This window comes from Heteronotia binoei, chromosome 1, assembly GCF_032191835.1.
Source record: "Heteronotia binoei isolate CCM8104 ecotype False Entrance Well chromosome 1, APGP_CSIRO_Hbin_v1, whole genome shotgun sequence".
NCBI lineage: Eukaryota > Metazoa > Chordata > Lepidosauria > Squamata > Gekkonidae > Heteronotia > Heteronotia binoei.
The window spans coordinates 226,060,243-226,204,421 of NC_083223.1; the positions used below are offsets into that span (position 1 = coordinate 226,060,243).

The 144,179-nt window shown below is 42.9% G+C and overlaps 2 protein-coding genes across 2 annotated transcripts; both read right to left on the reverse strand.

Moving 5' to 3' along the window:
* Positions 1 to 490: 490 nt before the first annotated feature.
* Positions 491 to 58,766, reverse strand: PYGB (glycogen phosphorylase B). The gene is made up of 20 exons (XM_060248768.1): positions 58,357 to 58,766; positions 41,805 to 41,906; positions 31,104 to 31,182; positions 29,768 to 29,871; positions 28,362 to 28,493; positions 24,647 to 24,758; positions 23,193 to 23,275; positions 21,844 to 21,987; positions 20,707 to 20,799; positions 19,513 to 19,659; positions 17,504 to 17,667; positions 16,689 to 16,803; positions 15,800 to 15,901; positions 13,140 to 13,287; positions 10,299 to 10,357; positions 9,574 to 9,715; positions 7,946 to 8,153; positions 6,739 to 6,873; positions 4,620 to 4,686; positions 491 to 3,577 (listed from the first exon to the last, which is right to left on the reverse strand). The coding sequence occupies exons 1-20, from the start codon at positions 58,597 to 58,599 to the stop codon at positions 3,425 to 3,427; spliced, it is 2,532 nt and encodes an 843-aa protein (XP_060104751.1). The 5' UTR covers positions 58,600 to 58,766; the 3' UTR covers positions 491 to 3,424.
* Positions 58,767 to 77,172: 18,406 nt separating this feature from the next.
* ENTPD6 (ectonucleoside triphosphate diphosphohydrolase 6) lies at positions 77,173 to 112,866 on the reverse strand. The gene is made up of 15 exons (XM_060248782.1): positions 112,759 to 112,866; positions 111,944 to 112,251; positions 110,381 to 110,457; positions 103,948 to 104,091; positions 97,655 to 97,730; positions 96,707 to 96,742; positions 94,739 to 94,827; positions 90,762 to 90,841; positions 87,008 to 87,072; positions 85,465 to 85,566; positions 83,537 to 83,677; positions 82,430 to 82,483; positions 82,139 to 82,248; positions 80,666 to 80,800; positions 77,173 to 77,298 (listed from the first exon to the last, which is right to left on the reverse strand). Exons 2-14 carry the CDS (start codon positions 112,188 to 112,190, stop codon positions 80,711 to 80,713), a joined length of 1,311 nt encoding a protein of 436 aa, XP_060104765.1. The 5' UTR covers positions 112,191 to 112,251; positions 112,759 to 112,866; the 3' UTR covers positions 77,173 to 77,298; positions 80,666 to 80,710.
* Between the last annotated feature and the right edge of the window lie 31,313 nt (positions 112,867 to 144,179).

The window sequence follows — 144,179 nt, forward strand, 5'->3', positions numbered from 1 at the left end:
CCAGCCCAATGTGCACCTGCATTTTTCTTCCAGGCCAGAGATTCTGGAGGATTTTTGCCTTCCTCAGGATAGAGCTGGGGACAATAGGGATGGGTGGGAGGTAGTTGTGAATTTCTTGCATGCACTACGTGACCCCCAAAGTCCCTTCCATCTGTTTCCTCCAAATCCTATGTGACATTCACTGATCTGTCAATGATGGGCAAGGTTATTTTGAATGCCAGTCAGTGACTGCAGCACAGCCTGTAGTTTGGATAACTTTGATGCAATGTCCTTGCAGAAACTAAGCAGGAATGGGTCTGGTCAGTGCCTGGATAGAAGGTGTTCTAGGAACATCAGTCCACTGAAGAAATGTAGCTATAAATGTGGTGAAGGCTAAATAGAATGTCTGAGAACTACCCCACTAGCCCCTTAATGTGTATGACACTCTTATCAGAGACCAGTCAATTCTGCAATTCTACACACAGCACAGAGAAATAAAGAGAATCCCATGGAAATGTGCAATTTGGTTTAATAAGGTTGAAAGCACTCAAGAATAACAGGAATATTATAAACACACACACTCAAAAGTCCACAGTGCTATGAAAGTGACAAAACACATATTTTGCAAGCAATTGAGCATTTTGGTAAATCAGAAATTCAGCCATCACCAGTTCTCCTGTTGAAGCTTACTGTAGGCAATTTCTTGTCTGAAGAGATGCCATCTTTAGAAGGGAGGAGTGGCTCACAGTGCTAAAATGCCAATAATAAAATCTCAACAAGACAATGAAGAATTATCAGCCAAAGTGCAGTACAACCCCCCCCCCCCCGAGATATTATGAGAGTATTGGCATGCATGCAACTGTTTATGCTTAACAGTGATTGTGTGATGTAATTCCAGGTTGTTTAAAACAGAAATCAAACCTTCACTTTCTCTCTTGTAATTCATTCTCTTGACAACTGGAATTTTTTTGTGGGCAGCAAGACAAGACTGATACAAAAGCAATGGAACTGATACCAGACTTAAAATGTTAAAGAATTGGTTTAACAGCTTTAGCTCTAATGCATAAAATTGAGTTCTAGAAAACCCTTGTTGATCAAATGAACACAAACGATACAGCATGAGCATTTCTCTCCCCCAAACTTTATATGTGCTGCAATACTTGCACACCACTGCACAGACTCCTATTCACTTAAATGGAGGGACAGCTCTGTGGGTGCAAAGGAATGTAAACAGAACTGCGCCTGCATGGAAGAAAATGGAAAAGCCCTTCTGAAGAGCAAGCTAGTTAGGTGCACATTGAGAGCTCCCTTGGGTCCATTATGAGATCAGGGTGTTTTGATGGAGTGCAACCTAATCAGGACAAGAGGAGATGGTCTCGCCTGGAATAAAGCACAGTATTTAGCTCTGCAGTGATTGTACAATATTTTTGAAGAACAATTATAGAATGCTCTGCAAAAAAACAGCAGTGGTTTCAGAAATGTCTACCCACTTTAAAGCTAGCCCTTGTCTTAAAATGTCTATTGAACATGTTTGCACATGTCTGTTTTTCACTGGATGACTAACATCAAATGATCTATACATGCAAATGGCCCATGACAAATATTACACTGCAGATGCTCTTTCATTAAAATTATATTTTCAGTGGAGTCAGTTCACACTTTCAGCTGCCAGTAGACTACAGAAAACAAAACAAGAAATGAAGCTATGTTTGTGCATGAGGCAGTCTTTAGTTTCTCCCATTTCTAAGTATTTTCATAGAAAGCCAGGAATCAGAGGGGACCAAATGGATCACCTAGTCATAGTTCCTATGATATGATTTCTTATATCTTAAGTATCTTGGTCCACTTTGTGCAGAGACCAAAAACTCAGAGCATAAGGTCACTGTTGAATGTGAATGTGAAGTTTTTCAACATTTCCTCACATTAATACTAGCTGAGTATAATTCCTGACAATTGAAAAAGCAAATTTAGTATCTGTTTTAATGAACTCTTGTTTTGGAACTTGCTTGGGTAGTACATCCATGTGACCTGCATTTCAGATCCTGATATTTTACACTGAAGTACAAACTGCATTGCCGATTTAGGCCAAAAAGGGAAGATCTTCCCCAAATTGTACATTTCCCTTAAACTGTTATCCCAACTCAATTACTAGCTCACACTATAGTGCAAATATAGACAAAGATTTCTGAATATTTACCTAAAATTAAACCTTCAAAGGTCTTGAACAGTGGGTGCTGTTTTCTTTTATTAAGGTAGGAATGTGGCATCTAGTGATGCATGAAGTCTACTGATTGGAAATGAAGATATGACTGCTTCAAGGTGGGTCTTCTGGCTACAACAGAAATGAGACTGTAATAAGCATCCCTTAATGTGACTGCTTTGGAAGGGCTGTTCAACTTGTAACTTGCCAAGTCAAATGCAGTCCCATCCACCAAGTTTGGCAGCTTACTTTTGCCCTGGAGATGAATGAGCACATGATGGTAGATCATGCAATACACTTAATGGGTTACCAGTTGTGTAGGCCTGTCCCTACAAAGATGGTGGCAAGGGTAAACACAGAAGATGTGCTTTCACAGTGTACTCTTGTGTGCTGCTTTCCATTAATAATGCTACAATGGAACGTTCGCAACTCAGCAATGTTAACAGTGTTCATAGTCCCTAACACCACTGAATGCTGTTAAGTGTCTCATGGCCAACTCTTTCCATATATTTAGTAATTTATTTCAATGTTCTTGATAAATAATTCATTACAATGCATGCAAATTGCTTAGTGAAATGGCAATGGTTATTGACAACAACTTGTGGTCATCACAGGTTTACAACAGACAGGGCAGAAATCTCTTTATGACAAGGAACTGGCAAAACACACTTCTCAGGGCCATAGAAGGGCTCCAACTAGCCCTTGTTTCGCCTCTCTCTAAAGGGCAGCACCTGTTTATTCAGAGAAAATGATTCATTCAACCCACCAGAGCCAGGTTCTTGCTCACAAGCCAACTTTCCAAATAGACCTAGGATCCCATTTAGTTACTAAGCAGGATGACTTGCTACGAACATAAGAGTCTGAAAATTCAGGTACCATCTTGACACACAGTACATGCAAATAAACTGCATTGGTTAAATATGAGCATTAACAGAGAGAATGACTCCATCTGATTTGCCTTTCTTGAGCTCACTGCTTTAGATCTTGCTTCCATCCATCCCAATCGTCAGCTGGACTTTGATCAATTTCACACACACACCCCATTTATTCTGCTATCATGATTACCATTCTCAGCCACAGCACCAGTCATCTCCATTTCAAGTAACCACCATGTCTTTTATAAATATGAGACTACTGACGGGTGGTAAAATGCACGTTGAATTCATCTGTGGAAAATTTGTTGGGAAGCAGGAGTGCCTCAGGGGCAAGCTGACCAGGGTGTTTCATGTGCACCTCTGCAGCCGATTACTCCCTGGGAATGTTAGGAGAGGGGATCTTCACAGCAGAAGGCTCCACTCCCCAGATTTCTCTGGCATACTCCGTGATTGTCCTGTCGCTGGAAAACTTGCCAGAGCATGCAATGTTCTTTATCACCTTTTTAGTCCACTCTCTGGGATTCTAGGAAGAAAACATGCAATTTGTTAAGAAATTCTGATGTTTTGGGACTTCAGTAGCAGAGTTATCATAATAGACACATGTTGTGGTTCCCCTACACTCTAGCATGACACAAGTCAAGAACTGGAGACTGGTCTAGAGTTATGCATATGGCTCCCACTGAACTCTAGAGAGAGGGAAAAAGGGGGCTGCCACCTGGGACACACTTGATGGGTAACAAAGTTTGACACAGACATGGAACTTCATAACATTTGGCCCCCGACACCTGTTGCACTTCCCTCATAAAGGTGAATGGCTGCCATTCATTGTCAAGGAGAAAAGTGAAGACTGAAGGCAGTGGAAGTATGACCTCCATTCATCCCTCAATGGTCAGTGGCCTGCCCTTTACTGACCAGGAGTTAAGGGCAGGGGAGGTGGTATTGCGTGCAGAGAGATGCACTGCTCAACTTCTACCACAACTGTGACATCATTGCACTATAAAGCCCCTCACCTCTGGTGACCCCTGCAATATACATTCCCTTTCCCTCACGATATCATGTTTCTTACTGTACTGCAAGGGAGAAATCAAGCTATAAACCCAACCATTTCTTCTTTAAATGTCCAAAATTTTTGCAGTGGTGAAATTTACTTTAAACATTCAGAGTCATTGAACTGGACTGTGTGGAGCTACATTTGCTTAAGTCTAAGGTATCTGGCTTAATGTTTTTGTGAGTTGGCTTGCTAGCTAGTGTTTTCTTCACATACTTGTACAAACCTTAGATGATGCCCATAGTAGGTTTTGCTCTCAAGAGCTGGAGGCAGAAAAAACAGCGCATCTAATCTGCTGCGACATCAATAGCCATTTAAAGGAAGGAAGTGATGGCTACAGATAAGAACACAGCAGCCACTCTTCTTTACAGACAGAGCTGCTTTTAAATACCCAAACACTGAGTCCTTTCCACACTAGTGTGCTACAGAACCAGAAGCTTAGGAGTCTTCCATCTGTTTAAAGAAGCCCCTTTGCTTATCAGCAAATAAGTCCCAGGGTGACAAAATCAACTCTTACCATGAACAACTGGTCCACTTGCCCTTGACATTTGATATAGGCTTCATAATCAGCAAACACCTTAAACCTGAAACAAAGATAAGTGACAAAAGAAAGTGGGCTGAAGGCTAGTTCTTCTGAGCTTGATGCACTTAGAAGCACAAAGGGTAAATAACAAGCAGGAGATGTTCTTTAATCAATACAAGCTTCAGTGTCTCTCATCTGCCTTGAATGTTTCCCTATAAGATCTAGTACTAGCTCTATTCTGGGTACCACTACCTTTAGGAATAAAGCTTATGGTGATACAGAACAGAGCCTTTTCTGTGGCAGCAGCTCTGTGGAATTCTCTTCCCAAATTAGCTTGACTTCAAGAAGCTTTAGGAACTTGGTTCCTGTTCAGGAGGGCTTTTGGTTGACTGACTGGAAATGGCCATTTTTTAAAATATAATTCTATGTTTTTAATGTGGTTGATAGTCTTGGAAGTCTTTTGTACTGACTCAGCCTCAGCCTTGTTTGTTTGTTTTTTAATGCCCTCAACCAGTTTGGTGTGGTGGTTAAGTGTGTGAACTCTTATCTGGGAGAACCGGGTTTGATTCCCCACTCCTCCACTTGCACCTGCTGGAATGGCCTTGGGTCAGCCATAGCTCTGGCAGAGGTTGTCCTTGAAAGGGCAGCTGCTGTGAGAGCCCTCTCCAGCCCCACCTACTTCACAGGGTGTCTGTTGTGGGGGAGGGAGATAAAGGAGATTGTGAGCCGCTCTGAGATTTGGAGTGGAGGGCGGGATACAAAATCCAATATCTTCTTTCTTGTGCTATGGTCTATACTGTGGGTTTTGATGGTGTAACTGGGGGAAATTCCCAGGCTGGGGCAGTTAAGAGAGCTGACTCTGGTTATGCCCCTGGGTGCTGCCCTTTCCCCACTAGTGCACAGGGCTGCACTAGCAGTGTTCTGGCAGGGATCTGCAGTATTGTTGTGCCAGCAGCTGGCCACAGCACAGCAGCAGTGGGGACACTATGTCAGTGTATCTCCAAGAGAACACTCCTCCACTTGCACCTGCTGGAATGGCCTTGGGTCGGCCATAGCTCTTGCAGGAGTTGTCCTTGAAAGGGCAGCTGCTGTGAGAGCCCTCTCCAGCCCCACCCACCTCACAGGGTGTCTGTTGTGGGGGAGGAAGGTAAAGGAGATTGTGAGCTGCTCTGAGACTCTTTGGAGTGGAAGGCGGGATATAAATCCAATATCTTCTTCTTCTTCAACATATACAGAAGCATTTTCATCACCGCTGACTAATTATAACCACACATTTGGATTTAAAACTAAAAATCTCAAAGACAGAATTTGACTTCCATGTTCCACCTGAAGACCAAGTTACATGTTTTGAAGCAGGCGTATTTGCAGAACTTACTCCAGCAGGGCTCTGAGCTGGATAGCCCAGTCTAACCTGGTCTTGTCAGATCTTGGAAGCTAAGCAGGGTCAGCCTTGGCTAGACTTGATGGCAAAACACCAAAACAAAACTCCAGCAGGAGACATGCATCAGAGCATGAAGAGAAGGCATACATCTAGAAGCACACAATTGACATACACCAGGATATGCTGATACATATCCAGCACATTTTATCTTTTAACAGTGTTTAGAGATGCATGTTGTTGCAATCCATTCTTTATGATAATCACCACAGCAAAAATGGGTGTACATATGGCATGCTGAAGAAGGCAAATGCAGTGCAGACAGGCTGTAAAAGAATAACCAAAGGCATACCATTGGCCTGTCCTCTATGAACTTGTGGCATGGCCCACCAGTAGTGTATATGTGGCAGGTGTCTTCCATGGGCAGCTCAAAAAATACTAATAGTTCGCCAGGGCTGCTGCAGAGAATCTCATGCATCCCTCACATGACTTAGGCAAAGACTGCAAGAAGATCTGCTCTAGGTTTTTCCCCACAAAGCTTTTTATTTCATAGGATCTTTAACTCTGCACTGCTCCATTGATACATCCATTTCTAGTGCTCCTCCTACTCTGTTCTGTTTCTGAATATTTATCAAATATTTTGGTAAGTAGCTCAAGATGTTTGTCATTACCCAGAAGTAGCTTTTGTTAAAGAAAATGCTGGTGGTGCAAAGGCACTAGATTGCGGGCTCTCACCTGTCATGGTACTTCAGCATGTTGACAACATCTCGGAAGCAACCTGGATCATTTGGCGAGAAGAAGCCGTTATTAATTTGATCAATAGCTTGTCTGAGCTCTGGGACCCTATCATAGTATTCCTTAGCATTGTACCTGAAGGAGAGAAAAAAAGGGGGGGCTCATTTTGAATCACCCCTGCATCTCTTGAAGGAACACAAATTGCTGCGGGGTGCACTGCTTAAAAAAAAAAAAAGATTGCCTAAATTGTGGACTAATGGCTCCAAGGAAAGCTTTAAAAGTGACCCAAAAGAAAGCAAAAGAGCATGGAACAAGACTTAGTAAAGGACTTGTCAATATCAGACTTAGAGACTTCAGCAGAATATATACATAAAAAGCAGCAGAAAAATGCAAACTGATGTTGTGTGCTCTGTGTAGTATAATTTAGGAGCTGGGCCAGGACATGTGTATACCTATTTAAGATTAGGTAGCAGAGATATAAATTTTATAAAGGACATAGACAAACACAATAAAATTTAAAAAAAAAAAACTTAAAACATGCTTAAAACATTAGCACGTTGGTATTAAAGGTGCTTTCTTTGTGTTTCTCCAATGGGATCCAGGGGACTGGCCAAAGGAAGCTCTGGCTCTTTCCTGCCATCCCCAGGGGACCAGGAGTAGGAGAAGCCTCATGTTTGACATCCCTGGTTTATGCCTTGTGTGTGTGTGTTTATATATTTACACATACACTCCTGAGGAATCTTTTCTCAGATTCTGGGCAGAGAAAGCTTATGCTGTTGAAAGAAAAATTGTAAAAATGGAGAAAGAGGTTACAAAATTTATAAGACATAAATAAGGTCTATTGTCCCTGCCCTTTCCCAAAGTTAACCCCACCCTTTTTCATTTTATTTGTAGGGGTTTCAAGCCACTGAAACAGCAACATGACTACAACCACTAAAGCGAAGGGCAATATAGCATAGTGGTTACTGTCACACTGGGGCTGAAGAGAACCAGGTTCTATTGCTCAGCCTAAACTATCTCATGTTGTTGTGAGTATACAACAGGGAGAGGAAGGGGGAGAGAGTCAAAGCAGTTTGAAAAAAATTATGGGACACAGAACTCAACACACAGTCATCAACTAGCCAAAATTACTACTCCACAGAAATAATGATTTGTACACAAGTCCCCATTTCTACTAAGCCTTTCTCACATTGCTCTTCATACAAACCCTTTCTTATCCATTGCTTCCACATCCTCCACCCGCATGCCAAAAATGAAGAGGTTATTTTCTCCAGCTTCCTCTGCCATCTCCACATTGGCACCATCCATGGTCCCAATTGTGAGGGCTCCATTCAGCATGAATTTCATATTTCCTGTTCCTGAAGCCTCAGTCCCAGCTGTAGAGATCTGTTCAGACAGGTCTGCAGCTGGAATCACTGCAATGGAGTGAAAAAAAGAACAGTAAATATTTTATAGGGTCTTGATAGAATACAAGCAACATTCCAAAACCTCTGCCTCTAGCAAAGTCAAAGGGTTCTCACTATGTGGAGATTCCCTAGCTTCTGCTAGGCAGAAGTTTTCATGAGGACTTTTGACAATGCCACATTATTTTCTAATTAAATATTTTTGGTGTTTTTAAATGGATTTTTATCTTCCTTGTAACCAGCCTTGAGTTCAGGTTTGGGGAAAAAAGCAAGCTAAAATGTTCTCAATTAATAAATATCAGATATGTTACATGGTAGAGCCCCTCTGTCCTGTCACACAGACCACTAGAAACAGCCAACAAACTGTTCAGCTAGTCAACAGATTGTGTATTGTATATGAGACCCTTGAATTCAAGTACTTTTGGGCTGATCACATAAGAGCTCTTTTTGTCATGACATTCTCATATACTCATGGGATATAGCCCATTTTTCATTGTCTCTTACCTCCTACAGCTGTTACATGGAGGATGAGGGAATGGGAAAATACAGCTAGACTTACATACGCAGGCCTTGTGGGACTAAGCTCCCTCACCAACACTGATTTGCTGGTAACATTAGTTGTTGACCCACAGTGTAGAACCATATTCAAGTCTCAAACATCTCCACTGGCAGGGCTGAGAAACACCTTTGCCCCTATTACCAATGAGGCCCTGTGCTGGGCTATAAGGTAGAGGCAGTCCCAGGTTGAAGCAAGAGGCAGCAATTTCCTCAGGTGTATTTGGGGAAGAATTAGAGCAACAGAGCCATAGTGAGCAGAACCTGCCATGATGTTGCCTGCTCAGCACAAGCCCCACTGAGAAAAATAACTAACTGCTGTGGAAAATAACTAACGTTCATTTGAACATGGTCTGTGCAAGTCAACTTCCTGCTGGATTATGTCCTTTGTATTGCTACTGTGTTTATTGGAACATTTAGATTTTCCTACCTCATCCTCCAACATGTCTTGGGCCAGCCTTGTTACATGGACTAACAACATGACAGAGAAAAAGGTAGTACTGAATATCTTCCAAATGTATAAAGAGCAGACAAAGCCTGCTGTGGGCTGCTGCTTCTCAACAGGCACTGGGGCAAACTGGTCAGTACCTTGAGGCCTGTAGTGGTCCATTTATTGCTATGTGATCAGATCCTCTGGTTCAGTGTGTTCTCTCAATGTATGATCCAGGGACATACAAGCATCACAGCAGTGGACTTTTCAGCAGGATCAGAACATAGCATTACTTATGTCTGGCTTCCCACTGCCCTTTGTGTGCCCACATGGGCTTTGTGAGGCTTTTTAGGGTTTCCCACACAAGGAAAAAAGCAGACATTACATAAGAAGCCTACTTTCATTCTTCCATAGAAGCTCCTGAAATTAGACTTAGGGCCATCTTACCTTTCTCAGCAAGGGACACTCTGTAGTTCTCCAAGAAGATGACTTTCAGTCTGTCTCCTATGTAAGGATCATTATTGATAACGTCCCCAATGGATGTGATCAGTTTAATAATCATTTTTGCCATGTGGTAGCCAGGAGCAGCCTGAATACGAAAAAATACATGTCAATTTAAAAAGTACTGATGAAAAGATTCATAATAAAGCAAGCAACTCAATGAGGAGTGTTCTCTGCATCAGTTAATAACAGAGCCTCTGTCCAGAAGAAAGATACTTAGCAATACCAGAGATCATTTTAATTCAGTAATTCTCAAACTGTGTGCCAAGATACAATACTATGCCTTGTAATAAATTATTAAAAACTCCTGTGAGCTCTACAGAAGAGGGTATCCGCCATGTCTCTGTTTAATTTACTGTTTTGGCACTGGTTCCTGCCCATCAGCCTCTGCTGGGTTTCTGCATGAGGTATGACTGGATCATTGCATTGCTCCTGGTGTAGAAATGCAATAGAATCACTCTCCCTCAGTCAACTCTCAGGCATGCCCAGATGATACCCAGCCCCACTTAGGAGGCATGTTCAGATCAGTGACTCATGCAGGAACACAGAGTGGTCTCCTCTGAGGGTAGTTAAATCTAACTTTATTTAACTGGGGAATAGCATGGGCATCAGCTATATGAAATTGAGGAAACAGTGCCCTAACTGCCGAGCAGCAGTAGTACAAACCTTACCTTTCCTCCAATCATAACAGTTCTTGGCACATAGGACTTTTTGGGGTCTTTTCTAATACCTGAAAAGAGTAAATCACTTGTAAGGATGAAGTTGACAATGCAGTTACTTCAAAGAACACCTGACAACGTGCTTTTTCCACAGAGAACAAACTGTTTCAGAAACTGCAAAGCTGCACGCTCTTCAAGTGTCACTACTTCTTCAAGGGTGAGATTTTTTTTTAACAATTTGGGTTAACATTGCAAGTCTAAGAATATCACAGATACATGGGGTAATTTCAGCAACTCTGGTTTATCCTCTAGCCTGTCAGATTAGGGCAAGTTTCTGTTTTAGATTCTCGATGAAGAAAAAGTTGTCAGCCTCTCTCTCTCTCAACTGTGTAAGATTCTGGTCAGACTCCGAAATGCACTTCTGTGTCCTTGCAAACCTCCTGGTGTGGACCACACCACTACCTCAAAAGCTGGAATGGCATGGATCCCGCTCTTCGTGAAGTGCTTATAAATCCTGACCAATAAGTTAGCAAATCCTACATATGAGCCATTTATCCCCAAGAAGAAGAACTGCAAAATCTTTGTGTTTTACCAATTTATTGATAGCATATGGTTACAGAACTTAATTTCCCTTCGTTGCTTCAATACTAACCCATATGACTTTTCAATCCCCCCTCCCTCCAATATAGACTTCCCCGAGGTTATAGATTCTAATTCAATACTAAAGATACATCTGACTAATCAAAATTCGTTATATATATATTTCCCCCCCCTTCTTGCTTCTTCGTTTCCCCCCCCCCCATTATTACAAAAAAATTGTCCAATGTCTTCTTACATTCGACTCTTTCTCTATGTATTCTTTAAACTTCCTCCACTCTTTTTTAAATATCTCCAAATCATAGTCTCTTAATGTTCTAGTTAATTTATCCATTTCACTCCACGATAGAACTTTCATAGTCCAATCCCATTTATCCGGTATTTTTTCTTGCTTCCAAAGCTGCGCATACAATGTCCTAGCAGCTGATAGCAGGTACCAAATTAGAGTCCTATAAGAACTGCAAAATCTTTATGCAAATTATCTCTATTCCTAAGTGGGAAAGCTATAAACTGCTTGTGTTAATGAACAAAAAACAAGAACACAAAGCTCAGCCAGAAAAGATCTGAGCTGCCTCACAGGCCTGAACCAGAGCTCAAGGCAGGCACCTGAGGAGGTGGAACAGAAGGTTTTATTGCCACTTTATCACAGGGACATCATTACTTGTAACAAAGTTTAACACTGCAGTTTAACTATTAATTTTAAGAGCTAAGCAATCAGCACTGCAAGATATTCACTAGCAGAAAAAGCTCTTATCTGACTCCATGGCTTTGCATAGTTTTATGTGCAAGGAAGATAAAATTGTTTGTTTTTTTCAACTGAAACTATATATAGTAACTTCTTGTGACCAGTATTGGAGGAAGGTGGTGTGGATGGTCCAGGGTAACTTGTAATACAAAGATTCAAGTCTGATTTATAAATTTCAGTTTTGGTCTCTTGCTAGGTTTTTCAGACTGATTGTGGAATCTATTATTTATTATTTTAGATTTCTATCAAAGTCTCCCAAGTTGGATGTCCTCTTCATCTGCATGCACAAGTAAGATGTTCAGATTTGTCAGCATTTCTCCTGCCTCTTGTAGAGTAGCTGCTGTACATGTTTGACCTTTCCTATGGATAATCAGTTTAAAGGAGGTAGCCCCAGTGAATAAGCAGTATTTGCAGCATGCAGTTGCTCTATAAAAAGGAGAAATGCACATCCGTGCTCAGAGTTTGTGCTTGAATTTTGAAATATTGCAATTAGTGCACTGTTAAAGGAGACTGGTTGGATTTTGCTTCGTTCTTTGAGCAAGACTTCTTTTACAGGAAATCTTGCAAAGCAATCTCTATTATCTCTGCAAAGAGATCTGACTACAGAGCCTCCAACTAGACATACCTGCTCGAAGTTATTTTATGTCATGGTAAGTTCTGGGAGGAGATCTGTGAGCCACTTATCAGAAATTGGGAAACAGCTTTTTCCCCCTCCCCCAACTCAGATCCTGAAATTCTGTAGATGTGAAGGTTCAGTATGCTATTCCTAATTTCTGAAATCTCCCTAATTGTGTTCCTTGGTAAAACTGCTGTTCTGCATTGGTACCATACATTTATGTCCATTGCTTTGAGAGCAATCATAACTATTCCAAACAAACCTTTGCAGAGACACCAAACGGGACAACTTGGGCACCAAGTAAAATTAATCTTCAGTATCATTCAAACAAGGGTTACCATGTTTTCCTTCTTCTCTCCACCTATTAAGAGGATCTGTGCGTCCCATCTGGTGGTGCACAAACATTTGATCAACAGCTATTTTTTGTATTTTCAGTTGAATGCTTTTCTGTTTGTTTGTTTCTTCCCAGAGGCCAAGGGTATGACTTGATATCAGCACCATTTTAACTCTGCATACATGCTCAGCATTTCACACAGGGCGCTTGCAAGACAAGGCCTTAAAACCATGTTGCTCAATTAAAACAGTCATTTGACAGGGCCGTCAAAAACAGCAACTGTGCATCTAGTGCCATCTTCCTCCTTTGTAGCTTCTTGTAGAACTTACCTCATGCCACAAAGTTCTGGGATTCCCTGCTTCCCTGCTCAACATCATTGGTTGCTGATGGTGGGGACATGGGAACACAGAACATCATGCCATCGTGACACAAATTTAAGTTCTACTAAACGTTACAGAGAGAAAGGGAAATCAGACACATGACAGCTGCTTTTAGCAGCAGTCACATGTTTATAATTATATCTACTTTGTCCTGGAAGTTGCTGCTTTGAGGGTTACTCACGGTTATAGAGAGTGATGATATGTAGGCAATTGAGGAGCTGCCTCTTGTACTCATGAATCCTCTTGACATGTACGTCAAACAAAGAGGAAGGGTTGATCTTCACCTTGTACTGTTCTTCCAAATAAGCAGAGAACTTCAGCTTGTTCTCCTGGCAAAAGGGAATCAGAGACTGATGTTACAGGCTGGGACACAGGTAAAAATCCAGAAACACAGCCCGGTATAGGACAGGGGTGTCAAAACTCATTCGTTATGAGGGTTGAAACCGACATAAATGAGACGTGTTGGGCCAGGCCATGTTGAGCTGGGCCATGTGTACCTATTTAAGATTAGGTAGCAGAGATATAAACTTTATAAAGGACACAAACACAATTAAAGATTTTTTTAAAAACATAAAACATGCTTAAAACATTAGCACTTGTTGGTTTTAAAGGTGCTTTCTTTGTATTTCTCCCATGGGATCCAGGGAACTGGGCAAAGAAAGCTCTGGCACTTTCCGTCCTTCTCCAGGGAACCAGGAAGGGGAGGAGCCTCAGATAATAGAAGGAAGAGAGACTTGGCTCGGTAGCTCTGCTGTGAGATTGAAAGAGCCTGGCAAAGCAGGCTTCCCCCCCCCAAGGGAGGAGCCTCAGCCAATGGAGAAACTAGAGGCTTCGCTCTGTAACTCCTGTGCAATTGAACAAGTGTGGTAAAGCAAGCTGTGATGCAGAAAGAAGCAAGAGAGAGGAAGAAGGAAACAGATGACAGCCAGTTGCTTGGGGGCCTGATAGGAGCCTTCCGGGGGCCTGATTCAGTCCCTGGGCTGCATGTTTGACACCCCTGAGCTAGGATGTACAGAAAGGTGTGTCTAGCTAAGATACTCACAAAATACAAGGCACACACAGGAATGATAATGATATTCAAGAACAGTGTTCTCACCTAGCTTTGGCTCAGTTTTAACAACAGCACAAAGATGCCTGCCTTCACTATGGGCCACTCCACATATGCTTTTCAACAAATATACTTTCTATATACAAAAAGTACAACAATGGAAAGAGAGGAACATGTATGTGGAAACATATGAATCATATAAATGCAGTCATCAGAAAGGCAGGATCAGCTGCAACTCTGAAGCATATACTCAGTGGCAATCCTGGATTTGCTACCTTGTTATGTGTGAAATGGCCTAAATCAGAATTTTAGAAAACATCAATGTTATCATTGCCACAATTCCTCAGGGCATGTAAGACAGAATTGTTTAAACCAGCATTTAACAAATAACGGGGAGGCGACCACTATTGGACCAGCCCATAGCACTGACACCTGAACCATCCCAGTACAAATCCAGAGTGCCAAATAACATTTTATAGTATCATTACATGTGGCGCTCAATAAGAATTAAAACCTGGATCCTGGCAAGTAAACCTGGAACCGTACTACATTTTTTAAATTGTATGAACTGTTGAAATGTTTTAATGATTTTATTGTACTTCGATTTTAACACTTTGTTATTTTAGCTGTTGTTAGCCGCCCTGAGCCTGTTAGGGGAGGGTGGGATATAAATGTAATGCAATAAAATAAAATAAAATAACTAAAATTATGTTATAATGACTAATGAGACTCCACAGTAATTTGCAGACACAGTGAGGGAACCTTTAAAAAAAAAAAAAATGTTTAGGATTGGAAAGTACAGTGTCATAAAATAGATAAGAAAAATATTTTTAACAATACAAAAATGAGATGATTTGTCCAGCACTGGAACTTTACATTTGGAATGTATGTTCACATGAAAGAATACCATTTATTTCCATATCATGTACAATTAAAAGAACAGACAATTGTACAGAGGCTGACTTTAATCATCATAATCTACCAAACTTCTGACATGAGATTAGCAGTAATGAGATGTTGCTGTTCTGTGCATCAATCATGCTCATACTTTTAGTGAGCTTTAAACTTAAAAAAAAAAATCAAAACACTCATGCAAACACTGTTCCAAGTAAGCGGAGAACTTCAGCTTGTTGGATTTTGCTCAGTTCTTTGAGCAACTAAGTGATTTCACTTTCAGTGCTGTCAACCAAGAAAGGCTAAGCTGAGACATCTAATTTGTCTGTCCTAGTGCCATAAATCTCAAATGTTTAGATCAGACTTCCTTTCACAGTAATTTAGAAATCAGAAACCTAAAAGGTAAATCTATGACTTTTTCTTTTAGCCTTCTGAATTTTGGAGTTTTAGACACAGTGGATTAATTTTCTAATGGCAGACTGGGGTTTGCCTGCCTCCCCCTTCTCACTGTAGCTTGCTAATCAGACTAAAATGCTGTTCCTCGTGCACAGGGGACACCAAGGAATGACATGAGCGGGGTTTGCAGGGGGAAGGGGAATCAGTAGAAGTTGCCAAATTAATCTGGATATAACCCAATACCATTACATTTTGCAAAATCTTCCTTAATAGTAGCAATGATTCCAGGAAGCTAACAAATATTTCTGGTGTACACACTATAGCCCCTGTCAAAGGCGTCCATTTTTGAAGTTGCATGTTTTTCTACAACTTGTCTGAAAGACCCAGATATGCTACTACTGCCCATAAGTCATGCACCAACAAAGTCAATATCACTGCATCCTTTTTCTTAAGAATTTGAGCCAATACTCCCACTGACTTGCAGCCAACTTTGCTCTTATTACCTGTTTAACTTTGGCTACATCCCTGATAAAGGCCTCATCATCAACAAAATCCAACAGCTTCTTCAACAGACTCAAATCAGTTATGAAATCTTCTCCAATTCTCTGTAATATCAAGGGAAAGAAATTCACAATTAACAATCCAGTTCATTTAATGTATATGCTTTCACTGTTGTGGATCTCAACCCCTGCCTTCTACAATCAGGGACAACATTTGCCAGAAAAGGGAGAATTGGAGACAAAACACCATGACCTTGAGACACAATGACAGGGCCATAGTACAGAGAGAAAAGATGCTGGTCTGTAAACAGTGTGCTAATAATGTACAAGTTGGCTAGCTGGCTAATCCAGAGCCGGCCTCTGAACTGAGCCAGCATGAACCCAGTTGCAAACAATACAGCTGCTGTCACTGCACAGTTTCATTTAAACCCAGTTATCATGCATGGGGGACTGCTGGTGTTCCAGCAAAAAGAAGCGGGAACATCACCAGCACCAACCCCAACCCTAGGGTCAAGTGGAGGCCTTCTGCAGGCAAACTTTTACACAAGGCTATACTGGGAAACAACTTCCATGTTGGAAATTTCATCATAGGCCGAGAAGAGCAGCCAAGCAACAATCCTTTCATTGTTAACTTCATGGTCCCAACAACCATCTGATACAAATTCAGCAACCTGTGTTTGTGTGCATGTTAAGTGTCATCAACTCACTTATGGTGACCCTAAGAATTAATGCCCTCCCAAATGTCCTATTGTTAGCAGCCTTGCTCAGGCCTTGCAAACTGTGTCCCCAGTTCTCTCCCCAAGTGCTGTGTCCCCAGTTCTCTCCTCTCATACAAAAAAGAAGGACTGCTGTCAGTGGCTTTTCCTCTTGGCTGAAGCCTCTTGTGACTCACCTCCACAATGACATCAGAGAGTCCTGGGTTGCACAGCAGAAGCCAACGCCTAGGAGTAATGCCATTAGTCTTGTTCTGAAACTTCTCTGGCTCCAACTCATAGAAATCCTTGAAACTAGAAGACATGAGTTAACAAGGCATTTCAGAAAAAAATCAAGTCATGTAACTTTTAAGGCTAGCAGAATCAAATGGAGAAACTTTTTCTTTACTACATCATCTCTCGCACGGGCCTGTGTTCTCTGTACAAATACATACTAAACTTCCTTGCACATAGTTAAACATCACATCAGACAGACAGACTAATATCATATCCTTGACATGGTAGTTTTCTATACATGTGAAGCTTTTGCCATGGGGATGAGTCAAACATGAACCTCTCCACTGCAGTGGTACAGTTCCTGAAGTGGTACAGCTTTTTTGATCCTGTTGATTCCACACTTTGGTCCTTTGTTTTACCAATGATATGCAACATGGTGCTGTAACCATAGTATGTTGCCAGTGTTATCAAAACTATGTTAAAAAGTTTTCCCATTACCCCCAAGATTACAAGTTCACTCAAGAGATCATTTGTTGTTTTTTAGTGGCTAACATTCATATTTCTTTGTCTTCTAGTTTCCAAACCATGTTTATATTTTCTAGTCCCAGAGAGGAAGATGCAAACACGCAAAATGAAACAGATTTCATAACGATGCATGAGAAAGAGAGAAACAAGCTTTCTTCCCAGATCCCTGGAAAGATACTACAGTCCCGGTCTGTTTTCTGCTTATACAGCCCCAAGCTCATAAACAAGCAAAGGAAAAACAAGCAGGACTCACACAGAATTCTTTACAATTTCTGAGTGGATCCTGGCCACACCGTTGACTGCATGAGCACCGATAACACAGAGATGAGCCATGTTGATCCTCTTGCAGTCGCCCTCCTCAATCACAGACATCCTTCGGAGACGGTCAATATCTCCTGGGTAAAGGGCTGCCACATGCTGTCGGGGTGCAAAGAAGAATATTGACAACCAGGGCTTAATTATATTATATTGGACCCTAGGATACAGAAGAATGTGAAAAAGAAAAGCAGTTGCTTTGAGGATGTGCATTCATTTTGCCATTTCCTACACCTTTTAAACAAGGACCACCCCATACAAGGCACCAGGAGTTCCACATATGGAACTTCCTGCAGTTTTATTCGTTTAAATAGCTGGTCTGTCAGGTCACAGTTGAGAACAAGAATGTATGGTACTGGTGAGCCTTCTCACTTAGCATTTTTCTGAACAGAAAACACCCCAGAGAGAGGCCCTGGGCAGCAGGGGGGGATACAGGTTAGTGCCAGAAACTGTATAAAGATCTACATGTTTGTGCAGCTCACACAGGGGCATTTTGGTAAAGGAAACGGCAGGAGGAGAGGATTAATCCCCTTCTCCTGTGCCATGGTCCCAGTTCAAATCACAATCCTACACACCAGCTATTTAAAGGGGAGGGAACCCTTTGGGAGCCCCATACATAAAACTCCTAACTCCAAGTTTGGACTTACCCTGTGGATATAGAGAAGGGTACTAGAAACTGGCACCACTGTGATTATGATAGTTTGGTGGGTATATCTATGTCACAAGCACAAATTGGTTTTAGCACAATTTATATTATAAATGTAAAATGGTGTTATACTCATTTAATTGTCATTGCTTACTCCAAACAATCCTAGGATGTATACTTTGGCAAAAGATAGAGGATCGCTAACTTTTCCCAGAGTGCACCTGATCTCCAGGCTACAGAGATCATTTCCCCAGAAGGAAATGGCAGTTTGGAAGGTGAATTGTATGACATCATACCCTGCTCCACCTTCCCAAAGCAACACCTTCAAATCTCCAGGAACTTCCCAAGCCAGAGTTGGTAAGCAATCCTAATGATGGCGCCAAGGATTCTTTAGAGATCTGTAGCTCTTCATCATAAAGCAATAGTTCCCAAGGGTGCTTGAATTATTGTTAAACGATAATAAATCTGTAGCACAGATATTCACCGACAAATCTGTAACAGCTTTTTAAAAGGAATAATAAGCTCTTCTCATGTAGTAAAAATGCAAATCTCAGTTTCCCCAAAATGCATTAAGGTTTTAACCCACGGAAATAATTCATCCTGGTAAATATGCAAGCAGTCCAAGCTAACCACATAATATATCCAAGCAAACAGTGATAGCACTTGTTCCCAGCAAAGTCAAGGGACTATCCAAATGAAGATGAAAGTGATTCCTGAAATGGAATGTTTGACTCTTCCCAGTGGCACCAGACTAACCAGGAGCTTCTACACTCCAATTGGTTTGGGTCATTCTTGTATGGCCCCTGGAGGACTCTAGCAATAGGACCCTGGTGCCTTCATCTCTGTGACAACATGGCATTTTACTGGAGAATGAAGTGATGGGCCTGTTTTCTGCTATGCCACAGCACCAGCACCGAAAATAGTCAGAAGGTGGTGCAGCAACTACCAACTTTATTTATTTAGATTATTTAACCTTTCCACTTGGTGGGTCCTCAAAAAAGCTAATAAGTATGTTCAAATATAAACCAATTCGGACAAAAATCATGATAAAGCATCCAAGAACAATAAAAAAGCTTGGAACGCTACACAATATGCTGTCCCCTATTTCAGTTCAGAAAAGTAACAACAGGGACCAGGTGACACAAAGGACCAATAGAATTCCACACGGAACTATAAAGTTGTTGGCTTTGCCCTGCTTCCTGCATATTCAGGCATAGTTTCAACTACTCTCAAACCCCTGCTTGCTTCCAGCCTTATCAATTCTCTTAATTCCTCCAATTTCTCCAATCCAAACTTCTTACATCCAGATGTTTTTGGTTGATCGCATAAATAATCTCCAGGTGCCTTGGCAGGAGTTTTTCAAACATAGAGACAGGCCAGCGTTCCAGGGCTTCAGGCAGCACCGTATGGTTGGTATACGCACAGGTTCTTCTTGTTATTTCCCAGGCCTAAGGCAAAAACATGTGTGGATTAATATGAGTAAAAAGAAGAAGAATTGCAGATTTATACCCCGCCCTTCTCTCTGAATCAGAAACTCAGAGCAGCTTACAATCTCCTTTATCTTCCTCCCCCACAACAGACACCCTGTGAGGTGGTTGGGGCTGAGAGGGCTATCACAGCAGCTGCCCTTTCAAGGACAACTCCTGCAAGAGCTATGGCTGACCCAAGGCCATGCCAGCATGTGCAAGTGGAGGAGTGGGGAATCAAGCCTGGTTTTCCCAGATAAAGAGTCCACACACTTAACCACTACACCAAACTACACCTAAAAGATCACAGCTGGCTGAATCTGATGTTTCTAGTGATTTGTCCACAATAATTTCCCTTATTGGACTTGCACATAAAGCAGTCCTGATCTACTGCTTGTCCAGTGCATCCACACCATGATTCAGGAGTACCAGCAGATACAAATAAGCAGCTGTTGACTTGTGACATGGCAGAGGCACAACAGACTCTAGGTACAAACCTAAATAGCCTTTTTTAAAAACCCTCTGCTATAATCAGGGTCATAAATGGATTTCCCAAATAATAGGAATATTCTCTACAAGGACTGTGGTTCAGATCAGGGTTCTCCTACAACAGAGAGGCGTGCTAGTATCTGGCTTCATATGATCCCCTCCAAGAGCTGCTATTTGGGGGAAGCATACATATAATATACAGGCAATCTCTTTAGTTTCCCCAATGAGGAAAATAACAGCCATGGTGGAGGATTGTATAAAGTTGGGGAAACAGCACAGGGGAGGAAAGGATACAACTAGTTGGCTCCTTTACAGTTGGACTGCTCAATGTTAAAACCGAGAAGAACCCCCCCCCCTCAAAAAAAAAAAAACTTTACAACTATTTAGTGGTAACTCATGTCCAAAGACATAGGTCTTCCACCAAATGTGTGCTTTTCCCTTTAGGTGGTCTGTACTGAGCTGTCATCAATAATCTTGAGACAGTCTAAGAACTAATTCACAATCTCATGTAATTATGCCATTTCCTTTTTTCTCTCTCACCTTATCCCACTCCATTTTTTCAACATCAATGAGAATTCTCATGAGCTCAGGAATAGCAAGGGCAGGATGGGTGTCATTTAGCTGAATGGCAACCTGCAAAACATACACTCTTAGTGTGAAACTCCACACTCCCATGACATAAAGGCAACACAAGTTGTGGGATCTTTGGACCCCGGATACCATGAGTTCAAATCCAGCCTCAACTCATCCCCCATCTTCTACTCCTTTACAGTCCCCTCCTACTTCTCCAGGGATGCCAACCCTTTCCCACAGATTTGTACAGAAAAAATGAAAACACTCCCTCCAAACTTTCCAAATTTTGTAAAAGAACAAGAACAGACTCTTATCCAAAATAAACTGCACAACCATGCTAACTGCCTTCAAACCAGCAAAGGATTTCCATGAATGGAAAGATCCCCTCCCCCAATTTCCTCCCTCCTGCTGCAAACCTCTGACCCATCCCCCAGGAGCAGCATTTTGGGCTGCAGCAGGAAAGGAGAACATAAGAACATAATAAGAACATAAGAGAAGCCATGTTGGATCAGGCCAAAGGCCCATCCAGTCCAACACTCTGTATCACACAGTGGCCAAAAATTTATATATATACACACACACACACTGTGGCTAATAGCCACTGATGGACCTCTGCTCCATATTTTTATCTAATCCCCTCTTGAAGCTGGCTATGCTTGTAGCCACCACCACCTCCTGTGACAGTGAATTCCACATGTTAATCACCCTTTGGGTGAAGAAGTACCTCCTTTTATCCGTTCTAACTCGACTGCTCAGCAATTTCATTGAATCGGTATAATTATTAAACTTGTAGGGGTTTTTGTGGTGAACAAGTAAAAAACAGCAAAGCATTTTGTAAGCTGAGTTAGTTGTATAAGTAATTATTTAACAATAATGTGCGTTATAAAGGTGCATCAATACTGATGCATCAAGACTAATGTAATTATGATTATTTCTAGGTATTACAATAATAATATCACAGTAAGGATAATGGTCACAGTTTTGCTTTCTAGAATTACTTGGAAGCTCCACTGCCACTCCAAAATGCTAGTTCATTTTTGAAAAATGCAGAAAATTGGTAACAGAGGTATTCTCTGTAACCATTTGTTCAGCCCTAGTATTCACCTTGTCAGGGAAAGTTTCAAAACAGGTTCTGACGGGGTCCCGACAACCAAATTTGGAAGACTTGAATCGCCGTATGATATCCTGGAGAGTGGCCGCTACCACAAAGTACTCCTGTTTCAAACGCAGCTCTTTCCCTTCAAAGAACTTAGAAACATGGAAAGAAATGTCACTGCTGTGGAAGTCTGTAAAAGTCTCTGCAGCATCCAACACAATGAAGCCAGTACCCAAAGCACTGCAAAACTATTATGACTCTTCTTCTTTATTGAGCGCTTAGAGCATCCTATAATCTATACACTATTACAGAACTATTGTAGTGTAGTAGTTAGAGCATTATGAGGATCTGGCAGATCTGGGTTCAAATCCATACTCTGCCATGAAATTCATGCCCATCACTAGCCTACCTCACAGGGTTGCAATAAGGATATGTATGAGAAGAACCATGTACCCTGCCCTGAGCCCTTTGGAGGAATGGTGGCATTAAGATATTAACAGACAGAAGAAACGAAATTTTGGGCATAAGCGCTTGTGAAATCCCAATGGTTCTTTCCATCAAACCCATCTTTGATATACACATTTATCTGAAATAATTAGGCACATTTCATCCACAGAAATGAAAGAATACAATTGTAATCCTTTTTTGAAATTTCTGCAAAGTCAGAGAACAAATCTTCATTCATCATCGGACAAGTAGAACAGAATCAAAGAAAGTCAAAACTTGCTTAACCTATTCAGGAAATCACCAGGAAATCAATGGGACTTGTGTTAAGCATGCTTACTTTTTTCTGAACTGTACCCAATGGCCCCAATTCAGGTAAAGTCAGCCATGCTTACTCCCATTGAAATAAATAAAACAAGATAATCAGTTTAGGTTCAAGGAAAAGAGATTACAGATTAAGAAAAAATAAAAATATAACACAAGCAAAAAAAAGTGAAACAGAAGGAACCAGTTACTAGGAAGCTGTGTTTGTGCAATGCAGTGTGCACTTGACCATTTATCCATAAATCAAAACATGTTTCAAGTGCCCATCTATAATAGTAAAACAGACCAACAAGATAAGATCAGTTCAGTTAACCAGAAGGGCTTAGTTCAACATATTTGCTTAAAACCATAAAATAGTATTCACAAGTATAATTTTTTAACATAATGAATCAATATACACACACATATATTTCTACTGTGTTCTTTAGAATATCCTCTCAGTTAATCAACACAGCAGAATAGGAAAACCTCTCTACACATGTATAGGATCTATATTATAATAAATTAAATAGTCATTTCTGCAGGAAACAGCAATAGGCTGCATATGCTTAGCAGAAGAGACTATGAGTGGCATAAAACATTAACTCACATTATCGTTTGGATACAGTACTCTGGAGATGTTTTCTGCCAAGTTTCTGTCCAACACTGCCTGGATATAATCACCAACATTAACTAGATCAAGCAAAGGAACACATATCAATGGAACAGCCAAGCCAACTCCATAAATGTAAAATGCCGGTACAGTAATTATATATTTCATCTGCTGTATTATCTAGAATATCCTCTCAGTAAAGCACGAGTCTAATTTTTGCAAGATAGCTATGCAAGTCTGTTGCAGCCGAATCAACAGACTCCTGCAGAGACTTAGACTAATGGATTTATTCTGGCATAAATTTTCATTAGCCAGAGCTCATAGCTGATCAAGTAAGCTCTAATTCATACTAAAATTTGCCATAATAAATTCATTAAGTTTTTCTTTAAACATGCCACAAGACTTTTTTCTCATTTAGCAGACTCTTCCAAATAAACAGCTCCTCTTGTCCATGTCATTCCTACAGAAAATGTTGCTTTGGATAGGTTTTTATTGGCGGGCTGGGGGGGGGGGGGAATCAACCTTTGCTGAATACATTTCAGAAGCCTAAATGATAGACCAAGACTTCCATAAATGACAAAAGGAATACCTAAATTTTTATTTAGTATATATGATCACCATCTTCAAGTACTTGAAAGGTTGTCATATAGAGGATGGTGCAGAATTGTTTTCTGTGGCCCCAGAAGGTAGGACCAGAACCAGTGGGTTAAAATTAAATCATAAGAGTTTCCAGCTCAACATTAGGAAGAACTTCCAGACCATTAGAGCAGTTCCTCAGTGGAACAGGCTTCTCGGGAGGTGGTGGGTTCTCCTTCCTTGGAGGTTTTTAAACAGAGGCTAGATGGCCATCTGATAGCAATGAAGATCCTGTGAATTTAGGGGGAGGTATTTGTGAGTTTCCTGCATTTTGCAGGGGGTTGGACTAGATGACCTTGGAGGTCCCTTCCAACTCTGTGATTCTATAAAGAGCCCTAGAACAAGACTCCTCATCTTAAGTCACCAGATATTGGCAGTTTCAAGGACACATTGCCTAGTGCAGAAATGATGAACACAGCACCTTCCTAACACAGCCATCCAGCATATAGGTGATGAAGAACTAAACTGCACTGACCCATTGTATACAAGGGACAAGAGCCTTATATGCATCTGTGCTGTAGTCAGCACATTCTTATGGAAGAAAACCTCAAGATAGAAATGGTGGATGGGTCCTATCTGCTGCAGACAACTCAAAGCCAATTCACCAGTTTCTGCTTCTGTGCATGCTGGAACATTAAGCAGTGCTTTGACAGGACAGACATTGTGGCTTTTATTCCACCCAGCCAAATTTCCAACCTGCTGAACATTAAGAAGTCTGAGTTTGTATTTTCCTCTAGCAATAGGCAACCCAGATATATCCCCAAAATAAAAATAAAAGAACAAGACAGCATATTCCAGAAGGAGACCACACTTACATTCTTCAAGGTTGAAGTCATTGGGAGCTTTGGCAGACCACAGCCTCATAGTGTTGACTGTATTGTTCTTGTATCCTGGAACAGGAGTGTCGTAAGGCATGGCAAGCACTACCTAGAAAAAGCAGAAATGCATCAGATAAAGATTAGGAAAAAGAGCGGTTGCTGAAGCCTGTTTGGCTTTGCCAGGAGGAAAAGAAAAGCAGTAAAGAAGTGTTTTAATAAATAATAAATTTAATGAATCCATCACCTATGGAATGCTGATCTTCTCTAGTACTGGTGGCTCTCAACCCCTGACCTGGAAGTGAAGCTTCATTGTCTCCAGCTGCTAGTCGGGCAATACTGCCTTCCCCCTCCCACAAGTTCCATGTGATCCCACTGGTGGGTGACCAACCCATTCTTTGGAGGCCTGTGAGGGAATAGACACCTGCATAGACAAAATTGGTGAGGCAGCACCAATAAAAAAGAGCATGCAGAGGATGTATTTCAGTAGCTTATTCACCAATTTGTAAATTAACTTGGAATTAAACAGTAGGCCTCAAAAAATCAAAGTTAAAGAGTTTCCAGTGATAGTTTAAAGAGCTCTTTATACTATCACTGGAAACCCTCAACATATCAATTAGAAATGATAAAGAAATAAAGGGAACAACTATAAGAGGAGAAGAATATAAGCTCCAAGCATTTGCAGACGACCTAATATTTATTTTAGAAAATCCACTGGAATCAATTGGTTTTTTAAAAGAAAAATTAAAGGAAAAAGGAGGTTTGGCTGGAATGAGAGTTAACTATCAAAAAACAAAAATGTTAGTGAAAAATATGACAAACCCTCAAAGAGAAGAATTAGAACAGGAATCAGGCTTTCAAGTTGCAAAGAAGGTGAAGTATTTGGGAATACAATTGTCAAATAAATCCATATCTTTATGGGAAGATAACTATATAAAACTTCTTAAAGAAACTGACAGAGATGTGAATAATCGGGATAAACTACAACTCTAATTGATGGGTTGGATTGCAGCTATTAAAATTAATGTCCTACTTAGAATGCTATTTCTATTCCAAACTATACCAATTTTCATAAAACAGACTATATTCCAAGAATCTATTGAAAGATGATGCATCTCTGAAAACAAATGAAGAATTAAGAAGCCAAAATATAAATTTAGACTGGTGGATGAGAGCTCAAATCCAATCGAGATATGGGAAAGATAAAACTCAAGGCTTTGAGAAAGATATGTTAATATTTGATAAAACTATTTGTGGCCCAGATGAGAAATTAATTAAGAAGATCTATGCCATCCTGTTACAACAAAAATTGGAGGAGGTCGTTAAAGAAAGTATGGTTAAGTGGGCACAGAACCTGAGGCACAATATACAGTTAGATCAGTGGGAACTACTGTGGACAACAAATATGAAAATAACAAAATGAATAGCATTTAAGGAAAACCTTTACAAAATGTTTTATAGATGGCACTTAATGCCCAATAGCTAGGATGTACCCAGGTATGTCAAACATATGTTGGAAATGCTGTAGCAAGGAGGGGTCGTTCTACCACATGTGATGGTCATATAGGAAAGCAAAAATATATTGGGTTATGATACATAGTTCGATTCAAAAGATATGTAGCATATTCTTCCAGTATTTTGCATATTGCATCCTTGCAGTCGTTAGTATATGAATGCACAGCTGTCTCATTGTGGAATGCCTTCTCCCAAAACATCAGGGCCTTGCAGGACCTGCCACAGTTCCACAAGGCCTGTAAGACCGAACTTTTCAAACTCTCCTTAAATGGATAGGGGGAGTGGCTATTACCTTCAGCATTGACAATCTCACTGAATTAATATAATGGAAATCAGAAGCTTGCCATCTCGGATTTTTAATATATACGGAAATGTTTTTATATATCTAATTTTAATATGTTTGTAAATTGCTAATGTTTTTAGACTGTTGTTAGCCGCCCTGAGCCTGTCGGGGGAGGGCAGGATATAAATCTGATAAATAAAAGGCATTACATGGTTTTTGAATTTTGCTATGGGCCAACATGACAACCCATTTTTTTGTCTGCATCTCAAAATGCACTTCAGAGGCATAAGTGGAATGTGATACAGGTTGCTAAAATCACACTAGAGAAAGCTGTTTTGAAAACTTTCCAACATGCCCTAGATAATTCTTCTCAAGTGCTGACTAGCTGCATACTGCTTCAAATCTAACATTCAAACATTCTTTGGAAGGAAGTGATTTGCAATCCAGAAAAAAAAATCATCTTTCTTCATCATATGGGATGTTAAAAAGAGGGGGGACACACACCCATTTCAGGCCAGGGTGTGGAGGCATTTTTGTCTTCATCCTCCAGGACACCTATTTGATATTCATATTTTTTTTCTTTAAAGTGCTATAACAACATGGGGTGCATGCATCAGGATAATAACAGCAACAATTTGTCTGGAAGGACTAAAGCTATCAAATCCCTCAGGTTGTAAGAAAGAGTTAAAAGATTAGTTGGTTGTTAGGGGAGGGACGGTGGCTCAGTGGTAGAGCATCTGCTTGGGAAGCAGAAGGTCCCAGGTTCAATCCCCGGCATCTCCAAAAAAGGGTCCAGGCAAATAGGTGTGAAAAACCTCAGCTTGAGACCCTGGAGAGCCGCTGCCAGTCTGAGAAGACAATACTGACTTTGATGGAACAAGGGTCTGATTCAGTATAAGGCAGCTTCATATGTTCATGATCTCCCAGTTTGGGAAGGACGGTGGCTCAGTGGTAGAGCATCTGCTTGGTAAGCAGAAGGTTCCAGGTTCGATCCCCGGCATCTCCAACTAAAAGGGGTCCAGGCAAATAGGTGTGAAAAATCACAGCTTGAGGCTCTGGAAGGGCACTGCCAGTCTGAGTAAGCAAGACTGACTTTGATGGACCCAGGGGGGTCTGATTCAGTAGAAGGCAGCTTCATATGTTTCATATGCACTCTCTTGCAGAAAGTATTTATCTATTTAATGGGGGAGGGACGGTGGCTCAGTGGTAGAGCATCTGCTTGGGAAGCAGAAGGTCCCAGGTTCAATCCCTGGCATCTCCAAAAAAGGGTCCAGGCAAAAAAGGTGTGAAAAACCTCAGCTTGAGACCCTGGAGAGCTGCTGCCAGTCTGAGAAGACAATACTGACTTTGATGGACCAAGGGTCTGATTCAGTATAAGGAGGCTTCATATGTTCATTTTGAGGACTTAATAAAGAGTTATTCAAGTCTAGCTTTGGATGTCCTGTTGTGTGGAGACAATCCCCTTCCACTACCAATAAAGCTTAAACAGAATTGACTCTGGGCAACTCAGCCCCCTGTGTACCACAATACCATGTTTTCACCAGGGGTTGTTGTTCAGTAAGTCATACTCCAGGCTTAACTGTGACTTTTTGGAAAAGGTGTTAATTTAATTACAGACCAGAAGCAATATGTTCAAGAGACTAGCTGATGGGGAGTGGAAGGGGACAAAGGCATATCCTAAACATTTTGCTGCCTCCTGTAGAAAGGCTGACAATGCTAGAGAATCTCTTGTTACACTGTTATTTATTGCTTACTAGATTATTATGTTTACTGAAATACATTTCAGAGAAAGTAGCTGGGTGGATGTGCAACATCGACAACTCCAACTAGCTCAGCTATGCTGCATTATACAAGTCCCTATGTGTGCTCCTCCATCTAAATTTGGATCTTCCCCCAAAGAACTTGATGATACTTCACCTGAGTATCAACCCATTTAATGCCATCCGGAGTGTGATCCACTCGGCCATAGAAGTGCACAGGGAGCATGTACTCTGGGCGGGCTTTTTCCCAAGGATTGCCATAACGTAGCCAATCATCAGCTTCTTCCACCTTACAACAAAGAAGAAGCAGAATGTTCTTTCGTTAGCAAGTTATCTTCACACAAAGGGTTTCCAGCACTGCTACATACAGAGATCTTTTCCAGCCAATGGTAATTTTTAAAATTAAAAGCCAGTCCCCAAGCTAACTGTGGGGCAAGCCAGCCCCCTTTCCCTTGTCCTGCCATGTGCCCTTGTGGACAGTTTCACCCTTCAGGAATTCACCACAGCCTGCCCCCCTGACCAGTCTATATCCCACACCATATCATTAGAAAAATGGCATCCAGAATAGGGATACAGATAAGGAGAAAGGCACAGTAATGGTTGGGAAGCAGGCATAGGCTTAAAAAGGCCTACAGTTGGATTCAAGCTGCAACCTAGATACCAGATGCAGTCTTTTCAAACTCCCCAGCAACACTAGAGAGAAGTCAGCTGTGACACCGCTTGCCCACTCCTCTCTGCAGTCTCTTGTCCACTGCACCTCCCATAGGTGTGAGACACACTTTGATGTAAGAGAGGTCAGTTCTAGAAGGGATGCCTCAACTCTCTTTAAATTTCCTCCTAAGGTAAGAGACTTTTCTGGTGCCCATGTTACGAGATGGTAACTTTAAGCAGCTTTGGGGGCTTGGCATAACTTTCAAAATATCTGTTGAGGAAGAAACCCCTAGGCAGTGATTATGTCTTGTTGTTTAGAAAGGGGAATTTTGTCCTTTCCTGGCAAATTAAATGACCCACATTGGCTGTACATCCTATAAGCTTATCTTCTCTACTACTACATCCTATAAGCTTATCTTCTCTACTACCTGCTCACCAACACAGCAGTTTTGTATGCAGAAAGTTCCAGATTTAGTCCCAAACATCTCTGCTTCCAAGGATCTCAGTTAGTAGAGCAGGGAAAGATCTTTGAACTTAGAACTCCTGCCAGTTAGAACAGTCAGTACTGGGCTAAATGAACTCAGGGTAAAAATTTTCTTATCACAGATCAAAAATCTTTGATCTTTGCATGGGCACTGCTTGCTCACTCTCATCAGCCAAGTTTGTAGAGTTCCAGGCTTGGTAGGTATAGTTTCTTCCAAAATGCCCTCACTTTGCTCCACTGTGTACCCCTTAGGCACCAGGGAGGGCTGGAACAAAGAGATGTCTTTTCTAAAAGTGCCCAGACAGCTTCTACCATGACAGCAAAACGTCTACCTGCACAGCCCTCTCCTGAACATGGTGTCTCTAGGAGCAAATAAAATCCAAGTCAGAAACAGAATAAAAAGAATTGTAGTTCTTTCACCAACATACCTGCCAGCCATCAACAATCTTCTGATTAAAAATTCCAAATTCATAGCGGATGCCATAGCCATAGGCTGCAAGTCCTAGTGTTGCCATAGAATCCAGAAAGCAAGCTAAAATGGCAAATTTTTGTTAACAGTCAAATAAGTAGATTTTTTTTTAAAAAGCAGCTATCACCCATGTGACCCTATGGATGAGTGGTTACTAAAAACATCAAATAAAGCAGCTAGAGCTTTCAAGCACATTTGTATCCCACCCATCTGCTGAATAAAAAAAATCAGCCCTCTAGGTAGCTAACAATACAAAAATATGAGAAAATTATATATTCAAGTATAAAAAAAGACCAAATTAGAATACAGAAAATAAAACATAGCAACAGAAGCAAAATAAACAAAGAACTAACAATGTAGGTAACAAAAAACAACAATCAATAGCATGGAAACCACAAATAAGATTGCCCTCAGCAGGAAAAAAATGAAATAATGAAGCGCAAGAAGTAGACTTAAAACTAATTAAGGCTATGGTATGCATTGTCTCCTGGAGGAAGGGCACACAGCAAAGCCAAGCCTGCATGTGTCAGGAATTTCATTCCCACCACAAAATTCAAAATACACATTTTATTGCTTGAACTCACGAAGGACATAGGGCTATTTTTTTCCCAGACTTTCCACGCTCTTGTCCTAACTGCTATCAAGGTGGCTTGCCAATAATGATAAAAAACAGCATCAAAACAATTTAATAATTCAGGATTGCAAAGAACTGAAGCAGTGGACACCTAGTGAGTTCATGGTTTGGGATGAGTTCTAGTCACTCATTTTTCCAGTCCATATCTTTTACATTTGCTGCTATATCAGATCTAATGGAAGCCAGCCCTCCTGAGATCCAGTGAAATCAGAATGATGTAAACATACACCACAGGAGGTGGTGGACTCTCCTTCTTTGGAGGTTTTTAAACTGAGGCTAGATGGCTATCTGACAGCAATGCTGATTCTGTGAACTTGGGCAGATCATCAGAGGGAGGGCAAGAAGGGGAACATCAGTGCTTAGTTCTCATGGCCCTTTCTTACATGCCCAGGGAAATGCTGATTGCCACTTTGGGATCAGGAAGTAATTTTCTCCAGGCCAATTTGGCCAGGGATCCTGAAGACGTTTGGGTTTTTTTGCCATTTTCAGGGCATGGAGCAGGGATCACTGGGGATGTATGGGGGGGGGGGGTATTTGCGAAGTTCCTGCATTGTGCAGGAGGCTGAACTAGATGACCCTGTAGGTCCCTTCTAACACTATGATTCAAAGTGCATAACAATACTAGCAGGACTTTGGAGTACTGACCAAAATCACAACTCACCTGCTAGACGCCCCAGACCCCCATTGCCAAGGCCAGCATCTTCCTCAATCTCTTCCAGCTCTTCCAGGTCCAGTCCAAGCTATTTTGAAGAGCAAATGTGGCACAGTATTACTGTTCATCTCATCACCCAGCAGAGCACCAAAACTGTTTCATTCCTGAATAACTCCCCTAGAGAAATCTATTGTACTCTATTAATAATAATGCCTTTTTACTGGAGCAGGATTTTAGTTTTTGAAACTACTTTGCTGTTCTGCATTTTTGCCACAGGGAATGAAAATATTAAAAAAAGACTTCTACCAATGAAAGGTATGATTTCATTTCTTGAAGTGTTGTTAGACCATACTTCAGAGAAATAACAGATTAAACACACACACAACCAGTTACATCAAAGTCAGCCAATGCTTAATTTTCTTTTGAGGGGCTGGCTAAACAATATTTCAGAGAGTAGCTGTGTTGGTCTGTAGGAGAGCAGTGAGATACAAGTCCCATAGCTCCTTAGAGACCTACAAGATTTTTAGGGTACAAGATTCTGAGAGTCAAAGCCCCCTTTGTCAGATACCCTCAGAACTTTGACTCTCGAAAGCTTATACCCTGAAAATCTTGTTGGTGTCTGAGGTGCCACTGGACAACAATCTACCCGATTATGAGACCCCCAAGGAACTTGGCTCTGACCTGGATAGACCAGGCAAGCCAGCTCTCATCAAATCTCGCAAGCTAAGCAGGATCGGGTCTGGCAAGTACTTAGATGGGAGACCTCATTGGAATATCAGAGCCAGGGGGAAGGCAGGCCTTATTCAGCCATCTCTCTGAATATCCTCCAGGCTCCCCAGTAGGGGCCAGTCACCAGAGGTGACTTCTAGATGCACACACACACGTGCACACAAAAATACCAGAGAGAGACAGACAGACAGACAGACTGACTCCAAGGAATTTGGGAAAGAGTAACCTTTGTGATCCTGGTTAGGTTGAATGCTTGTTCCAAGACCAACCAGAAAACTCTGGCACTCTGCTGGGATTTGAACCTGGATCTTTCCATTACACATTCAACATTGTGAGGGGGGGGATAAACAGGATTAAAAAATGTAGGTATTGAAGCAGAGAAATAACAAGGTCCGCAGACTTACTGGGTTGAAGCGAGGTTTTTACTTTATGACACCAGAACACAGTCGGGCATGGGCCCCCAAAATGACTGAGTTAAAATCATTCTACATACAGACCGTTTTATTCACACAGGAATCCAATAGGTGCAGGCACACAGGTGTATCTGATTCAATATTCTCTACCCCCTTTTAACTTCTAGTACTTTTCCATTCCTTTATCAGCTCCAGCAAGAAGATTTTCTGAGGCCCCTTTGTTATCTAATACACATCCAGAGGCCTCAATGAGGTCACTGTCTCTTATCTACTATAAAACCTTGAATTCACACCCACTTGGGGCTGTCTGTGCTTCTAACGAAGGATTGTATCAGACATCCTAGTTCTGAAGGCAGAAGCATGCTTTTATTCATTAACATAGGGGTATTCATTAATTATTCAGGGGTCCCCCTTCGGTACCTACTATATTGTAAGACTTGTACTATTCGGCATTCCTCAAATGGGGGGGAGGGGAAAATGACGCCAATCCAGGTATTTCCAGTATTAGAACACAATGTATGTGCAGATGCAGTGCAAATAAAGACTGCTGTTTTAAAACAGGATCCACATTGTTTACTTCATTTGATTTTTTTCTCCTGATACTTTTCAGCAGTATCTGACAGCAGACTAGAAATAACCAAATAATAATAATAATAGTTACAGAATCTACTGTTTATTGCCATTGCTTCTTCCAGCTATTTAAAGCTTCACAATGCCATTTCTCGTAATTAGTTTGAAATTGAGCTTCACAGACAACAGAGCGACTTGCCATTGTTTTTCTACTATGAACATCCTAGACTTGAACATCTCCCCAAAAGAATACCTTAGCTTTAGTCCCATCTTGCAAGAAAGGTCTGCATCTTCATGAGCTTAGCCATCTGCTGCTTTTCCAGACTGTTATAAGATAGTTGTCCAAGGCAAAAACACAATGGCAGCTCTGCCAAAAGGACTGGAATTCATGACTCATGCTGCTTTCAGCAATTAATATTAGAATAAACAACCTGAGCAGGTTGGACTCAAATTCAAGGAGGCAGTAAAAGATAACTGGGCTCTCCATTAATATATTTAATCTCCAGAGACAAGAAAAAAAGGAAAGGGAAAAAGGCAGAAAAGGCTGACATAAATCTGTTTGGTTTAGTCATTTTTGGATTGTTTTGGTTGCTGTTTTGGTTTTGTAAGCCTCCTTAAGCCCCTGCTGATAGGTGTGCTAGAAATTTTGTAATAAATATATCAAAACTGGGATCAACACTTTAGTGTTGAACTGGAAACATCTAAGATGGTACTAGAAATAAGGAAGGAATTCCATGAATGAGAAGCTATGCTATGATGCCAGGGAAATCACATGCGGAGAATATTTTGCGAATATGGTTATGTTCAGTTCTGAAAATCTCAAATACTTCCAGTCTTACCTTCCCAAAACAGAGAGTTAATATATGAAGGGCAGCACAGAAATAATTTTTTTTATTTTATTTATTTTTATCTATCTGGGATTTATATCCCACCCTTCCCACCGACTGGCTCAGGGCGGCTTACAACATATATAAAACTAACATAAAAATAAATTACACTTTAAAATTAACATTTCATAATAAATAATTAAAATCCAACATTTGTTATAGATATACATATCGTTAAAAATCAGACAGCGGTCGTAAAGCTACACTCTATTCAAATTCAAATACTGATTTTTGTTGCAAATATATGGACTGAGCAGCAACTGAAAGTAACTGTCCAAATTGCTCATACAGGAATACAGATGCAATACTGCCCTTCATACATTACAATCCATGTTCCCTCTATGCAGAGTTAGTGTGTGCTAGCCCAGTTTTTTAGCCTCCAGCTCACATATTTTTGTCTTAGCTCAGGAAAAATGGCCCAGAGCAAACTAATTTATGCAGTAGCTGACAACTTTAATGCCAGTAGTTCACAAAATAGAACTTTTGTTCACAAGACTCCACAGCTTAGAGTATTGACTACAATATATATTTTTCATCATAAATAGGCAATCCACACCAGTTGGGTGTAAAGATGGCTCCAGGCTACAGTAAGAGTGAAATTAACCATGAATTCTTCCAGTTGGCTCAGAACAGAAAATAAGAAGCAACTTAATGAACCAATTAGTAGCCAGGAAGTCTTGGAACAAATAATAATTTCAGTACTGATGGTTTCAGTGCCAAATATTATAAAACTTTTCAATCTCCCCTTCCCCCATTAATAATTGTAATTAGGAGGTGATGATATTGGATTTATACCCTTGCCCATCACTCTGAATCTCAGAGTCCCAGAGCGACTTACAATCTCCTTTACCTTCCTCCCCCAAAGCAGACACCCTGTGAGGTAAGTGGGCCTGAGAGAGCTCTCACAGAAGCTGTCCTTTCAAGGATGGCTCTGCGAGAACTATGGCTATTACAGCAGCTGCAAATGGAGAAGTGGAGAATCAAACCTGGTTCTCCCAGATAAGAGTCTACACACTTAACCACTACACCAAACAAAAACATTTAGATCAGGGGTGTTCAAACTGTGGCTCAGGAGCCACATGTGGCTCTTTCACACGTATTGTGTGGCTCTCCAAGCCCCCACCACCCCATTCTCTTTTTAAATCACTTCTCAAGCCAAGCCAGCTGGCAGCTTGGGGAATGCAGTTAAAGTTGCTTTTTTTCCACCTCTCCTCCCATCTAACTTCCATCCTTCCATGTCTTGCAGCTCCCAAACATCTTATATTTATTCTATGTGGCTCTTACATTAAGCAAGTTTGGCCACCCCTGCTGTAGAGTAATATTTTGAAACTCTTAATACATAAGACAGGTCAAATGAGCTATCATGTATGGGAGCCGTTAAGCCTATATCATTGCCTAACAGACTATATGATTCTAGCACAACTATTAGTTCTGAGAATGAATCCATATCAGTAAATATTTTAATGTTCAAACAGGTTTTATAATATAAGTGGATGATTACTATAATTGATAATGCAACATTACATGACTCCCGAGTCCCATCAGCCTCATGTTTTATGGACACTGAAAATGAATTTGATATGGCAGAGTGGCCTTTGGCATGCAATCTTGTACATGGGTAGAAGAAGAAGAGTTGGTTTTTATACCCCACTTTTCTCTACCTTATGGAGTCTCAAAGTGGTTTACAATCTCCTTCCCTTCCTTTCATCACAGCAGACACCTTGTAAGGTAGATTGGGCTGAGAGAACTTTGACTGGCCCAAGGTCACCCAGCAGGCTTCATGTGGAAGAGTGGTTCTCCAGATTAGAACCCACCATTCTTAACCATTATACCACACTGGCTCTGGTACATATGTTCTACAAAGTACTACATGTGAGGGTTATGATTAATGTAAGTTTATCAAAAGAATTTAAGTTAACACACTGAACTTGTCAGTGTTGTTCACTGCTTCACTTTTATTTGCATTAACTCTTAGGAACTGCTACTAGAAGAAATCAGAAAAAATATTTCTGGGCAGGAAGAGATAAAATCTACTGAACTTTAATTTATTGTGTAGTAAAGTTACTTTCACTCTTTTATGTAACATTAAACAGATGAGATAACATTAAAAGCACAGACAAATATTATTCAAAAAGCAGGAAAATAAACTTTCCATAATTTCAGCTTTTCCTATTTATTTAGATCTCTATCCCGCCCTTCCCAAAAATTGGCTTTTCCTGTTTTTGCATCCTGAGGCTAGTTATGTGACCAGAGGTTCCACTTCCTTTGTACGTTGATCACACTGGAATTGATCCAACCAACTTTTCTGCTGATGAAAATGGGAGGGTCTCCTATGACTACCCAAAAAGGTTACGCTGGGGGAAATGGGCCCTGTATAAACCAGGGGCTGTAATAAGGAGGGGAATAGGAAGGGACTGAGTAGAAAAGCTGGTTGACTTCAAAACAAAACCCTTCAGAACATTTGGTTGCATTGTCAACAACTGTATGCAGGTTTTTCCCTAGATTATAAAGTGACTATGAATAAATCTTGAATGAATGCAAATTTTAAGGTTGTACTAAAATGGAATAATGAAACTCTCAAATATCTGGGAATCTGAACTGGTCAAATTCAATCACAATCCAATATTAGTTTAAAATGAAATAAATTTAGAATGATGCGATAAGCTAAGTTTGTCTTGCAGTTCAGTCCGAAGCAGAGTTACACCCTTCCAAGCCAAACTAAATTCAGAGGACTCAGACAGGTATAACTCTGCTTAGGACTGCAACATCGGCCTGACCTAGAATACTGGTAGTCGTGATGTTTGCTATATCTAAGTTCTCCCCATTCTCCCTTGGCAGTGACTCTGCTAGAAATCAGGGCTGAGAGATCTGAAGCAACGGCGTGATGCATTCTGAAAGTTCTTTCCGGAGCCTGCTTCAACCTTTTCAGATAGGAGGAGGAGAGCTTGGAGGAGATTGATTGTCAACAGCTGACACTGGTGCCTGGAGAGTGATTGATGGGCCAGCTGCTGTTTGTTCAGTTGAGGAACTAGCTGGCAGCTCTTCCAGGTCTGTTAACCCTTCCAGCTCCTCCTCATCAGGGCTCATGACACTATCCCCCCCCACAGGACTCCCCCCACAGACAGGCCAGGCTGGTCAGGGTAGGCCGTATGGAACTGCTGCACAGGGTCAGGGGTGTGTAGGTTGTCCACGAGTTCCCATGAACGGTCCTCGGGGCCATAGCCTTCCCAGTCCACGAAATACTGGAGGTCCCCATGGTGGATTCGAGAGTCCAGGAGCTGGTGGACCTCATATTCGTTCTCGTCATCAACCAGGACAGGAGGAGGCGGCGCTGGAGGTGGCGGTTGGCTAGGATCCAGTGGTGTAGCAGGAAAAGGAGGGACCAGTGGAAGACCAGGTGGATGTGGAGGGTGGCCGGCAGCTGTAGCCAGAAAGCAACGGAGTTGATTTGGTCCGTGATCAGGTAAGGCCCCACAAAGCAAGGGTCCAGCTTGCGAGACTGGACAGGCTGATGCAGGTAACAGGTGGAGAGCCAGACGTGGTCCCCGGGCTTCAGTGGGGACCCCACCTGTCGCTTTCAGTCGGCAGCTGTCTTGTAGGTCCCTTTAGCCTGTTGGAGCTGTTCTCAGAGCAAGTCCTGGAGAGCCTGGAATTCCTGCAGGTGCGCATCAGCAGCAGGGACTGCTGTGGGGGGCAGGACTGCGGGGAAGAAACGAGGGTGGTAACCATAGGTAGCGGCAAATGGGGTGGACACATGTACACCGTTGTTGTAGGCAAACTAGACCAGAGGGAGCAAGGTGGTCCAGTCATCCTGCTGGTAGCTGGTGTAACAACTCAGGTATTGTTCCAGCGTGGCATTGGTGTGTTCGGTCTGCCCATCCGTTTGGGGATGGTACGCTGAGGACAAATGCACCTGGGTGCCTAAGCTGGAGTGCAGGGCTTGCCAGAATCGGAAGGTAAACTGGAAGCCTCAGTCTGAGATCAAGTGTGCCGGGAGCCCGTGCAGGTGAAAGACGTGCTGGAGGAAAAGCTGGACTGTTTCAGGAGCTGTGGGTGGCTTGGGACATGGAACAAAGTGAGCCATCTTGGTGAAGAGGTTCACCATCACCAGGATGAAAGTGTGCCCCTTGGACCTGGGGAGCTTGGTGATAAAGTCCAGGGAGACGGAGTCTCAGGATCCTGCAGGTGTGGGTAGGGGATGCAAAAGCCCTGGGGGCTTGGCCAGTACATCCTTGGCCCGCCAACAGACCTCACAGGAACCGACATAGTGGGTCATGTTGGCACGGATGCGAGACCACCAGAACTCCCGTGTGAGCAGGTGCAGGGTATTGTGTTGGCCAAAGTGCCCTGCGGGAGGTGAGTCGTGTGTCAGGCAGAGCACATTGGCCCGGAGGGGCCTTGGAGGCATGTATAGGTGCCCACAGTGCAGGAGGAGACCTTGGCGGATAGAAAGGTCCTCAGCTGGGCCATCTTGCACTTCCAGGAGGCATTGCTGAGCCCAGGGGTCTTGGGCCTGGCTGGCCTGGATGTCTGCAGCCAAGGTCGGGCGAGTCATGGTGGCAGCGAAAACTGAGGGTGCAAGGATGAGCCCAGTTCAGTCTCCTCCGTTAGAGGCACAGCGTACTCCGGTTTTTGGGAGAGCGCATCCGCTTTCCAGTTCTGGTTCTGCGGGATGTAGGCAATCCGGAAGTCAAACCGGGAAAAGAAGAGAGATCACCGGTTCTGACGCTGGGTGAGGTGTCAAGCAGTCTGTAGATACTCCAGGTTCTGATGGTCAATCAGGACCTGGACAGGGTGGCGGACCCCTTCAAGGTGATGCCTCCAAACCTCGAAGGCGGTCTTGATAGCCAGGAGTTCCCACTCCCAGATGGTGTAGTTGCGCTCTGCGGGCGTCAGCTCCTGCGAGTAGTATGTGCAAGGTTGTAGCGGATGGGAATGGTCCTCTCGCTGGGATAGCACTGCCCCGAGAGCCATGCTGGAGGCATCGGTCTCTACCGTGAATGGCAACTGTGGGTCTGGGTAATGCAGGAGCGGCTCGATGGTGAAGCAGGTTTTCAGGGTGGTGACGGCATGGTCTGCCTCTGGAGTCCAATGAAATGGCTCTTTGGGCCAGAGGAGCTGGGTCAGAGACGTGTTTACGTCGGGACAGGCAGGGATGAACTGGCTATAATAATTGGAAAAGCCAAGGAACCGCTGTACGTCCTTGCGGTTCCGTGGCACCTACCAAGTCAGGACCGCCTTGACTTTGTTTGGGTCCATCCAAGTCCTATGGGGTGAGATGATGTGGCCAAGGAACTTGACTGCTGTTAAGTCGAAGGTACACTTCTCTAGCTTGGTGTAGAGACCATGCTCGTGCAGGTGTTGCAGGACCTGGCCTGCGCACTGGGTGGGGCTTTGGGAATAAATTAAAATGTCATCTAAATAAATGATCACAAAGCGGTCGAGCAGGTTGCGAAAGACGTCATTCATCAGCCTTTGTAAGACGGCTGGGGCATTGGTCAGGCCGAAGCGGATCGTAAGATACTTGAACTGGCCATAGTGGGTCCTGAAAGCCACCTTCCATTCGTCTCCTGCGCAGATCCGCACCAAGTTGTACGTGCCTCGGAGGTCCAGCTTGGTATAGACCTGGGCCCCCTTAAGGCGATCCAATAGTTCTGGGATCAGTGACAACGGGTAGCGGTCCCTGACGGTGATTTTGTTCAGGGCCCAGTAGTCATTGCAGGGCCGGAGCTCACTGCCTTTCTTCTTGACAAAGAGAACAGGGGCGGACAGCAGGGATGTGGATGGCCAGATGAAACCCCGTTCCAGGTTTTTGGCGAGGAAGTCCTGCAGAGGAAGCTCTGGTTTGGACATGGGGTAGAGCCACCCCATGGGCAGGGGTGCCCCGGTACCAAATCGATGGCGCAGTCATAAGGCCGGTGTGGGGGGAGCTGGTTGGCCCCCTGTTCCTCAAAGACATCAGTCAAGTCTATGTAGGCCAGGGGAAGTAGAGGACCAACAGCCGGGGCGGCAGCAGCCAGGGTGGCCGACAGGGCCTGGTGAGGACAAGAGTCCTTGAAGCTCAGCTTTCCCTGTGCCCAGTCCACAAGGGGGTTGTGCTTTATGAGCCAGGAGAGTCCTAGAATGAGGGGAAAGCAGGGCATGCGAGCAACATCGAATTGTATTTGCTCGTGATGGTGTTGGGTCTGGAGTGTAACTGGGCAGGTCTCCTGGGTCATTGGACCGGAATGAAGGAAGCACCAGTTGATTGCTTCGTCAAGGGTCGGGTTGTCTTTGTCCTGTACCGGGATCTGGTGTTACTTCACAAAGGCCACATCAACGAAACAGCGGCCGCCCTGGAGTCGACCATGGCATAGACAAACAGCCAGCGCCTGTCCGGCAAGCAGAATGTGACCGGTATGAGGAATGGGCCCTGGCCAGTAACATAGGGTTCGGGGAACCTGGCTAGGTGCCCCAAGTCGAGGGGTCCACTCAGACTTGGGGCTGGTCTTTTACTGGTGGTGGTGGCAACTGAGAGGGACGGGCACTGCTTCGTGCTTGTCAGCGGCTTTCCAGGCGGTCATTGATGCGGAGACACAGCGTGATTAGGCCTTGCAACGTGGCTGGTCAGTCTACTCGTGCCAGCTCATCAATGACTTCGTCAGCCAGCCCCTCCGTATACTGGTCCATGCCAGGTCTTGGGCCAGAAGCTTGAACTCGGTGGAGTACTGGGAAACCGAGTCTCTACCCTGCTTCAGGGTCCGGATCTGCCGACTGGCAGTGGCTGCTTGCTGGGGGTTAGCAAAAGCCACCGCTATAGGGTCCAGAAAGCCCTGACCGGCTTGAAAGCCCTGATAGTCAGTCAGTAGAGGCGATGGGGCTAGAAGCAAGGGGGTAGCCCATTCAGCTGCCTGCCCCTTTAAGAGGCTGACAATGAAGCATACCTTGGTCTTGTCGTTGGGGAAGTCTCTGGCACATAATTCAATATACAGTTTGCACTGTGCCAGGAATGCAGGAAACTCCTCCACTTTCCCAGCGAACTTCTCTAGGGGAAGCACTGGGGACTTGGGTGGGGCAGCAACAGTAGCTTGCCACTGCTGTTGCAGGTGAGGCACCATTTGAGGGAGGTGCTGTACCTGAGTGAGCAGGCTGCTAGCTGCCCAGAGCCTCCGCTTGCCTCCTCATCCATCTTGTGGAGGGAGTGTATGGGTGGAAGTAATCTGTCACGTTCTCAGAATGCAGGCAAGCAGGAGTCCAAAGCCAGTCCAAGGTCAAAGTCCAGGAAATCAAGCAGGAGCCAAGTCACCAATGCAGAATCACAAACTGGAATCAGAAATCAATGTCCAAAAGCCAAAAGGTCAGGGTGCCAAGGAAATCAAGCCGGTCAGGATCAGGAAGGAGCATGGATGCAAGCCAGAGAATAGACTTGTTGCTTCCACAAGGCTACCAGGTCCTGGGTGGGAGCTATATAGGAGCCTCAATTAGCCTGCTCCTTGGGTGGCAGTGACTCTGCTAGAACTCAGGGCTGAGAGATCAAAAGCATCGGTGTGCCTCATGTCTTCGCTCTGAAAGTTCTTTCCGGAGCCTGCTTTGAACTCTTTGAGATGGGAGGAGGAGACCTTGATCATCAACAGCTGACACTGGTGCCTGGAGAGTGATTGATCGGTCAGCTGCTGTTTGTTCAGCTGAGGAACTGGCTGGCAACTCTTTCAGGTCTGTTAACCCTTCCAACTCCCCCTCATCAGGGCTCATGACACAAGGCCCATAAACCAGAAACTTAACATCACTCTGGACTTCCTACCAAGCTATGGCAATTTGGGGTCCCTTTGGAACATCTAATACTAACCATCCAGTTATACTGCTACCATCGGAATTTAATTGCTTCATGAACCCATTGTATTAGCACCTATTGTTATGTTGTTCTATAACTGATTTTTTAAAATCGTTTTTATGTTTCAAGTTTTATTGATGTTTTACCCCGTTGGTCATTTTTCAACCCCAACCTGTAAGCCGCCCTGAATCTGCCTTTGGCGGGGAGGGCAAAATATAAATTAAATAAATAAATATTGCTATTAATTTTTTTTGCATTACAGCAGGAATAGAACAACGGAAAGCTTTAAGGAGTAACACACCTGATAAATTGCTTCGTCACAGGCATTCTGCAAGCCTAGATTCACCATGGTGTTTTGAAGTGTTCGGCCCATGTAGAATTCCAAAGACAGGTAATAAATACGCTAGGAGAGAAGTTGTAGAAAAGAACAATTACATTTAAGAGACAACGCAAATATTCTTGCCTTGATCCACACTGACACAATTTAGATACAGCAAGCTGGGACAGCAGTGACATTATAATACACATTGATTCTAGAGATATGGGAAGTGTTCTTTGTGTATTCCACAATTCTGCACTAGCACAGGAAAAAAGCTCTGAATGTGGCTTTGGGTGGAAGACTCACCATCCTGATAATCTAAAGCTTTCATTTTTTAAAAATGTAACTTTCCAATCCTTACGGCTGGAAAACATATGAGTATTACACAATAAAACCCTAGTAGCCAGAGGATTGACAATAAAGTTTCCAGTCATCGATAGGTGGGGCTGCAGCTGCAGGAGTCATGACTGATACAAGCAGAACAAATAATGCAAAATGAAAGAAAAAGCTATACAAATCAGTATGATTACAGCCTGCAAAACTTGTTAATTCAGCACAGAACTATTTTTAGTACAGAAAACACCTGTTCTTGGATCTAAGGGGAGATGAGCTCCTTAGTACTGTAGTGACCAATACAAAAACTGGGCCAGATGGCCAGAGAGACTGGCGGGGTAAAACAGAGGTCAATGTGGGTGAGGGAACTCCACTAACAGAGATCTCCTTAGGTGGGAAATGCTGGCAGCAGGGCCAGCATTCCGGATTTCCACCTCTTGGGTTCTCTCTCTGAAACAGCAGTTACAGGAAAAAGAAATCCACAAATAAGCACATTAAAAAGATGCACTGCAAGTGGGAACCTGCCCAAAAAATCCCCAAGGAAGTTCAATTCCCCCTGTCCCTTCATGAACCTATTTGTAGCAGAGAGGCAGCCTTCCCCTCACTGCCAAAAGGTCTTTGGGCAGCCCAGAGAACACGTGCCCAACAGCCTGCTGTCCACTTAGCCCAATTTCCTCTCTCCTATTCCTCTCTGCTAGTAGTAGTAGGTAGTAGTAGTAATTGAATTTATAAACCATCCTCCCCTGGGGGGCTCAGGATGGTGTACAACATCATTAGACTATAAGGCAGGGGTGTCAAACTCATTTGTTAAGAGAGCCGGATCTGACAGAAATGGGACTTTGTGGGCTGAGCCACGCATGTCCTAAAATGCAATGCCAGATAGAGGAGATATAGACTTTATAAAGGACACAGACAAACACAATTAAATATATTATTTTTAACTTCAAATACAAACATGCTTAAAACTCTTGCAATAATTTGTTTAAAATTGAAAGGTAGGGGAATAGTGAGTTTTTACAATGCAATTTTAAAAATAAAACATCAAAAAAAAGCACAAGGATCACACAGCAGAAAACTAAAAAAACCTGAAATGCTCTCAGCCTGGGAAAACATTAAATGGCAAGGCATTGCAAGCTCCCCCCACCCCCCGTCTACTCAGATTAGCAATGGCTCTTATGTGTAATATCCCCATTTGGCTGTGGGTTCCCAAGTTAGAGTACTCACTAGGCACTAGTTCTCACTCCACAGAGAAGAAACAAAGCTGACTCAAGAGCATGAACGCTTGATTTGAAAGCACACAACTCCATGAAGCTTCAGCTAGCCATAGGAACGCTGCGAAGTTAAACCTCTCCATTGAAACAAAGTTGCAAGGAAAACATGGAGTGGATTTCTCATTCCGGTCTGCTATGCCAATGGGCCGGAATGGGATATCCATTCTACATTTTCTTTGCCACTCTGCTCCTGCTTTAGCCTCTACAAAGAGAAGGAGCTGGGAACATTGTTGGAGCTTTGCAGGGTGAGGACAGGAGGGGGGAAGAGAAAGCCCCACAGGCCTGATTGAAGCCCTCCGGGGGCCAGTTTGGCCTGTGGGCCGCACATTTGACACCCCTGCTATAAGGGCTAAAATACAATATAAATAATGATTAAAACAGTAGAACAGTACAGAGTAATGTACATTGTCAGTGCACATTGTACAGTGCAATGCTTGCCGGCAATGGCACACCCTCATTTAACCCATTGCATTCACACCCTCCTTCATACCCCCACTCAGCCCATCACACACCACCATTCAGTCCACCCCCATCCTTGCAACTCCTGAGCCAGTGGAGGAGGACAAGCATCTGTGAACTGCCTTTGCTGCTCAAATTATTCCCTAGCAACATAGGGGAAGTTCAAGCATACACTCCATGCCTGTTGCAGTTCTGAAGGTCTGAACGGAGCAGTGAGGTTGCTATTTTTCAACAAAGACAGAAAACCCAACATGCCATCTCCTTCCTCCTTTGCATTGGCTGATTATGAAACAAGAAAATCTATTTGCAAACAATTGCTAAAGTACATTGAAAGTGCATTATCCAATGTGTGTGAAAACGCAGGTCCACAATAGGGTTGCCAATCCCCAGGTGGGGGCAGGGGATCCCCCGGTTTGGAGGCCCTCCCCCTGCTTCAGGGTCGTCAGAAAGCAAGGGGAGGGGAAGGAAATGTCTGCTGGAACTCTGTTATTCCCTATGGAGATTTATTCCCATAGAAAATCATGGATAATTGATCCACAGGTATCTGGGGCTCTGGGGGGGCTGTTTTTTGGGGTAGAGGCACCAAATTTCAGTATAGGATCTAGTGCCTCTTCCCAAAATACCCCCCAAGTTTCAAAAAGATTGGACCAGGGGGTCTAATTCTATGAGCCCCAAAAGAAGGTGCCCCTATCCTTCATGATTTCCTATGGAAGGAAGGCATTGAAAAGGTGTGCCGTCCCTTTAAATGTGATGGCCAGAACTCCCTTTGGAGTTCAATTATGCTTGTCACAGCCTTGATCTTGGCTCCATCCCTAATGTCTCCTGGCTCCACCCCCAAAGTCCCCAGATATTTCTTGAATTGGACGTGGCAACCCTAGTCCACAAACAAGTCTGACTTTGGAACCAGACAGTATAGAATATTTTAAAGCATCAAGTCCCAAGGGGGAATTGGTGAAAATGTATGCAACCTTATATATTTTTAAAACAAACAAAAAAAATCACTGGTAATAGTAATAGCACGATCATAATTTCCACTCAAGCTGAACAGTGGATATGTTCCAGCACAAGGGCTCTGATAGCACTGAAACATCTCGGGACAGTCCAGGTGTATTAACTGCTGGTACAGTTCCTATGAGGCAGGTTAGCCTGAGAGAGAATGACTGGCCCAAGACCACCCAGCAAGCTTCCATGGCAAAGCGGGAACACGAACCTGGGTCTCCCAAATCCTCAGATAAGAACACCAAGGCCTCTGTCCAAAAAGATCACAGATTTGGAATGCTTGCACTAGCCTTGGGGTTAGCTGCACAGATACAACATTGCTACAAAAGTAGATTCCTTGGCACTTATCATCCAATGTTTTGTATCAAAATGTTAGGCAATTCTCACTACAAATAAAAACGATGATTTTTTCTAGGTGCCTAAAATAATATATTTAGTGCCTTCGATTCCGCCATTCTTTTAATGGAAATTGTTTTAGGAGAGTCCATATGCAAGCAAGCAAAAACCCCACAGGGGTTTAAAAATAAAATTATTGATGGATCCAGATCACTCAAGGAATTTTAAAATATTTATTAGCTCACAGTCTAGCTTTCATTTAAAGACAAATGGGGTGAAAGCAGTCAGCAAAGAGTTTGAGATATTTGCTTTCATCTACTTGTGGTTACTCAGACACCTCTTCTGATGACCTCAGTAACCTTTCACAACCTTCATTTACACTTGGTGGCAACCACAGCAGTAAACAAGAACATCTTTTACAACAGTTCAATCCACGCTAAGCCAATATAGTAATGGCTCAAATTGTTTTCCTGGCATTTCTTCTGTCTGGTTTCTTGTCCTAACTTTGCTGCCATTTTTTAATTCTCCCTTGTTCTGCGTGCACTGGATTCTTTATGCAGTCTTTCAGAATGTATAGGTCCTATAGCTCTCATTATTTCATCTCTCCCAATATTTGCATTCAGGTGATACAGACTGTGCAGAATATAAAGAAAATGTTAAGTATTCTCTTAGCCTGCCATGTGATCTGCTCATGGCATTTCATGAACTGTTGTTAACAGTGATATCTCCACAAGCAGAAGCAAAATATCTCTGAGTACCACTACTGCCCTCATAACACACTTGTTACGGAGAGGACACCAAATGAGATGGACCGCTGGTCTGATTCAGCTGGATTCATCTTATGTTTTTTAGACCCAACTAGTAGGATATCTGTTTGTGTGCATTTCTTGTCTGGAGATACCCTGGTCAAATTTGTAACAGGCACAAAACAACAACTGCTCCCAGTAGTAACTGCACCTGACCTACATGAGTGGCTCCTATCCTCGGTATTCCCCCACCCCTGCAATCTTCCAAGGCCCAGGAATCTTTGCTATTCTTGTCTCAAAGCCAAGTCTAGGGGAGGGCTGTAGGAGAGAGGGCACAGCAAAGAAGCTCTGTGATTGCCAGTGTTGAGTGCTGCATGCACCTCTTTGATACTCCTTTCCTCTTCTAACCTCCAAGAGCTGAGCTACCTGTACTGCACTTACCATAATGACAGCCAGGTTAGTGTGGCGGCTTTGGCGTGGGTTCAGCTTCCCCACTCTGCCATAAAGTCCGCTTGGGCCAATCACACTCTCTCAACCTAATTAACTTGTAGTGCTGCTAGGAGAATAAAATGGAGGAAGGGAACAATACCGTGAGATTTGTGAAAGCAGAATTAAGAGTAAAATGTATTTTTAATTTATTATTAATTCCTTATTTAAAATGTTTTAATGTTGTCTTTCCACCCAATCAGGGTCCACAAGGTGGCAACAGATAAAGAGATAAAGCCAGGCTAAAATTTCTGCAGGTGCAAAGACTTCTGCCAGTGAAGTGTGATTTTCCTTTCCTGTAGCAATGCAAAATGCTCCTTTAAATCCTGCTCCTGAGGGCAAGTGGATCCCTAAGAACAGAATTTATGGGGCATTTGGGGCTGCCACAAAGTGAGACCCAGTCAAAAAATTTGTGCGTGAGAAAACAGCTAGTCTGGATCCCAGCCAGATCAGTGGAGAGTGGGAAGAACAGAACCAGCACAAACCACTGTCACAAAACACACCAAAATGAAAACTCCAGTTGTTGAGTTTCTACCCTGAAATTTCTTTGGATATTACAACAGTATAGGGTGCAGCATTGCTTTTCTCATTGATGCTTAGGAACCATGTTTGATGACTCATACAGTGCAATCCTATGCAGAGTAACACCCTTCTAAACCTATGGAAATCATGCTTGTTAGTATTACACCATTAGCTACTTCTGAGAAGATCTGCATCTTTTAAGGTAACTGGGACTCCAGAGATGTGTGTTTAGCAGTACCACTACATCGATCAAGTACTGAGTATGCTGACCCACCACTATGAACCTGGATGTTTTTGAGAAATCACATGGGTAATTGAGAACTACTGTCTGTCCACAAAAGCCACAATCTATGCACTACAGCAATGCTACTGATTTTTAATAGGATTATTTTGAAATAAACAGACTTGCAATAGAGGAGAAAAAGAACCAATCCTGACAACTTAGCAGCACTTCAATGGTACACATCATCTTCTCTCTCCAGTGCTGGAATCTGGCCCCATCCCCTGCCCTGCTGAGAAACAAACACTTACATTGCAAGCCACACCCTCACTTCAAGCACTTGCATGTTCCAGCTGTACCAGTCAAGACTTCTGGAGGACAAACAGTCCATGGTCTCTTGTACAGGCCACTGGAGCAACCTGAATTCTTAGTGCTAGCACAATGCTGTGCCAACAGTATACAGAGGCTTTGGGGCTTCTTAACAGACAAGTTGAGTCACAGCTTCTTCATTCTGCCCCCTTGCTTGGCACAAACTCACACTTTGCTAAGCTGGCCAAAGCAGAACACGCCTCTGCTTGTACTGCTGTAGCTTAGTGGCACCTGGGACAAAGAAAAGTGCCAAGTAGTTCCAACAAAATACATATGTACTAATTCATTGTTGGGGGCACACCAAAGAAGTACTGTGTGCTGCTTACAGAAACTACAATTGCAACAGGAAGAAAAAACTATTGTAAAGATGTGTATTCATTAGGAAGGGAGTTGAAAACAAATCAGCCAGTATCATAATGCCCCTGTATAAATAGATGGTGCGGTCTCATTTGGAGTACTGTGTGCAGTTCTGGTCGCCGCACCTCAAAAAGGATATTATAGCATTGGAGAAAGTCCAGAAAAGGGCAACTAGAATGATTAAAGGACTGGAACACTTTCCCTATGAAGAAAGGTTGAAACACTTGGGACTCTAGCTTGGAGAAACGTCGACTGCGGGGTGACATGATAGAGGTTTACAAGATAATGCATGGGATGGAGAAAGTAGAGAAAGAAGTACTTTTCTCCCTTTCTCACAATACAAGAACTCGTGGGCATTCGATGAAATTGCTTAGCAGACAGGTTAAAATGGATAAAAGGAAGTACTTCTTCACCCAAAGGGTGATTAACATGTGGAATTCACTGCCAGAGGAGGTGGTGGCGGCCACAAGCATAGCCACCTTCAAGAGGGGTTTAGATAAAAATATGGCGCAGAGGTCCATCAGTGGCTATTAGCCACAGTGTGTGTGTATATATAAAAATTTTTGCCACTGTGTGACACAGAGTGTTGGACTGGATGGGCCATTGGCCTGATCCAACATGGCTTCTCTTATGTTCTTATGTAGTCCAACTCTACAACCATGTGACCTTAAGGCAGCTTTACAACCATGTTTCTTGGTCATTTCCCACCCAGCTCTGCTCCGCACAAGGCAGTATAGCAGTGTATCTTTCAAACTTGAAAGGGGTGGACCTTTCAAAAGCAATTTATGATATAGGTTGGGGAAGGGCAATTCTTGCTCACAGGAAAAGACCTACTGGGTGCATACAAGCCATTGAAAGTGTTGTTCTTTGATCCTAGTTGACAAAGATAATAATACATAGCATTTATATAGTGCTTTAGAAAGATTTCTTCAGATAGACTATACTGCTATCCTTTTAAGACAGGAAATAAGGACTCATCACCCGCATTACAGAAAGAGGGCTGAGAATGAGAGAGATTCTGCAGTCATATCCATGGATCACACACACAACATTTGCTAATGACGTTTGAATTATACTTTTTTGCAGGGGTCGTTTTGTAGAAAAATAGGTGGTGGAGCTCATCCAGGGATTGTTATGCAGCTGCAATACTATTCAATGGACAAGGAGGTGGAACTCTCAGAAGGAGGAGGTGGGACTCGCAGAAAGGTTCGAGCTGCGCTCGTGTGAGCTCCCACTGAATCTGAGGCCTGCTTTTTTACATATTGTTTTATCAGTTATTTTAAAATATTTGACAGGGTTTTTAAAAGTTGAAAAACCTTTTCTGGCTAAAACAGGTATATAAAGATTGTACATATAAAAAAACCCCAAACATATAAGTTCTACTGATACATTTTACAAACAAACAAGTTAGAAAGTTATATCTCTAACACATGTTGGGTTCCTTAGTTCTGTCCTTGGTGCAATCCCCCACTATAACAGATAATCTTTCTGGAAGGCTTTCTGGCCAGATTTCACTATAAAATGGCTGTTGTTCACTACAAGGCACCCATCTTAATGGCCTATAATCACCAACAGAATGGAAATAAGATACTACGCTCAATTTTTTTTAAATTTATTTTTTAAGTGTGCTTTTCACTTAAAGGTTTGGCACTGCAACCTAAGCCACCTTGTTCTGAGAAACCAAAAGAATATCTGATTGCATAACAGCTGGAGAAGAAAGCTAAGCTAACTTCATTGTCAAATGTAAAACACAGTGAAAGGGGAGAAGCACAGAGATGAGTCATCAGCAGTTCCAACAGTGGAACAGATTTGGTGGAATAGAGGGAACTACATGCACATTTCTATCCTGCTGTTTTACAGTTAATTTAAAAGGGTAGCCTGAATTAGCCCCATATTTTGCATAACATTTTAACCCTATCAAAGCCATTGTATACCAGCAAACAGATTAAGGCTACATGCCGGCCCTCTTAATCTGGAAATCTATTTAACTTCAAAGAGACTATTCTGAAACAAGAGGCAAAAGATGAACACAGTTGTCAACTTTTTACTGCCTGCCAAATCAGAAAGTGCATTTCATTCACCTAAAAACCTAATGACATACTATCAGCCACTTCTTGACTAGAAAGGACTAGAAAGGTATGAAAAAACAGGTGTATTTATATATTTGTATGCCACACTTCCTGTGTGCTCAAAGTAATCCCAGCTTTTCCGTCACTCATCCTCTTATTAGGCTGATTTCCCAAGTGAGTTTTATAGCTGTGCAGCAATTTAAATCAGGGGTGGGCAAGAGTTGGCAGAAGTCACTTGGGCATGAACAATCACTCGCCAAGCAATTAAAAGTAGCTCTTTGCCCCTCCTCCAGTGCTGTAGCGGTCATCTTCTTTTCCTTGTCTTTAAAGCTACCACAGTAGCTTTTCTCCTCTGTGATGTGAGCGGCGCATACACAAATGCTTCTTTGCTCTCCATGGGAAAGCAACAACACCCATTCCCATCCGCTTCTCTTCCTTGTTCATGTGCACCTTACTCTGGAGGGGAAAGGGGCATGCTTTTGATTCTTTCCCTCTCCATCAATGCCACTATTTGCCTCTGTTATGGAAAACATATTGTATATTCCCACTCAAAAAAGGCAAGTTACCATTTGGGGGGTAATTTGCTTTGGTAAAACAGCAGAGGAAAGGCTTCCCTATCTGAGAACAGACCTGTTCTGAAATGTAATTTCTGGACCAGTCACCATTTTGTGACTGGCTCCACCTACCAAGCTGCTATTTTGTGACTCATAGATCCCAAGACTCTTGAAAATAATTACATAAATTTGTCCTCCCTTCATTTAAACTGCAAGTACTGAGAGCTCAGAATTCAATCTGGGAATGATTAAAGAATAAACTAAGCAGCTCCTATATTAAACAGGAAACTATAATATACACCCTTTATTCCACAGACCAACAAAATGGCTGACCAGTTGGCAACATGGGCTGAAGAGTGGCAAGAGGATAAAATGGCTGCATAACATCTTTTAAAGCTCTGGGCAGACTTTCATCTTCAGTCTTAACCAACGGTTGAAAAAATAAGTACAAAATGACATAATAGCCTCTCCAAGGGCTGAAGTCATAGATTAGTAAGATACACTTAAGATACAGAAAAACTGGTAGTTTTTAAGGTGCTGCAAGACTATTTTGTTGTTTTTAATGCAACAAATTAACATGACCACAGCTTATTTCCTTGAACTCTGTTCCATCTTGCTTTGAGAATGTGAAGTAGTTGCAATATGTTCCTTTCTCTTTTTTCTGTCACCACTCTTGTAAGAGGAATGATGTAGCATATATGTTCCGTTGCGATAAGAGGCACCAGTTCAAAAATATTAATAGCTTTGTTCCATTGAATCTATTCTCAGATAGATTCTGAGTGGCCGTTGTTACAAAGAGTTCACTAAGTGTGGAATCTTACCCACTTTCACTTGGAAAACAATAACAGAAACTGTTCCCTAATCTATAATGGTTTTCTTCTTGACAAATATTTCAAGTCCCCAAACTTCCTATCTTCTGATCTACAACCCTTCAAATATGATACTTAGATGACAAATCATCTTTCCTGCTGCATAATGTCAGATAAACAAGTATAATTCCAATTTTTAATCTGTATTAATGTTGGCTGAAGGTGGATTCACACATTCATATATCACATGATGCCTGCAACATGGCATTTATTCATTTATTGGCTTCATTTATCCTCTGCCTTTCTCCCCAGTGGGGACCCAAAGTGGCATACACTGTTCTCTCCCCCTCCATTTATCCTCCTATGAGGTAGTTAGGCTAAGAGTGTGTGACTGTCCGAAGGTCATTCAATAAGCTTTCATGGTAGAACAAGGATTCTAACTTGGATCGCCTAGATGCTGCTCTGACAGTCTAACCTCTACACCATCCTGAAAGTGTAAAACAGCGATTGAGAGTTCAAACAACGCAGAGAAGTTTTGGCATATTATCAGAAGCACCAAAGAGGAATCATGTGGCTGAGTAAGCTTTTCTGTCAAAGAACTCTTGTATGTTACCAAGTCCTTGGAGGAATGTTTTAAGGGGAACCCAGACCTGAGTAGTCCTAACAGACCCCTGAAGGTTTTCGTGTGACATCAGTACACACCCAGAACTTCCCTGCAGATTGCATGCTGCAGAAGGCAGGCATTAGTGGGCATGCTGTTTTACAGAGAAACATGCCCATTCAACTATCCGCTACCTGAGGAATGTCCAATAAGCTTCTGAAAAACTACAGCATTCTCCAGAAAACAGTATGAAAAACTTCATCTATCCATCAGTTAGTTTGTTCATTCTGCACTGCTGCTGGAAAAAAGTATAGCCTGAAATGTTTTACCTATGGACAAAGTTGGAAAAGCTTTAAGAGTAACAGATTTGGAAGGATAGTTTTATTTATTTAGGGGCTTGATTATATATGTAAGATTTATAATGGTACTGTATTAGAGGCCTAAATGCATTAATGCACTCAAAATTGAGTTTTGGCAGGAAAGCTGAAAATCCTTCCAGTGATCATCCAGGAAGCTGACAGCTGAAAGGCAAACAGAAGGTGCAAGGAATCTCCCAGCTGTTCCATCAACCACCCCTACCCCACACCTAATCCAGCCCTGTACTGCAGAAGTGACAAGATGCCAAGTTGTCCTCCATTAAGAAAGAGCAACTAGAAATCCAGGGCTCAAATTGCCCACCAGCAAGGCCCCTAAATCCAAGATTCCACTCACATATTAGAAGAGATGGTGGCTCACAGGGAGGATATCCAGTTAGCATGCACAAGGCCACAGGTTCAATTCTTCTGCCATCAGACAAAACTGGCCTTGATAGAAAAATGGTCTGACTCAGTGTAAGGCAACATCATGTGTTCACTGTGCATCTCATCCACTTCCTTCCAATCTGCAGTGGCCTACATTTTATGGCAGATCCACCTCTTCTTTAAAATCCCTTCTCAATCAAAAACCTCCTTTCACCTCTTTTAATCCTCATACCCAACAGAAAGGAAACCTAACTACATAGTATATTTGCTCATCTATGTCCCTTTCTCTCTTTTGTCTCCTCCATTTAAAAATTAAGATTAAACGCTCTTTGGAACAGAAACCTTTCCTTTCACTAGTGGTGGTAAGCTGTAGAGTGCCCTTACCTGGATGAAACTATGTATACAAATGACAGCTTCATACAGATGTTTAATTTTCTTCACTCACCACCCTGAACAATTTAGTGTCATCTGCAAACTTGGCCACTTCACTGCTTACTCCCAACTCCAGATCATTAATGAACAAGTTAAAGAGCATGGGATCCAGTACTGAGCCCTGCGGCACCCCATTGTAACCGTCTTCCACTGCGAAGACTGCCAATTTATGCTCACTCTCTGCTTCCTATTAATGAGCCAGTTTTTGATCAGCTAGAGGACCTGTACTTTTACTCCACGACTCTCAAGCTTACTAAGGAGCCTTTGATGAGGAACTTTATCAAAAGCTTTCTGGAAGTCAAGGTAAACAACATCTATTGGATCCCCTTTGTCCACATGCTTGTTCACCCCCTCAAAGAACTGTAACAGGTTAGTGAGGCAAGATCTTCCCTTACAGAACCCATGCTGATTCTTCCTCAATAACTTGTGTCCATCAATGTGCCTACTCATTCTGTCCTTGATAATGGTTTCTACCAACTTTCCCAGTATTGAAATCAGACTGACTGGCCTGTAATTTCCCGGATCTCCTCTGGAACCCTTTTTAAAGATGGGGGTGACATTTGCTACCTTCCAGTCCTCAAGAACGGAGGCAGATTTTAATGAAAGATTACAGATTTTTGTCAGGAGATCCACAAGTTCAACTTTGAGTTCCTGAAGAACTCTTGGATGTATGCCATCCGGACCTGGTGACTTATTAGTTTTTAATTCGTCTATCAGGTGTAGGACCTCCTCTCTTGTCTCTCAATCTGACTCAGGTCTTTCAGCACCCCTTCCAAAATTAGTGGCTCTGGAGCGGGCAAACACTTCTCATCTTCCACAGTGAAGACGGAGGGAAAAAATGCATTCAGCTTCTCAGCCATTTCCCTATCCTCCTTCAGTAATCCTTTGACTCCTTGGTCATCCAAGGGCCCCACTGCCTCCCTGGCTGGTTTCCTGCTTCTAATATATTTGAAGAATTTTTTATTGTTGGTCTTTATGTTTTTTGCAATATGCTCCTCATAGTCCCTTTTTGCCTGCCTGATCACAGTCTTGCATTTGATTTGCCACAGCCTGTGTTCCCTTTTATTAATCTCATTTGGACTAGCTTTCCACTGCTTAAAGGAGTCCTTCTTACCTTTTACAGCTTCCATTACTTTGTTGTTAACCATGCAGGCCTTCTCTTATACCTGTTTGTGCCTTTCCTAACTTGTGGTATATATTTTATCTGAGCTTCTAGGATTGTAGTTTTAAATAGCCTCCAAGCTTCCCCAAGGGTTTTGACTGTATTTACCTTTCCTTTCAGTTTCCGCTTCACACCTTCACCTATTACGACACAGTTTTTATGTTTAGTCGCTATCTTTAATCCTTCCGTCATATTATTATCGTCCTCTATCTTTTGATTTGGTGGGCGATAGCAAACTCCCATAGTTAAATTTCCTTTTGGGCCCTCTATTTCAACCCAAAGCATTTCCAGAAGGGAATCGAATTTTTTGACCTCAGTCTTGCTGCATTGTATACCCTCTCTGACATACAGAGCCACCCCACCTCCAACCCTTTTGTCAAGTCATACAGCTGACTTGTGGTGACCTCAGAGAAGTATCTGGATACCTCCTTCACTACGTGCATCAAAATGCAGTACACTGACATTTTGTTTAGAACCTATTTTTGTTAATACAAGAGCATGAAAGCTGTTACGTTGCTGTCCCAGATATACTGTAGGTTGAATTCCAGAAAACAAATTATATACACCATTACATTACATCCTGCCCATATACAGTTTTCTGTATGCTTCCCTCCCTTCTATTAATCATACCCTCTACTTGTCCTTCACTGTCAAGAATGCCCCTGAATGGAACCTAATTTTTAGATATTCCGTTATTATCCTTGCAATATTCCTTGTTCTTTTCCCTTAAGCATTCTTGTTCTTCTGGAATTGCCTGCTACTGTGATGACAGATGGCAGAGACCTCTAAGCTACATGCCAAATGATGAATTGTGTTCTTATTACTGTAGGGCAGAAGAAGGTAGAGAAATGGGCAGTAAAACCTAATGGTATGGAAAGAACAAATAGAAATTATCTTCACTCCAGAACAGTAGAATTCAGGGTCACCCAATGAACCTGTCTGGCCAGGTAGGTTCAAGACAAACAGGTGGGAGGGGGAAATCCCCTTTGCATAATGCAATAATTTTTAGAATTCTTTGTCACAAAATGCACCGATTGGCACTTAATACTGACATATTCATGGCAGACAGATGCATCAAAGTCTAGCACATGACAATAAGACCAAACATCCCTGATGAGAGGCAGTGTGTCTTTGACTACCAGATGCTGCAGATGAACCAAAGGGATGACTGCCTCTACCATGCCCTGGCTTATGAATTTCCCAAGCATAGCTGGATTTATGTACAAGTTAAGTAAACTACAGCTTGGGGGTTTGGATTATAAGGCAGCTCAAAATAGAAAAAAAATTACTGAAAATTAATAGATGACCTTGGGAGGAGTAAAGCTATGGAGTTTCTAGATAAAGGTTAGAACCTCAGCATGCCTTACTCTGGCCCAGTTCCCAAGGAATATCTGGGTGGCCATTTATGGAGGTAGAGTACTGGACTAAGTGGATTCACTGACTGAGCAAAGTAATCTTTATTTTCTTATGAAATGCCCTCAAACACATCAATAAACATTTCAAAGGTAGTGTGTGCTTGTTAGAAAACATACTTTCAAAACATTTTGATATCACAGCACAAGCATTTCGAACTCAATCAAATCTGTATGGAACAAATCTCTTAATTCCTGTGACCTCCCAATACTTCCAAAGTAAAGTGACATACATCAACAATGAACAACCCCTCCAACTTCTCTCTTCTTTTCAATGCCAGCCTAATAACAGAGGAACACTAAAGGCCTGAATTACAGGAGCACCTACCTTGGGAAGTCAGAATTACAGGGGCACTTCTCTCATCCATGTAAATAAATGGCTTGGAAAGAGAAAGACACTGCCTACATTTTTGAGTGAGGCACACAGGGACAGCATCAAAATCTGTGGTCCCAGATATTTCCTTTGGTGCTGGATGGCGTATGTATGTAACTGAAAGCCTTCATGTCTTTCAAGGGCACAGACCCAGTAAAGTGACAGATGTTAAAAACAAAAACAGAACATCATTTCAGTTGGTTCTTGATTATTTAGGCCTAGTTTCTCATTAAATGGTAAATCTGTGTCACAACTGTACCACTTTTGCCTAAAGTGAATGCTCTTCCACAAACAAAATTTTACTCCACAGAAAACTAGTTCTCAGGGAGATTTCCAGGTGGGTTTTCTCCCCTGTTAGTTTTCTGCAGGGCTTTTGGGGACAGGAACACACAGGAGTGGAGTTCCACCTGGGCTTGCCATGGCTCTGGCTGGAAATTTTAAATGCCTCCCCAGTGGCTTTAGCCTTCGCAAGCATGCCCTCTGCAGCAGGCGCTATGGGGAAGGCACCGGGGAGCTCCTTCTCTGTGATGTGTTAAAAGAAATAATAGGAAACAGAGAGTGAATATAAATGGGCAGTCTTCGCACTGGAAGACGGTAAGCAGTGGGGTGCTGCAAGGCTCAGTACCGGGTCCCATGCTCTTTAACTTGTTCATTAATTATATGAAGTTGAATGTAAGCAGTGAAGTGGCTAAGTTTGCAGATGACACTACATTGTTCAGGGTGGTAAGAACCAGAGAGCATTGTGAGGCACTCCAAAGGGATCTGTTGAGGCTGGATGAGTGGACGTCAACGTGGCAGATGAGGTTCAATGTGGCCAAGTGCAAAGTAATGCACATTGGGGCCAAAAATCCCAGCTACAAATACAAGTTGATGGGTTGTGAACTGGCAGAGACTGACCAAGAAAGAGATCTTGGGGTCATTGTAGATAACTCACTGAAAATGTCAAGACAGTGTGCGAATGCAATAAAAAAGGCCAGCGCCATGCTGGGAATTATTAGGAAGGGAATGGAAAATAAATCAGCCAGTATCATAATGTCCCTTTATAAATCGATGGTGCGGTCTCATTTGGAGTACTGTGTGCAATTCTGGTCACCGCACCTCAAAAAGGATATTACAGCATTGGAAAGTGCAGAAAAGGGCAACTAGAATGATTAAAGGTTTGGAACACTTTCCCTATGAAGAAAGGTTAAAACGCTTGGGCCTCTGTCGACTGCGGGGTGACATGATAGAGGTTTACAAGATTATGCATGGGATGGAGAAAGTAGAGAAAGAGGTACTTTTCTCCCTTTCTCACAGTACAAGAACTCATGGGCATTCAATGAAATTGCTGAGCAGTAGGGTTAGAATGGATAAAAGGAAGTACTTCTTCACCCAAAGGGTGATTAACATGTGGAATTCACTGCCACAGGAGGTGGTGGTGGCTACAAGCATAGCCAGCTTCAAGAGGGGTTTGGATAAAAATATGGAGAAGAGGTCCATTAGTGGCTATTAGCCACAGCATATTATTGGAACTGTCTGGGGCAGTGATGCTCTGTATTCTTGGTGCTTGGGGGGGGGCAAAGTGGAAGGGCTTCTAGCCCCACTTGTGAACCTCCTTTCTTTTTTGGCCACTGTGTGACACAGAGTGTTGGACTGGATTAGCCATTGGCCTGATCCAACATGGCTTCTCTTATGTTCTTAAGAGTTGTTTTAAATGTGAAAGATCATTCAACCATGAGAGTCCTACCTGCAGCCTGAAGTAGTACAGGCCAGGTACAAGTTATCTTCAACGATAAGGAGACTTGTGCCTGTCCTGGGGAATGCTGTTTGGCATAGCATAAGGCACAGGGAAGGAAGGAACAGTAATATTCAGAAAGTGTTGCCATTCAGCCTTTCTGCGCCCCTCACTCTTCTAAATTCCAGGCCTTGACAAACATGCCAGTCACAACTGCTAAACTCGTCAATTATCAGCGTGGCTGTAAATCCACATCAATTTGAAATGCACGCGGGGAGACTGGCGGGAGAGCTGCCACTGATTTCAGCATGGAGTGCATACTGTTTGTTGCTACCCACACGACCAAGGCAGGGAATTCCTGCTCGCTCGTCACGCTCCGGTAGGTTTTTGGCGCACAATTTCCCTGCAAAGGAAACTGCAGCTGGAAAAACAACACCCTATCTCCAGCAGAGGGGGAATTTCCAGCCGGCAAGGCCGCCTAGTGTGCCTTTGCACTCATGAGACCGGGAATACTCTGGGAAGGGGCGGGGGGGGGGAGAGATGCATGCCCTCGTTGGGGGCATCGTTTACCTTGGGGTCCTTCTCATAATAATACTGCTGCGTCCGGATCCAACGTCCCACCAAATGATCTCTGACAGTGTGTGCCAAAGCGAAATAATAATCCCGCGGGGTGGCCACGTTCCTGTCTTTGACGAGCGTGAAATGAAGATGCCGGTTGAAGCTCTTCCGAATCTCGGCCACATCCCCCAGCCCGGCGATGCCCCGCACGCTTATCTGCTTCCTCTTCTCGCTGTCGGTCAGGGGAACGGCCATCTCGGCTTGCCAAGCGGCGAGCGCTGCAAGGGAGGAGGATACAGGCAGCCTTTAAGGGCCCTTGCAAGCGGAGCGCCCGGCTTTGCTTCCGCGCGGAGGGCAGGCTGCTGCTTTCTTCCCTCCTCCTGCTACTTCCCGAGCTCCGAAGGGATGCGAGGAGCGAGCAGGGCTGAGTGGGTGGAACCAAAGCGAAGGCGGCCGCAGCCTCCTCCCACTCAACCTTGGCTGCAGCTGCGGCTGGGGCTAGCGCCTGCGCTGTGGAAAGAAGAGCAGAGCTGCTTCCAAAACAAAACAAGAGTCACCGCGCCCGTGGTGGAGACCGAGAAGAAGCTGCTTGACCCCGTGGTGTTTTGCATGGCGTTGGAGGGAGGTCCAGTAGCCCCCCCCCCCAACAAAAGCAGCATCAGTTGGGGAGAAAAGCGTGCGACCGATGCGGAACGCCATACAAAGATGCTCGCCTCTTCAGCATCCACACGGATAGAGGCAGAGCAGGCATCAGGGGGGAAAGGAAAATTAAAAGAATGTAGGACTGCTGAGGGCAAGCGGAAAGACATTGGAATCACTTCGCTTACATGTTTATCCTCCCGCTCTTTTGCATGCGTTTTATTTGCAGAAAAGGTGTGGTTAATGGCAAGGCAAGCCAAATAAAGTAAGCCAACATGCAGTGGCAGACTGCCTCTAAAAATATTGGTTGCCAGGAGACATTGGGGGTCCACCCACAACTATGAGGCTATCATTTAATTTTTATAAGAAATAAATAACAATTTAAAAAATACATAAGTAGAACAATGTGCAATTAAAACTTTTGCAAAATGTGTGTTTGTGTGTGTATACACACACATGTATATACATGTAAATACAGATTACATTTTCTCCAGGAGAGCTGATCTCTGCCAGCTGGAGATCAGTTGTAAAAGAAGGAGATCCCCAGGCCCCACCTGGAGGCTGGCAACCCTAAATGCAATGTAAACTTTAGTTGTATTACACTAATAATCTTTATTATTTATTTATTACTTTAAATTTCTATCCCTCCCTCTCCACAAGTGGATTCAGGGCAGCTAACAACATTCATTTTTACAAATTAAAAACCAATAAAAAATAGCTACAGTTTAAAATTATTTAAAAAAACATTTCATTTCATGGTGCTGTATCACTACAATATAATATAAGCGGTGATCATATGGTACTCTATAATGATGTAGGGTGGCAACTCTCTCCCAGTTAGATCTCAAAGGCCTGTCAAAACAGTTCGGTCTTACAGGCCCTGCAGAAAGTAGAGAGATCCTGCAGGTCCCTTATGGCCTTCCAGAGAGCATTCCACAATTCTGGTGCTGCCACCAAGAAGGCCCTAGCTTGTGTCAGCCGCAACCTAGCCTCCTTTGGTTCAGGGATGGACAATAGATTTTTTGTCCCTGAATGCAGTGCTCTCCGGGGACCATGTGGAGAAAGGCCCCCCGCAGATAGACAGGCCCCTGACCATAGAGGGCTTTAAAGGTCAATACCAACACCTTGAAATGGACTTGGAACACAATAGGTAGCCAGACCGTCCCATGGCCTGGATCCATTCCAGTTTGGCTTTCGACCAGGCTGTGGGCTCCAAGGTTAGAGTACTCACTAGGCACTAGTTCTCAGGTCCATTCAGCAGAGACAATGCTGGCTCAAAGCATCAACCCTTTATTTGCAAGGAAGTTTAACTGGCCATAAATGCTGCAAAAGTGAAACTGTTTGATCTCCACTCCACTGAAATGCATTGCAGCACAGACAAAGTTGCAAGGAAAACATGGAATGGATTTTTCCATTAAGGTCTCTGGGCCCAGATAGACCAGTCTGTCTGGGTGTGGAGACCATAATGGAAAATCATTCTGCATTTTCTTTGCAGTTTTGCAAAACCAGAAGAGCTTCCAGCGGAATCAGGCAAATACAAGGCAGAAGGAGCTGGGATATGGCCCACAAGCATTTGCATACACATACCTGTACACTACAATCAAGATCCACTCATACCCTATAAATAAGCATAGCCACACATGTGCATGTATATTCGCAGTAATGCCATTTATAAAAAGTTTCCCTTGTATTTCTTCAGAGGCCAAAACAGGGACAGCATTTTATTAAGAGCATGTACCAGGAAATAGGGACTGTCCTCGATATGAACAATTGGAACAAATACACCTGGGAAAGGAAGGAAGGAAGCAAGAGAAAGAAAGAAAGATTTAAAAGTTTTGCTCTGACCCAGAATGCACTTTGTAAGACAAACATTTGCTTCAATGGACACTTGCAAAACTAGGATATCCAGTTCCATCTCTGACAGACTTATGCCAAGCAAAATACTTAAGATATAAGGTAAAAACTGAAAATCAGAAACTGGAAGATTAAGTTGGAGGGCATATAAACAGTAGCAGATTATGTTCTCCATATAGCGCTTTAATAAAAGTAAGTGTACCACTCAGTGATACCACATAGCAGCAACTACCCATCTCTGAAGCAAGTGGCAGCTGGCGTTTTTCTTCTCTTCCTGCCCAATGAGGGCCACTAACCAGACATAAAAAAAGGTAAAGGTAGTCCCCTGTGCAAGCACCAGTCATTTCCAACTCTGGGGTGACATTGCTTTCACAACGTTTTCACGGCAGACTTTTTACAGGGTGGTTTGCCATTGCCTTCCCCAGTAATCTACTTTCCCCCCAGCAAGCTGGGTACTAATTTTACCAACCTCGGAAGGATGGAAGGCTGAGTCAACCTGAGCCGGCAACCTGAACCTAGCTTCCACGGGGATCGAACTCAGATCATGAGCAGAGAGTTCAGACTGCAGCACTGCAGCTTTACCACTCTGCAGCTTTACCACTCAGAAATACATGACAGCAAATAATTGGCTGATAGCAGATTCTTAAGTGTTCTAATTTTCACTAACCAGAGTAGGTTTGTATTGGCATAGGGAGACCTTAGCACAAATAGTGTGTGATCATTTATCTCTCTCTCTTCTACATATGAAATAAATGTGGTGGTGAATCAGGAAGAGGCAAGCTACCAGTACTGTTCACCTCCTATTTTCTTACATGCAGACAAGCTTTAAGATACGCCTATGTTGAACTTCCCTTTGACTCAATGTATTTTGTCTGTCTCTCATCGTGAGAAGACATCTTACTAGAAAGACAATAATGCTAGGAAAAGTTGAACAAAGTAGAAGAAGAGGAAGACCTAATAGGAGATGGATTGACTCAATAAAAGAAACCCCAGCTTTCAAGCTGTCAATGATAGGCATTTCTTTTAGGCCATTAATTCATAGGATCTCCATAACTCAGAAGCAACTTGATGGCATACAACACACACAATTCTGTCTCTCCCAATATGATCCCGTGCATAAGTATAGATCAACAAGTGGCCAAACTTGTTTAACATAAGAGCCACATAGAATCAGATGTTTGAGAGCCTCAAGACATGAATGTCAGATGTTGGATGGAGGGAAGATAGGGGGGAAAAATAGATGGGGTGAGAGGAGGGAGAGGTGGAAAGAAAGCAGCTTTAACTTTAAATACGTTCTCCAAGCCACCAGCTGGCTTGGCCTGAAGTGATTTAAAGAGACAAATGCCTTCTCCAAGCTGGCCAACAGGGCAGTGGGGGCTTTGAGAGCCACACAGTATGTGTGAAAGAGCCACACGTGGCTCCCAAGCCTCAGTTTGGCCACCCCTGGTATAAATCTTCGCAGAAATGTCCCATCCTATGACATTCATGGATGCCTCATGCATGCTCTTTCTTGGCTATGGCAGTTCCAGACACATTGCAAAGCTGCCTTTTTAAAAGAAGTTCTGAAAGGCATTTGAACGGAAATAATGTTTGAGAAGTGTTGTTAGTGCTGCAGAAATGTATTTGGAGTAGTTTTGTATCTTTTTGTATGTTTTTAATACATTTGTGCAGCATGATTTACACTTGCTTTTGTAAACCTTATTGAGCTGCTCTTCAATGACTGGGACAGTGTAGTATACATATTTAAATTAATTAATTGCCCCATTTAAAATACTTGCTGTATAATCTGAGCAGAGGGCGCTCACAAATGTTCATTTCTGGTTGTGGCCTAGCACACTGAAAGAAAGAGCAAGGAAAGCAAATGTTTAATGGTAAAACTATGCACTGGATTTTGGCTAGATAAAACAATGTTCAGCTAAAACCAGGTTTGCTTACCTGTTTAAGCACCTGTTTAAGGTGCTTAAGTTGATTAATCAGTGTAATTGAATCACCTTCCACCAATCTACAGTTGAGATTTCCCAGAAATATCTGGTTGGTTTTGATTCTACAAGAACCCCCGAGTGCTCACGGCATACTATAACAGACCTTATTTTTAGGAAAGTGTTTGCATAAAAGCCTCTGTGTGTGTGTGTAATGCATAGAACTGAGCTTAATGTTTCACCAGTGAGGTTGTATGTTAAAAATGAGCCTAACTTGCCAAAAGAAGATTCTAAGCACCCTTTTGACTATTAGGCATCATAGCTAAATTTCAGACACATTGAGGTCAATAAGAGGGAAGGGCAGTAACTTGCAGCTTCCCTGGTAGATTGCTGTGCCTTTAAATAATTCAGAGTCAAGGGAGCGGGGGAACTGTTATTAATATTATTTGTTTTGGGGAAGATTTGTTTTCTTTTACATGGTTTGTTGAAATGCCTTGACTTTGTTTTAAATACGTTAACATGCAAACCATTATTTTAAAAGGCTAGTGACACACAACCTGAATATCTGATTCTGAATTAAAAGGTTCCAGTGGTCATGAAGCTATATGCACTCAGATAGGAATGTGGCTTGATTGCTGTGATATGCCTGGGACTGAGGGTGCTGGCTGAGTTCTGTGTAATAGCCAGTTTGGTGTAGTGGTTAAGTGTGTGGACTCTTATCTGGGGGAACTGTGTTTGATTCCCTACTCCTCCACTTGCACCTGCTGGAATGGCCTTGGGTCAGCCATACCTCTTGCAGGAGTTGTCCTTGAAAGGGCAGCTGCTGTAAGAGCTCTCTCAGCCTCACCTACTAGGGGTGTGCATTCGGTTCGGCCGAACCGTATATACAGGCGAATCACCACTGATTCGGCTGTATACAGAATCGGCTGTAGCCGATTCCCATTGAAGCCCATTATGCGGCAGCCAAATACGGCTCACTGTATACTGCTGAATAGCTATTCGGAAGTATACGGCTGTCAATGCAAAAGGCGGGACAGTAGCTTCTGCAGCCTCAGGGGAGCTGCTTGCCTACTTTCCCGCCTTTAGTAGCCTCTTCCCGCCTCTCCCATAGCCTCCCTGGGATCAGGGGGGGGAGGGGGAAGAGGAGCCCCAGCAGCCAATCCAAAGCATGCATTTGCAAAATGCATTGCAAATGCATGCTTTGCAGGGCTGTTGTGTAGCTGTTGTGTAGCCATCAGCTACATTGTTGTTATTTTGATCTTTTGCTTACTTGGGTATCCAAGTAAGCACTGTTGTTTGGCCAATCAGAGAGCAGTGCTATTTTTTGAAATTGCTCTCTGTAGGGCCAGAGAACCTTTTTAAGGAGTCTTCCTGGCTGGACTCCTCCATTGCTGCTGTGTTGGTGTATGTTGGTTGGTGTGAGAGATTGTGCTGCTGCTGGCTGGCCCTTGGCTTCAGCTGCTGCCTGCTGCTCTCTCAGTCAGCCTTACCAGACTTCCCTGGAGTAGAGAAGACAAGGTAAGACAGTTTTGGGGTTCTTGTTTTAGTTTTTGTTGGTAAAAGGATTAGAGTCCCTTTACTTATCCAGATTTGGGTGGGTGAGTACTGGGTGGGTAGCCTATTTGGGGTTGGGGTTAGGTTCTGCTGGGGGTGGGGGCCTGGGGTGGGGTTGCTAATTTGCCCATATCTTAATTTAGTGAGAGGACTTTTAAAAGTGCAGTGTCCTTTTACTTCTCCTGATTTGGGTGGCTTGGATTTCTTGGGGTTAGGGTGAAGGGTTTTTTTTTTTGGGGGGGGGGGGTTTGGCAAAGTTCCTGTATTGTTAAAAGTTGAGTTTTTTACTGTTTTAAAAGTATTCAGTGTTTGATTTGTTGCTGCTGTGTTGTGCTGCTGCTGTTACTTTTCTCTTCAGGTTATTGGGGGGGGGTGCTGTTTGCCTAATTTTCATTGTTTAAAAGGCCACTTTTGTCCACCTTTTCCTGGTTCTGGTTTTAGGGGTGGGGGTGTTGTTGACTGATTTGGCCTGAGTTTTCTTATTGGTGAAAGGCCACTTTTTAAACACTTGAGTTGCCTTTTTTCCTGTTGTCCCTTTTCCTGGTTTGGGGGTGGGGGACTGGGGGTGGGGGTGTTGTTGACTGATTTGGCCTGAGCTTTCTTATTGGTGAAAAGGCCACTTTTTTAACACTTGAGTTGCTTGGCCTTTTGTGATTGGTTTGGTTTTTTAAAATTACCTCTGGTTGGTGTGGGGGTTGGCGAGGGTGTGTGTGGGCTGGGTCACTTTCTTGTTGTTATAGAGTGATTTTTGGAATCTGAGTGTGCTCTCGGTTTGGCTAGGGCCACTAAATAGGCTGCCCCACTAATAAGGGTGTTTTTAGGGATTGTGTTTTTTTGAAATTTAAAACAAAATTAATCCAGTTTAGGGCTTTTTCTCCTTTCACAATTCAAGTAGGCCAGATAGGGGTGCTTTAAAAAGATTTTAGGTTTCTCATAAAAGGCAGCGTGACTACTAGGCCACATCAGGCTCCCTTTTAAAGAGACTAGGGTTGCAGCAGCGGTGCATCTGGCTTTCAGCCACTGAAAGCTGGTGCATCCTTAGATTTCTATAGGGTAAACCACAGCTTCTCTCAAGTTATAGGGGATAACTGATTTCTAGTTTGCAAGGAAATCAGGTTTGTCCCAAGATCTAGCTAGGAGAAGTTTAACTAGGAGGATATAACAAGGATTGCCTTCATCTCAAGGTAGCCTTTTAAAAACTGTAGCCAGGTAGAGGCAGGATCACCTAGTCTCCTAAACTTTACCAGACTACTACCCCAACCCAAAGAAGGACGGGTTAGGGACCAAAAAAACAAATAAACAAGCTTTGGTGGGAGGGTTTTTAAAAAGAAGTCAGGGCACCTGTTGGTTCAGGGTACAGTGCAGTGAGTTAGGTTTGTAAAAAACCCCACTCTCAGTTCACGTTCTGTGAGACTGGCCAAGGGTGACATGAGTGACAGGCAGCAGAAGAGGGGCCCTGGGGGCAAGGCCAAGGAGAAGACTAGAGGGGTGGAGGGGAGGGGGAGGACCCAGGTCTCCCCCCCACCTGTGCGTAGGGCCACTCCACAGCCACTTTCCAGCACTCCGACCTCTGGCCAGAGTGTGATGAAGAAGAAGGCCCACCTTGGGCCCTTCATCGAGGCTGCTGCTGGGGTGCCCCCAGCAGAGGTGCCATTAGGTGCTGGCACTGCGCAGGGGTCTGCTGCTCGGGCAGTCTCTCCTCCAGCTGATGTCGCTCAGCCTAAGCAGCCGGAGGAGGGGCAGCAAGAGCAGCCCTCCTTGGAGATGAGCTTTGGGGACAGTTTTCTGTCCAAAACGATCACCCCAAGGAGGGTGCAGAGTGTCATGCAGGAGCTGGAGAAGAAGCTGGTTGAGGAGGACCAGCCCCCTTCTTCGGTTCCTTCGGGCACCAGCAGTCCTTCAGGGGATGGCCAGGAGGGGAGGCCGCATGGGGTGGAGGGGGAAGAGATGGAGACACACGAGGTGCCTCCATCTCCGCCCACTTCCCCCCGGCGGCCAGCCCCTCCTGCCACCCCGAGACACAATGTGTCTGCCCTGAGCAGCTCAAAGGAGGTGGCTCTGGACACCCAACCTGCCAGTCAGTTTGGGCATCCGTTCACCTCCGAAGTATGGAAGCATTTCCAACTTATGGAGGATCCACGCTATGCGCAGTGCCAGCTGTGCAGGGCCTGGATCAGTCGTGGGCGGGACCCTGCCCACCTGACTCGGGGGGAGATGCGGAATCACCTGCGGAAGCACCACCCAGGGGTGCTTCTTAAGGGGGAGAAGCAGGCTGGTGCTGTGTTGTCCAAGCGGCCAACAACACCACCCAGCCAGGAGGTCCATCCCATCGCGACTACCTCCACTCTCCAGGAGTGTTCCATGGGAGAACAGGGACACCAGGCATCTCTGCCTGAGATGTTTGGTAGGGTTGGCACCTCTGTGCCAAGAGGGGGAATCAGGCACGGCAGGAGGGTGATCACCTGGAACCTTGCCAGGTCGGTCGCCCATGGGCTTCCATTTTCAGTGGTTGAGAATCCTGGGGTGCGAGGGTTGAGGGAGTACCTGGCGCCCTGGTACAAAGTTCCTGCTAGAACCACCCTTAGCAGGACCATTGTGCCAGCTGTTTTCAGGGCGACCAGATCTGTGGTGAAGGAGCATTTGTCCCGTGCTGCCGGGGGGACTGTTCATTTCACCTCAGATATCTGGACCTCCCAACATGCATTCGAGGGGTATCTCTCCCTGACTGCACATTGGTGGCAACCCAGAGAGCTGCAGGGTGGGGGTGGCAGTAGTGACAAGCAGGGTCAGGGCCGCCGGGCCAGCTATCGCTGGGCCTTGCTGCACGCCGAAGCAGTCGACGCGCCGCACACGGCGGAGACTCTCAGAGCCATCCTCTCACGGCAGTTAGAGGGCTGGGTAGGCAGCGGGGACGTCGCCAAGGGCTTCGTGGTGACTGGTGGTGGCTCCAACATCAAGGCGGCTGTCCAGCGTCAGGGCCTAAAACGCCTTCCTTGCGTGTCCCACCTTCTCCACCTCGTGGTTAAGGACGCATTGGGACAGACGAAAAGCCAGGATCGTCTGTATCTAGCCACGACCCATGAGTACAGACTTCTGCTCCAGAAATGTCGGCACATCACGGGTCACTTCTCACGCAGCAATACGGACTCGTATCGGCTGCGTGAGAAACAGACACTGATAGGCGTCTGATCGGTGCCGTCAGCACACGCTGGAACTCCACCTGTGCCATGCTGGAGCTCATGGTGGAGCAGAGAGCAGCCCTGGATGCCTTTGTCTCTGAGACGAGGGTCTTTCGGGATGAGAACCGTCTCACCCAAGAGGATTGGGTGGTCATTTTTCAGACTGTGGAGGTTCTTGGGCCTTTCAAGACCTACACAGAAATGCTCTCGTCTGACACGGCGAGCATCGCATTGGTCGTCCCCATGGTCCAGATGGCCCGTGAGGACCTGGCCTCATTTCTAGTGCCAGCTCAAGGCCGTGGAGACGTTCGTACAGTGGTGCGCGCCCTGGTTGTTAGGCTGCAGGAAGGGCTTGAGGCCCGCTTTCAGACTTTCACCCAGGATAAGGTCTACATGATGGCGACCATGTTAGACCCGCGCCTTAAGGGCACAGTCGCCGAGCGGGCCAATGAGCTCGATCGCTGGCGAGACGAGCTCTCCCAGAAGGTCGAGCGTTCCAGAGTCAGGGGGGGCCCAGTGCCGGTAGTTGAGCAGGAGGGGGGTGGAAGCAGCTCATCTGCGACTTCCGCTGCTGTTGTTCATCCCCAGCCTCCCCAGCTAGGCAGTGTTTCCCCCCAGACTCACGCCACGAAGAGTGCTGAGGTGACATTCATCGGGCGGGTCGTTGGCCCCTCTAGGAGCGGTAGGGCACTGAGAGCGAAGACGGGTGCTGCAATGGTGAGGGACTATCTTTTTGAGCCCCTCGAGCCGCAGGAAGCGTCTCTTTTGGACTACTGGGTCATGAAGGAGGGGGTCTGGCCGGCCCTCTCCTCCGTGGCCAAGGCGTTCCTCTCCTGCCCACCGACGAGCGTGCAGAGCAAGCGCGTCTTTTCACATATGGGCGACATTGTCTGCCCACATCGCAACCGCATGCAACCCTGGGCAGTTGAGCAGTTGGTCTTCCTGAAGGTCAACTTGCCAATGTTCGGCTCCCCGAACATGGATTTTGAGAGTGAATGAAGTGAGCACCTACTTGTGCCTGCATCCTCTCTTGGCCCACACTTGGAACGTGGTTGTAAAACGCTCCTCCAATAAAAATTGACTAGAGTCCAAAGACAGCCCAAAAACTCACTCACAAATTGATTGGCAGTGCATCCCCCCCCCCCATCCCTCCCCAAACCAAAAGTGAATGCTGGTTTAAAAACTGCAAAGCGATCCAAATTTCTCCAGTCCTCCATCCACACATACCTAATAATACTGAAAGGGCCATTGCAGCCCCCAACTGTAACCGACAGCACCCACAGGCCCAGCCAGGATAACCCACCCAGTTTTTTTTCAGGGGCAGGAGGAAGAAAGAGGGAGGTGCCAGTGATGATGACAGGCAGCCAGCAGCCATACCAATGCTGAGGTCCCTCTAATGGGACAGTGATGCTGGTGTGTTACTGCTGAGCTGAGAGAGAAGGAATGGTTGCCTTCCTCTCACATAATCTGAGGCCCTCCCAGTGATCTTCCTCATTTGGGGTGCAATTCTGGCTCGCCTCCTCATGGTGCACCCTGGGTAACGCGAAAGAGCCGGGACCAGTCAACCATCTATCACTCAAGGTAAGTCAAAATGCTTCTTGCTTTGTGTCAGATACAGAATGATGTGGAGCTAGGTGTGGTGGTCCACCACTTCTCTTGTTTGAGACTAGAGTTGTGTTGTTTGGGGCAGGGCTGGAGAGCTGGCATCTGTAGATTATGTGTTCTGTGGCAGGGAAGCTGGCACCTGGGTGAGAGACCCAGAGCCAGCAGGCTTGTTGTGGTTGCCCAGCTCTCCCCGTGTTGTTTAGGGCAGGGCTGGAGAGCTGGCATCTGTAGATTGTGTGTTCTTTGGCAGGGAAGCTGGCACCTGAGTGAGAGACCCAGAGCCAGCAGGCTTGTTGTGGTTGGCCAGCTCTCCCCGTGTTGTTTGGGGCAGGGCTGGAGAGCTGGCATCTGGGTTTGCTGCAGCCAGGTCTCTGCAGAGCAGACCTTGAGCAGATTGTGTTTTGTGTGGTAGTGACGTTGGCAACTGGGTTTACATTGGTTCCAGGCCTGCAGGGTTCATAGAGTAGATAGAGGGATGTAGTGCATTTGGGTCCCATAGAGATTCTCTGGTGTGAAGTTAGGTTTGGCTTTGGGTGCCCCAGGAATTGGACCCCCTGGTCCAATTTTTTTTTGGCCGTGTGGGTTTTGTGTGGGACAGTGCCCTGAAGCTGCACAGCAGTTTGGGGGGCTCTCCTCAAAACCCCCTGCTCCCCAGAGCCGCTTTCCCCACGACAATTACAGTGAGGAAGTGGCTCTAATTGGTTTTTTCTCACCATTGGGAGCAGTGTTCCTTTTGGGGTGCCCACAGATGGGTGTCATCTTTTTGGGCCAGGGGGGTTGCATGCTGGGGAGTCCCCTGAAGCTGCCCTGCAGTTTGGGGCCTCTCCCTCAAACCAGAGCCACTTTCCCCACAGCAATTGTAGTGGAGGAAGTGGCTAATTGGGCTTTCCCCATCATTGTTGGCAATGGGCCTTTTGGGGAGCCCAAAGACAGGGACCCCTGGCCCAATCTTTTTGGGACTTGGGGGGTTTGTAGGGGAGAGTCCCCTGCGGGTTTCCTGCAGTTTTTGGGGCTCTCCCTCAAACCCCCTGTCCCCCAGTAGCCTCTAATTATGCCCTATGTTGCCATTGATTTCAATGGCTCATAGGGTATAATGATGGAATAGGGGTACCCTCTTTGGGTGCCCCTGGAATGGGATCCCCTGGCCCAATCTTTTTGGGACTTAAAGGGGTTGGAGGGGAGAGTCCCCTGCAGGTCCTCTGCAAATTTGGGGGCTCTCCCTCAAACCCCCTGCCCCCCAGTAGCCTCTAATTATGCCCTATGTTGCCATTGATTTCAATGGACCATAGGGTATGATCATGGAATAGGGGCACCCTCTTTGGGTGCCCCTGGAATGGGATCCCCTGGCCCAATCTTTTGGGGACTTGGGGGGGTTGGAGGTGAGAGTCCCCTGCAGATCTCCTGCAAATTTGGGGGCTCTCCCTCAAACCCCCTCCCCTCCAGGCAGCTTCAAATATACCCTATTTGCCTTTGATTTCAATGGCCCATAGGGTATAATAGGGCCGTATATTCGGAAATAGCCGCGCATCTACCGTATATGCGGCTATTCCGAATGCGGTATTCGGGAGCATGTGGGGATTCTGAATTCCCCCCCCCCCGTATACTTCCGAATCCGTGCAATACCGAATTTTTTTTTTTTTTTTTGCACATCCCTACCACCTACCTTACAAGGTGTCTGTTGTGTGTGTGTGTGTGGGGGGAAGGTAAAGGAGATTGTGACCGCTCTGGGACTCTGAGATTCAGAGTATATGGCAGGTTATAAATCCAATCTCTTCTTCATAATACTGGAAGGTATCAGATAAGGACTTTGTTGAGGCTGGATGCTTTTGCAAGAGTCCTGCTCTGCATTTTGAAAAGTCTATAGCAGAGCAATCAAACTACCCCAATGGCCTTAATTTTTTGAACTGAGAGGGAAAGATCTTCTCAGGTAAACATGAACAACTGCCAGGAGTATGCAAGATTGTATGTTTCCAAAGGGGACGGCAAAAGATGAGATGGCTGGACAGCGTTACTGATGTAACTAACACGAATTTGAGCAGACTTCAGAGGATGGTGGAAGATAGGAGGGCCTGGCGTGACTTTGTCCATGGGGTCGCAAAGAGTTGGGCTTGACTGTGCAACTGAACAAAATGTTTCCAACAGACTAGTGCTATCCCAAATCAGTGAACTGTGTGTACAAACCCACTGTGTGTACAAACCCAACATTCTCCTTGCACATTGAACGCCTAACTGGTCTAAGCAATGTATTAGCAGAGACACCTATTATAGGTGCACCCTCCCAAGGGTCAGCCCCCCCACTCCCCGGTCCAATCACTTGCCTTACTACAGTATTCTGGTATGAAAACAGAGTTCATGGCAGATGTTAAAAGACCTTGCTGATCTATTATAAAATACTGGGCATGGAATTTTCCTATTTTTCCTTGAGGGGAGACCATAGGGCCAGATGTCTCTCTCAGCTGTACTTGCGTCACAAGGTTGTTGTGAAGATAAAATGGTAGACAGGAGAATGAGTCATGCTACCTTAAGCTCCTTGGAACAATGGTAAGATAAAGTTGTGACAGAGGAAAAAAATTATTATGCTTGAAACTGAGGTTAGGCAATGGAACACCCACTCCCCCACAATTGAATTGCTCCTTATATTTGAAGCTTATTACTAGCCTTTGCCTGAGGCAAGATGTAAAGATACATCACAGCAGATTTGACTGCTCTTGCGAATGACAAAAAATCAACAAAGAGCACTGTGGTACCTTAAATATTGATTTTAGCATAAATGTATGGACTTGAAGTCACTGTTGGATGATGGAGACAAGGAAGGTAGTGAATATGCATATGGGAAAGAGGCAGGGATGGGATGCAGGAAAAAAAATCTTGTTTTGCAAAATGATAGAAAATTTAAATCAAGTGCACTGAACTTTGAAATCAGAATAATTTGTTCTATTGCTTACAGTTTGCTTTTAAAAGCTCAGTGATATCAGGAATGTCTCCCAAGGCTTATCTCCACCTTTGCTTTACTCTTTTTAAAAACAGAGAAAAGATTTGAAGCATACCACCAACTATGATGAATCATCATAGATTCCCCCCCCCCCTTCATTTTCCTTAAATGACAGAACAGGGCCATTGTTCTACATCTATCTCGCTGTTGCAAGAACAAAGGTGAATATCATTATCAAGCCCTTCAGTACTTAACAGAATAAAAAGGTCCCTCGTTTAGCATGACCCTACTATATATCGTATGCAATAACAAGTAGGAAAACAGCAGAATAAAGCCTTCACATGAAGCCCAAGAGGAATCCATCTTCTATTTTCCCCACTTTGGTGGGAATGATGGACACAGAAATCAGTCTCTGGTGATGCCATGCCCATCCCCCCTTCCTTCCAAACACAGCAAGAATCCATGATGGTTACCCATCCTGGCTCCCTATCGTCTGTGAGTTGTGAGGAGTCACAGAGCATGACATCAGCTCAGCAGAGCAGGCTTATGCCTGTGTCCTGATTGTGTGTCGGTGGAGCTGTGTTGGGAGGGCTTTTATTTTATCAAATTTATATCCTGCCCTCCCCTAAAGGGCTCAGGGCAGCTGATCCCTAAGCACTAAGGGTAAACTAGTCTGTCATGGCTTTGCTTCCTTGCACTGACTTATGTCTGAACAACCTGAAATACAATCAGAGCCATTTTTGAATAAGCCAAGAATCAGCCATCAAGTAATTACAACATACTAGACAACCCCTGACAGATCAAATACTACACATGGCTGGCTCTTCCTCAAAAGATATTTCCTGGTCTTGTGTTATTACTGTGTTCCTATTAGCCAGGTACCACCGAGTGTTCCTTGTTTCCTCTTAATTTATATTGCAGAGCAGGAAATCTTAATACTCTGGTTTTGTATTAGATTGCAATCTTGCTAGATAAGGATCATGATGATGAAGCTCTAGTCATACTTCATATATACTAACAGCCTCAGATTGGGATGCAGTAGCTGTGTTAGACATAACACAAAACAGTCTTTTGGTACCTAAAAGACAAGCAGGCTTATTGTGGTATCATCTTTTGTCCACATCATCCAGTGTACTAAGTCTGACAAGTCTCTTCACAGACAGTCAATATAACCCTAACATGTTTATACTTTAGTAAGCTCCAATGGATTTAAATAGGGCTTATTTCTTAGCATACACATGGGAACATAGCAGGGTCAACAGGTTACGAAATGCAATCGCTAGAGTCTGTGATATTTCTACATAGAGCTCAAACATATGCATGGGAGACTAGATGAATTCTACAGAGTGCTAAAGTTGTGAACATGGATCTCCTTTTCCGGATTGCAGCAGACTGTCTATGTAAGTACCACATACATGACTGGCATAAAAATAATACAATTAAACACTAGTCTTTATACTAAAACCCTACTAATCTGACTTTCTTCTCTCGCTTAGAATCTTCAGCTTCATTGTTTCTACTGTAGAACCAGCTATAACCAAATGAAGTCTCCCTTCCTTTACTCAGCTCTGATAAACCAGCTGGTAAAGAATAGGAGAAGCCTTGAGAAATGCCTTGTTATCTCTTATCCTTTGTTCCAAACTTCCTGATTGAGTTATCTCATTTTTATTTTTTAAATAATTAGTAGATCATTTGCCATTTTACTGCCCTCAGGAACTTCTTTCATAGTTTCAAGATCTGTTGATTGTTAACATCAATCAGTGCAGGACATTTTATATACCATGTCGATCACTTTGCAACATCCTGTTAAATATGTTTATACCTGCGCAGGTCCCACTGAATTCAAACAGGGCTTTCTTTCTGATGACTGATAACTACATGAGCACAAGTTCTTGTGTAGTACAATGGAGAATGGTTGATGTTGCAACCAAATGCTAGAGTATACAAGATGTGTGAGTTGTGGTGGGACCAAGGGCAGTTTCTGCTGTGGGGTTCTACCTCCCTTGGCAGGCACAGGATGCTCCAATAACAATAATCTCCATGGCTAGCCTAGCACTGTCACTACAATGGAATTTACTAACATTATACTGATATTCAGCACATGGCAGCTACTGTGAATGAAAAATTCTGCTTGGTGTAAAATCAAAAACATGTATAATGGACAGTGCTGAGCTTGGAATACCCAGACAACCATAAAACTCACTGGGTGGTCTTGGAGAAATCTTTGTTTCCCTGAGCCTGAGTTACTTTACAGGACTGTGGTAAGGACAGCTGTATGTATGCTACCATATGGAAAGGCAAGATAAACATGTGGTAATTAAAGAAATAAAATGCCACCTGTGTAATAACATGCTGTAGAACTAATAGTTCATCTCCATGCTTCAATCCAAGCACCACAAATAGAAACTAATTTTTATTGACAAATTGTGTTTTGAATGTCCAGTATACATTTACACACAATCCTTCAATAGACAAGTCAATGACAATCCAATACAGTACAAAGTTTTGCCATTTGATTAATTTCCAAAGTCAAGTTTGTGCTTATAACAAGCAAAATCTATTGTACACCAAAAAGACAGCTACAATAGCCTGCAGAAGAGACAAGATGAAGTACTTCATTAAAAATACATGGCAGAATGAGATCAGATCATTAGACAGTTGGACAACCTGCAGGCGTTTCCTTTTTCCACACACGTTCTCTGTGCAGTGCATGATTAGAGCCATGGTGCAAAGCATTAATGGGGTCAGGCTGTAACTCAGTGCTGTCTGGTCTGCTTTGCATACAGAAAGTCCCAGCAGGGATCAATTAACAAGTAGGCACTGACCTATGGGCCCCCACATCTTTAGGGGCCCTGGGCCTGTTTGCCTTTTTCTGCCTCCCCCCCACAGGTTTGTCAAAGGAACTTTTGAGAAGGTCCCTGCAGGAGATATTAGGAGATAATCTGCGAAGGCTCCCTCGAGATTTTGACTGCCTAGGGGCCTCCACAGGGTTTAATCCGGCACTGGGTCCCAGGCTCAATGTTCAGCATCTCCAGTTAAAAGGACCAAAAGAAGATGATGTGAAAGACCTCTACCCAAGATACTGGACAGCCACTACCAGTCAGAGCAGACAATACTGACCCTGACAGACCAATAGCTGGACTAACTGTAAGGGAGTGTCATGATTTCAAAGCATATCATGCCCTGCTTTCTGAGTCAGCGTGGTGTAGTGGTTAATAGTGGTGGACTCTAATATGGAAAATTGAGTTTGATTGATTGTATGCTTCCACATGAAGCCTGATGAGTGACTTTGGGCCAGTCACAGCTTTCTCCCAGCCGTACCTACCTCACAAAGGTACCTGGTGTGAGGAGGGAAAGGCAACTGTAAGCTGGTCTGAGACTCCTTATGGTAGAAAAAAGCAGGGTATAAAAAAATAACTCCTCTTCTTATCTTGAAAAAGTCCAGGTTTCTGTAATCCTTGCTTAATGCAATGATGATACAATCATTTATTTAAAGGAAGACAATGCCCCTATGGTGGTACTCCAAAAACACCATTTCAAATGAAGTTCTTCTTGACAGCCCAAGCAGCCTTGTAAACATATAAATTCTCTATAAAATTCACATCTGCATAACAATTAGGATTCACAGATTAACAAAAAATTCACATTTTTCTAGTGATATTAACAAGCTACTTCTGACTATTCAGAAGAGTACAGTACACAATATGTTTACCCTTTAAAAAGCAAGGTGCTTTTCTATGTATCAATTATCCCATGTGGTCAATCCAGTATGGGGCCATTTTTGTGCAGGGTATATTCTAAAGCTGCAAGAATACATGAAGAAGGCATGGTAGCTGGGTATTTGGGGGTTTGTTAAATTTTCATTAATCCTCACAAGCATTTTCCAAGTTGGTTGGGTAGTACACTCCACAAAACAAACTTTGCCATGTCCCAAAGTCACACAAATCTAGGGTTGATCTTAGCTTTTGTTGTACTTTGATCCTCTTGACATTTCATTCTAAAAAAAATACTGCTCAAGCAATTTAACTAAAAGTATTAACCTCCACAACTTCAGCAAAAGGAAAAAAGTTCACTGTGCCAACAATTTGGGAAATTAGGCATGTAGTGTTGAATCATACATATGAAACATATAAATCATAATGATTATTAGAGGCAGAAGTGGACTCCATCTCCTTACCTAGACAACTCAGTATTAATCAGGATAGCCTGGCCATAGTTATTTTGCTTACGACCTTAAAACCATGGCCAGTACCTGTTGTGTTGAATTATGTTCTGAGCCAGGCCTAAACAGAAATGTATCCCCTTTTAGAGCTCTATTCTTTTGACATTTTGAATGGGATGCAAATGGGCCAACCCACTTAAAACTCTCTGATTCTGTGGTTATCACAGACAGCCTTCCAAACCCCAGAGATTTCGAACATAATCATAGGATTCTGACAGTGTTCAGAAGCCACTGACACTTTAGGATATCTGACTGAGTTAATTTTTTTTGTACCAGAGGAGCTAAATTTATAGAAATTTACATTTATGGGGTTTTCTGCAAGACTTGCATGCTGATTTCCTGTGTCTATTAATGGTCTAGCCATCACCATCCACAGGAACAACTGAAATCAGACTTAACCATTTGTGGTTTTAAGTTCAAGCCTGCATACTGCCTCTAAAATAACCTAGAGCCCCACAGTGCAATCCTAAACATGTATAAGCAGAAATAAAGCTTACTCCTTGTAAATGTGTTTAGAATTGCAGCCCCAATCATTATAGCATACAAGGAACAGGAAATTTGACTTTCAAAGGTAATCTCAATATTTATCGTAAAAATCTGACCAAGCAAAACAGTGCACTTATCAACACATAAACCCCTATACAAAATAGGCTAGTTTGTACAACTGAGAGATTCATGAAACCACTTAACTGCTAATAATATGCAATATTAAAATCAAACATGGCGTGGGTGACTGACGCTAGTTCAGTATTTAGCAGCAAGAGGAGAGAACATCAGAAACCTAAGTGCTTTTCTCATGGAAGGCAAGTTGGAAGAAATGAATTCTCATTATCTATTACAGAATGTCCACATTCAACTAGGCTGCCCAAGATTTTGGTTTCAGCTGCCACTGCCTACTCTTTTACAAAAGAGTCACCAGTTTTGAGTGACACTTTTAAAAAGTAGCATGATCCAAGTCACCAGAATCAAGGCACATGTGTTTCTCGATGAAAGAAGAAGTCCCACAAGTCTTATATAGTCTGGGAGCAGAAGCTAAGAAACTGGCAACATCTGAAAAGAGAAGAAGATACAGAAGCACACAGGAAAGTAAATGGAAGGGGAAAGTATAACAGAACTAAATAATACAGAGGTCCCACTACAACAGCAAGAGCCATGGTTAAGTTACCATGTTCCTCAGGAGTGCATTTTTTCCCTCAGACATGAAGCCATAGTTGTCTTCAAAAAGCTGGGTTTTCTAAGGTGAAATAATCTTGGAGAAGACAGAAGTCAGAGATGCAGGTGTGAGGACAATCTAGGGACAGAAGACACCACAGCAGGTTCACAGTCAAGGCAAACCTGAAAGGGTGGAGGGGGCTCAGCTGCAACTTACTGAGACAGGCAAGAGAATATTCAAGGAAAGAGATGTGCAGAGGTGGTTTGCCATTGCTTGTGTCTGTGTAATGACCCTGGACTTCCTTGGTGGTCTCCCATCCAAATACTAAACAGGGCCGACCCTGCTTAGCTTCTGAGATCGGGTTAGCCTGGGCTATCCGGATTAGGACCTCTTTAGTTTTACTATTTTTTCTATTTGGTTGGAAGATACAAAGCCATAAATAGCCATAAATTTTGTGGGTAGTGGAGTCTGAAGGTGCACTGGAAAGGCTAGTGTGTCAATGAAAAAAAATCACGTGTTTAAAATGTGCACTTTATTAAGACAAATGCATTTGTTATTTACTTAAGATGGATACATTTGTTATCTAACAAATTTTAAGCCCTCCACTTCAAGCAAATGTTAGAGGTTTTGCAGTACCCTTAAACCAGGAAGCAATTACCTGAGGGCCGGTTAATGAGTTGGAGGCAATCAGTATAAATCAATATGGAGGCAAAAACACCACAGAATTTGAGCTGCCTGATCTAGTTACTGCAGCAGTAAATTAAAACATATGTTAGCATTTACAAGGTCTGCACAGAAGCAGGCAATGGCAAACCACCTCTGAATGTCTCTTGCTCTGAAAACCCTGCAGGGTTGTCATAAGCAGAGCTTTTTTTGAGCAGGAACACACAGGAACGCAGTTCTGGCTGACTTGGCAGCGGGGGTGTGGCTTAATATGCAAATAAATTTCTGCTGGTCTTCTACCCAAAAAAGCCCTGTGCGAAACAATGGTGCTGTAAGGAGGTGTGGCCTAACATGAAAATGAGTTCCTGCTGGGCTTTTTCTACCAAAAAAGTCCTGGTCATAAGTCAACTACGACTTGATGGCAAAGGAAAAATACTGTGGATGGGGGGGAAAAGGAAAAGTCAGAGAAAGAAAGGAAAGGTCAAAGAATGCAGCATGCGAGCAAGCTCAAGTGTGTTCCAGAAATACAGTCAGTTATCAGCCCTGTCCTGCTCTCTTATGGTTATAAGTATCTAGATTTTATAAGAATTTTTAAAACCTGCTTTATTTTAGTAAGTTACATGCTCTAAAGCTACTGAATGTGTTAGATGTGCTCAACTGTACTTGCCGGTGATGCTGGCACTCCATATGGCCCATCCCTGGTTTCACAAATCAATTCACAGCAAACAGTTCTAGCACCATTTACTGAACTAACAGATTCTGGCAGGTCTTTGGACACAACTTCTGAGAACTACAAAACTTCAGCGTTCTGATGCAGAAGAGAGATATGATGAACACCATGCAACTATTTTGTATGTTCAGTACACTAATGTGCCGTTTCCATGCAACAATGACAGCCATTATTAGATATCATTACATATCCATTAATCAGGCAAACAGCTTGCCTGGAGTCTGGAGATGGCTTTAACTGTGATGAAGCATACAAATTACCAGTTGTAATACATACAACAATGGCCATCAGTGTATATCCTCTGTCATTACAGAGGAATGATCAAGTGAAAACATTCAAAGAACTGCAAGGAGGTGTCAAAGGTGATAATATGATCCTATATTGCAGGTCCTGACAAATAGTTTCCATTGCAGAAAGGAATGGAATGGAAACATTGCCAGCTGCCTCAAGTATGAACCTGCATGTGAATCAAGTTGCTCTATGTAAAACTCTTAGATGTGAAATCGTGTCAAGAAAACATACACAAAGTGTTGGCATTTCAAATACTAACTGAAACTTATCTTAGAGAGAAACAGCTTTTCTTCTGTGAGGTTCAGTGAAAGAAATCTAGCACTTATCTAGACACTAGTAACCCTCTCTACTAGCACACTGTCACACTGTATGGTCAAAATATGCTCATGTCATTAACATGATTTGAGATTGTAACTGCAAATGTGCTGATAACAGAAGCAAGAACATAAAAAGATAATCAGCATTATTTATTTTAATTCCCCAGGATGGCCCACCATGCCGATCAAAAAATCCACACAACGGGGCCACCCAGGTAAATGCTTCTCCTCTTTAATTAATCACCCCATCTCTCTGGGTGCTGTCCATGAGTTCACATAAAACAATAAACAGATTAAAATAAATAAAACAATTTAAATTAAAACCATTTTACAAACCCTGATGATGCCTTACTAATTTAATTCTTATTCTGGACAGCCAGGCATCATATCGGTGGGGGGGGGGGAGAGGAGGGAAGACTCAGAGGTATGTAGAGTGAAGGTGCCAGTTGGGCAACTGTTGTTTGTCCTCATTCAAAAACCTGGAGAAACATCTCTGCCTTACAGGCCCTGCAGAATGGAATAAGATCCCACAGGGCCCTGTTGTCTGTCATCTGGCAGAGAGTTCCACCAAGTTGTCAAGGACAGCTGGACTGCTTTAGGGCTGGGGATCACTAGCAAATTATTGCCTGTAGAGTATAATGCTCTTCCAGGGACATAACAGAGGAGATGGTACCGCAGTCAGTCCCAGACTGCTTAAGACTTTAAAGGTCATCACCAAAACCTTGAATCTAACTTGGTACTCAACCAGAAGCCAGTGTAGCTGGTGCAGCACAGGTTCTGCAAATCTAAACATTTAAAAAGGTCTGCGATTAACTTCCCCCCTATGAACAGTAACATCTGCACATACTTACAGGAACCCAAATATAAGGTATCCAATATAAGATGGAGATATAGATGGAACCAGAATAGCCTATGGGGATGGGGAAAGCAGCACAGTAAACAAGGAGACTGGGAAGAAAAACAAAATAGTGGGAGTTTGAGTGGTGGTGAGGAGAAGAAATGTAGGGGATAAAAGACAGAAAGATGGGAGACAGAGCAGGCAGACAGAGCTGGAAGAAGAGAAGTAGGACAGGACATGAGATTTTCCCCACCTCTGAGTCTTCACAGGTCCTCAGTTTGTACTACTTTATCATTAACAGAAGTATTTTTTAATTACATGGACAGTACCTAAAATACATTTTTACATAAAATTTAAATATAAAAGATCTTTGCAGATTTTGAATTTAATCTATATTTGTACCTCTAATTTCCATGCCTATTTACCTCTGCACTTTTTTCTTTCAGATTTAGCTTTTTGCCACTGGACAATCAATACTGCAGTTTGTTAAGTGAATCCAGGTAGCGAAGCGTAGCTCCCAGAGCCCAGCCAGTTTCAACATTGTTGATTTTTCGGGCAAGCTGAAATATAAAGTAGACAAGAATGTTGGAAATGCATTAGTTCCTCATAGATGTTTCAAGCATATGTGTCTATCACTTGATTTCTCTGTATTTCATGACTGTGTGTGAAATGACCCCTTTATAAAAGCATTCTGTATGAACTGATATGGGAGTATTATCTGTTGTGCTGGATACATGGCCCAGTTACACATGCAAGTCAGTCATTACTTGATTTTGCAGTCATCATGTGATGAACAGGTATTTATGAACTACCCTACTGTGCAAAATAAACCAGGGATTTTTTTTAACCTTCCTCAGACTCTCAGCTTTCATAATGGGTGTCACACAGCAGGGGACCAGGGAGGGATTCTACTGACTCACATCACTCTGGTATGAGTCTGTCTGGGAGGGCCCAGAGCACCCATCCAAATCTTTGCCTTCCTTCTTAACAAAGCCTTTTTCTTTCTATGACCAAAGAGGCATGCAGACTCAGACAGTTTAACAATAACAACAGGTTTACTGTAAGTGCTCAAGAACAACAAGTGGGTAGTAAAATATTTAGTTGACAGTGAATATAGAAAATAGTAAAGGTTGGTATAAACAAATAAAAGCCCTGATGCAGCTAACTACACATTCCCTTTCTCTAATACCAAGAGACTTACCAGCCTTGGGTAAGGGCACTCTCCTGCCACAGCCTTTCCAGAAACAACACTCCTCTCTCTGCAGCCTCTTCCCTCTCTAGCTGTCCTTTTACTGTTTTCTATGAGGGCCACCCCTCTGGGCCAGTTTCTTTCCAAAACTCCTGCCCACTCAATCAGAGGGATAGAAGAGATCCTGGGAAATGTAGGCCCTGTAACTACTCCTACACAAGCTTGCCTGGAGCCTGTAGACCTCACTAGGCCTAGGATCATGACAAATAACAGCATTTAGACATTGCAAAATTTTACACTGCATGGGCATAACCCAATAAGATCTTATAAACCAAAACAGCTCAGAATGAAGTACCAGAATAATCTGCCAGTTTTCATGATTACTTTGCCAATATCATTTGGATTTTAATCAGAGGTACAAGCACATACAGGTTAGAACTAGGTACCTTTAGGCATTATTCTCTACTACCTGTCCTTCCTCAAGGTCCCCTGTCTGCCTCTTCCACTGTCCATAAGCAGAGACCTCCCCATCTCTGCCCTTGTCACAAGATGCCAGTACATAGGTAATTCAAATAATGTCAGAATATTGCATAGGGAAAATACACTGCTTTATAGAGTTTGCAGGATTTAAATACGTTTTGTTGAACTTTCTTGGTGCAGGACCTTTATGCTTGTTTTCATACTGAGTACAGCAATAAAGAACAATTACCTTAAGAACATAGCTCTTTGGAAAGCCCAATTCTTGCAACAGCAAACTGACATAGATGAGATCCATGCAGAAGAATGGATACGCTCCTTGGTGTACCTCCATGTTACATGCTTCAGGAGAACAAAAAAGGAAAAATCAAACAAACTGTAGATCATGTACTTAATAACAATAGTGGCTTGGGACATTTACTTCCTCCTTGGCAGGCAAAAGGCCCTCCACTGAACTACAACTTTGCCATCAACCTGCCTAGCTCATCTGAGGAAAGGAAAGAAGTAGGAAAGAAGGACCTACCATTCTTTGCAGCAGTTTCAAAGTCATTGACAGTCATGGTCCCTCCTTCTTTATCTAGAAAGAAAAAGGCTATTTTGGTTAGGAAGTGACAAAGGGTGACAGTATAACAAGCTGCAGTTATATTACACATTCATTCAAGTAGTACTTACAGAGTATCAGAATTCTTCAGCCTACTTCTCATTAAGGTATTTAACTCTGAGGCTGGGATGTACCACTACAGACTCTAGGTGAGGGAATCACATGGTTAAGAATCACATGGTTTCTCTGCACAGAGAAAATTAGCTTATCAGGAACAAGGCAAAGCTAGAACTCTCCTGCCTATTATTTGTTTTCCTACTCAGAGGGAATATTTCTTTTTATTAAAGTATATTCTATCATGTGAGCCTCTGCTAGCAGTCTGAAGAGGTACAGCCTACGCAGGTCTACTGCTTCAGTGAGAGTAAGTGTGGTGTAGTGATTTGAATGCTTGACTAACTTATCTGGAAGACCTTGGTTCAAATCCCCACTTTAGCACAAAGTGTGCTGGATAATCTTGGACTAGTTATTCCCACTCAGCCTAAACTACCTCACAGGATTGTTGTGAAGGTAAAATGAGGGAAAGGGAGAACCACATACATCACTGAGTTCCCAAAGGGAATGACAAGATAAGAAGGTACAGACCAGGTCAGTTGGAATCAGTCTTTTTTCAAGGGCAGACACAGTTAATGAGGTTACTTGTAACAGATCTTGGGGTGTTCTTCTGGCAGTATTCCTTGCTGTTGCAGTGGTGACCATTCTATGCTATGACAAATCTTACTAAAGTTATACTGTGGTAAAGGAGCTTGGTAAAATAGATAGCAACAGCAGACCTGCAGAAAAAAAAATAAAACCTGCCCATATGGCAGATTGCCTCTGTTATACCTAGACACTGTAGAGTACCATCAAGATATCACTAGGAGAGACAACCACTCTGTACCACACTCACCACAAGTAGCAAGTTCTGTTTCTAATCATATGAGTTTTGCACTAATCATATTAGTTTTGTGTCACTTTTTTAGCTATAGGGACCAGTAGAAGAATGGGGTTGGAGAAGAGGGAAGAAATAGCAAGGATCAAAAGCAAGTTTACCTATCAAACCAAGATCCGTAGCCAAGTCATAATAGTAGGAAATAGCATAAAATTCTAAGTCCTTTACTTCAAGTGTCTTGTGAATCTTCTGGCTGAATATTTTTGCTACTTCATCAAGACAGGATTCATAGAGAGGTTTTTCTAAAAGAAATCAAGGGGACCACCAGTAATAATTCAGTGTTAATAATAAAATTCAAGTATGTAAGAAGCATTTGGTATGTGCAAACAGTGAAGAAATTCAGATTACAATTCAAAATGGAAATGTGGCCAATAATGTTCAACAGATTGGCATGAAATCTGAATAAACTGCCCTTTCTAGAGTGCTGAAACAACCTACTACTGCATATAACAGGAGTGTCAAATTAATTTGTTATGAGGGCCGGATCTGATATAAATGAGATCTTGTTGGGCTGGGTCATGTCAGGTTGGGCCGGGCCATGTTGGGCGAGGCCATGTGTGTACTTATTTAAGATTAGGTAGCAGAGATATAAACTTTATAAAGCGCACAGACAAACACAATTAAACATATTTTTAAAAAAACTTAAAACATTAACACTTGCTGGTTTTAAAGGTGCTTTCTTTGTATTTCTTCCATGGGATCCAGGGGAACTGGGCAAAGGAAGCTCTGGTTCTTTCCTTCCTTCCCCAGGGGACTGCGGGGTGGGAAGGAGAGCCTTAGCCAATAGAAGGAAGAAAAGCTTGGCTCAGTAGCTCTGCTGTGCAATTAAGAGAGCCTAGAAAAACAAGCTCTGCCTCCCCCCTTCCTCTCCAAGGTAGGAGCTTCAACTAATGGAGAAAAATAGAGGTTTTGCTCTGTAACTCCTGTGCAACTGAGCAAAGCAAACTGTTATGCAAAAGGAAGCAAGATATAGGAAGAAGGAAGCAGATGTTAGCTAGTTGCTTGGGGGCCTGATTCAGCCCCCGAACTTCATGTTTGAACGCCTGGCAAATAAGTTAATTCTAATAGATGCACATTAACCCAACCACTTAACAATGATTGTGCAAATAAAGATACACTCCTTTACTGCCTAATTATACTTATTTAAAGATCCTTCTTTATATCACACAGAATCATGCAATTACAATATCAACGACCACCAGCTCATTATTTCAGTAACGAAGGCTTCTGACGTAATATAAGTCAAAAGTTAGTCCACACAGTCCCATTATAACATCTGTTGTTTCTAGAGCACTGAATGTCAGGCACCTTCAGTCAAAAGCTAGTGAAAGTGCTGGGAGCTCAGCAATTTCAAGAAGCAAGCTTGTTTAAGTTTTATACATTTAGCTGTAAGCTTAGAGCAATCCAAGCATGAAGAAAATTATTCAAATGATTTGAAAACCATAATTCCAAATATATATATATATATATATATATATATATATATATATATATATATATATAGATGTATGTATTAGAATGCTTGTAATGTAACTGTGTGAATGTCTTTAAATTTCATAGTAATTATAGTCACAGTGACTGCATCGTGATTTATTTGGGTTAACTTTTTGTGACTTCTCTCTTGGTATATATACAAGAAAAAGCTAGCCTGAGACTTGTATAAATTATGCAAGTCAAGCCTAGTATTCAACTTCTGCAAGAAAGACAAGCCAGAACTACAGCAGGAGACTGTCTCATTCTCAAATGTCTACCATTTCCCATACACTTTCAAGCATCTCCTTATACCACAAGATCCAGAACTTTGCTTCTAAATGTTATAACACGCCCCCCCCCAGACTATGTAGATTGTTCATACACACAGTCTTCCTGACCATAGGAAAGAGAATTTGTAGGAACTGTTTCAATGATGAAATCCCTCTCATTGCCATTTTAAAATATTATCATACCCCTATTTACAGAATCTCAAGTTAATGGAAATACCAAAGGAAAATTAATAATACCAAATTACGAGGCAATCAGGTTACTATACCTGCCTTCTGCCCTTTAATTTTGTACAGAATCTTGGCATGCTCCCATTCACCCTGAAAATTAGGTGATGAACAGGGACTTGTCAATTCTTCATCTTCCTTTACTGTAACAGGAATAAAGGCACTGAGACAAAAGCAAAGAAATCACATGGGAACCCTGTATCTGACTGTTACTGACTTATCCTAAAAGCCCTTCAAGTCCTTTTATCTATATGCTTGCTTTAAGCAGCAGAGACAGCCTTCCCCTAGATTCCCTTATTTACTCAAATGAGAAGTGGGCATGGAATAAGGCACTTTCAATGATAGCACTTACATGCCCTACCAACAGAAATTATATGCTTTCAAGCATCTCCTTACACCATAAGATCCAGAACTTTGCTTCTAAATGTTATAACACGCCCCCCCCCCCCCCAGTTATGTAGATTGTTCATACTACACACAGTTTTTTATGTTTTGCCACCAAGTGTAGTGTTTGTTTAGTAGGGCTTTCTCTAGTTGTTTGCATTATGTTGTTTTGGCAATGATTCTGCTTAAATTATACGGTGTAAATGTTTGTCTTTTGTTATTCTTATAAGCTAAACTGGATGACTGCTGATTAGTTTGATATTTACTTGGAAGTTACATGTTATGGTTTTAATAGACAATACAATCCACACATTTTATAAACAGGAACATTACCAATGGTGTGTGGGGGAAAGCTTCAAAAGTTGTATTTGGGATGTATTCACTACTCCATACCAGATTCCAGTATATCATAGGGCAGAAAAATATATCATAAATATGTTTTGGTGGCTAAAATGGATAAGTTTTACAGCTTTCAAAGCCTACAAATTTTTACATGAGTTGGAATTATTTTTTTAGATCTCTCCCACCACCCTTTAAGTATATTTAAAAACTCATAATATGTAATAATTGCAATAACCTAGGCAAACTAATGGAAGCTAAGAAGTGCTGGCCCTGGCTAATATTTGAATGGGAGTCCTCCAAGGACACCAGGGTCATTACCCCCCAATAAAATAACTCACACCAGTTCTGAATAATTTTACAGGTTATTATGAGTGTATCTCTCCAGAGCATTAAGCAATGCTTCCCTGTATACTTAATTTCTGGAAAACCTCATGGGGTATTTCCCCCTTCCCATATGTTTACACTGTTGCTTTTTCTGAGGATGTTTTATACTCTAGGTGCTTTTTATTTACAGAAAGAAAACTGGCCATGGTAAATGGCTGTGCAGCATCAACACTGTTTACTGACATGCAGGTGACATTTTTCTTCCAAGGGAAAAAAGTTACTTTAAATGCATTCTTTTAAAAAAGTATCACCAGACAGGTCCTCTTTAACCAGGGGGTAAGCAATTATATTTCTTAGGGTTTGTAGAGTCTTTCGGGATCAAGTGCCGTGTTCTATATTTCTTATTTCAGCATATGTTACATCTAGCTCTAACCTCAATCCCTCAGGCTAAGGACTGCAAGAAGCTCAGAAACACAAAACAAGATCCCCATCAAAAAGATAAAAGTAAAATCTCTAAGACTGAAAAATACTTACAGGCTTGCCCCTGAACAACTCCTAACAGTGAAAATCTTGCCGCTATTAATCCAAGGCCCAAGTAACTGGAGAAGCAGGAAAACAGAAAATCAAAAATCATATTCTGATGGTAATGCAATAAATTGTTATTGAATTTGGTAACTTATGTCTATTTAGAGATTTAAAATGTATGGAAATTTTGAAGCCATGAGAACCCCCGCCCCCAGCAATAACTCAAAAATAGATATTTGGGAGGGAAACTCAAATATATACAATCAGGACCTTTTTTTGAGCTGAAATGCACTGGAACACCGTTCTGGCTGGACCGGGCAGCGTTCCAGCTTGGCCTCATCGACTTCCCCCACTGCCTGGCAGGGTTTAGGGAGGCCAGCCACGCTTGCGTGGGGACCTCCCGATGTCCAGGTGTCTGGTGGGACTTGGGGAGGCCTGCCGTGCTTGTGCGGGGCCTCCCAACGTCGCACTCTCTGACGGGGCTTGGAAAGGCCTGCCATGCTTGTGCGGGGGCCTCCCAATGTTGCGCTATCCAGTGGGGCTTGGGGAGGCCTGCCATGCTTGAGCAGGGGGCCTCCTGACGTCATGTTGGCCGGCGGGGTTTGGGGAGGCCTGCCGCGCTTCTGCTGGGGCCTCCTGACGTCGCACTGTCTGGCAGGATTTGGGGAGGCCTGCCGCACTTTTGCTGGGGCCTCCCGATGTCATGCTGTCCGGCGGGGCTCAGAGAGGCCTGCTGCACTTCGGCGGGGCCTCCCAACGTCCAGCTGGCCGGCGGGGCTCGAGGGGCCAAGCTACAGAGCTCGGGCTTTGTGGGAGTCAGCACTTTTACAGGTGAATTGCTTGGATCCCCTTTCCTTCAGTCTCTTTTTCCTTTCTTTTCTCTTTCTTGCTTGCTTTCCCCCCTCCTTTCTTTCACTTCTTCCCACCCTTTTCCTTTCTTCCTATTTCATTTCTCTTTCCTTTTTTCCCTATTTGTTTCCAACTGTCTCCCCCTCCCTCCCTCCCTTTCATTCATTCATTGTTTCTTTCTTTTTGTCAGTCTTTCTTTCCAACTCTCTCCCCCTTTCATTCATTCATTTTCTTTCTGTTAGTCCCTTTCATTCATTCATTCATTCATTCTTTATTTCTTTCTTTTTGGCAGTGTTCTTTCTTTCTCCCCCTTTTCATGCATTCTTTTTCTTTCTCTCAGTCTTTCTTTTTCTCTGTCTATTTGCTTTATTTTCCGCTCCCTCACTCTTTCTGTCAATATTTCTTTTTCCGTTTGTCTTATTTCCTACTAGCTCCTCCCTCTCTCCCTCTCCTTTCTTTTCAACTCTCTCCCCCCTTTTATTAATTAAGTCAGTCTTTTCTCCTGTTTGCTTTATTTCTCTTTCTTTAAGCACTACACCATGGCTGGGTCTGCAGTAGTGTGTTGGAATTTGATTTTTTTCTCTGGGAATGGTATATATTTATGGCTTTATATATATGTGTGGATATATATTTCTGAACCTTTTCCAATGCTAGAATATCATTTTTGAGGTGTGATGACCAGAATTGTTACCACATCCCAAAAAAGACATTGTACACTTTTGGTGATGTCAGAGGTGTGGCCTAGTATGCATATGATGGAGATGTCAGAGGCGTGGCATACTATGCAAATGATGGTGATGTCAGAGGCATGGCCTCACATACTAATGAGTTCCTGCTGGGCTTTTTCTACAAAAAAAGCCCTGTATACAATACTTACTGTTCTATCAAACCTAAATTAATGTTATTGTTTTAGCAACATAAAATAAATCATTTATTACTTAGTTTTCATATACAATTGCAATATCTGACATGAGCTTTAAAAGTTATAGAAAACTGCAAATATACCCAAGTAATTGAGAGAAAACTATGCTGGGGCATGCTATGCTGTCTTAGCATATGTATCTTAATTTTTGCTATCTGGTAACAGAGCGCTCAGTTCAATGAAACTTTCAGAATTTTTCCATTGAGGCTTTGGTGCAGTTTCTACTCTGCCTCCTTCTGATCTCACCCTCCCCTCCCCTCCCCAAGTAAAGTAGGGCAATAAGCTACTAGTTATCCAGTCTGTGGCTATATCTATCAGAGTGGGAGAGGTGAAAAGGTCAACCACAAGGAAGGAGTCAAATCAGGACAAAGCATTTAGCCTTTGACAAAAAATGCCAGCCCTACATGTTCTCCTTGTGAAGATTATATCCTTCTAGGTGCAGAAATGTATTTTGAATTTAAGAGCTGTATATGTCTACAGCATGCCCACCGTGTCTTTAAAACATTTTACTGGTTCTAAAAGAGAAAATATGTCACAGATTTTTTTTTTTAATTACACACCAAAATCTCCACATTTTCCTTTTTTTTTTTTAAGGCAAGGTCCTGGAGATGGAATGTTCCCACCTCTCCGATTTTTACATCCCCCCACCCCAGGTTTTCACATCTCTACTTCTGCCCATGATAGTCACAAACCTGTTAAATATCCACTTCACAGTGTATGAGAAAGCTGGTCTATACATAACTGACTTGCTTTCACACCTTGTGATTTAAGGAAAAGTAGCAGGATGAGATATCGAATTATAAACTTGTAGTGAAATGTGCTCTGGGTTTTTTTCCTCATCATGCAATTGTCACCTTCTTGTACGTTTGCAAAATACAGGCTGCATGAAATTGGTACTAGACATTATGATACTAAGCCAGTTAGGGGCTAAATATAAAGCATCAGAGTACACCTAGGGCTTACTGGTATAAAGTTGTCCTGGCCTTCAGAAGAAAGAAAAGCTGTTGAGGCAAGTTTATTGCATTTGGCAGTCTCTTCTGCATTATTTCCAAAGCATTTTTATTATAATAATCATCATATCATGCCCTTGAACTAGAAAGAATTAGAAACAGGAAATACAGGACATACATTCTAACACACATGTGCACAGGAACACCCTGTGAATTTAAATTCTACTGGACTGATTCTGCTGTACAGTCGCTCCACCCCTGAGTTTCTGCTTTCCTCATATCAAACAGTCGATTCTCCGCCAGTTGCTGTGCAGCTCCCTCTAGTCCCGCCCCCTTCTTCCTGTGAAGGAATTGGAGGGAGCCATGGGTAAAAATGCAGCTATGCAGCAACTGATAGGAAATCAATTGCCTGATCCAGGGAAAGCAGAAGCATGGGGGTGGAGCAATTGCTACTGTGGAATCAGTCCTAATGTTTCAAAGTCTCTGCACTTGAAGAAGGAAGTCTGAAAGGGCATCCATAGTCCCCAGTTCAGCAGTACTAGATAATATTTTGGAATGAAAACCTTGATCCAGGAATGGGAATCTCCAGCCCCTGTTCAGGAGAACAGAGGGCTGGATTCAGATCTCCACACTGTCCCTCTACCTGAACAAATGACTATTCCAGCCCTAGCTCATCAATCAGGTTTTTCAGTCCAATTGTATGTAAGTTTCTTAAACTAAGTGCAAAAGCCTGCTTTGGTGCATAAGTGGCCCCTGTTGAATCAGGATGACTACATTCAGATGCCTCGCTTAGGCATGGTAAAGTAAAAACATGCACAAACTCTGCCTATTGCCAGATTCATTAATACCTGTCCCTTCTCATCCTCCTCACACAGAGTATCACAGTTAAAAACTAGTGCTGGTTGCTGATGAATCAATGAAAAGCAGTTAACCCTGTAATTTTCTCCACACCTATGCTGGATTATACTAGTATAGAATATCCCCAGACTTGTTAAAGTGTAGTTGTTTTCTAATTTGAGGTAAATTCCTTTCCACAACTAACCTGTGAGAATACAGTTTGTACATCTGGTTAAATATCTGAAATGAAATGATGTCACTAGCAGATGTCTCCTCCAGAGTTGTCTGTAAAGGAAAATAGAACACTGGATAGAATATTTGGAAAGAGAAAGGCAAACCAACAAAACTGAGAAACCTGTGGGGGAACACTTTAACCTTCCAAAGTATTCAATGGATGACCTCAAAGTAGCTGTTTTACTGCAAAGGAACTTCAAGAACCTAATGGAGAGAGAAATTGCTGAATTACAAATTACTATGAAACTTGGAACAAACACCTTCCCAGGACTGAACAGGGATATTGGTTTTTTATCTCATTACATATGCTAAACCCACTTTCACCAAGTATGGCGATATATCCACAGTATTCCAATGTATTTCTCTTTTAGGATAGTGTTATCAGAATAATGCTTTTGTACTGACATACTCAAACAAGGGATATTGGTTGTTTATCTCAGTACCTATACTAAACCCATATTCCACTATATTTTAATGTATTTTTTCCTAATGGCAAACTAGAATGATATATATATTTATGTTACATGTTAAAAGGTAAATTAGTTGGACAGGAAAAACTTCTGGGAAAGAAGTGCCCTCATTTTGACCCAGGTTTATTAGCAATAGAATAATTAACAGGCATTCTCACATTCTGACATGTTACTGCTTTATGGTTTCCCACGCTAATGCAATCCAGATCAAAGGTTTTCTGAATTTGTTAATTTTACTATTCTGCTATTGGTTTTTAACTTTGTACCACTTGGCATTCCAAACCCCACCAGCTATATGTGGCTCTGCTTCCTATACCTCATTCCTCGTCTGAAGAAGTGTGCATGCACACGAAAGCTTACGTTCTGAATAAAACTAAGTTGGTCTTAAAGGTGCAATCGACTCCTATTTTGTTCTACTACTTCAGACCAACACGGCTGCCTACTTGGATCTATCAATAAACCCAAAATGAATGTTTAGAGGTTGTTGGCACTGTTCAAGCACAGTACTCTGCATTTTAGACATGTTCTTAAGCAGTGTAGCATCCTAGCCACTTTGTAACACTTAGCGGAAAACACAGACACAAAGTTCCATCAATTTAAACAGAAAAAAGAGCTTGTGCATATTTTATCATACAGATGAAATTCTTCACCCTCTGAGAAATCAACGTTTGCATCAGCTGGTGCTAAGTCTGTGATACTCAGTGGCTCAGGAGCCACCTGTGGCTCTTCTGAGCACTGTTCCCTAATGTGGCACCCTCTCCATGTTCCAGGAAACCTGTCCAATGGGACTTATGGATGGCTGGTGGCTTGCATCTTGAAACAGCTGCTGCCAGAGGGACTGGAAGACAGGAAAGCTGTGAGTCTTCCTGATCTGTGAGCCTCAAACCAGGGATGGAAGTAAAGGACACATGTTCTGTAACAACCCCTTCTCCACAGCCTCTGCACTTTCATCACAGGACCTAGCTGCCTGCCATGAAAAGAGCAAACCAGATGCAGAGGAGAGACAATAAAATCACCAGCTCCATGGCAGCCTCCCAGGAACTGGTAGTTGTTTTTAATTCCCTTTCCTCATGTCCAGTTCTCTCTCTTCCAAGTGCCTTGGCAATCTCTTTTCTTTCCCAACCTATGGAGCCTCACGCTGAGGAAAGAACAAGAAAGACCTGGAGCTGACTGCAGCTCAGATCATGAGCTACTCAATGCAAAATTCAGGCTTAAACTGAAGAAAACTGGGGAAGCCATTAGGCCATTCAGGTTTGACCTTGATCACATCCCTTATGAATATACAGTGGAGGTGAAGAATAGGTTTAAGGGACTAGAGTTGATAGACAGAGTGCCTGAAGAACTATGGATGGAGGTTCGTGACATTGTACAGAAGGCAGCAATCAGCACCATCCCAAAGAAAAAGAAATGCAGGAAAGCAAAGTGGCTGTCTGATAAGGCTTTACAAATAGCTGAGGAAAAAAGGAAAGCAAAAGGCAAAGGTGAAAAGGAAAGATTCACCCAACTGAATGCAGATTTTCAGAGAACAGCAAGAAGAGATAAGGAGGCCTTCCTGAAGGAACAATGCAAAGCAATAGAGGAAAATAATAGAATAGGAAGGACAAGAGATCTATTCAAGAAAATTGGAGAAATCAAGCGAACGTTTCGTGCAAAGATGGCCATGATAAAGGACAAAAATGGTAGGAATTTAACAGAAGCAGAAGAGATCAGGAAGAGGTGACAAAAATACACAGAAGAATTATACAAGAAGGATCTCAATGTCCCGGACAACCATGACAGTGAAATCGATGACCTTGAGCCAGACATCCTGGGGAGTGAAGTCAAATGGGCTTTAGAAAGCATTACTAACAACAAAGCGAGCAGAGATGATGGTATCCCAGTTGAGCTATTCAAAGTCCTAAAAGATGATGCTGTTAAAGTGATGCACACATTATGTCAACAAATTTGAAAAACACAACAGTGGCCACAGGGTTGGAAAAGATTGGTTTATATTCCAATCCCAAAGAAGAGTAATGCCAAGAAACGTTCAAACCACTGCACTATTGCACCATTGCACTCATTTCACATGCCAGCAAGGTCATGTTAAAGATCCTACAAGCTAGGCTTCAGTAGTATGTAGATCGTGAACTACCAGAAGTTCAAGCTGGGTTTCGGAGAGGTAGGGGAACTAGAGATCAAACTGCCAACATTCGATGGATTATGGAGAAAGCACGGGAGTATCAGAAAAACGTCTATTTCTGCTTCATTGACTATGCTAAAGCCTTTGATTGTGTGGATCACAACAAACTGTGTCAGTCCTTAAAGAGATGGGAGTACCAGACCACCTCACATGTCTCCTGAGAAACCTATATAAGGGTCAAGAAGCAACGGTCAGAACGGGATTTGGAACAACCGATTGGTTTAGAATAGGAAAAGGAGTTCGACAAGGATGTATATTGTCACCCTGCTTATTTAATTTATATGCAGAGTACATCATGCAGAATGTTGGCCTGGATGAAGCACAAGCTGGAATTAAGATTGCCGGGAAAAACATCAACAATCTAAGATATGCAGATGACACTACTCTAATGGCAGAAAGTGAGGAGGACCTAAAGAACCTCTTGTTGAGGGTGAAAGAGGAGAGCACAAAAGTAGGCTTGACACTCAACATAAAAAAAAACGAAGATCACAGCATCTGGCCCCATCACACCTTGGCAAATAGAAGGGGAAGAGATGGAAGTAGTGACAGTCTTCACATTTCTGGGATCCAGGATCACTGCAGATGGTGACTGTAGCCATTAAATTAAAAGACGTTTGCTCCTTGGGAGGACAGCTATGGCGAACTTGGGCAGTATAATAAAAAGTAGAGACATCACCCTGCTAACAAAAGTCTGTATAGTCAAAGCGATGGTATTCCCAGTAGAAATGTATGGCTGTGAGAGCTGGACCATAAGGAAGGCCGAGTGCAGAAGAATAGATGTTTTTGAGATGTGGTGCTGGAGAAGAATCTTGAGAGTCCCTTGGACTGCAAGAAGCTCAAATCAGTCAGTCCTAAAGGAGATCAACCCAGACTGTTCACTGGAAGGTCAGATGCTGAAGCTCAAATACTTTGGCCATCAAATGAGAAGGGAGCACTCCCTGGAGAAGGTCCTGATGCTAGGAAAGACAGAAGGCAAAAGAAGAAGTGGATGGCAAAAGATGAGATGGCTGGACAGTGTTACTGATGTAACAAACACGAATTTGAGCAGACTTCGGAGGATGGTGGAAGACAGGACTTTGTCCATGGGGTCACAAAGAGTCGGACTCAACTGTGCGACTGAACGACATCAGCAGCAGTGAAGTGCTCCCTTTTTAAAGCTTGCAGATATAAAAGATTTACTTTGATGACTGACTTTCCTCATAGTGAGCAATATACAGGCAAATTGGAAGCACAGTGGAAGTGAAATAGAAAAGTCAAAGCCACCTGTTTTTTTGTTAGAGGGATGCAAATTCTTATTACCTCACTGCTTGGCTGAAATGTGATTTGTGTTGATCCTCCTCCTAAATCCAGCATCCCTACACTTCTCTTTGTAGGATCATTCAAGTTGCCTGAAACACATAATTTTTTTGTAATGCAATAGTTATGCAATCTACATTTTTTACAAAATAAACCACAAAAAGCATTATTTGAACTCCTGCAATATCATCTAGTAGATGACCAGGCTGAATTCTTGGGCATGGGAAAACAGCAGGAGGACTAGGGCTTAGTTCCCATGGATGATTTCTGCAGGTGGAGAAGGGGGCAATCCGTTTCACTCCTTCCACTACAAACTTGTAACTCAATTTTTGCTGTTCCCAGGGATTATCTCCCCCCCCCCCACCAGCAGTGATTCAAGGGGTATTTGGGCCATGGTAGGAGGGGGCAGGCAGGGAAGTTGTTCTCCGTGGGTGATCCCTTCTGTCTACAGAATTCTCCAATGGATCAAAAAACAGCAACAAAAACTTCCTCTAAAGAAAGATTCCCTGATAAAAATAATAATAAAAAGAACAGTATCAGTACTTATTCCATTGTTACTCAGTTTTGCTAAACATCACATATATACAATCCCAATAGTCATTTCTTTGATGCAGTTACATGGACAACATTCATATCTCCTTTTTAAAACTTATACAATTTTGGATAACAGATGGCCCACCCCAACCTTCTACTTTCCTGGAATTTGTCCCCTCACTTTTCCATAACATTTGCAGTAACCCAAGAAGTAAAGCCACCATGGAAGAAACTTTTAACAAATCCTTTCCCAACCCACAGCACCATCTACTCAGAGGAAAAACAAGGAATAAAGAGGCGGGGGGGGGGGGGGGGAAGAAAAGGCATTAATTCCCTCAGGGTCCAGAAATTAAAGTTTAATCAAGTTATATGAAACACTCCCATTGCCACATTTCCTATATTTAAAAAATGGAAATCCTGTCTTGATATTCCAATCCACTGATCTGTGTACTTGCAGAATGACAGGGACTTGTGCAATGCTCTGCACATTATAGTAAACATTTTCTATCATGGCAATAACTATCATAAAGAAAAACACAATGTGAGAATGGGTAGCAGGTGCGCCCATGGAGCATGCCATTTGTAGCTACAGAATTTGTCCAATTGTAGAGTCAGAAAAATGCAAAACTATTTCTGAAACAGCATAGTACATAAAAACAAGATGCATGCACAGATTTTAAATGCTTGATTTTAAAAAGAACAGACATATGAACAAATCATTTGTATGACAAGAAAGATATTGGGCAGCAAGGGACCATCCCTGTCTACATTGGCACAGCACTTACATGTAGAGGGATCTCCACAGACATAAGAGTCTGGTCCCTCTCCCCTTCCCTTTAGCATATGCACAGGGGAACTCAGCACTGTACACCACACCAATTCAGGGGATGGGAGGTCTGCACGAGCCTCATTGATGCCTGCCATGTTTTGCCTCCTTTCTGTATTAAGGAACACAAGGTTGTACCTCATGTTTTTTGAAAAAGCAGAGATGGGTAGGGGTGGTCAGGAATGTGCAGAGGCCTCCAGTTTCCTGGCATGGCACTTGGAAAACATATTTGGAGGGAGCTGGTAAGGAGACAGAGAAAATAACTATTTTTGTCCTATGGAGAGAGATCTTCATGCACAGGTATGCTTTAAATTCATTTCTGAATGTTACTTTTATCATCAAGAAACCATATAAAGCACAAAGCAGCAAGCTGTGTGTCACTCTGTCCAATATAATGTATCATTCTAGTGTGAACATTAGAGTTATTTTGGGAATTATATGAATGTAAATATATACATACCTATTCTTTTTTTCCTGTGCTTCTCCAAAATATATTTTAATATAATGGCTCTCCTAGCAATTCCGCTAGGTAGTTTTACAAAACAAATACTATTTAGTTAAGAGTACTTCACTTACAGGTACAAATTGCTTATATCTGCTTATATACATACCAGTTAAAAAGTTGAGCGTTATCCATGCAGAAATACCTGGCAAGAAAAATTCTGAAGTTATGTGAGTTTACACAAAGCAAGTTTTCTACCTTGATTGATAAAACTAAAACAGTTGGAGCGAGGTTTGTTCAGTCATGAATGGGAAACAGAATTCCAGAGCAGATTCGGTTTATGTAACTGCAAAATTGTGAGTACAACAGATCTAAATGGGCTGCATTTGCCAGAGAAATAAACTTCTGTGATCTAGGAGAAAACTCAGTGTTGATGTGAATTTTTATGCATGGAATTCCTCATCTGGCTCTTGAGAAATCCAGCTTTCATTCACACATGGACTTAATTGGTCTATGGCACCAGGGTATATCCTTCTCTTGGAAGCCAGGTGATATTTACACAGCAAAGTGCCCATCTATGCAGCATAAATAACAGCTGAAATAAGGCACAGTTGGTGAAAACAGAAAGTACCACATTTGTTGGATTTTGCCACCTATCATAAACAACTGTGAATTCCAAAGGCAATCTTTTTGCTGTATGATAGCTGCTGCCAAGGAATAAGAATGACCAACTACTAGCAGGATTGGCAGATCTCATACTTGTAACATGTCATCACCTGTACCTCTCTCACATTGTCTCCTCCCTCTACTTCATCCCTGCCAGTCTTTAGGCATTCCTGCCTGGCTCATTGGAGCCTGTCCAAGTGCGCTTGGACAGAGGCTGCCTCTTTCTGCTTGTGTTACTTTGCAGGTATCATGTGAATGGACGACAGTTAAAAATATAAAGGATATTATCAACAACAACCACTGAAGCCCCTATTCCCCAATAGGTCTGTCTACTATACAGAAAAGTTTCAGCATTTTTGGTGGGAGGGAGGAGTATAACGATTCTTAAATCATCTTTTTATCCCCGAATCAAAACAACTGTATGAAATCACTTCAAAGAAACTTAACCTACCTTCATCTTTTCCTTCCATTATGGAGACACAGTCATCCTTTACCAAGAATGGAGACTCGTGAAAAATCTGCTTTACCTAAAATTAAACAAGAGAAGCCATGTTGGACCAGGCCAATAGCCCATCCAGTCCCCATACAGGGGCCAAAACTCTATCTCAGGGGTGTAAGTCATTTGTTATAAGGGCTGGATCTGACATAAATGAGACCTTGTTGGGCCAGGCTGGGCCATGTGTGTACCTATTTAAGATTAGGTAGCAGAGATATAAATGTTATAAAGGACACAGACAAACACAATTAAAGGGTAGGATATAAATTGAGTAAATAAAACATACTTAAAACATTAGCACTCGTTGGTTTTAAAGGTGCTTTCTGTGTATCTCTCCCATGGGATCCAAGAAACTGGGCAAAGGAAGCTCTGGCTCTTTCCTTCCTTCCCCAGGGGGCCAGGAGAGGGAGGAGTCTCAGCCAGTAGAAGGAAGAAAGACTTGGCTCAGTAGCTCTGCTGTGCAATTGAAAGAGGCTGGCAAAGCAAGCTTTCCCTCCCCCTTCCTCCCCAAGGGAGAAGCCTCAGCCAATGGAGAAAATAGAGACTTTGCTTTGTAGCTCCTGTGCAATTGAGCAAGCCTGGCAAAGCAAGCTGTGATGCAGAAGGAATCGAGAAAAAGAATGAAGTAGATGACAGCCAGTTGCTCGGGGGCCTGATAGGAGCCCTACAAGGGCCTGATTCGCCCCCCCCCCCCAGTTGCATGTTTGACACTCCTGGTCTATCTCATGCATAATTCTGTAAAACTCTATCATGTTACCCCTCAATTGCTGTTTCTCCAAGCTAAAGACTCTAACCTCCTAAGCCTTTGTGGCCTTTTGATATTATTTGGGCACTGGAGTCACTTATTTCTATCTGACATGGGGCTTTTTGCTATTAATTGTTGATACTATTTATTGTTTTATTTTGATGGTTTTATGATGTAAGCCACCCTAAGCCCATTTTTGGGATAGGGTGGGATATAAATTGAGTAAATAAATTGCCCTTTCTTGCACCTTTTCTAATACTATAATATCTTTTTTGAGGTACAGTGACCAGAACTGTACACAATATTCCAAATTAGGCCCCCACCATAGATTTATACAGGGGCATTCTGTAATCCCCATCATAGCATTTACCATTTTTTTATGGCAGCCTCACAGTGAGTCAACATCTTCAATGAGTTATCTACCACATCTCCAAGATTCCTCTTCTGGTTGGTTACCACCAGTTCAGACCTCATCAACGTATATTTAGTTAGGATTCTTGGCTCCAGTGTGCCCATGATGAACCTCATTTGCCATGTTGACACCCATTCTCCCAGCCTTGACAGATCCCTCTGGACCACCTCAAAGTCCTTGGTTTTCACTGCCCTGAACAATTTAGTGTCATCCACAAATTAAGCCACTTCCCTGCTTAATCCCAACTCCAGATAATTAATGAACAATTTAAAAAGCACCAGATCTAGTACTGAGAAGTGCGGTACCCCATTGCTTATCACCTTTCCATAGGGAAAACTGCCAATTTATACTCACTCAGTTTCCTGTTAATTAACCAGTTTTTAACACACAAAAGGACTTGTCCTCTTATCTCATGACTTCTGAGTTTACTTAGGAGACTTTCGTGTGGGACTTTATAAAAACTTTCTGACATCCAATTTTGCCTCTTACATAAAGGAATGTGACCCAACACATCTCCGGAATATTAAAACATACAAGAAAGCTCACACAGATGGAGACATTTATCTATGTATCTTTGGCTCAGAGTTTTTTTTAGGCAAGAAGCAAACTCTTCAAATGGACCTGGAAAACCAGACATAATAACCAACAGAGATCCTTCAGATACAGCATTGTTCCCTGTGGCTGCTTACAGCTGCAGTCAGATTTTGAACCAGTTGTAATCTTCAGATTTATTATTTATAATCCACCTTTCTCACTGAGACTCAAAGCAGACTATAAAGAAAAGATGAAAAAAATCAATCACACAGCTTAACTGTATTCAAACTGTTCTTAAGGGCTGTATCCTCATAATGTGCAGTCTAATAATTAAGTCAGGAACGTTTCCAGGCATATATGACAGTGGACAGATTTTTATTATCTACAGGAAAGGGCAATGAAACATATTCCTTGAAACTGCTAGAGTTTGGGCTTCTAGGAATAATACTGGATCAGAAAACAGCCCCAGACCACAATGTTGATGAGACAGAACAGGCAAATATCAGGGTCAAAGATCAATGCAATCAGTGGGATGATACATCTGAAAAGTTATATAATAATACCAGAATAGCAGAAATTTGAAACAAAGCTGTCATCTGGACAAAGCGTAAATTGTAAACATGACATGTTAAACAATGCAAACATGGCAACATATAAGTAGAAACACAATGCAATTTCCTGATATGATGTAGCCTTATTTCCTTTATAAAAAGGGTCTCCTGAACAACTGTGCTTTACAAATTTTGCAAAATGCCAGGAGTATGGGAGGCTTCCTGACCTCCCCAGGCAGGCCATTCCACAGGATGAGGGCCTTGTCTATATATGTGCCTTCTCTGTAGTGGCCCTCATCCTGTGGAATGGCCTGCCTGGGGAGGTCAGGAAGCCTCCCATACTCCTGGCATTTTGCAAATAAGGAAATAAGGCTACATCATATCAGGAAATTGCATTGTGTTTCTACTTATATGTTGCCATGTTTGCATTGTTTAACATGTCATGTTTACAAAAGGGTCTGAGGCCATGGAGAGTTTTGTATGTGATAGCCAATACCTTGAATTGAGCTTGGTAACTGATGGGTGGCCAATGCAATGAGTGCAGAATAGGTATAACATGTTCTGCCTAACTCCTGAGCTGCAGCATTCTGCACTAACTGGAGTTTCCAAGATAATTTAAAAGGGAGACCTATGTAAAATGTATTACAATAGTCTTGCAGTCATCATAGCATGAATCCAGATGGCGAGGTCACCCAAGTGCAGGTATGGAGCCATATACTGGGTAAACTAAGCTGGAAAACAATTTTTTTCCAGCTGCATTAATTTCCATCTCTAGTAGCAATATAACCCCTAGATGCTTGACTGAGTCAGCAAGAGTCAGCTGAACTGAATCAAAAGTGAGAAGCACAATATTATTCAAGACCTCAGGCTTCCCAGCCAACATTACCTCCATCTAATCTGGGTTCAGTTTCAGTCACTCCAGTCAAGCAGGGGATTTGGATGGAGAGATACAGAGCTCAGTATCATCAGCATATTGATGACACCAAAATCCAAAGGTATGAATGATTTCCGAAGAGCTTTACAAACAAGGGCCGCCCTGAGCCTGCCTCGGTGGGGAGGGCGGGGGTATAAATTTAATAAAACCTAAAACCTAAACCTAGAAGAAGATGCCCCATCAACAGATCTCTACTCTATTTACTTATTTCTTTCTTATCCATCTCCACATCACCACTACTAGTAAAAGAGATCACGGCTAAACATTACTAGCTTTACAAAGAAAATGAATAATACAGCAGATAAGATTGCATCCTATGGTTTTCCATAGGACAACTCCCAAACTAAAGATAAATTTGCAACCAGATTCAGATTATTTATCATTATGGTACATAACCAATAAAAACAATTTAAGTTGCAACCCTGTAAATGTGATCCACGTGGAATAATTTAAACCAGTTCAAGGCATATAATTTGATGGCTACTTCTACCTCTGAATGCCTCAACAGGATGGCATGGTTTGTTGTATCAGAGGCTGCAGATAAAACCAGTTGAAGCAACAAAGGAACATGGCCTATGTCTACCATCAGACAGAGGTCATCAACCAAAGCTACCATGACTGTCTCTGTCCCACAACCTGCCCTGAATCCACAATGAAAAGGGTCCAGAGCAGATGAATTATCTAGGAAAACCTGGAGCTGGTTCACTACTGGTCTCTCAAATCACTTTATCCAGAAAAGGCAAGACAGAGCGATCATTGGCTATATATATGCAGGGCCAGTGCTAGACTTTTTGGTGCCCTAGGCAAGGCTACCATTTGTGCGCCCCCCGCCCCCCAATCTCCAGGTACTTTCCAACCCAGAGCTGGCAACCCTTGGTGAAGTTCAGTTGGCTAATGAAAGAGAACCATGTAAAGTTTCTCCCTTATATCCATCAGGACTATTTTTTTTAAAAAAAATTGTGGAGCAGGCAGAAATTCTACAAGTGAAGCACTTCATATAATGCATCTGATTACATGAGTTTTGCTCACAAAAGGTTATGGGGTGACAAATTTTATTAGCCTTTAAAGTATGACTGATCTCCTTTCACATCTCTACATCCTCATGTGGGGGGGTGGGGGTGGACTGCTGAATTGCTCCGTGCCATGGAGATGTTCCTAGTAGGGAAGGGAATGCAAAAACTTCTGCTCTGTCACCTCTGATCACTGAGGTGGCCTGATTCCTTATTTCTTTTAGCATGCCAGGGTCTGCGATGACAGATGGGTATTCTGCCAGTGAGGGACAGTTGGCCCTTCCCTTCTCCCAGGGTGTGGGGAAAGGGAAAACGTGGGGGAAAATGTCACTTTTGGCTCTGAGGGATCCCCTCCGATCCCTCAGAGCCAGAGCCGAAAGGACAGTTGGCCCTTCCCTTCCCCTGCACCTTGGAGGGCATGGAGGAAGGGAAAACGCCACTTTCAGCTCTGAAGGATCCTTCAGAGCCAAAAGAGCAGCGGAGGCTCCGGGAAGGCATGAGCAAGCGGGGAGGGGACGCCTGCCTCTTGTCCCTGCAGGGTGCTGGCGCCCTAGGCCTGCATTTATATGGTTTTTCAAAGTAGCAGATGGATAATTGCCTCTTTGAGTGGATGCCCTAAGGTAGTTATTGATTAATATACATCAAGGGTTCACAGATGAGCTTCTTAAATGATTTTAGCAGCCAGGATAGGCAAAATGCCAGCATATAAATGGAGGCCTTCAAGGATCCAAGGATCCCGATAACATCCATCCTGGTAATTCGGCCAAAATGGTCCATAAGCAGACCAGATATATATCAGACATTTATTTTGCCTTGCCTGTATTACAACTAGCATTCAAATCAGAGTGTATTCTTGAAATTTTATCAGCAATGTGTTTGGCAAAAGTATAACAGCTAGTTGTCTGTTCAGGAGATACTAAAGGTTCATATTTAGGAGTCATAAAATGTCTAAATATCTTAAACCGGAATCCCCACTGTGGTGCCTCTGGATGCCATGATGCCCTCTGCACCTTTCCTGGTGCCTACCAAATGTTTTTAGAAAGTGGGTGGCCAGATGAAGGTCTTGATCAGCAGTACTTCTGAGTAACCACTGGAGATCTCAAAAGGACTAAAATATTGTTTTAGTGGCAGCTGCATATGTAGTGTCACTATTATTCCTTTCTCACTTCTCCTCCCCAGTGTATTTTTAAAATAACCCCTCTTCTCTCCTGCACTTGGGATTCCTATTTCTATGTATGGCTCCACCTCCAGCAGCAGCCATTTTGTAGCTGGCCCTGCTTCTTGCAGCAGCCATTTTGTGGTTGCAATCTACCACCCTATGTTAGATGTCCAAATGAGCCACAGGCTCAAAAAGGTTGGGGATCCCTGCCTTAAACAACAGAGGTGGTCATGAGCCAGCAGATGCAAAGGTTGCAGAGAAGCGAATTTTTTTTTTGCTACTATCACTGCTGCTGTATAGTAGTAGAAAAGAGTAAAAATCCAGTAGCACTTTAAAGTCTAATAAAATTTGTGGGAGGGTATGAGCTTTCATGAGTCTTTAGAGGAGAGCAGTGACTCATAAAAGCTCTTAACTTCCCACAGACTTTTTAGTCTTTCAGTTGCTACTGCACTCTTACCCTTTTCTACTGCTACAGACAGACTAAAATGGCTACCCACCTTGCTGCGGCATAGATCTTCCTTTAAACCATACTCTGGGACTTCCCTTGTCTTTAGAATTTAAATTAGGATTATAAATGATATTTTACCTGTACAACTACTGATTTAATTAAAATATTCTAATATTTATACCATGATCCATTAATTAATAAACTTCAAGAATAATATTGGATAACAGAAATGACTGCATTGGTAATGCATTATGCAGTTAATGTTAAATCATCCAGAGGCTTAGAGTTACGCATTATAGGTATGCTAATAACACTGCTATGTGTTTCCTGAAGGTAAGCTAGTTTGGTCAGCATCTGGATGGGAGACTTCCTAGGAACCCCATGTAATCTGCCCTAAGAAAATTGGAACATTAAAGTAACTAAACAATGTTGTAGTTGTTTTAAAGAAAAAGTACCTTATCCAGCAATTCTTGTGCTTTTTCTCCTGGAAGTAGCCTTAAACCAGCTGTTGCTTTAAGGACTAAAGGGGTGGACTTCCATAATGACATAGGAACAACTTCCTTAGCAACTGTAAGCAGCTCATTTATTCCTTGAACACTCTGAAGAGACAAAACAAATCACAATATTGCTTGTTTAGCAGCTAAATAATTATTTAGTGAGAGATGCATATGTATTAACATTCAGATATGTTTTACTATTATTTATCATTACCTGCCTAGGACCATGATATAAGAAAATACTTACACTTGACATTTTTCAAAGTCAACTAAACCTCCAAAAGCTCAACTTTCCTTTTGCCAGAGGCCCAACCCTGCTTTCAAATCCAGATCCAGTCTGCTGCCATCTTTATGATGCCCATACTTCTTTTCTAAGTCACAGCATACTTACAGTATGTCACAGAAGTGAGTACACCCCTTCACATTTTGTAAATATTTAACTATAACTTTTCATGTGACAACACTGAAAAAATGACTAGCTATCACTTGGCTACAATGTAAAGTAGTGAGTAAAGGTAGTCCCCTGTGCAAGAACCAGTCGTTTTCGACTCTGGGGTGATGTCGCATCACAACGTTTTCACGGCAGACTTTTTACAGGGTGGTTTGCCATTGCCTTCCCCAGTCATCTACACTTTCCCCCCAGCAAGCTGGGTACTCATTTCACCGACCTCGGAAGGATGGAAGGCTGAGTCAACCTGGAGCCGACTTCCGCTGGGATCGAACTCAGGTCGTGAGCAGAGGATTCCGACTGCAGTACTGCAGCTTTACCACTAACAGTGTAAATGTGCTGTCTCTTCAAAATTACGCAACACACAGCCATTTAATGTCTAAACTGCTGGCAACAAAAGTGAGTGCACCCCTAAGTGATAATGTCCACATGGGGCCCAAAGTGTCAATATTTTGTGTGGCCACCATTATTTTCCAGCACTGCCTTAACCCTCTTGGGCATAGAGTTCACCAGAGCTTCACAGGTTGCCACTGGAGTCCTCTTCCACTCCTCCATGACGACGTCATGTAGCTGGTGGATGTTAGAGACCTTGTGCACCTCCACCTTCCGTTTCAGGATGCCCCACAGATGCTCAAAAGGGTTAGGTCTGGAGACATGCTTGGCCAGTCTATAACCTTAACCTTCAGCTTCTTTAGCAAGGCAGTGGTCATTCTGGAGGTGTGTTTGGGGTCGTTATCATGTTGGAATACTGCCCTGCAGCCCAGTCTCCAAAGGGAGGGGATCATGCTCTGCTTCATGACATTCCCACCACCATGCTTGACTGTAGGGAAGACACACTTGTCTTTGTATTCCTCACCTGGTTGCCGCCACACATGCTTGACACCATCTGAACCAAATAAGTTTATCTTGGTCTCATCGGGCCACAGGACATGGTTCCAGAAAACCATGTCCTTAGCCTGCTTGTCTGCAGCAAACCATTTGCGGGCTTTCTTGTGCATCATCTTTAGAAGAGGCTTCCTTCTGGGACGACAGCCCTGCAGAACAATTTGATGCGGTGTTCGGCGTATGGTCTGAGCACTGACAGGCTGACCCCCCACCCCTTCAACCTCTGTAGTAATGCTGGCAGCACTCATATGTCTATTTCCCAAAGCCAACCTCTGGGTATGACGCTGAGCATGGGCACTCAACTTCTTTGGTCGACCATGGCGAGGCCTGTTCTGAGTGGAACCTGTCCTGTTAAACCGCTGTATAGTCTTGGCCACCGTGCTGCAGCTGTTTCAGGGTCTTGGCAATCTTCTTATAGCCTAGGCCATCTTTATGTAGAGCAACAATTGGTTTTTTCTGCTCCTCAGAGAGTTCATTGCCATGAGGTGCCATGTGGAACTTCCAGTGACCAGTATGAGGGAGTGAAAGCGATAACCTGCTCCCCCTTCACACATGATACCTTGTACCACTAACGAGTTACATGACACCAGGGAGGGGAAAAGGCTACTTGGGCCCCATTTGGACATTATCACTTAGGGGTGTACTCACTTTTGTTGCCAGCAGTTTAGACATTAATGGCTGTGTGTTGTGTAATTTTGAGGGGACAGCACATTTGCACTGTTATACAAGCTGTAGACTCACTACTTCACATTGTAGCCAAGTGTCATTTCTTCAGTGTTGTCACATGAAAAGATACACTTAAATATTTTCAAAATGTGAGGGGGTGTTCTCACTTCTGTGACATACTGTATTTCAGATAAGGGCCATGCATCCAGTACAATGGCTCCAAACTACCTCAAGAAAAAGTATGCCACAGAAATCTCTCATTTTAGCAGGGACATAACTGTGGGACATAACTGATGCTAGCTCTGGTCAACACTTCACAACAACTGATGTAATCTGTTGACCAGTCACAGCCTTTAACAGTCTGAGCTAGAGTTGCCATGTCTGACTCAAGAAATACCTTGGGACCTTGGGAGTGAAGCCAGGAGACTTTGGGGTGGAGCCTGGAGAAAGGCTGTGACAAGCATGACTGAACTCCAAAGGGAGTTCTGACCATTACATTAAAAGTGGATTGAAAGTGAATTGGAAGTGCTGTAATTAGTGTGTGTATGAAAGCATCTCCCATGTCTTACTTTTTCCCTGTGTCCTTGGGCCTCTTTGCATGCCTTCTCCCAAACTGATAGGCTATTTTACACTTCCAATCCTGGCTGCACAGATGGCTAGGGGGCCAATCCCATCTCTGGGGTCTGTCTCTATGAATGCCTGCCAACATTCTGTTACCCAATCCTATAATGTTTTGCTCCGCTGCAAAGGTATTAATATTTATCAATCTCTCCCTTTTGACAGTGAAATCCAATTGACTCTGCAGTCCCAAATTAAGAGTATGCATTTCCTTTCCTGAATGCATCAAACAGGTCTTTGTAGCTGTTTTCACAATGTTAAGTGTGTTTTCTTTGAAGTTGCTCCTTATCCATAACAGTTTTTTCCAAATGGTTAAACTATACGGACTTTAGTTGGCAGAGTGATGTTTCTACTTTTTGTGATATTGCCTATGTTCACCATAGCTGTCCTCCCAAGGAGCAAACATCTTTTAATTTCATGGCTACAGTCACCATCTGCAGTGATCTTGGATCCCAGAAATGTGAAGTCTGTCACTACTTCTATGTCTTCCCCTTCTATCTGTCAAGGCGTGACGGGGTCAGATGCCATGATCTTAGTTTTTTTGACGCTGAGTTTCAAGCCTACTTTTGTGCTCTCCTCTGACTCAGCTTTCCATCCTTCCAAGGTCGGTCAAATGAGTACCCAGTTTGCTGGTGGGAAAGCGTAGATAACTGGGGAAGGCAATGGCAAACCACCCCGTCAAAAGTCTGCTGTAAAAACGCTGTGAAAGCAATGTCACCCCAGAGTCAGAAACGACTGGTGCTTGCACAGGGGACCTTTCCTTTCCTTTCCTTTTCAACCTCAACAAGAGGTTCTTTAGGTCCTCCTCACTTTCTGCCATTAGAGTGGTGTCATCTGCATATCTGAGGTTGTTGATGTTTTTCCCGGCAATCTTAATTCTAGCTTGTGCTTCATCCGGGCCAGCATTCCGCATGATGTACTCTGCATATAAATTAAATATGCAGGGTGACAATATACATCCTTGTTGAACCCCCTTTCCTATTCTAAACCAATCATTTGTTCCATATCCCGTTCTGAGCGTTGCTTCTTGACCCTTATATAGGTTTCTCAGGAAACATGTGAGATGGGCTAGTACTCCCATCTCTTTAAGGCCACAGTTTGTTGTGATCCACACAATCAAAGGCTTTAGCATAGTCAATGAAGAAGAAGTAGATGTTTTTCTGATACTCCTGTACTTTCTCCATAATCCATCGAATGTTGGCAATTTGATCTCTAGTTCCTCGACCTCTCTGAAACCCAGCTTGAACTTCTGGTAGTTCCCGATCTACATACTGCTGAAGCCTAGCTTGTAGGATCTTTAACATGACCTTGCTGGCATGTAAAATGAGTGCAATGGTGCAATAGTTTGAACATTCCTCGGCATTAGATTGAAACATAAACAGATCTTTTCCAATCCTGTGACCACTGTTGCATTTTCCAAATTTGCTGACATAATGTGTGCATCACTTTAACAGCATCATCTTTTAAGACTTTGAATAGCTCAATTGGGATACTGTCATCTCCATTCGTTTTGCTGTTAGTAATGCTTTCTAAGGTCCATTTGACTTCACACTCCAGAATGTCTGGCTCAAGGTCAGCTATTTCACTGTCATGGTTGTCAAGGACATTGAGATCCTTCTTGTATAATTCTTCTGTATATTCTTGCCACCTCTTCCTAATCTCTTCTGCTTCTGTTAGGTCCCTACCGTTTTTGTCCTTTATCATGGCCATCTTTGCACAAAATGTTCCCTTGATTTTTCCTTATCTCTCCTTGCTGTTCTCTGAAAATCTGCATTCAGTTGGGTGAATCTTTCCATTTCACCTTTGCCTTTTGCTTTTCTTCTTCCCTCAGCTATTTGTAAAGCCTCATCAGACAGTCACTTTGCTTTCTTACATTTCTTTTTCTTTGGGATGGTGCTGATTGTTGCCTTCTGTACAATGACATGAACTTTCATCCATAGTTTTTCAGGCGCTCTATCAACTCTAGTCCCTTAAACCTATTCTTCACCTCCACTGTATATTCATAAGGGATGTGATCAAGGTCAAACCTGAATGGCCTAATGGCTTCCCCAGTTTTCTTCAGTTTAAGCCTGTATTTTGCAATGAGTAGCTCATGATCTGAGCTGCAGTCAGCTCCAGGTCTTTTTTTTGCTGACTGTAAGGAGCTTCTCCATCTTTGACTGCAGAGTATATAATCAATCTGATCTCTGTGTTGCCCAACAGGTGATGTCCATGTGTAGAGTCGCCTTTTAGGCTGTTGGAAGAGGGTGTTTGTTATGACCATCTTGTTCTCTTGACAAAACTCTATTAGCCTTTGCCCGGCTTCATTTTGTTCTCCAAGGCCAAACTTGTCAGTTGTTCCAGTTACCTTTTGACTTCCTACTTTGGCATTCCAGTCCCCTATGATGAGGAGGACATCTTTTTTTGGTGTTAATTCTAGGTGTTGTAGATCTTCATAGAACTGGTCCACTTCAGCCTCTTCTGCATCAGTGGTTGGGGCACAAACTTTGATTACTGTGATATTGAATGGTTTGCCTTGGATATGGACCGTGAACAGATGTCAGTGCAAAACCCTAACAGGTACCCCATCTCCAGGGGCTCAACTTGAAAGGGATGGAGGGGAAACCAAACACTGAGAGGACAGGAAAGGAAGGGCCAGGAATCTGGCTAACCCAGTGGCCTCATCTGCTTTCCCCATTTCTGTTGCATGAGGCACTGCCTCCCATGTCAGCTCCCACAACTGAGACCAGAGATGCATATCTATGAGGGTGGCTCAAGTCAGCCCCTCCCACCACCACTGCCCATGTTATCAGGGCCACATTATTATTTTTGTGGGCCCCCATCAGGGGAGGGTGGGATAGAGATATAATAAAGTAACAAAATAAATCAAAGATTTCAGGTTTTCACGGCTGGTAACATCATTAGGGTTTGTAGAATCTTTCGGGCTCAAGTTGAGAACGAAACGTCTGGAAGGAAAACTTTCTCCAGTAGAACACGGCACTTGAGCCCGAAAGATTCTACAAACCCTAACAAAATAAATATTAACAATTATTTTGATATAACTTTAAATACTTCTACTTTTCTGTTTTAGGCAAAATGTAATAGATTTTCTGGTTCATTTTGTTCTGTGTTTTTAATCAAGGTTATAGACTAGTTTGGTTGCCCAGAGCTACTCTGAAAAAGTTAACTTTCTCTTTAGGTGCTTTCCATCACCTTTTTTTTCATAAAGGTATGTGAACTTGGGTCAGCAAAATAAAATGCTATGGTCCCCAACACAAATGCACCTGCTTAGAATTACAATCAAATTAAAGCTGGTGAGCCTGCTTTCACATAAACTGGGCTGTAATCATGGTCTGGACTGTACTACTCAGCACTTATGTCTTAAAATGACAACCACTTCTAGCTCACAGTGCTGACCATCTAGTATATCACCATGTCCTAGGCAGGGAATGGTAGATTACTAAAACCTACAGCTCTTGTTGGTCTCTAAGGTGCTACTGGACTTTAATCTGTTCTACTCTGGATCAGCACATATACCCACTTGTGCAGGAAGGAGACCATTAAAAGTTCATGTGCTTTTTAAGATAGTCATTCTCACCACTTTTACAGTGTTTACATTGCAAGGCAGCAGTTATAAAGCTACAAGACTTAAACATGTTCAGGTATCTAGACTGCCAGCAACAGCACTATTCTATATTATCTGGGAAAGGGCTAGAAGAACTGAATTGTTCAATTTTGAGAGAACAGAAAATGAGAAACATGTGTGCCCTGCTAGAGATGTAAAATTCAAATTACCTCATCAACATTGTTGGCATATGCAGACAGACCCGGTTTCAGTGCTTTGAAGGTTTCATCAGTTACTTTTGGAGCTTCTGTTGGAAAACAAATTCTAGTTTCAAAAGAGTTAATCCATATACAATGTAGAAGTTTGCAGATTAAAATACAGAGGCCAATATTACCTCAAAAGGATTAATATGAAACCCCACTGTATCTTATATTAATTGCAATGCAGACAGTGCTTTCAGAAATTATTTTTGTAGTGAATCCCAAGCTTGCAATAGCAAAGTATTTGCACCACAGACTACTGTGCACAAATGTATGTAGTATGTTCCACCCATTATCACACCTGAATATTTATACCTCTTGGCTCACTTCAAGTTGGAGTTGCAACGAACAGCAAATAAAGAACACTATGTAACAGGGGTGGCCAACGGTAGCTCTCCAGATGTTTTTTCCCTACAACTCGCATCAGCCCCAGCCAGCATGGCCAATGGCTGGGGCTGATGGGAGTTGTAGGCAAAAAACATCTGGAGAGCTACCGTTGGCCACCCCTGCTATATAAGACATATCGTTCCAGTTCAGTGCTTTCTCCCATCCCAAAGCTTTAGCCTCATGTGGATGGAAGCAGATTGATAACAAATATTGCTCTCTACTTTTTGTTCGGTATTCTGTGGTGCCCTTTGCATCTCTTGGCTTTTATCAAGAAGTATAATGATCCGGGAAAGAATGTAAAAACATACGGAACCCAAGACAAAACCCTAGCAAACTGTAATTAAAAAAACACCTTGTACATCTTAATACATGGACCTACACAATGCACCCCATAGAGAGTTTTGCCAGATATATTTTAATATGTAATTATTTTACTGATTATTCTTCTCATGAGAAAACATTAACTAGCTGGTTAAATTTGCTATTTCTATTTTAGTCCCAAAACAGCAATCTGTGCAACAGGCCATCTTATATATTTTGGTGCACATATTTTTCTAATAATTCTAAATACTTTGAACCACAATATTTTTAAACATCAGGAAAGGTGGAGGAAAGAATTGCAAGGAAGCCCTCAAACTGACTTCTTTGCAGCTAAGGAGTACAGAAGCAAAGACTCAAACAAATACTCTTTACCTCAAATTTCAGTGGCAAGTCTCCACTGAAACAAGAAAATGCCTGCTTTAAGGAAATCCATCACAGGAACATAATTTAAATAATTCAGACCATGTGTCTTGTTATTGAAGAACTGATTTAGAAAAGAAAATCAACACTGTAAAATACCACTCAAGTAACCTTAGCCTTAACTGTACATCAAGCAGAATCGTTTGAGAAGTTGGCTAACAAATGGATTATACACACAGAGAGACATTAATGCAAGTAGAAAGGCTTGAATGCTTGTTTCCATACTACAACACATTGTTAATTGCCTTTCAACCCTTCCTTCTATTCACATTTGAAAATATTTACTAAGCTATATGATGTCATTTGTTTTTCGTCAACAAATGAGCATCAAAATTAGCATGAGAATCTATAGCCTGGCACTTATTAGTAGTACAAGAAAGTTTTAACCCAAATAGTTTGATCTACCTTGTGGATTTTGGGTAAATTTGTATATGTGTATTCGAGTTCCAGTACTTCCAGCATCGAACATAATTCCATAAAGAACCTCCTCATCTGTTCTTGATGGCTCACTATTGAGATGATTTTTCAAATCAACCACAGCACGTTCTGTTGTTTCCAGTACGGGTTTGAGGTCACTCCATTTCACATAAGCAACAATAATAATTGCACATCCAAAAATTCCACAAGCGTAATATAATTTTGGTATCTTCATGGCTTGCTTTGATTGCTTTGTTTTCTCCTTTCACTTTAGCCTGGAGTTGCCTGTGACACATCTACATTTAAAAAGAAATAATATCATCAGTTGCACATTAAAGAAGCACCAATTAAAAAAGGAATGAAACAAAATAATGTGCATCTGAAGCAAAATGGAGGGACTTTCATACTCCATATTTTTTTTATGTTTTCCAAGAAAATATTTGTCAAGTTGCATTGACTGGAAGTTTTCGCTCATTAGCAGAAAATTACAGGTGCAAACTGAGTGAGAACCATAAATAAGTAATTATAGAAGAAACATGTTTAAAGAGAGATGCCTAATATAAAAATATGAAGTAAGCATTCATTTAGATTTAAGTTTAAGATATTAGATGGTTACTAAGAATTTTAGTGGAAAGCAGGCAATAAATCCATAGACACCACTCCGTTAGATGATGAGAAGGGTTGTGTGTCATTGTGTTTTGTAAATTTTAAATCTGAATTTATAAGCTGTCACAAGCAGGGGTATAATTATTATAACAAACAAACAAATTTGTATATGAAGTTCATTTGCAATAATACAGTACCAATCATACCAGTTCAGTATTCCAAGAGGTGACTGCCCAGATCTACTTGATCAATCCTCTGGTATATTCTTCACTTGCAATGTGGTGAGATTCTAACAAATGCAATTATATTCTAATATTTATACCATTTTGTTGTGTAGGATCCCTTTTAACTGATTAGTATGTTCACTCTTTGATCTTGTTTAATCCTCACCAGCAATAGCCCTAGGCAAGAACAAACACCAAAAAGAGATTTCATTGTGTTCCTGATATGGGGAGGCTGATGTTGACCTTTCCTTTATCTTAGTTCTCTTTGGCTTGCATAGTTTGTGCCTGGAACAAGACATACAGACTACACTTGTGTTCATGTTATGGCTTAGAACCAAACGGTTGTAGGCATGCTGATAACCCCTAAACCTAAAAATAAAAGTAAATTCCGGTGGATTAATCTGAAGCACAGAACAAAGTTTAAGTCCAGTGGTACCTTGAATAAAACTGTTTGGTCTTAAAGATGCCACTGAACTCAAAATAAAAGCAAAATAAGCATATTTAATCTCAATTAAAAACAGTAAGACTTTTTTTAAAAAAAATCTCTCACCAGCTACTGTTATTAAGCAACATCAGGCCATGGATTCAGCGGGAGCTCACAGGAGCACAGCTCCTGAACCTTTCTGACAGTTCCACCTCCTCCTTCCCACCTTGTCCACTGAATAGTAAGTGCAGCTGCATAACAATCCCTAGATGAGCTCCACCACCTATTTTTCTACAAAACGACCCCTGAGCAACATGAATACAGGTGGAAGACTGAGGCCATGTTTTGCAACAGAATATTCATTTAGTTTGTTGGAACAAAAACAGCAGCACAGAACTTCCCTGCCTCTCAGTTCTCACTAAGTTCCACAAAATGCTGCTCCTGGGGAATAGGGGACCCTGGGGAACAACATCATTGGCAGCGTGGGGATTGGTGGAAGTTGCCGATTTAGTTTGGTTTTAACCCACTGAAAGAAAGAATAATTCAGAACAGCCACACCTAGGTTTGATATTAAGAGAATTCCTTTATGGCAAACAAGTTACAGAAATCCATCAACTACCTGAAAGTGGAATAATCTATAAACCTGATTTGAGGAGCGGGGGAAATCAATTCAAAATCTGCAGCATACCAACTGGCCACATTTAGATTTCTAGTTTGCATCCCTGTCCCATACTCGGCTGCCAAAACATACTGTTCAGCAAACAGAATCGATCTTCATTATATTTCTTGACATTACCTCTCTCTTCCCTAATTTAACCCTGAGTATATGCCCTATACACAAATGAACCTATTAGGTATACAAATAACGGAAGGAATAGCAAAGTTACCTTAAGGTTCTGGGAAAGAAACAGGAAGCAATGGTCAAAGACTGTTTATCAAAGAGCCAATAAAGATGTTTAGAGAGTTATATCACTTAAGGAACTAAATTCCTGTTTTGCTCTAAGTCAAACTTGTGGAGCAACTTGATTGACATCAACAGTATCAGCATGCCAACATACAAGTCCCAAATGAATCCAGATACATGGTAGGACTTAAACATTCTACAAGTGACTAAATCAATGTTTACACTTTCCCGTATTTTAAATTCAAACACAAAATCCTACATTAACTTGAATTAAGCTTCAGAATAGTTTCCTTCTGCTCTTTGTGTTACATAAAGCTAGTGACTCATTCCCATTTTTAGCTCTAATTGAGAAAATGTATCCCTGTGGAAACAAGGTAACAACAAAACAGGTAATTCACATATTTTCAATTCACACCTTAAGAAATTTATCATGCAACAGCTGCACCGTGGGCCACCACATGGCTTCCTAGTGCAAACAATGGCCCTATTGGCACCTACTCTCATTCCCGTCACAAAATACATCATGCATCAAGAAATTGTTGTGTTGCATTCCCAGTCCCCTCTGTTTAATCAGCTGGTGCTCAATGCTTCAGGGAAACTCATTATGTAATTATGCCATATTGTATACTTATTTAAGACACTTATATCCCCTCTTTCTATCATTACAGTAAAAAAGCTGCTTACAAAAAAAAAAAGAAATTTACAATAGAACCATAAACAAATAATACTTTTTTAAATGTATTGCTGTATGAAACACACACACAATCCAATCAGCAGCCAATACAAAACCAAAGAGCATCAATAACAAAAACCCTCACCACATTCCAAAGGCCCTCCAGAACTTAACTTCAGGAGCCAAAGAATGCCAGTCTGAGGAGGGCAGCTGCGGAAGCCCTAACCTCATCTCTAATAAGGCAAGCTCACAAAACAAGGTGCTAGCAACTAGTCTCAAATATAGTCATATGGGTAGAAAGAGTACTTTCAGGAACTGTGATCACAAATCATGTTGGCTTTAAACATGAAAGCCAGCACTTTAAATTGGGAGTCACTGCAGTTGCAGTTGACATAATACTGACTTTAACAGGATGTAGGTATGGGGGACTCAATTAAGACTTAAGCATCTTTACACCAATTCAATGAAGAATCTCAGCACCAAAGTTTGGATGTAGAAAAGAATCCCGTAGAGTAGACTGACCAGAATATATATCACCAAATGCCTATGCGCGCCTAAAGCATTGGTTTTCAGCTTTTCTATACTCAGGACCCACCATTAATGTGCAGGCAGCAGCATTGGACCCATCCTGCTACCAACTATGTGACATCAAAGGGGGAGCTGAAAATTTCCACTCTTCAAAGGTATCACCATGTACAGCACATTATAGAAATCTAACACAGACATTACCAGGCCATGTATTTTGTCTGGTTATTAAAAGGCAAAGGAGGTCAATGGACTTCAATCCATGCATTTTTGGCAGTTTTGGAGTCCCATTTCATAAATCCCTGTACAGCTGCCAATATTTTTGCTTTTATTATTATTATTTTTTTAAAGACCCAATGCTATAGACTAAAAGTGCTAAAGGGCCATGGCTCAGTTGTAGAGCATCTGCTCGTCATGCAGAAAGTCCCAGGTCAATTTCTGGTATCTCTAATTAAACAACAAGGTAGGAGGTGATGTGTAAGACCTTGAGAACTGTTGCCAGTTTGAACAGACAATACTGACCTTGATGGACCAATGGTTTGATTCAGTATAAAGCACCTTCATGTGTGTTCATGTGATACCATGTTTGTGTACATGTCTTGCTTCTCTTTGCACACACCACTTAGAGAAGCAGCCAGGTAGCAAGGAAAGCTCACTCAATGGTGAGAAGGATTAATTTTTGAACAGATAGGTTCATAGGCCCCCTTCCCACTAAAGATCTTCCATGCTTTCTCTTCTATTCCCTCAGCCTGGCCATCCGCCAATGCTCCACTCACACTTTCAGCATGAAACTCACATCCCAATCAATGAAGTCACAACTCTGGCTCCCCCTTTGATGTCACATAGTTGGTAGCAGGATGGGTCCAATGCTGCTGCCTGCACATTAATGGTGGGTCCTGAGTATAGAAAAGCTGAAAACCAATGCTTTAGGCGCGCATAGGCATTTGGTGATATATATTCTGGTCAGTCTACTCTACGGGATTCTTTTCTACATCCAAATAAACTTTTTGCAAACTTTTCAGATTATTCTATACATATACAAACTTACAGAGTTCTACATATCCCCATATTTAACAGATATGTTCTCACACACAGTACATGCAGAGGAAATCCAACTCTATTCTGAGGCTATGTATTTTAGATGACAAGCTTTTAAGTTATTTTATTATGCTTTGACAAAAGAGTGAGATATTATTTGACTTTTTCATCTCAGACACAAGTGCCATTGGCCAGCCCAGGTGACACACAAGAAAGAATCTATTTCAATTTTACATGCACTATAGAAATAATACAAAGATTTTAGCTGAAATGCTATTTGGCAGAAACACCTATAAATAGTTATGTGTATTCCTACAAACCAAACTTCTCTCTCTCTCTCTCTCTCTCTCTCAGTTTAGAAGTGTTCCACACAGATATATTGCAGTCCTTTTCATAACAACTCCAACTTAAATCCATAATCTTATTTTATTATTTTATTGGATTTATACCACTCTCCCTATTTCCTGGCTCAGAGTGGGTAACATCATGATAAAAACAGTCTAAAACATAAATACAATATATATACAAAAATACCTAATAATACATAATAAATAATAATATAATAAAAGATGACGTAAAACTCAGGGAGGAGTGGTGTACGATCTGCCTGGTCTAAAGGACGGGGGGGGGGGGGGGGAGAGACAAGAGGGAAGGCCAATCACCATCTTCAACCATAGGCCCAGTGGAACAACTCTTGTTTTACAAGCCCTGTGAAACTTTAAAGTGAAGTTACTCTACACAGGATAATTCCAGAGCACTAGTCATGTTAGTCTGTTGCAGCAAAATCAAAACAGAAGTCTAGTGAGACCCTTCTGGATGTAAGTTCTTTCAGGTGGCATTAGACTTCTGTATATGAATGCAGCATAAATTTTCTATCTCACATTTAAGAACATAAGAACATAACAGAAGCCACGTTGGACCAGGCCAATGGCCCATCCAGTCCAACACTCTGTGTCACACAGTGGCAAAAAAAAAAATTATATATAAATGTGTGTGTGTGTGTGTGTATACACACACAGACATATATATACACACTGTGGCTAATAGCCACTGATGGACCTCTGCTCCATATTTTTATCTAACCCCCTCTTGAAGCTGTCTATGCTTGTAGCCTCCACCACCTCCTGTGGCAGTGAATTCCGCATGTTAATCATCCTTTGAGTGAAGAAGTACTTACTTTTATCCGTTTTAACCTGACTGCTCAGCAATTTCATTGAATGCCCATGAGTTCTTGTATTGTGAGAAAGGGAGAAAAGTACTTCTTTCTCTACTTTCTCCATCCCATGCATTATCTTGTAAACCTCTACCATGTCACCTCGCAGTCGATACTTCTCAAGCTAAAGAGCCCCATGCATTTTAACATTTCTACATAGGGAAAGTGTTCCAAACCTTTAATCATTCTAGTTGCCCTTTTCTGGACTTTTTCCAGTGCTAGAATATCCTTTTTGAGGTGCGTTCATATACAGAAGTACAGAACTGCACACGGTACTCCAAATGAGACTGCACCATCGATTTATACAGGGGCATTATGATACTGGCTGATTTGTTTTCAATTCCCTTCCTAATAATTCCCAGCATGGAGTTGGCCTTTTTTGTTGCAAACGCACACTGTCTTGACATTTTCAGTGAGTTATCTACCACGACCCCAAGATCTCTCTCTTGGTCAGTCTCTGCCAGTTCACACCCCAGCATCAACAGATCCCTTTGGAGTGCCTCACAATCCTCTCTGGTTCTCACCACCCTGAACAATTTAGTGTCATCTGCAAACTTGGCCACTTCACTGCTTACTCCCAACTCCAAATCATTTATGAACAAGTTAAAGAGCATGGGACCCAGTACCGAGCCCTGCGGCACCCCACTGCTTACCGTCCTCCACTGCGAAGACTGCCCATTCATACTCTCTGCTTCCTATTAATTAGCCAGTTTTTAATCCACAAGAGGACCTGTCCTTTTACTCCATGACTCTCAAGCTTTCTAAGGAGCCTTTGATGAGGAACTTTATCAAAAGCTTTCTGGAAGTCAAGGTAAACAACATCTATTGGGTCTCCTTTGTCCACGTGTTTGTTCACCCCCTCAAAGAAATGCAACAGGTTAGTGAGGCAACATCTTCCCTTACAGAACCCATGCTGAGTCTTCCTCAATAACCCGTGTTCATCAATGTGCCTACTCATTCTTTCCTTGATAATGCTTTCTACCAACTCTCCTGGTATTGAAGTCAGACTGACTGGCTTGTAATTTCCCAGATCTCCTATGGAACCCTTTTTAAAGATGGGGGTGACATTTGCTACCCTCCAGTCCTCAGGAACGGAGGCAGATTTCAATGAAAGATTACATATTTTTGGCAGGAGATCCACAAGTTCAACTTTGAGTTCTTTTAGAACTCTTGGATGTATGCCATCCGCACCTGGTGACTTATTAGTTTTTAATTCGTCTATCAGTTGTAGGACCTCCTCTCTTGTCACCTCAATCTGACTCAGGTCTTTCAACACCTCTTCCAAAATTAGTGGTTCTGGAGCAGGCAAACACTTCTCATCTTCCACAGTGAAGACAGAGGCAAAAAATGCATTCAGCTTCTCAGCCATTTCCCTATCCTCATTCAGTAATCCTTTTACCCCTTGGTCATCCAAGGGCCCCACTGCTTCCCTGGCTGGTTTCCTGCTTCTAATATATTTGAAGAAATTTTTATTGTTGGTCTTTTATGTTTTTTGCAATATGCTCCTCATAGTCCCTTTTTGCCTGCCTGATCACAGTCTTGCATTTGATTTGCCACAGCCTGCATTCCCTTTTATTAATCTTACTTGGACTAGCTTTCCACCGCTTAAATGAGTCCTTCTTACCTTTTACAGCTTCCATTACTTTGTTTGTTAACCATGCAGGCCTTTTCTTATACCTGTTTGTGCCTTTCCTAACTTGTGGTATATATTTTATCTGAGCTTCTAGGATTGTAGTTTTAAATAGCCTCCAAGCTTCCCCAAGGGTTTTGACTGTATTTACCTTTCCTTTCAGTTTCCTCTTCACATGCCTCTTCATCTCAGAGAATTTACCCCTTTTAAAATTAAACGTCGTTGTACCGGTCTTTTGGAGCAACTCTCTATTTATACAAATGGTGAAATCAATAACGTTATGGTCACTGCTCCCAAGTGGTGTGATCACTTTTACATCTCTCACCTAGTCTTAGGCATTACTTAGAACCAAATTGAGGATCGCCCCACCCCTGGTAGGTTCTGAGACCATCTGCTCCATAGCACCGTCATTGAGAGCATCAAGAAACTCAATCTCTTTCTCTCGACCAGAACACATATTGACCCAATCAATCTGCAGGTAGTTAAAATCACCTATTACGTCACAGTTTTCATGTTTAGCCACTATCTTTAATCCTTCCATCATATTATAATCGTCCTCTATCTTTTGATTTGGTGGGCGATAACAAACTCCCATAGTTAAATTTCCTTTTGGGCCCTCTATTTCAACCCAAAGCATTTCTAGAAGGAAATCTAATTCTCTGACCTCAGTCTTACTGGACCGTATACCCTCTCTGACATAGAGCCACCCGACCTCCAACCCTTCCCTCCCTATCCTTCTGATATAACTTATATCCGGGAATCACCATGTCCCACTGATTCTCCTCATTCCACCAAGTTTCTGAAATTCCCACAATGTCTAAGTTTTCTCCCAACACTAAACATTCCAACTCACCAATTTTACTTCGAACACTTCTTGCATTTGAATAAAAACATCTATGATTTCCCAGGCAAGCTAGGCCCGCAACCTTCCTCCTGACGCCTCGAGACTTTGGCAGACAGTCCATACTGTTTGTCATCATCTCAGTGGACAACTCTGATCCATTACCTGGTAGAAAAGTAACAGCTAACCCTTCATCTCTTTGAGATGAGTCCTCCCGAACCAGAGACATTTCATCTCCTGTTGGCTTTCCCCCAAGATTTAGTTTAAAAACTGCTCTGCCACCTTTTTGATTTTAAACGCCAGCAGCCTGGTTCCATCCGGGGACAAGTGGAGACCGTCTCTTTTGTACAGCTCCCGCTTGTTCCAGAAAGCATCCCAGTGCTTAACAAACTTAAACCCTTCCTCCTTACACCATCGTCTCATCCACACATTGAGACTTCTAATTTGTGCCTTTCTCTCCTGCCCTGCATGTGGAACACGTAGCACTTTTGAGAAGGCTACCTTGGAGGTCCCGGCCTTAAGTCTCCCACCTAGCAGCCTAAATTTTTCCTCCAGGACCTCACGACTGCATTTCCCCACATTGTTGGTGCCAACATGCACCACGACCACGGGCTCCTCCCCAGCACTGTCTATCAGCCTATCTACTACATGCGTAATGTCCACTACCTTCGCACCAGGCAGGCAAGTCACCATACGGTCAGTATGCGGTTTTGCCACCCAGCTGTCTACTTGTCTAAGGATCGAAGTTACCAAGACCCCTCCTCTCTCCCCGCCCAGGGATGGTTCCTTGGCGTGAAAGGATTCCCGCTCACCAACCGAAGAAAAGGTCCCTTCTGAGGGCGCATTCCCCTTATCCTCAGCACAGTGCCCTGTTTCCTCTCGACCCTCATGCTCCCTGGCAGCAACGGGGCTGCCACGTTCTGAGCAGGGCTCATATAGTACGCCCCCGAGAGTCTTCCCCGAGTGCCTAACTGACTGCCTCTGCTTCTCCAGGTCAGTCACCTCGGCCTCAAGGGTACGAATTCGTTCCCTGAGGACCAGGAGCTCCTTGCATTGAGCACACACCCAAGACTTCTGTCCTGTGGGCAGATAGTCATACATGTGACACTCAGTGCAAAACACTGGAAAGCCCCCACCCCCCTGCTGGCATTCTACCTTCAAAAATATACAGTCCCCTTTAAATCCTGTTTGTTTATGTGGCTCCCCTTCTGGAGGGTCAACTTACCTTATTGGGAGCACAAGGAAATTAGGGATCTGGGTTATTTATTCATAACCTGTATTTCTGATTATTTCCCTTTGTAGACATATGCCCAATGTAATAGTTTTACATTTCTACATATTCCTACCAATTGAAAAATATAAGTCTTGGAGAGTAGAAAATGCTAAACCACAAAATCGGTCTTTTGCACATGGAGTGAATAAGCAAGCTCTTCCCCTCCTTTTTTTCCTTGTCCATTTGCAGCCTTCTTATAGCGACCCTGTAGTAGAGTTTTCAAGGCAAGAGAGTAACTGGGAGGGTCTGCCATTGCCTACCTCTTTTCTCCTCTGGTCTCCCATTCCAAGTACTAACCATGGCCAAACCTGCTTAACTTCTGAAGGCTGATGACAGCAGGTTAACCTGGGCTATCCAGTTTAAGGTAGCTGTACGCTAGTCCACGAAAACGTCACACTCTTTCGGTCTAGTCTCCTTTCTTTACACGTCTGTGTTTTCCTGCTTTTCACAATTGACCAACACGGTTTAGCCCTCTCTGGAATTTCCCCCCCTCTCTCACCCACAACTCAATCGCATACATAGTTGCTCATAAGCAAGTCTCCAACAGGTTCGTACCGAAATCAGCCTGCATAGCATTGACGCCTCAGGCAAACTCGAATGCCGTTCTCTTCCTTCACCCGTCTGAAAGCGTAGGCGGGACACCTGCACGCTCCCGTTACCTCTACTCCGCCTTCTCCGCTTCTTGAGTTGAGGGACGTCCTCAGCCTACACAAAACCGTCTCCCATAGACATGACAGGGATTCAAAGCCATGCCTACAGCCTGGCTCTCCTTCGGAGCCGATTCTTCAACTCTGCCGGGGAAGACGTCCACCTCCCGACGAAGCTTCCCGACGGCCCTTGACAAATCTCGTTGGCCTCAAAACCCAGCCTCCGTTTCCCATCACCATCCTCCCGCGAACTTCCCCAAGTCGCCGTAAAGGAAGTTCCCCGCGTCTGTCTCAAGGCTGTAGAAACCGTTTGAGGGCGGAGCCGAACCGGCCCGACGGGGTTGCGCATGCGTCGAGTCCTCCGTCCCACTTCCCGCTGCGGGCCCTAGTGCTGAGTGGGTTTAGTTATTTCAGAGTGAGGTGGTGTTGCACGGCTCGGTTCTCGAGGAGCCTATGGATACGGGATCCTGTTGGTCTGTTAGAAGGCAAGCAGCCCCAGCATAGTACATTCATTTTTTAAGAAGCTGAAAATTACAAGCTAGCAGCTAGCTTTTCCGTTTCACAGCACTATTCCTCAGGCGGAGAGACGAGAAAATGGTGTCGCTGGTAAAAGGACAGAACCGAGGGCCGAATGCGACATGAGTCGGGAATTTATTTGCTTAAACCCAAACGTCTTCGCCAGCCAGGTCGTATAAAAGTTAAAATCATGGCACCAAACGTTAACCACACCAGCAGCAATTCTCCTGCGCCGCGTGAAACGATCTTATGGTGGAAACTCGTCCAGGAAGTTCATTGCAGACTGCGCTAAATACAAAAGATTATTTCAATCAAGCTTTTTAAATTTTTGTTCATTCTTTATCCCGGTATGATCATTTGCAATTACCACAAGTTAACTTACTCTGCAAATCTGTCAGATTGTTCTGTGCATTCTTCAGCTATCAAATGAAACCATTTTATTTTTCTCCTGTTTTGTTAACGACAAGCACAAACACCTTAAAACAAAAAACAGCGTTTCAAATGAACAGGAACAAAATTAAGATCCAAGCCCAAAATACCTACTGACTGGATACTTCTTGTAACACAGCGACATCTAGTGGATATACTGTACAAACCTTGCATAAATCTTGTGTAAATTTATAAATCTGAAACACATCTAAGCATTAACATGACGTGTTAAGTGATGCAGAAATTACACAATCTGCCGTGGCCAGCTTTGATTTCTGCAATGAGAGAATGTAAATAGCCGGACCCCTCCTCAAAGCTCAGAGCATGCTGGATCCAGTACTACTAGGGCCTGGGCAAGCCAAGGCATTGTTCAAACATGGATGCCAGTCTGAGTTGCATAGCTCTCTGGAAAAAATAAGATAAATATACTTGGATTAGGAGGTGGTCTTTCTCCTGCTGTAAAAATATTTATTTATTTGATTTCTAGCCCACTCTTCCCGCAAACTTAATGGATCACTCAGTACTTATGTAAAACATCTCCAGAAGACTTCATTAATAATTCAAGCAAACACTCTCAAACCCTTTTTGCATATGTAAAGTCACTTTTTCCTCTTTGCTATCTCCTAAGAACATCTTAATCCATTTATCTTGGTGTCACCTGTCTGGCCAGGACTTCCTGGGTCATCAATAGAGGCCATTAGCAGCCATCAAGCCACTGCCCAAGACTTTGCTTCACCCCAGTAAAGCAATAATTATGATTGTTCTCTAAAAGTTTCCTGTTAGGAAGGATGCATACCTTCCCACTGTTCAGGGCACAATTCTTCCTACAAGAATCTTCCCCCAAACACACTTAGTCTGTTGCATGTTCTTGGCACCGATACCCCACCCTCCCACATTGTGGACTACTTTTTCACTCCTTGACAGGATTAAATGCTGGCTTTTTCTCTCTAGCCCTGCTGCAGACCTCTTCAAGACTGGTAAATATCATCCTATTCCTAAAATGCTTGTTTCCCTACTCCTCCCTGCATTTTTCATTTAGCTCTTGAACGTATTTATTTGATTTATATTCCGCCCTCCCTGCCAAGACAGGCTCAGGGCAGCTCACAAATTTGAGGTCACACAGTTACGTTGTGTGACCAAATAAAATAAAACAATAAAAACATAAAACATAAAAACAATTTCTAAAAACATCTACTTATACTGGTATCAAGGTTTCAGGCAGCGATCTGAATAGTGGTTAGCCATTCTAAGAGCTCCTAGGATTGCAATAACATAAAGAGGTAGACCATCAGTGATGATGATGATGATGATGATGATGATGATGATGATGATGATGATGATGATATTGGATTTATATCCCGCCCTCTACTCCGAAGAGTCTCCGAGCGGCTCACAATCTCCTTTACCTTCCTCCTCCACAACAGACACCCTGTGAGGTGGGTGGGGCTGGAGAGGGCTCTCACAGCAGCTGCCCTTTCAAGGACAACCTCTGCCAGAGCTATGGCTGACCCAAGGCCATGCTGGCAGGTGCAAGTGGAGGAGTGGGGAATCAAACCCGGTTCTCCCAGATAAGAGTCCACACCCTTAACCACTACACCAAACTGGCTCTATTAGGGTTGCCAAGTGCAATTCAAGAAATATCTGGGGACTTTGGGGGTGGAGCCAGGAGACATTAGGGGTGGAGCCAAGATCAAGGCTGTGACAAGCATCATTGAACTCCAAAGGGAGTTCTGGCCATCACATTTCAAGGGACAGCACACCTTTTAAACTCCTTCCTTCCATAGGAAATAAGGAAGGATAGGGGCACCTTCTTTTGGGGCTCATAGAATTGGACCCCCTGGTCCAATCTATTTGAAACTTGATGGGTATTTTGGGGAGAGGCACTAGATGTTATACTGAAAATTTGGTGCTTCTACCCCAAAAAACAGCTTCCCCAGAGCCCCAAATACCCGCAGATCAATTCTCCATGATTTTCTATGGGAATAAATCTCCATAGGGAATAACAGAGTTCCCAGCAGACATTTCCCTCCCCTCCCCCCGCTTTCTGACGACGCTGAAGCGGAGGAAGGGCCTCCAAACCAGGGGATCCCCTGCCCCCACCTGATGATTGGCAACCCTAGGCTCTATAATGTTTCTATGGGCCAGTCCCGCTGCTGCAGATGCTATCATTATAAAAATGCAAGGAGGAAGAGTGCCATTTTGCAGACCCTGTGGAACTGTGAAAGCTCTCGCAGGGCCCTGATCTCTTCCGGCAGCTCATTCCACCAGCTAGGGCAGGGGTCCTCAACCTTTTTAAATAGGGGGCCAGTTCACTGTCCCTCAGACTGTTGGAGGGCCGGACTATAGTAAAAACAAAAACTATGAACAAATTCCTATGCATGCTTCATATATCTTATTTTGAAGTGAAGAAACAAAATGGGAACAAATACAATATTTAAAATGAAGTAAAGTTAAATCAACAAACTTACCAGTATTTCAATGGGAACTCTGGGCCTGCTTTTGGCTAATGAGATGGTCAATGTCTGGTTCCATATTTGTCACTGCTAGTCGTAACAAGTGATGCAAGTGTGCATCCGTTAGTCTTGATCTGGTTGGAGATTTCAGATGTTTCATTCTAGAAAAAGTCTGTTCACAGACATAAGTGCTGCCAAAGATGGTTGCCATTTTGAGTGCATGGTTCCTGAGATGAGGATATGTCTCAGAGGGGAGAGATGCATAGAAATTATGAAGGCTGCTTGACTTGAATGCGTCTTTCAGAGAGTCACAATTCTGCAGTTCAGCCAGTTCCATTTGGTAAATAGTATCCACATTTTCAATGTTAATAGAAAATTGGTTACTGAAAAGCTGTATGTCCTGTTCATGGAGATGAAGCTCTTTAAATCTAAATTGGAACTCCTTCTGCAATTTTTCCAGTGAATCCACACATGTTTTGTTTGGGAATGCAATCAGCGGTTTTTCCGCTAACAGATTTTGAGTTGTGGGGAGATGGCAGAAGTTTTCCTCCTTCACTTGTTTGATGAGGAGGCCTAATTTTACTTCAAATGCTTTGACATGTGATTGCATATCACAGATGAGCTTCCCCTTTCCTTGAAGTTGCATATTGAAATTGTTGAGTAGCTCTGTTACATCTGTCAGAAAGGCAAGGTGCCATTTCCATTCTGCATCCTTGAGCTCTGGTACTTCTTTGTTTTTTGAAAGCAGAAAAGTTGTAATCTGTGGAAGTAAGTCATAGAAACGTTTCAAAACTCTTCCTCGACTCAGCCAACGGACTTCTGTGTGATATAGAACATCTTCATACTCAGCATTTAGCTCAGACAGAAATTCCTGAAATTGTCTGTGATTTAGTGCATTAGCTCTAATGAAGTTAACACAAGATACTACAATTTTCATAACAGAGTCCCACTTCAGTGATTTACTACACAGCGCTTGTTGGTGGATGAGGCAGTGTATGGCTATTGGATGAGAATGGTTATGTTTGTCCATCTCTTGGTTAATGCGAGCAATTACTCCTTTCTTAGACCCCACCATGCTCGGAGCACCATCAGTTGTCACGCTGGCTAGTTTAGCCCAGTCCAGCTCCAAACCATTCATAGTTTGGCAAACCTTTTCATAGATATCCTCTCCTGTAGTTGTTCCTTTGATGCTTTGCAGTGCAGCAAGCTCTTCTATGACTTCAAAATAATCATTCGTCCCACGAATAAAAATTAGAAGTTGTGCAGAATCACGAACATCATTGCTTTCGCCGAGTGCCAAGGAAAAATATGAAATTTTTTTTGTGGAGTTTTGCAAATGCTGATGCAGATTGTCTCCCATTTCTTCAATCCTCCGTGTAATTGTAGGTCCTGAAAGACTCACTGTACTAAATAAATCGGCCTTCTCTGGACACATCTCTTTGGCAACAGAAAGAAGGCATTCTTTAACAAATTCTCCCTCCATTAATGGTCTGCCAGTGCGTGCTATTAGCTTGGCAACTTGAAAACTTGCTCGCAGTGATGAAATATTTAGCTGCTTCTGCTTCACAAAAATATTTTGCTGAGTTGTCAATGTATTTTTCATTTTTAATATTTTATCTTTTCTCACTTCTCCAACCAAACAATCATATTTATCTTTATGTTGAGTTTCATAGTGTCGACGCAAATTATATTCTTTGAACACAGACACTATATTCTGGCATATCAGACATACAGCTCTTTCCTTGTACTGCATGAAAAAGTAATCATAAGTCCACTGTTCTTTGAATATCCTACACTCCGAGTCAATTTTTCTTTTTCTTGACATCCCTAGGGCCCTAGGGATTCCAAATTGCTATTAGTAAAATACCAATATATAAATACAGCGCTACAAAAACAATATACTAGCAATAACTTTGCCCACACAGAGACATATAGACTGCAATGCCCAACTTCCTCCAAGCTGCCTCTGCGCTGTGATGCCTCCGTTTCCCGCACTATCTCTCCTGCTCTTCGCGCTCCCGCTTCCGACCTTCTGATTTCACAGAGAAAAGCTGCAATCATATTTGACTTGGAAGAACATCTCCAGGGCAGTTCTCTAGCCAAACTGCCACATACCCAGGTATCAGTGGGTGCCCCAACAAAACGGCACTTGGGCAAGGCTCTAACCAAGCCTCAGCACGGCACGCTTACCCGGAAGAAAGTCCCTCTGAACCTAGTGGGACTTACTTCTGAGTAGACGAGCTTGGCGTGCACTGTTAATCACCCTCCCCCCGCCGCTGGTCTCAATGGGAGGAAGCGGAGGACTTGCTTAATGTGAAGGGAGAGCTGCTTTCGGGTTTACTGGGGAGCAAGGCTCCCTGAACAACTAGCCCGCCCCAAAACACTCATTGGAGGGGGAGCTGTTTATTTCTGCTGGCTCAGCCCCGGGGGGGGGGGAGCAAAACCTTCCCCCACACTGGCTGCGCTCCATTCAAAAGCGCCGTCTGCAATTCCTTACCAGTTCCAAATCAGTAAGGGCAGAGATCGGGCTGAAGTCTGAGCGTGGGAAGGGAGGGGGCACCCCTCTGCAGATTTACTCAGAAGTAAAGCCCCCGGAATTGCAAGAGCACGTTCCCATATAAGCGCGCTTTGCTTCCTGCAGCGGAGTGAAGAAGGGTGGCGGCCTCAACGCAGGAGGGGTCTTGCTTGGCTTTTCCGGAGTCCTCCCTCCCTCTGCAAAAGTTGCGAGGCAGGAGGGGGGAGGGTTGTTCCTGTCCCTTCGTCGATTTGCACAGCCAATAGATCGAGGAGGTTTGCTACTGCGCATTTGTTGTTACTGGGCAGATAGTCTTCCAAGGGCGAAGCGGGGCCCTGTCGTTCTACCCGGTCTGATTTTGCCATGACCCGGCGGGCCGCATAAACGTCCTCAGCGGGCCGGATCTGTCCCGCGGGCCGTAGGTTGAGGACCCCTGAGCTAGGGGCAGCAACGGAAAAGGCCCTGGCTCTTGTTGATTTGAGCCTTGCTTCTCTGAACGTTGTATGTTTGCTGAATAAATTTCTCTTTTTCCTTATAAATAAAAAGACTTTTTAATTTGAACAAATCACCTATTTATTTAGAGAGTTCTCATAAGAACAATCCCCATAGACATGTTGTTTAGATCAAGATCTGAGTCCTAAAAAATAATTCATAAATGGGTGGTGTTTTTGTTGTACATTTGGTCCAAATATCAGGGCAAGGCCACACTGCAACCTGCATCCCAGCAAGCAACTGGGCAATACAGAAATCCAAGTCATGCAGCAGCTCTTCATCCTTTTTCCAGTAGAACTGCTGACCTCAAGATGGCACCTAATTACAACTAATTTCCAGACAACCAAGATAGTTTCCCTGGAGAAAGTGACTGTTTTGGAGGGTGGATTCTATGGCATTCTATCCTCCTGAGGTCCCTGCCCTCCCCCAACTCCACCCCCCAAATCTCCAGCTATTTTCCAGAGCTGACAACCCTACTTTCCAGACAAGAAAGTTACTTGAAGGAGGGAAAGGAAAAACCAACTAGCCAGACACCAATCTGTTTCAGTCTTCTACTGTGTTTGCAATTCCTCCCAATTTAGTATCATCTGCAAATTTAATAAGCATTCCCTCTATTCCATCATCCAAATCATTTATAAAGATGTTGAACAAAACAGATCCTAGGACAGATCCCTGAGGCACTCCACTTGTCAATCTTCTGGGGAGAGCCAGTTTGGTATAGTGGTTAAGTGTGCAGATTCTTATCTGGGAGAACCGGGTTTGATTCCCCACTCCTCCACTTGCACCTGCCAGCATGGCCTTGGGTCAGCCATAGCTCTGGCAGAGGTTGTCCTTGAAAGGGCAGCTGCTATGAGAGCCCTCTCCAGCCCCATCCACCTCACAGGGTGTCTGTTGTGGGGGAGGAAGGTAAAGGAGATTGTGAGCTGCTCTGAGACTCTTCGGAGTGGAGGGCGGGATATAAATCAAATATCTTCTTCTTCTTCTCCAAGAGGAGGAGGAACCATTCACAAGCACTCTTTGGGTGCGATCTGTCAACCAGTTACAGATCCACCTAACAGTAACAGGATCCAAACCACATTTTACCAACTTGTCAACAAGGATAGTATGTGGAACCTTTTCAAAAGCCTTACTGAAATCAATATAAACTACGTCTATAGCATGCTCCTGATCCAGCAAGATAGTCACTTTTTCAAAAAAAGAGATCAGGTTAGTCTGACATGACTTGTTCTTGAGAAAACCATGCTGGCTCTTAGGAATCACAGCCATCATTTCTAAATGTTCCAGGACTGGCTGTCTGATGATTTGTTCTAAAGGTTTTTCAGGTATAGATGTCAAGCTGATGGGTTGGTAGTTACCTGGACCCTCGTTTTTCCCCTTCTTGAAGATGGGGACAACATTCGCCCGCCTCCAATCTTCTAGCACCTCTCCTGTTCTCCACGAATTCTCAAAAATAATGACCAGAGTCTCAGAAATTACATTTGCAAGCTCTTTTAGTACCCTTGGATGCAGTTCATCTGCTCTGAGGACTTAGTTTCATTTAAAGAAACTAGGTGTTTATGTACTACCCCTATGCTGATCCTAGGTTGCAACTCCTAGGTTGCCTCATTATATGTTCTTTTTTTGCCATGTTGAGCACAGTTTCCCTCAGAAGAGAAGAATGAGGAAAAGTAGGAATTGAGCAATTCCACCCTCTCTTCATTACCTGTTACAATTTCACTTTCCTGTCCTTGCAATGGGCCTACCATGTCCTTGCTCTTTTTCTTACTCTGAACATGAACCTTTTTTTGGTGTTGTTTTTAGCTTCTTTGGCCAGCCTAAGCTTGTACTGAGCATTAGCTTCCCTAACTTTTTCTCTACAAGCACTGGTGATTTGTTTATATTCATTCTTGGTTATAAGGCCCAATTCCTAAAGGAGTCTTTTTTAGGGTTTGTAGAATCTTTCGGGCTCAAGTGCCGTGTTCTACTGGAGAAAGTTTTCCTTCCAGACGTTTCATTCTCAGCTGCGGAGAACATCCTCAGTGGCGTTGCAGCCGGAGCAGGCACTCTGACCTTCTTGGCTGCTGTGCATTGAGTGGGGCCAGGGCTGCTGGAGAGCTGCTATTTCTAGGCTAGAGGGGGTGTTGTGAAAGGGCAATTGGTTTGTGGATGTGCCATTGTTTGGTGGGGCTTCCTGGAAGGGTAGTGATAAGGAAACTGGCTGTTGAATGTGCCCATTGTTCTGTGTTAATTGCTGGGAGGGTTGGAAGGGGTGTGAAGATAAGGAAGATGGTTGTTGACTGTGCTGATTGTTCTGTGGAATGTACTGGTTGTTCTGTGACTTTCTGCAATTTGTAGTCTGTAGGGTGTTTTGCAGAGCTGGATACCAAGATTGGTGGATGAAAATGCCTTCTTCCTTTCTGTTAAAATTGTGCTGGTGTTTGTAAATCTCAATAGCTTCTCTGTTCAGGCGGGTATGATAATGTGAGACCGTAGAAAGGACTTCAGTTCTTTCAAAGTGGATGACGTGGTCTCCTTCTTGAAGTGCATGTTCAGCTACAGCTGATTTTTCTGGCTGAAACAAGCGACAGTGTCTCTTGTGTTCGGTGAGGCGGGTGTTGATACTGCGTTGGGTAGTGCCAATGTAGACTGCACCACAGGAGCAGGGTATTTTGTAGACTCCAGGGGTTGAAAGTGGATCTCTCATATCTTTGGCCGAGCGCAGCATGTGGCGGATCTTTTGTGTGGGCTTGAAGACTGTGTCAACATTGTGGCATTTGAGAATTTTGCCAATGCGGTCGGTGACAGATTTTATGTAGGGCAGGAAGGCTGTACCTACATTTGTGTGTGGCTCGGGATTTGGTGTGGATGGTCTCCTGCGATGGAGGGCTCTTCTAATTTCTTGTTGGGAGTATCCATTGGCCTGCAGTGACTGTTTGAGGTGGTGTAGTTCCTGCTGGATTTGGCTTGGTTCACAGATGCGTGATGCACGGTGGATGAGGGTTTTTACAACTGTACGTTTTTGGCGAGGATGATGATTGGAATTCTTATTTAGATAGTGGTCGGTGTGTGTGGGTTTCCTGAATACAGTGTGGCCGAGTTTTCCATCATCTTTCCTGGTAATGAGGACGTCAAGAAAGGCAAGTTGACCATTGTTTTCTTTCTCCACGGTGAACTGGATATGAGGATGGACTGAATTCAGATGAAGGAGAAAGTTATTCAAAGCAGCCTCTCCATGACTCCAGATGGCAAAAACATCATCCATATATCGGAGCCAGCAACGTGGTTTTAGGAGGGCAGATCTTAGTGCTGTATCTTCGAAGGTTTCCATGTAAAAGTTAGCGATGACAGGGCTAAGGGGGCTTCCCATGGCAACTCCATCGATCTGTTCATAAAAGTTATTGTTCCATTGAAAGTAGGTAGTGGTGAGCACGTGGTGGAATAGGGCAGTGATGTCATCAGGAAAGATGTGTTGTAGTTGAACAAGGGTTTCTTTGACGGGAACCATGGTGAACAACGAGACAACATCGAAGCTTATTAAAAGATCGCTGGGTTGGAGTTTTAGGGGTTTGATTTTTCCCAAAAAATGTGATGAGTTCCTGATGTAAGAGGTAGTGTTGCCCACAAGGGGTTGAAGAAGGCCGGTCAAGTGTTTGGCTATGGCGTAGGTAGGTGAGCCGACGGCGTTGACTATCGGTCGAAGAGGAACATTGGGTTTGTGGATCTTAGGGAGGCCATACAGTCTGGGGGACAGGGCTTCAGACTTTCTGAGCAGGCGTTGATCCTCAATCGGTATTGAAGAGCCTTTGATGAACAGATTTGTTTTCCGAAGTATTCTTGTGGTGGGATCACAGCGAAGTCTCTTGTATGTATCTGGCTTGAGAAGGTCCTGAATTTTATTATGGTAGTCTTCTGTATTGAGAATAACTGTGGCGTTCCCCTTATCCACTGCAAGAACCAGTATGTCCTTGTCAGTGTTGAGGGTTTTCAGAGCTGATCTTTCTGCATGGGTGAGGTTGCTTTTTGGAGGTTTAGTGTGTTGTAAGATTCTTGATGATTCTCTTCTTATTTCTTCTGTAATGTGTCGTGGGAGGTTGCAAATACTGGCTTCAATGTTTGCGATAATGTCTTCTGTAGGAATTCTGGAAGGGGTGATGGCGAAGTTCCCTCCTTTGCAGAGCACAGAGATTTCAGCTGTTGTCAGTTGTCGTTTGGACAGGTTGACAACTGTGCGTTGTGTGTCCAGTGTAGGAGAGGGCTGCTTGGTTCTGGAGATGTCGTTATACTTTCATTTTTGTCGCTCAGTAGCCAGACCCATGGTGGATAAATGAAAAGTGTGAGTGATGCGGTCAACAAGGTCCCAGTCATGGAAGCAGTAAAAGGTAAGAAGGACTCCTTTAAGTGGAGGACTGGAAGGTAGCAAATGTCACCCCCATCTTTAAAAAGGGTTCCAGAGGAGATCCGGGAAATTGCAAGCCAGTCAGTCTGACTTCAATACCGGGAAAGTTGGTAGAAACCATTATCAAGGACAGAATGAGTAGGCACATTGATGAACATGGGTTATTGAGGAAGACTCAGCATGGGTTCTGTAAGGGAAGATCTTGCCTCACTAACCTGTTGCATTTCTTTGAGGGGGTGAACAAACATGTGGACAAAGGAGACCCAATAGATGTTGTTTACCTTGACTTCCAGAAAGCTTTTGATAAAGTTCCTCATCAAAGGTTCCTTAGAAAGCTTGAGAGTCATGGAGTAAAAGGACAGGTCCTCTTGTGGATTAAAAACTGGCTAATTAATAGAAAGCAGAGAGTGAGTATAAATGGCCAGTCTTTGCAGTGGAGGACGGTAAGCAGTGGGGTGCCGCAGGGCTCGGTACTGGGTCCCATGCTCTTTAACTTGTTCATAAATGATTTGGAGTTGGGAGTGAGCAGTGAAGTGGCCAAGTTTGCAGATGACACTAAATTGTTCAGGGTGGTGAGAACCAGAGAGGATTGTGAGGCACTCCAAAGGGATCTGTTGAGGCTGGGTGAGCCGGCGTCAACATGGCAGATGAGGTTAAATGTGGCCAAGTGCAAAGTAATGCACATTGGGGTCAAGAATCCCAGCTACAAATACAAGTTGATGGGGTGTGAACTGGCAGAGACTGACCAAGAGAGAGATTTTGGGGTCGTGGTAGATAATTCACTGAAAATGTCAAGACAGTGTGCGTTTGCAATAAAAAAGGCCAACGCCATGCTGGGAATTATTAGGAAGGGAATTGAAAAGAAATCAGCCAGTATCATAATGCCCCTGTATAAATCGATGGTGAGGTCTCATTTGGAATACTGTGTGCAATTCTGGTCACCGCACCTCAAAAAGGATATTCTAACTCTGGAAAAAGTGCAGAAAAGGGCAACTAGAATGATTACAGGTTTGGAACACTTTCCCTATGAAGAAAGGTTAAAACGCTTATGGCTCTTTAGCTTGGAGAAATGTCGACTACGGGGTGACATGATAGAGGTTTACAAGATAATGCATGGGATGGAGAAAGTAGAGAAAGAAGTACTTTTCTCCCTTTCTCACAATACAAGAACTCGTGGGCATTCGATGAAATCGATGAGCAGTCAGGTTAAAACAGATGAAAGGAAGTACTTCACCCAAAGGGTGATTAACATGTGGAATTCACTGCCACAGGAGGTGGTGGTGGCTACAAGCATAGACAACTTCAAGAGGGGGTTAGATAAAAATATGGAGCAGAGGTCCATCAGTGGCTATTACAGGCTTCCCAAACCTCCCGCTCTGGTGGGAGACTTCTGGGTTTGCAGCCTCATCTCCCGCTCTTCAAAATTCTGGAAGCGGGGGTGAGGGGTGGAGGGGGGGAGAACATACCTTTAGGCTTCATGTTGTAGAGCTCCTGAGCCGTTTGCAAAATGTCTGCCCCTTTAAGGCTGGGCAGGAAGCAGGAAGCAGAAAGGGCTTCTGAGAACAGCCCCTCCCTTTCTTTTGCTTTCGTTTTCACAGGAAGTAGAGTTGTCCGGAGGAAGATCTGGTAAGTGTGTGTGTGTGAGAGGGAGGGGGCAGGGGATTCCCTAGTTTGGAGGCCCTCCCCCCCCCCTTAGAAAGCGTGGGGTGGGGAGGGAAATGTCTACTAGGCACTCTATTATTCCCTTTGGAGAACGATTCCCATAGGGAATAATAGGAAATTGATCCGTGGGTATTGGGGGCTCTGGGGGGGCTATTTTTTGAGGTAGAGGCACCAAATTTTTAGTATAGCATCTAGTGCCTCTCCCCAAAATACCCCCCAAGTTTCAAAATGATTGGACCAGAGGGTCCAATTCTACGAGCCCCAAAATATGGTGCCCCTATCCTTAATTATTTCCTATGGAAGAAAGGCATTTTAAAAGGTGTGCTGCCTCTTTAAATGTGATGGCAAGAACTCCCTTGGAGTTCAATTATGCTTGTCACATCCTTGATCCTGGCTCCACCCCAATATCTCCTGGCTCCACCCCCAAAGTCTCCTGGCTCCACCCCCAAAGTCCCCAGATTTTTCTTTTATATATATGTATTTATTTATTTTTTTGGCCACTGTTTGACAAAGAGTGTTAGACTGGATGGGCCATTGGCCTGATCCAACATGGCTTCTCTTATGTTCTTATGATACTCTGCTGGCTGAAGTGGGTACAGGGTGAGGCTGTTTGGTAACAGGTTTAGTCCTTAGTTATTTTGGAACAAGAAATGAAAAAGTGAAGCAATCAAACTGAAAATATAACAGTAATTGATCGAATGTGTCTCTGATGCCATACGGAACACACTAGTACTTTAACAGTCCAAGAATACAGGGAAAACATAGTAGTCTTTAACAGTACTAGAGATAAATTTTAGTTGTTGCAGTAAGTGCAGCTTTAGCATGGTGAGTATATTTTAATCTGATGTGTTTCTTGCATTCAGACACTGAAATGAAAGTTGATGTACACATCAGGGACATAATGCCCTATTTCATGTTCTCACACATGCTTGACAATTCCAATTTTTTTCCAAGAGGGCTTGGAGCAAACAAAGCCTCTCAAATACTTTGCTTTATCTTTCATTCAAGATATATTTGCATTGCTACTGTTTGGGTTGCCACCAAAAGTTTTTAATGAAATGGGAGTGATAACAACCATGTATATTTTGACTGACTTTACTTTGCGTAGTAGGAAATGAACTTGTCTACTTCATGTGTATCATATTTTAAAATTTGTGCTTCAGTGGGGGCTGATTTCTTGATGCCTAACAGCATATTTGATTAAAAAAATCATTTTTGGCCAATAGGGGGCAACATTTGGCTACAAAACCAAGCATTCCACCTGCTAGTTGATAACATTTTAAGGAAGAATTGTTTAACAAAGTATAGAATTATCTTAAAATTTGCACATACAAACATATTAGGGATGTCTTTAACATTACACAGTTCACCACTGTCCAATGGCAGAATGCAGACTTTGCTCAATCTCTGTCATCTTTAGTTACAAGAATTTCCAGTAGCTGGATTCTGAATGATCCTTATCTGAAACCTAGGAGATCTCTTGCCAGCCAGAGAGAGTGCAGCTCAGTCTCCCTCCACCCCTAGCATTTCCCTGATCTGAAATGGCCATTGGGGGCCTTTGTTTGCCCCACTGAGGAAACTTGCATACTCTAATGGGGCAAATAGTGGCTCTACAGAGCCATTTTCTGTAGGAAATTCGTGGGGACTTAAACTCCCTGTCTCTGTGTACAACAATTCCAATCTGAATTTGGCCCCCACACACCAGAAAGTGAAGGATCAAAACAGAATGCCCAGTGTCTTTCTGATCTGACAGAATCTGGGGCAGACCCAGAAACAACATAAGGCATAATTAAGCCCCCAAATACTAGAGAATTGTCGGTATTGAGCTAAGGCAGGTTCATGTACCTGAGTTTTATTGCCAATTTCTTTTCTGGCATAAATTGATCATAAGCGTTATGGTATAGGGAACAGACATTTTAAGCAAAAACTGGGCAGTTTAAATGGAAGAAATGGAAGCAAAGTAGCTGCACCATATCTAGTTTTATTCCTTTGTAAGGATTTCCTCTGATTCCATTCTCAAGCAAGCTACTTGGACTTCATCTGAAATCTGTAGATACTCTCTATTTGAACTATTCCTTTTTTGTTTCTTTATTTCCACATTTATTTTGATATTTATGCCTCTCTTTTTCCCCCAATGACGGTCCTGTGGCGCAGAGTGGTAAAGCAGCAGTACTGCAGTACTGTGATCTGAATTCTCTGCTCACGACCTGAGTTCGATTCCATCGAAAGGTAGCTGGCCAAGGTTGACGCAGCCTTCCATCCTTCCAAGGTCGGTAAAATGATTACCCAGCTTGCTGGGGGGAAAGTGTAAATGACTGGGGAAGGCAATGGCAAACTACCCCGTAAAAAGTCAGCCGTGAAAACGTTGTGAAAGCAACATCACCCCAGAGTCGGAAACAACTGGTGCTTGCACAGGGGACCTTTCCTTTATCCCCAAATGAGGATCTACAGTGACTTACAACATCATTCCTCCCATCTCCATTTTGTCCTAACAACTCTTATAGGAGACTGACCCAAGGTCACTAGTGAGCTTCCATGGTAGAGTGAAAATTTAAGCCTGGGTCTTCCAGGTCCTAGTAAGACAGTCTAACTGCTACACTGTGTAGGTTCTCTGCCCACTTCAGGCAGTAAGAAAATTATTTTTTCCAATTGTAGCTCTTGTCAGGCACACAAGCACTAAGAAACCATGTAGTACACAGCCTGCTATTTTACAGATGGCATCTGGTAAGGCTTATTTTGGACTGTTTATAATGCATAAGGCAATTGTGTTCATTTTTTAAAGGAACAAACAACCTTTCTGTGTTTAAACAGTGTGACCCAAACATAACAATCATTGGTATGACAGTAGAGCTCCTTTTTCATCTTCAAAATGTTGATGCATGTTGGAGGATATGTTTGATAAGGGTGCTTAGATAATTATTTCTGTTTGGGAGGACTGAAGTAAGGTTTCCAGCTGGACAGGGGAAAAGTTCCTGGGTTTAATAACTAGAAACAGGCAGCTGAATCTTTTCATGATGTGAGGTTAACACCTGGTACTTAAGGGACAGTTAGAGGAATCTGTTTAAAAGTTGGCAATGTTATGATAGAATTCCTTCAAATTCCAGAATTATCTACACTCTTTCTGATCTTCCATATGGCAATGGAGTTAAATTGTTGGTGGAAATGTTCAAGGTCCATAATGCTAAAAGAATTGCCATAAAATCACTGCCAACATACCCTTGAGAACATAACCCTGCTATTACACTACAAATACACCACTTATCAAAGATTTCAGGTTTTCACGTCTGGTAACATCATTAGGGTTTGTAGAATCTTTCGGGCTCAAGTGCCGTGTTCTACTGGAGAAAGTTTTCCTTCCAGAGGTGCTTGAAGGAAAACTTTCTCCAGTAGAACAGGAAAACTTTCTCTGGAAGGAAAACTTTCTCCAGTAGAACACGGCACTTGAGCCCGAAAGATTCTACAAACCCTAAATACACCACTGTTTCTACCAGCACTTGCAGCAAAACACTATACTCTAAATCTCAAATATTGTCTCTGATGAAAGTGGTGTAGAGTTGTCCATCTTTCAATCAGCTACTCGTTATTTTAAGAACAGCTTTTGGAAATGAGCATTTGGAAAGGATAGTGCCTTGTAACTAATGATGCATCCATAGAAGGCTTGTAGCGCTTACCCACATTCCTCTTGGCTCCTGGAGTCCTTTCCAACTTCTGGAATGACAGTCCCTAGGACTGCAGGACTTGTGTGGAACAATAGCTATATAGGTTCAAGGGTTGCATGAAGGGGTGAAACACCCAGTCTCTTCTATCAGTAAAACTGTGCAGAAAGGAAAAGCGCTGGCAATAAGGTTTTGTGGTCCTAGGGGTGAGGAGGGGAGGATAGACCACAAATCTTGCTGTTCGAAAATAGGCCACAGCTTTTATTGACTACAATCATGAGAACATTTGGCACAGCATTGAGCCATATGATCCAGCATCAAGTGCCTGCCTGCTAGTCAATGACACCAACCCTCACCCCAGCCTGCCTCCTGGAGGAAAACCATGTGGGATGGCAAGGCTAGGGTTCCACTCAGATGTTGAGCCACTGTGTGGTTCTCTTGCCATCTGAGGGCTAGAGCCTGTCAGCAGTCTCCAAGCTGGACATGTTGCTGGACAGCCTAAAACCCAAGTGTGCTTATAGGGATCCCCAGACCAAAGGAGGCAGGCATGCAGGCTCAGCCTCCCCCCAAGATTGGATCTGGTCTGATGCCCAAACTGCCTATGAAAAGCCGTCACAGGAGCATACAATACACTAAGCCCTACCACTGCAAAATGACAAACCAGGAAGAGAATTGGTGGGGAAGCAGCACATATGTTACCCAAACTGGACCCAGAGAAGGGGAAATTAGCTTTAAAAGGGGTTCCAGAAAGAAATGATGTGAGATCTTGTAGTCTTTGTATACCAGGGTGGGTTTTGGTAGGGGCACTGCTGCCAAAATCTGGCAAATGTTGTCAAAATCTGGTGGGAAGATTAGTAGGAAAATACCTGACATTCCAACCATTCCATTATTGGATGGTTTTAGCATATTGACAAAGAAATGGGCATGATTGATGGGTTTAAATGTTTTCTTCTCAATACATGTTTTTATTATTATAAATTAGGATGGGGTATAGAAAAAAAGAAGGAAAGGGGGGAATAATAAGTTTATTTATCTGAGGTTTTTTTCATCATAAGGACAAATGGCATCAGAGTAAATATAAAACATAAGCATTTAAAATAGCTAGTATTCTGTAATTTTTGCATACTGTGCTTGTTACTAAGACCTAACATTTATTATCATGTTATTATTATTAATATTCATTTTCTCATTTTATATTCAAATACTTCCTTGTACTATCACTGTTATCATAATCAATTTTAAATCCAAGAGTATTTTGAAAAGCATTTATAAAAGTAAAAAAGATAATAGAGTACGTTCATATGTATGTCAACGTTTTGTAATCTTAAGTGTGTCATTATTTCATAAAGTATAACATTGTTTCAAAAATGCCTCTATTTATACCATTATAATATTATCTGTAACAACCTATATTATATTAATACTGCTATATTAATGCCTATGTTTATGCTAAAAATCCCTGGACCAAAGGAGGCCAAACTGAAAGTAACAAGGGAGCAGGCCTTCTCAATAATGGCTCCCCACTGGTGGAATCAGCTACCGGAGGAAGTGTGAGCCCTGCGGGACTTTAACCAGTTCCGCAGGGCTTGCAAAACTACCCTTTTTCAGCAAGCCTATAAGGAACCCTGAAAGTGACATCTAGCCATCTGGATATATATCTCACTGAATGTAGCACCTCTAATTTATTGTGGTTTTTAAATTTTATGTAACTGTTTTAACTGTATTTATTAACTGTATTTTATCATACGAATTGTATTATAATCATGGTACACACCATGTCTTGTTAGCCGCCCTGAGCCTGCCTCGGCAGGGAGGGCGGGATATAAATAAAATTTATTATTATTATTAATAATAATTGGAATAACAGAAAGCATTTCAGTAGCTAATATAAATAATTCTTTTTTCATTTTTACTTAAAATAAGCATGGTAATTTCCCCATCTTTAAAAAATTCTTTGAGTGCTCTTCTATTTATATAATTTGTTAGTTTGGCCATGATGGCATATTCTGCCATTTGATCTCTCCAGTGTTCAATGTTTGAACACTCCTGAACTTTCCATTTGGTTGCCCATGTTCTTCTGGCCACAGTCAACATATATCTAAACAATTCATGAAATATTCCTTCAGTTTTGTCTGGTAAGATTCCCAGTAGCATAGTCTCTGGTTTCATTTCAAAATTAAGTTTTAAAACTTTATGAATCTCTGCATGTATGTCTTCTCAAAGCTTCAGCAGCCCAATTCCACACATTAAGTCTCTGTGAATAGGGATGGGCATCAACCAGCTCACGAACTGCTCGCTGTGAGCAGAGAGACAGGGTGGCTCAGAGCCCTGAGTTCACCTAACAGCCAAAGCCCAGCAGGGAAGAGGTTTTCGCAATCAGGAATAAGTGAGTGTGCTCTGCTTTTAATGAGTTCCCTGCCTCTCTGTCTAACTGCCAACAGAGGAGGCTCTATAGACCTGAGCTGATATATAGCGTTCTGATCCCATAGAGAAGAATGGGAACTCTATTATTGTCAGCCAGCACTGCCTGTTAAGCTTTGGAGGGCTCCTGCTGGTGTTTACAAGGCTGGAAAATACCGTCCCCGTTGCTTTGAAATTTTGTAAACGGTTTAATTGAGCTGAGACAGTCTGTCTGGAAATGTATCCATTCACAAACTTCCATGAACCACCAAAACAGCATGAAAGTTCATGGAATGTTCATGCTGGTTACTCATGCTGCATGAATCAGACAAAATCCATGATGAACTTTAGTTCGTGAGCTGGTTGATGCCCATCCCTATTCATAGAGACTTAATGTGTGAAATTGGGCTGCTGAAGCTTTGGTTAACAGCATCATCTGATAAACAACGTCCCATTAAGCCTTTGTTGAAGGGACAGGACATTCTTTTTCTAGTTGCCAGCCAGCCTGCCTCATATTTTGCACTGAGGTAGCCTGATCCTGCTTACTCAGAAGTAAATGTGTGGATTAGGCTTGCAGGATAAGGTATAAATCCTAAGCATATTTAGGAATAAAGCTTATTGAGTCCAAGGGTACTTTCTCCTGGGTAAATATGAGGAAGATCATATTGCACCTTCAAAAAGACACATTGCTTTAAACAAGGTTTACTTCTGAGTTCACATGGATTCATCTAAATGTTGTTAGAAGTGACAGTGCCAGATTCACCCAGAGCTGCTTTTGTGACCAAGGGTTTGGGAGCTAGGGTGGGGAATGGGTCTGTACCTAGCTCCCATATTTTATATCCTCCTGATTGTGAACTCTCTCCCCTGCTGGTGTTTGGGTGTTAGGTGGACTCAGGGCTCTAAGCCATCCCACCTCTCTGCTCATACTGAGTAAAGGGGCTTAGTTTCTAGGTGCCTTGACTGAGGACCCTTGTCTCTCCACTCACACAAAGTGCCTTGGCCAAGGAGTCAAGTTTTATACTCTTCTGATTATTAATTCATCTCCCTTGCTGGGGTTTGGGTGTTAGCTGGACTCAAGGGTTTTGGTCACACAAGAGAGGTCAGTCCAGATGACAGCCTTGCATGACCAATACTCAAGGGAATCAGCACTGGCAGGCTCAGGGGACTTGCTGTGGTACTCTCCTACTATTGCTTCTGCTGAAGCCTCTGCCAAATCATCTGCCTGGCATACCTGGCATTCCTGCCTCTGCTGACTTCCTAGTTCACTACTGACAATCAGTAGGGGGGCTTCTCCCTGGCTGGGCTCTTTGAGACAGAGCAGCTGGGCTGTGGGTCCTCCTCCTCCCCAGGCTCTTCCATCTACCGTTCCCTCTGACCATGTCTGTTGGCCTGTAGCCTCTGTACTTCTTTGCAGGGCTCATACTTCCTCTGCAAGAGCTCTGCATTTAGGAGAGCAATTCAGCCTTTTTTCCGGGGGTCATCACAGATACAGGCCAGCTTGTACTCTCCTTTACTACAGAGAGCATGCAACCTGGTGGTGATGCCCACCTGCAACCTCTCTGCCAAGAGCCTGATGCATGGGTGAACAGCTGGCTCCAGTGCGGAGGCCGGTACCCAGTCTAGCCCTTGAATCAGGGGGATGACTTGCCCCAGGCTGGCCGTATGTGTGCTCAGCACATAAGCGGTGTCCTGGAAGAGCTTGAGGAGACAAACTGTTTGAGAGAGGGTCAGCCAGTCATTGGAGCTGATGCTGTGCTCCTTTTCTCCATGCAAAATGGTCATAGAAGAGATTACATCCTGTGCTGCACTCTTCTGCTCAACTGAACATGCATAGGAGGAGTTCCTCATCCCCCTTCCCCTGCCTCTTGTGCAGCAGATAGGCAGACTTGATGCTGCGTGAGAAGTGGGTGGCCAGTTACCGGCAGGTCTTGAGCAAGGACTGCATCTGCAGGGGGGCAGCATCCCAGGTAGTCTTGTCAGTGCTCCCCAGTCCTAAAGCATTTTTCACCACCAGCTGAAGCATGTACACCAGGCAGATGATACTCACACTCTTCACTTCTGCCAGCACATTGGCGCTGGCATCCATGGCCATGTAGTCATGGATGTTGTTGCCACTGCCCACTCGCTCTCTGTATCACATGATGTTTTGTGCAATGTGGTTTGCATCCATCCCCTGCATGTGAAGCAGAACCACTTTTTAACCCAGGGTCAGGACTGTTCCCTTCTGGGCCATACCCTGCCAGTCCAACTGGCTGCTGCAGAGGTCTGCTGTGAAGTGCAAAGTTCTGTCTTGCACTCTGGAGGGCTGAGCCTTGACCATCAAGCAAAAGACACTGTTTCTGCTGGGCATATTGCACAGGTTCTGCTGGGCTTGCAAAAAATGTCCCCACTTTCAGTTTCTACTGCAGAGATTCTCTGGAACTTTGATTCTGTTCTGCAGGGCTTCTATTCCCCTTGCTTTTTTTGGTTGTCTCCCCCCCTTAATTTGAAACAATGGAGGATGGGGCACCTTCTTTGGGGGGGGCTGTAAATCCAATCCTCACCAAAGTTGGAGAGCAGGGAGAGGAGAGTCAGCTGGAGATATTAGGGGAGGGACGGTGGCTCAGTGGTAGAGCATCTGCTTGGGAAGCAGAAGGTCCCAGGTTCAATCCCTGGCATCTCCAAAAAAGGGTCCAGGCAAATAGGTGTGAAAAACCTCAGCTTGAGACCCTGGAGAGCCGCTGCCAGTCTGAGAAGACAATACTGACTTTGATGGACCAAGGGTCTGATTCAGTATAAGGCAGCTTCATATGTTCATATGAGATCCCCTGTGAGTTTGGTTTCTCTAGCATGCCCAGGGGGCATTCTACCACATCACAAACTGAACCAGTTCATTTAGTGTCTAAAAGTTTGTGCTGGTTCATGGTTCACAAACCAGGCACACCACAAACCAAACCTCATTTTCCCAGTTCTATGAAAGGGACAGAACATTGTTCTCCAGGCTTGTTGACAACACTACTGGCAACATGTAAACATCAGGATTAGGAATGAGGAAGCACTGCCTTAAAAAGCAAGCTGGATCTAAACTCTTAAGCAATAGAGTATGGTGTTATGGTATTTGTCCAGCAAATCTTCATCTCCTTAGCCTCTCTTTAGCTTTTAAACTTTTAGCACACTTCTCCAATTAAGCTTTGGCCTTCAATTGAATGTTAAGATGTCAGAATCACAGCTACTGCAATTTGATTTATTCATCAAGGAGATCCTTTGATTAGGGGAGAGACACTGGGTTTGATTTGGGCTGAGTTTGAACTAAGGATTTATGCAATTGCTTTGATTAACTTAGATCAGATTTTGATCTGACAGATGTAGGCTTGACATCATCTTAGAACTTGGTGGTTGGTAGCCATCATAAAGTACTGACTCCCCTCATAGATATGTCTGCATTTTCAGCTTTTGTATTTAAAAAAAAATTTTTTTTACAGCTGTTTTACTTTTAAAGATGGAAGGGAACTTAGTCATCTTCTTTCTAATTCTATCATATTATTTATTAAGAAATAAACCTGTTCTTAGATGCTAGCAGATGCTAGCAGGAATGCACAGGAATGCAGTTCCAGCTGGCTTGGCACTAGGGGGTGTGGCCTAATATGTAAATGAGCTGATACTGGGCTTTTTTTCTACAAAAAAGCCCTATGCCAAACAATGGTGATGTCAGGGGGTATGGCCTAATATGAAAATGAGTTCCTGCTGGG

Coding starts and splice junctions, on each gene's coding strand:
- PYGB (XM_060248768.1), bottom strand. CDS start 58,599: ATGGCCGTTCCCCTGACCGACAGCGAGAAGAGGAAGCAGATAAGCGTG. Junction 8,154..9,573: donor AGTGTCCCTTGCTGAGAAAG/GTAAGATGGCCC, acceptor ACTCCATTGCAG/TGATTCCAGCTGCAGACCTG. Junction 6,874..7,945: donor GAAGCAATGGATAAGAAAGG/GTTTGTATGAAG, acceptor TCTCTCCTTCAG/GTACAATGCTAAGGAATACT.
- ENTPD6 (XM_060248782.1), bottom strand. CDS start 112,190: ATGAAGATACCAAAATTATATTACGCTTGTGGAATTTTTGGATGTGCA. Junction 97,731..103,947: donor CACAAGAATTGCTGGATAAG/GTACTTTTTCTT, acceptor GTTTAATTTTAG/GTAAAGCAGATTTTTCACGA. Junction 96,743..97,654: donor AATGGAAGGAAAAGATGAAG/GTAGGTTAAGTT, acceptor TTTTCTTGCCAG/GTATTTCTGCATGGATAACG.